The sequence below is a fragment of the Elephas maximus genome, chromosome 12, assembly GCF_024166365.1.
Source record: "Elephas maximus indicus isolate mEleMax1 chromosome 12, mEleMax1 primary haplotype, whole genome shotgun sequence".
NCBI lineage: Eukaryota > Metazoa > Chordata > Mammalia > Proboscidea > Elephantidae > Elephas > Elephas maximus.
The window spans coordinates 83,232,892-83,377,070 of NC_064830.1; the positions used below are offsets into that span (position 1 = coordinate 83,232,892).

The 144,179-nt window shown below is 41.2% G+C and overlaps 1 protein-coding gene across 3 annotated transcripts; it reads right to left on the reverse strand.

Annotated features, from left to right (window-relative positions):
• Positions 1 to 15,986: 15,986 nt before the first annotated feature.
• On the reverse strand, positions 15,987 to 116,894 carry USP31 (ubiquitin specific peptidase 31). Of its 3 annotated transcripts, XR_007519557.1 has the most exons (17): positions 116,106 to 116,894; positions 73,620 to 73,757; positions 72,005 to 72,093; positions 71,820 to 71,912; positions 69,860 to 69,995; positions 66,890 to 67,034; positions 51,758 to 51,938; positions 40,196 to 40,307; positions 39,478 to 39,572; positions 37,870 to 37,947; positions 37,144 to 37,273; positions 34,005 to 34,124; positions 31,284 to 31,509; positions 25,781 to 25,939; positions 23,864 to 24,016; positions 17,664 to 21,692; positions 15,988 to 16,641 (listed from the first exon to the last, which is right to left on the reverse strand). XR_007519557.1 is itself a non-coding variant. In XM_049903036.1 (16 exons), the coding sequence occupies exons 1-16, from the start codon at positions 116,733 to 116,735 to the stop codon at positions 20,128 to 20,130; spliced, it is 4,050 nt and encodes a 1,349-aa protein (XP_049758993.1). In that variant the 5' UTR covers positions 116,736 to 116,894; the 3' UTR covers positions 15,987 to 20,127. The 3 variants fall into 3 exon arrangements, 2 of the variants coding, with proteins under 2 accessions (XP_049758993.1, XP_049758994.1); XM_049903036.1 differs by having other exon boundaries at positions 15,987 to 21,692; XM_049903037.1 differs by lacking the exon at positions 25,781 to 25,939 and having other exon boundaries at positions 15,987 to 21,692.
• Positions 116,895 to 144,179: the final 27,285 nt, after the last annotated feature.

The window sequence follows — 144,179 nt, forward strand, 5'->3', positions numbered from 1 at the left end:
GTAGTTTTCTGGAGGATTCCTTACGGTTTTCTGTGTATAAGATCATGTCATCTGCAAATAGTGATAACTTTACCTCCTCCTTGCCAATCCGGATACGCTTTATTTCTTTGTCTAGCCTAATTGCCCTGGCTAGGACTTCAAGTACAATGTTGAATAAGAGCGGTGATAAAGGGCATCCTTGTCTGGTTCCCGTTCTCAAGGGAAATGCTTTCAGGTTCTCTCCATTGAGAGTGATATTGTTGGCTGTTGGCTTTGCATAGATGCCCTTTATTATGTTGAGGAATTTTCCTTCAATTCATATTTTGGTAAGAGTTTTTATCATAAATGGGTGTTGAACTTTGTCAAATGCCTTTTCTGCATCAATTGATAAGATCATGTGGTGTTTATCTTTTGTTTTATTTATGTGATGGATTACATTAATGGTTTTTCTGATATTAAACCAGCCTTACATACCTGGTATAAATCCCACTTGATCAGGGTGAATTATTTTTTTGATGTGTTGTTGGATTCTATTGGCTAGAATTTTGTTGAGGATTTTTGCATCTATGTTCATGAGGGATATAGGTCTATAATTTTCTTTTTTTGTAATGTCTTTACCTGGTTTTGGTATCAGGGAGATGGTAGCTTCATAGAATGAGTTGGGTAGTATTCCATCATTTTCTATGCTTTGAAATACCTTCAGTAGTAGTGGTGTTAAGTCTTCTCTGTCCACCCACCTTTTTATGGGTGGGTTTACTCTTTCCTTCATCCTTATTCTTCTTCCCGCTTCTCTTTTTTACTCTTCTCTGTCCTCTTCCAAGAATTCTGGAGTGTGCCAAAATTAGTGCCAAGTGAAGGATGTTTTTGTTAGAGTACTGGTTATACCGTTGAAACAATGATCCAACAATAAGGTGACTTAAATAAAATAATAAGTTTTTATTTTCTCTCCAACAACTGCAGGATTGCATTGCCCACCCCAACACATGGCTTCCATCTCTGGGTCCAATGCAGCCGCTCCAGGTAGTGCCATTTCCCAGCCAGGAAGAAGAGGGAAAGAGAAGTGGAGAGCAACCTGCTCCTTGTTTAAAGATGTGATCTAGAAGTTGTACATGTTACTCTTACACCCTCCTGGCCAGATTTCATCACGTGCCCATACCTATTTGTAGGGAGGCTAGGAAATACAGCCTGTAGCACAGCATAACCCATAATCCATGGAGGACAATTAGAAGTTTCTACTGCATAGAACAAGATCATTAATCCAGAGAAATAAGTTTATTTCTCAAGCTCTCAATATTTACCTAAATGTTGAGAAAAATTCCGACGTCATGAGCTAAGGCAGGAACACCCAGACCCAAATCATAGTGCATGATCTGGCTCAGGGTTTTCCCAAACTTCAGCCATTTGAGGACCATCTGCACAATTTTTTGCCACATTTATTATCCAAGTCCCAAGCAAAATCACGTCGCAACCCAATGCCAGAGGTGCACACACCCTTACTGATCTGGTTATCGTCAGTTCCACACATCTGCTCCAGATTCTCCTGACTCATTCTCCCCCTCCTGCCTTGTTTCACAAGGAAATGTACTACAGAATTAAATACTGCAATAATCAGAGTACCTTAAAGCAGAGATTCTCAGCCCTGGCTGCACATTAGAACCACCTGGAGAGCTACCAAAATATACTACTGCCCAGGCCTCACCTTAGACCTTCCGGGCAGCATCTCTAGGCGAGGGTTCTGGACATGTTATTTTTAAAAACTCTGAGGGGATCTGAAATGTGCAGCAACGGGAGAGATTTAGTGCCTTAAAATTTTAAATCACTACTAAATTTCCACCAAGGACAGGAAAGGTTTGCTCCTTTCAACCTCGTAAGAGAGTGCTTTGCTTGGTCCTGGCTTAGGTGTGGGTGGCTCACCTTAAAAAACAAAAACAAGACAAAAAAACACCCCACTGCCATTAAGTCGACTCCAACTCATAGCGACCCTGTAGGGCAGAGTAGAACTGCCCCATAGGGTTTCCAAGGAGCGGCTGGTGGATTCAAACTGCTGACCTTTTGGTTAGCAGCCATAGCTCTTAACCACTGTGCCACCTAATACCACATTTATTCTCATCCTTGGTAGGGAAGGAAGGCAGGAGGGATTCCTTTTTTTCATTGGATCAAGCAAATAGAAGGTGATGTATATTTTCCCAAGGCCACTCCCTGGGTGGGGGCAAATGCACTCCACATACACCAAGTGGACTCTTGCAGAAACAGGCTCTGCGCCCTCAGCCCGCAGGGAGGGCCTGGCTCCTGGAGCCCCATTAGCCCTGACACACGGCTCAGCATTCAGGGAACACGTGAGCAGCTGTTAAGTAGAAAGGTCCATACATGTCACCCCTTTGTTATCCCTTTCTGCGCTGTCACTCTGACAAGCTCTGCCTGACACAGGGGCATTAATTTTTCATGCCGCCCTGCCACAGACACACAGATTTGTTTGGCACGATGATAAATGAACTGCAAATGCCGCTGGATGTCCAATGCGGAGGATCTGGGGCTACAGGCCATCTCATGCTCCTGCCCCAGCTGCCTGTCCCCATGACACCTTCGGCAGCCAGTTTACGTCTGCTCTCCTGGTTCTGCGAAGGAAATGGTAACTGCCAAGGAAAGGGAATATACAATATTCTCAGCTGGTAGCAGGAAAGTTAAAAATTCACCCTCTCAACATGGTTTCCGATCTCTTGTTTATCTTCATTTGAACCATCCTGGGTAGATGTGTTTTAATTGCAAGCCACTTCCATTCTTTTTCTGGAAGCAGGCAGGGCATAAATTATAAAATAAATAAATGATTAAGAAACATCTAATTATTGTTATTAGTTTCTTACTTGAAGGTACTTTCCAAGCTGCTCCTTATTAAAGCCATTCATCAAGGAGCCGCCGTGCCCTTTCCAGAGGCGCTGCTCCCAGGACCCAGGCGAGACTCACTGCCTCACAACACGCAGTGCTTAATAAACACAGAGAATATTGATGGCCGCGAATTCCTCCCTCAGCCTGAACTCAAGTATGATGGATTGATGTTTCCTAAACGTGGTGAATATTTCTTCAGCCATTCATCAGCCCCACCACAAATACAGGCGTCAGCCTCAGCCGACGTCAGCCTCTAACTGCCTCCCCCAGAGCATACGTAGAGAGAAAAGCCCACATTTCCCACACAGGGACCTCATCAATTTTTCATGGGCTGCAGTCCCTTGACTTATTAAATATTTACAACAATGTCATTATTTACCAAACAAGCTACCAAGCTGCATCTGAGGTCCCCAGAGCAAGACTCCTGGGTGCACAGACAGATGTCCCTTAAGCTCCCTTCTTCCACTCAAGAACCTTTCCAGTAGAGGTGGTGAGGCCCAGCAGACAGGTTTCTCTGCCTTCCTTCAGACGTGGCTCCGTAAGGTTTATCCAGGGCCAGAGGCACAGCCCCCTGTGGAGGCCACAGCAGGATGGAGCCAGGCTGTCATTGACCTGAAGATTCTCCCACTGGGGACTCACACTTGCCATTCTGGGTCATCACACTGACCTCACCGTTGCCGTGGTCTACTCTCCAAGTCAGTCTTCTCTGATGTTCTACAGCCAAGATGTTTCCAGATAAAGGCAGATTATGTATCTCCAGGCAAGAGACAAAGATTTACGAAGCACCTGTCAGTGCAGAGCTGGCTGCCTTGGATGCTAGGAATGACCCAATGCGGCAGACTCCATGGGCTGACTCTCAACAGTCAATCTCCCAAGGGGCTTCTGTGGTAGAGCACACCCACTCCCCAGCACTGACTCAAAATACCAAAACTCACCCTGCTGTCCTTGCAACATGGCCATAGGCAGGTGATCTGATCCTGGCCGATGGGATCTGAGGGAAGGTGTTCAGGGAGCAGGGGAGGTTCTGGAACATACTTTCCTCTCTTGTCAAAAGAGACCTAGGCAGAGGCCCTGTCTTCCTCAGCTGGGTGTGGTCATGTTTACAGATCTGTGGCAGCCACTGAAGGCTAAATCTGAGGACAAAGGCCAGCATGCTGAGAATGGCAGAAAGAAGAATAAGAAGGGCCTTGGCCCTTGAGGATGGGAGGCTTGGGTGGTGTAAACGTTAACACAAAGCTGCTAACTCAAAGGTTGGAGGTTTCAGTCCACCAGCGGTGCCTTGAAAGAAAGGCCTGGTGACCTAATTCAGAAAAATCAACACTGAAAACCCTACGGAGCATAGTTCCACTCTGACACACATGGGGTCACCATGAGTCAGAGTTGACTCAATGGCAATTTCTTTGGTTCTTGATGATACTGTGGAGACATTGAGCCAATCCCAGCAACTGCCTTGCCTCAGGACTTCTTGTTATGTGAGCTTCTAAAAATGGCTTTCTTTCACCATTAGAATACCACACTAATAAAAATTGCTGCAGGCAAGATCCATTGATGGATGCTAAAATTAGTGGGTCAAAGTTTGAAGAGAGGCAGGATGTTTGCATGGCCTAAAAGTATCTCCCCCAAGATACCTATTAACTGCAAAGGAGAAAATAGTAGCTTTAAAATGGAGAAACCCAGCAGATACCACCTTAACCAAGTGATCAAGGTTAACATCACCAGTGATAAGACATCAATGTCACACATGCCCTACGAAGCACTGAGAAGGGCTCATTGCTTCTGTGGTGTTCTTGCTCAAATATGCATAACTTCCATCTCATCAGGAGAAAACAGCAAACTGAAATTGAGAGACAAACTATAAAAACTGTCAGTGTTCTTCAAAAGTGTCAAGGTCATGGGAGACAATGAAAGACTGAGGAACTGTCACAGGTTGGAGACTAAGGAGACATGACAAATGTAATGTGGGATCCTGAACTAGATCTTGAAAGAGAAAAAAAGACAACAGTGGAAAAACTAGAGAAATCCAAAAGACTGTAGCTTAGTTAACAGTATGGTACCAATGTTAACTTTGGTAATTGTGCTGTGCTTACACGAGATGGTGGTATCAAGGAAAGATGGGTAAAGGGTATGTGGGAATTCTCTGAATCATTTTTGCAACTTTTCTGTAAGTCTAAAAAAAAATTTTAAGTTAAAAAAAAACCAAGGAGGCTGTTCTAAATTCTGATAACAAAAAGTTGAAATTTCTTCACTTCCTGGATTTACTGCAGTAAAAATTATTCAGGGATTACAAAAAGGATTTATACAACCTAGAAGGAATCCCCTTACTAAAAGCAGTTGTATATGTTGATTATTCAATTTACCTGTTTAACACAGTAGAGGAGATTGGAGTAAAAGTGTAAAAAAACACAAGCTTTGAACTCAACACCTACTACTTATGACCTGTGTAACTTTTAGGTAAGTTATTTATTCTTTCTGAGCCTCAGTCTGCATATGGGTAAAACTGAAATAATAAGACTTAATTTGGTTGGATATGCTGTTCCTTATAACTGAAAGCATCCAAAATGGCACACATAGCGAGACAGACAGACGAAAGGCTCTACTTTCATAGTAACTACATTCTGGTGGGGAACTTAGAAGATAAACTAGTGAACAAATAAGAATTTCAGAGAATGAGTAGCGCTATGAAAATAGAATAGGGTAATGGAGAGTAAGATTAGATATGGCAGTGCAGGAGGGACATTCTGAGGTCCCATTTGAGATGGGATCTGCATGATGAGAGAGAATTTGCCATATGAACATCTAGGGGAAGAGCATTTCTGGCAGAGGAAGTGCCAAAACCCTGTGTTCAAGAAACCAAAAGATGGCTTTTGTGCCTGAAGTGTTTAAGAGTGATTAACATGGGGCTGGAGAAGAAGGCAAATTAAGAGGTTGGTGCAGGAGCCCAGTCAAAAGATCGTGGTGACTTGGACTCAGGTGTTGTCAGTAGAGAGAAAGAGAAGTGGGCAGGTTTAGGATATATTGTTGAAGTTGAGCAATCTGAACTGGGCTTGCGAATCAATGGATTCAATGTCAGAAGGGATCTAAGGGAAAGGGCGGAGTCAAGGATGGATTCTCAGTTTCTGGCTTGAGTAACTGTGATGGATGGTGATGCCATTTACTGAGATAGTAAGGCTGGGGTATGCAGAGGGCGTGGGGACTCAAGCATGCTTTGGTGTGTATCTTCATACTGTTTTGATACCTATACGTCTGTACCTTTGTTAATTTCTGCCAGGAAGCTAGTCCCTGCTAATGTCAATTATTATTATTATTACCTTCTGGAAGGTAAGCTCCACTAGGGAAAGCTTTTTTTTTTTTTTTTGTCTTATTTACCAATGTACCCCAAGTCCAAGTCTCAGACCAGTGCTTGCTGCATTTTAGGTGCACCACAAAAAAATTATGGAATGAATTACCAATCTTATGTGGAATGAACCATAGGTAGGTCGAGTCTTATAAAAACTACAGCCCGAGTCAATCCAGTCCCAAGCTGCCTACCAGGGAACTGATAAATCCTCTCTGGAGGAAGATGCCATTACAGAGAGCCTCTACAATTTTTCCTGTATACTGTGTAGCATTAATCAAAAAGCATACCAAGAAGCAGAATCAAAAGAGTTAAAAAAAAGGAAAAACACCAGAATAGAAAGCGATGATAGGTGATCAGATACTGTTATCAGACACAGGCTTTAAAATAACCAATCAGTATAAGAAATAGATGACAAAATGGGGACTTTCACCAAAATCTAGAATATATAGAAAGGATCCAGTGGAATTTCTAGAACTAAAAAGCACACAATCACTACAATTAAGATCACACTTAGATGTATTTAATATCTAGGGTTGCCAGGTGTAGCAAAGAAAAATACAGCATGTCCAGTTAATTCGAATTTCAGAGAAATAATTTTTTTTTTTTATGCCCTAACAGAATTTTACAGACTTCTCAACAGAAGCAATGAAAGCCAGAAGACCATGGAAATAATTATGAAACAAAATAACTACCAACCTAGAATTCTATTCCCAGTAAAAACATCCTTCAAAAAGGGTGATTGTTGAACAATATGATAAACATAATTAGCGTCACTTAACTGTATTTGTGAAGATTGTTGAAATGTCATATGCTTTGTTACTTGATACAATTAAAAAAACGTGAAGGCAAATAAAGGCAATGTTTTGGATATACTTATTCCAAAACATTATTCACTGTTTATCAAAAATTCAAATTTAACTGAACATTTTGTATTTTATCTTGCAAGCCTAGACATACCTGAAAAGAGGATTAAGTTCTGTAGAAAATATCCAGAGTGAAGTATGGAGATGAAAAGGAATGGAAAATACAAAGGGTGAATAAGAGACATTTGAGACATGGTGAAATGGTCTAAAATAAACAAACTTGAGAGTCCTAGAAGAGGATAAAAATATGGATCAGGAAAAATATTTAAAGAGATAATGGCTAGGAAAGTAGCCCTGGTGGTGCATTGGTTAAGTGCTCAACTACTAACAGAAAAGTCGATGGTTTGAACCCGCCAATAGCTGGCTTTGCAGGAGAAGGACCTGGTGAACTCTCCTGTAAAGATTACAGCCAAGAAAATCATACAGGGCAGTTCTACTCCGTCACATGGGGCCTCTATGAGTTGGATCAACTCAACGGCACCCAACAACAATGGCTGGGAAGTTTGCACGTCTGATTCAGGAAAACAAACAAAACACACATTAAAAACAAAACAAAAAAAAGCATTGCTGTCAAGTTGATTCTGACTCATAGCAACCCTACAGGACCGAGCAGAACTGCCCATAGGCCTTCCAAGACTGTAAATCTTTACAGAAGCAGACTGCCACATCTTCCTCCCATGGAGCGGCTGGTGGGTTCTAACCACTGACATTTTGGTTAGTAGCCAAGCTCTTTGACCACTACGCCACCAGGGCTCCTATGAAACACACACAGGCCTATCATAGTAAAACTGATGAAAAACAAAGAGAAACTTTTTCAAAACATTCAGAGGGGGAAAAAAATACTACTTTCAAATGAACAGGAATAAGACTAATTGCTGACTTTCCAGCAAAAACAATGAAAGCCAGAAGACCATGAAATGGTTACGAAACAAAGTAACAACCAACCTAAAATTCTATTCCCAGTGGAAATATCTTTCAAAAGTGAAAGCAAAATAGAGGCATTTCCAATCAAATAAAAACTAAGAGAATGCATCATTAGGTTTAAAAAAGAAATACTGAACAGAGTTCTTCAGGAAGAAGGAAAATGACCCCAGACAGAAACACTGAAATATAGAAAGGAATGAAGAGCAACAAAAAGTAAATACATCAGTGAGTCTTAATGAATATTGACTGTGCAACATTAATAATGTTATATGACATTACGTATAGAATGCACAACAGCAAATGGCAGATACGCTAAATGGAATTAAAGTGTTCTAAAGGTCTAACCAGAAAAACCAAACCCGTTGCCACTGAGTCAATTCCAACTCACAGTGACCCTACAGGACAGAGTAGAACTGCCCCATAGGGTTTTCCAAGGAATACCGGGTGGATGTGAACTGCTGGCCTTTTGGTTAGCAGCTGTAGCACTTAACCACTATGCCACCAGGGTTTCCTCTAAGAGTCTTGAGGGGCAAAAATTACTAATATTCATTAAACTCTGATAAATCAAGAATGCATATTAAAATCACAAGGATAACCACTAAAAGAAGAGTAAAAGGATGAATAAGAAGCTAAGTAGAAAAGTGAATTAAAACATCCATAATTGATCTAAGGAAACCCTGGCGACATAGTTGTTAAAAGCTACAACTACTAACCAAAACATTGGTAGTTGATCTCTAAAAGACAGGTGATTAAGAAGAAAAAACATAAAACAGATGGAAGAAATAGAAAAGAAACAGTAAGATAGTAAAACAAGCCAAATTCATCAGTAATTATATTGTTGTCAGATGTCCTCAAGTCAGCCCAACGCAGGGTGATCCCATGTGTTACATAGTAGAACTGCTCCATAGGGTTTTCTTGGCTGCAACCTTTATGGAAGCAGATTGCCAACCCTTTCTTCCACGGAGCCACTGGGTAGGTTCGAACCATCAACCTTCAGGTTAGCAGCCAGTCACAAACTGATTCAGGATTCAGGCTCCGTTGTAAATAAACCAAACCAAACCCACTGCCATTGAGTCGATTCCAACTCATAGCGACCGTATAGGACAGAGCAGAACTGCCCCATGGAGTTTCCAAGGAGCGCCTGGCTGATTCGAACTGCCAACCTTTTGGTTAGCAGCCGTAGCACTTAACCACTATGCCACCAGGGTTTCCCCCGTGTAAATATATTAATGTAAATAAACTACGTGCCCCAATTAAGGTTCACAAAGATCATTTGATAGTGTTACCTGCATGTTACAGGGAATTCAAGACATAGAAAAGTAACTTGCCCAATGTTGTCTGGCTAACAAGTCCTGGTACCAGGATTAAAACCTAGCAGTCAGCCTCAGGTGGCTGAGCATGTCACCTGTCCTGGCACCCCTCTCCTGTCTGCCCAGCATAGCCGGAGATCAGCCCTTCCACAGACTGCACCCAGATCCCTGCAATAAGCTCCTAAACAGGACTCTGTGGTGCCACACTGTTGCCATGGTGACCATGCTAAGGCTCAAACTGGATCTCATCTCTCCCCTAAATTAAAACCTTTTCTCGCATTCTCTTTTACTCCAGAACAAATTCAGCAGGTTATAAAAGGTCCGTCTCCATGAGGTCTCTGCCTTCCTGCCATATGCTCCAGGAAGTTGAACTCCTCAACCTCCCAGAAAGCGCAAGCAGCTCCCCCTGCCTGGAATGTGCACATTATGCTCCCATGCCCCCTCTTCCCAGGAGGGTCAGCCCCTCCTCTTATCACTATTGTTGTTATCAACAGTGCCATCCACTAAGCACTTTCTCTGTGCCTGGCACTGTGCTGAACCCTCACAACTCCATGACGCAAGTACTACTGCTCTCCGCCTTTTAGATGGGAAAGCAGACTCAGAACAGTTATTACCCAAGTAAATCCATTAATCCAGTTAATAAATGTTTACTAACTACTGGAGCCCTGGTGGCACACTGGCTAACAGCTCAGCTGCTAACCAAAAGGTCGCCAATTCAAAGCCATCAGCTGCTCCTTGGAAATGCTTTGGGGCAGTTCTACTCTGTCCTGTAGGGTCACTATGAGTCAGAATTGACTTGACAGTAACTCCCCCCCCCCCCCCCCAGTAACTACTATGTGACTGGCACTCTCTTAGTGCTGGGAAAAGCAGGGAACAGAACAGGCAAAAATCCCTGCTCTCTCATGTGAGGTCACCTGGGGTGGGGGGACAGAGATTACAAATGGTGATGTTATGAAGCAAAATAAAGTGGGGAGAAGGGAAAGTATGAGGTGGGTTGCAGCATCTTCAAAGGTGGTCAGGGAAGGCCTCACTGAGGTGATATCTCAGTAAAGATGTAAATGAGGTAAGGGAATGCGTCATACGGGCACCTCAGAAAAAACATTCTATGCAGAACAAGAAGTGGGGTAGAAATGTGGCCAACGCGATGTGGGCGCTGATGGGACAGCGATGAGTAACTGGTGATACCAGCAATTTGTTAAGTTACCTATTAACCAACTTGACCCAACTATACAGTGAGCTTCTCAGGGACGCCGCCATGTCCTCAGCACTTAGGCACATAGGAGGCATTGCTAAATGAAGGCACTTGGAGCTCAGTTTTCGCTAAGTGGCACCTTTCCCACCACAACCTTTAATGCATTTGGAAACCTGAGGCCTGCCCCTCCATCCTCAGTTCACACAGCACAATCCTCCTGGGCCTTCCATTCCCCACTTTTTGAGGGAAAGACGAATCTGACGCCCTCACCACTGAACCCCTGGACCCGACTCTGTATACTATGGGCCTCTATGAGAGCTGCACAATGAGACGGGCTGGAGTGCATATGCTTGGTTACTGAGGTACCTCCTGCCCCACTCTGGAGCCTTCTCATGGTTCCTGGACAGCATGGGGTCAACCAATTCCACCAGAACTGCCTACATCCCGCAGGTGAAACACCCACCTGACATCACTTAGGTAAGGCTGGGAGGGCGAGGAGTTGGGACCTGGTGAGCCACATAGCATCACAGCCACCATATAAGGTTATTCAGGTTGTACACTATGAAAGGGTGCCACATCTGACCTAACCTCCCAGGTGGAAGTTCATTGTGGGCACACCAGAGACTAGACTGATTAGTGGCTGGGAGAGGCTATTCTGACTACAGCACTGTAGCCTCACCTGAGCCATCTTCCCAATCTCTTCAAGAAAAATTAAGCAGTTATAAATCCAAAGAGCAAGAAGTCAAATTAACATCACACCTCTGAATGTTCTAAGAAGTGGAGTGCAAGGCCATTGGGTTATACAGCATAGTGTACAAACATCACTGAGTGAGAGCCCTTGTCCTGTGTAGCAAATGTTGGCAGAGAGTGAAAAACACAGCTAAGACCAGACCAAACCAAGCCTAAATTCCAGAGGGTTCCACAAGAGGTAGAACCAGCCCATTCCAGAGAGGTGAAGTCCACCAGATGACCCGTGTGGAGGAGCCTGTGGAAGGGAGCCTGGCAGCAAAGAGGAAAACAAACACCCACCTGCGAGAACTCGGGGAGGAGAGAGAGGGGCAGTAGGGGTAAGGGGATAAGTGGCGGAAGGCACATCCTGCTGAGTTACAGTGGCCTAGAGTCACTCGCTGGGCAGTTCAACCCACAGGAACACAAGGTCCAAGGCAAGGGGCTTTCTCATGCCTTTGCTTCCTCAGGAAGATTTAGAGGTGGGAACAGTGTTCAGAGAGGTATAAAACGATTCAAATATTTGAAAATAATCTTCCAAATTCTAAGGAGACAGACAAAATAGCTCTTAAATATTTTTATAACTATTAATGTTTTTTATGACATGTGAACACTTTCAGGCATAATGAAGCTTCTTACATAACTAGTGTACTACCTGGTTAAATGCTTTTTAATAGAGCCCAGAACAAAATTCTACCATTTAAAAAGAGAGACATTTTTAAGTGCTGCGCCTTGGACCGTATGACATGTGGTTCACATGCATCCTTGGTTAGGAACAATCTCCCTGCCCTAACCTTAAACCGTAAAGCTGAGCTTTAGGAAAACAAGATTTGCTCTCACATCTGAATTCCGGTTTCTGGGAACAAATGATGGCGGGTGGTACTCGGCTAAACTGAAACCCCTGCTCGCCATCGCCGATACCGCACTCCTCAACTCACAGTCATAAGCACTTCCACACTCAGAGAGGCTAAGAACAAGCACACTGGACTTTTAAAGTGACACTTGATAATGACAGAGACCTTTATCGCCCCCAGGTGGCCGTAAGTGGCATGGCATCCTTCAGATGGAGTCCTGTGCCGAGCAGCAGTAAAGACGGTTGGAAAAGTCTCACCGGAATGGGATGGTGGTTGAAAATGAAGACACAAAACACCAGGATAAAGAGATTACTATTTCTTCCCATTATAAAGTCTGGCAGAAGGGGGAAACAGAGTGAAATGTTCAAAGTGCTCTGGAGGTGAGTCATAGCATGAGTTCTTATCCAGTGCTAAAACCCAGGACAAATTGTCTTTTATTTGCCATGGAGGAAATGGGAATGATAATACCTGATTGTGAAAATAAATAAGCATGGATGTGATTTTTTGTTTTAAAGTTTTACATATAGAGTATCTTGCTTTTTTAACAACGATACTTTAAAGTACTTGGCATAGATCGATCTGGTACAAATATATTGCTATTATTAGTCAACACCAAAGAGCGGTTGGCATGAGGGAGATAAGAGGAATATGGCTTGAAGAGGGCATCATGTAATAAATTTATTATATTTTGTTACATTTCCACTTTTCTCTTAGTTCCAACTGTATACTATATAATCAACTGCTGTTTCAGAAATAAAACATTTTCAACACAAAAATATAAATTCTGCTTATTAAAAGTGCATACACATGAATGAGAAAACATACAAATAAATAACAGAAGTCAAGGATACATCTCATGCACTTGTTCTAAAATAACTTAAAATGTATGATACACTTTTTTTCCAGCCTCACAGAAAGACATCCTGCCTTCCATATCACTGCGCAACTGAAGAAGGAAATGATCCAGAAATCACTAGCGGTGGTGCGTGAACAACAGCAAAGCATCTTGGGTACAGTGATACGACATGCAGCTTTTAAGACGACTACAGAAATTCCAGTGTAGAAACTGAAGAGTTCAATCAGGAAACTGTTCTTGTAAGGGGGCTTGAATTTCATTTTAACCAGTGTTGAGAGGCACAGTTGGTGAGCAAACCTATAGGGAACATGAATGCGTATTCCAAAGGCCCTCAAAGAGAACTTCAACTTGTAAAATACTGTACTGCCTTCTGATTTGCTCTAATGACCATGCTGTTTAGAATAGCACCTAGGAAAACTTCATGTTGTGTTTTCACGATTGCAACAGATACCACCACTCAGCGTGGCCTTCGTAAAGGAGCATCTCCAACTTGGATTCTTATATCTTTATTCCTTAAAACGTTGAAAATGCCAGGTAAGTTGTGTTACTTTTTTTTCTGTAGGCAGCATAATTTCTCAAACCACCAAGAAGCACAGCAGAATATTCTGAAGATGTTGTAGCCCATTCAGCTCACCACAGATTAAAACTCTCATTTGCCTCTATCCAAACCAAACCACACCAACCCCATTGCTGTCGAATCAATTCTGACTCAGAGTGACCCTACAGGACAGAGCAGAACTGCCCTATAGCGTTTCCAAGGAGTGCCTGGTGGATCTGAAGTGCTGACCTTCTGGTTAGCAGCCGTAGCTCTTAACCACTAGGCCACTGTGGTTTCCTATTTGCCTCTATAGGTTACATATATTGCCAAATTCTTGGATGAGTATAATTTGATTTTTAAAAATTGCATGAAAAAAAAGCAACGAGGGTTAGCAAAAAAAAAAAAAAAAGACTCCCAATAAAATTCTTCACACTCATTTTTAAAATTAAAAACAATTCCTGAAACTATATTGTGGATAAGAACTCTAGCCGAGAATGGGCTGAACAGGAAGGTCAGTGGCAGCCTGGGGTTTGCTACGGAACAGCACTTCCTAATTCATGTGTAATGACTACATAACAGCAATCATTCTATCAAAAGCAGAGACAGGTTTTTCAAGCCTATAAATGTTGTCTATTTTATTCTTCAGCATTTTCAAACTCAGAGTGACTTCCCTACTCCCCTTTAGGTCTCGCCAGCTCTGGAATCCAGGGGAAGGGGTCTGGGGGAGCATGTATATCCCATGGAGTATCCTGCCTACTCCAACAAACTGAGACTACCAGTTCCCACCAGACTGGCAAGTGCTGGGCCACCCACAAATGTTCCAAGCTCCCAAACTGGGCCTGGGATAAGAAAGGCCCATATTTCAAATAGGAGGTTGCTATCAGTGGTTGCCAATCTTTTTTTTACCCCCTCTCCAAATGACTGAAGAATCTTACTTGCGCGTGAGTATACTTCACATGGCAGTGATTCTCACCATAAATCTCAGCAAGGGGATTGTATCACAGTGGTTATCAATTCTGACTGCACATTAGAAACACCTAGGAGCTTAAAATATATGGTTACTACTTGGCCCCACCCCTCACTACTTAGATCAAAAGCTTGAGAATGGGGCCCAGGCGCTGTATTTTTTCAAGTTCCCAAGATGGTTCTACTGAATGTTGGGTACCAGCATCTCAGACGAGTCTTTCGGAAGAGGCTTATCAGAATCTTGGGAAGAATACGTGTGTGATTTGAAAAAGCTTCCCAAGTCTGCTATGGATCCCCCTTCTCCCCAAAGTTGGGAAACACTGGCTTTAAATGAACATGAGTTGGGTCTAGAACCTAATGCACTACCAGAAATTCCACAGGCTTAGGCGTATTATGGCCAGTGGCTGGGAAGCTCCAAAGCTTTCTAAAACTGCTCGAGTCTTTACAAAAGCGTTTGAAAATTGTTAGCACGATTAGAAGCCACACTCTTTCCTTGTGACCACAATAGAACCCTAGAAGATATAAAAAAATTAAAATCTATAGAAAATGGCAGGTTTTTCATAGAAGAAAATACTTTAGGAAAGTGTTCAGGCTAAATACAGTATAGAAACCAGTGTGTGTTCAACATATCCAATTCTACTTCTGCCTGCAAAATACTTAATATTTTACACACAATCTCGCCAATGAGGAAAAAAATTTGGCAAAGAGAAACAACATGTGCAAAGCAAAACAAGAAATCACATTCATGCTCTTCTGGGTTGATGCTGAAGCCACATGTAAAAAATTACGAATTCAAAAATAGAGCTCCATGATCTGAGAGTTGCCTTTTTTAAAAAACTTACATTTAGTGCAGTCTATATATTTTCAATGAGTTGCTTGCATAGATAGTAAGAGCATGCTTTCTGGATAAGACGGAGGCCATGCAAAACTGTTTTCATTACCCGGGAAAAAAAATGATTAGTCACGCTCAAAATGGAGCTGCAAAAACAAACACTCAGGAGTTGATGGACAGGTGCTGTGAGACAGTGAATTTTCATTTAAATAAAAGCACTGGGTTTCCCCCTAAAGTACGTAGTCAGGTCTGGTAATAATACACCCTTTATGAAATTAAAAAGACAAAGCAGAGTAACAGCTCCTTTTTGTGTACATGTGTATGATATAGGCACTAGTTTGTCAGCAAACTTTGCTGTTCTCAACTCCAAATAATACAAAGTTCAGTGGGCCTCAGAGAAGATCTGTTTTATTGAAACTGTGCTTATAATTTGCATACTATCCCCAAAATCCAACCCAGAAACACTAATTATCTCTGCGTCCGATAATTATAATAGCCTCCACAGGAAATGATAACTTCAGCTGTTTAGTAATTCGTCAGAATGCAATGTAAAGGCAGATGTCAATCTACTTTTAAAAACACATTTATTTGAAATAAATGAGCTTTGTTTGCAGCTCTTCTTGGCTCCGTTTTTCCTAAAGGCAGCCACTACTGTTCCCTTTACACACTGTATTTTTTCCATGATGGTTATTTTAGAGGGATGACAACTTGTCTTCCCATCTCCCCCCCGCCCCAAAAAAATCCCCACATTCATCTCATACAAACTTGGATGACCAAATTCTAATGTAAATTGACTATCTAATGGATTTTCAACCCCTAAGTAGTAGAGACAGCTCAGTCTGAAAAAGTGGATGAACAAGTAAAATGTCTCCAAAGATGAAGGGCACTTTTGGTTTCAGAACAGAACAGATTTGTTCGAGAGGACCACAAGCCTTAGCTGATTCACCAGAATCCACTGAATCCTTTTGTTCAGGAAGACTGTCATTCCATTCAGGACATCACCAGTGTCCCCTGGTCCAGAGGCTGTGCTCCCAGTGCTTCTTAAAAAGCTTTCAGTTTGCCTTTACAGGCAAAGCAGGCCCTCCACGAAGGTTTGCAGAATGAATGAATGAATGATTACAAGAGTTTTAAGGCAGCCTCACGATTACAATATTTTACCATACCAAAAATACTCCCAGATCCATTTCTACCAGTCCAGCATATTATTACTTACTTTCAGTTAGGCTGCTTTTAGGATGAGGAAATACAAAAGGGTAGGAGATGGTCTATGATGCCATGAAGCTTCACGGTTTTACTTTGTGCTTCCACATTCTACAAGGAATTACAAAGGCAAGGTGTAGGGCTGCCTTAAGGAATGACACAGCCTCAGCCTGCTGGATGTCTACAGGAAGAGAAATCAAGAATGAAAAACCTTTAAAAACCCGACAGACGTTACAGATGCGACACCACTGGTAGTTACTGTTTTGTGCCTACCAGGAAACAGTTGCCCAAACCAGGCAAACCTGGTTGTCACCCATAAACCCAGTTCTACCATCCTTAACAGATGACTTTTAACCCCAGAACACATACATGCTCGCTGTGCCAAGTATCACCAGGAAAACAAAAAGCAGGCACCAAGCCCCTGACTCCTACCAAGAAACTGAACTGACTAATAATTCTCCTATAAGATACTATATACTTCAACGGGCACCTCCAACCTTTGGGTCAAAATATTCTTTTCTGCAGCTGAAAGCTGTACCTAGTAGTTAGGGATGATGAAATTTTCATTGCTTACTAATCAGAGAAAGATAATAACTTAAAGATGCCTAGACAGTGCCATAATAAGTCCTGATCTTTTTCTATTTAATTATATTTGGAACAAGAACTCCATAGGCAGACAGATATGAGAGACTGAAACTTCATTTCTAAGATCCCAGGGGAAATTAAAGGGGCTTGTGGAGATGTTTTCCAAGACTAGCCATAACGGTAAAACCATTCCTACAGGACTCAGGAATAAAAACTACCCTTAACCACTGTGACAACAGAGCTTTCAGGTTCGAACCTCTGCTGAGAATTTGCATTTCTAACAAGTTCCCTGCTGAGAATTTGCACTTCAACCCCAGATATACCGAATCAGGACCTACAGTTTAACAAGATCCCCAGGTGATTCTTAAGTATAACTTCCTGGGAACTTGTTAGAAATGCAAATTCTCAGCAGGGAACTTGTTAGAAACGCAAATTCTCAGCAGGGGTTCGAACCAGAAAGAACCGGGTTCAAGGCCCTGTGTGAAAATGAAACTGGTTTCCATTAATGCTTAACTGATTATAGCAAAAAAAAGAAGTGCTATTAAAATGCTTTGTCCAATCAAGCTATAATTCTAAGACTGTTTCAGATTCAGACAGGAGATTTCAAATGAGATCTACCTATTAAAAAAGATGAGAGGATCAAATCAGACAAACACTCTATTCCTGATATTGTCAATCCCCACACATGGTCCATCTTTTTCAGGAAATAAACACGGTATGAAAGGAGACTAGGAGAGGCTAACCGCAGCCGGGATGTGAACGTGCCACTGGAAGCACTAAGAGCACTGAAGACGGTCATCCAGCAGTCACACTATGGCAGAGGAGAGGAGCACTGCTCTGGGCTTCCAGACGTCTGTACAGTCCAACGGGGAAACCTAGTGAAGTGGTGAGTACAGGACAGACAGCATCAGGCAACAGGCTCAGGTTAAATGAATTACCTTGAACACTATGGTAACTTCCACAAGGCTGAATATGTAAGTCTTAAATATCGCAAGGGTGTAACACTGCAGCTACCCTAACATAAATGGTCTCCAGACTTGCCAGTTACCTGCTAATGCTCAAATTAGCAGCAAAATAAAGTTAAGTAACCCATTGGAAACATTTCCCAAGAGGTATTCATGAAAATAATAATAATAAACAAGAAAAGGCAGTGCAGAATTCATAGCTATGCATGTACTATATTCTAGTTACTTCATACACAGCAATACTGAAAAGGAAAATTATAAATGGATCTGTGCACCAAGAGTTCAGGAAGAACTTGGAAGAGTCTATGACTGAAAAAAAAAAAAAAGTTAACATTTGAAAGCATCTAACTTAGCATGCTGTGTTTCATGACAAAGTGACAAATGCTATTCAAGGGGAACCAGGACCTTGACTCGCTTGACATTAAAAAAAAAAGAGGGAAGAAAAAAAAAAAAAAACACTAAAAATTGAGCAGGAAAGCATTGCCAGGATACTTTCAAAATGCTTGAAAGACTATGTATGTCTTCTTTGTTGTTGTTAGGTGCCATCGAGTCGATGCCAACTCATAGGGAACCTACATACAACAGAATAAAACACTACTTGGTCCTGCACCATCCTCACAATCATTGTTATGCTTAAGCCCATTGTTGCAGCGGCTGTGTCAGTTCATCTCATTGAGGGGCTTCCTCTTTTTTGCTGACCCTCTAGTTTACCAAGCATGATGTCCTCCTCCAGGGACTGACCCCTCCTGACAACATGTCCAGAGTATGTGAGATGTAGTCTTGCCACCCTTGCTTCTAAGGAGCATTCTGTGCCTTGTTTATGTGTGAGATTTCTATGAAATTCACTTTTTTCCTAAACGAGAAACGCAATTTGCACTGACCACTGCCAGATGGCACACACTCCAATCCTGCCTGTGAGTTCTGGGGGCGAGATTAAATCTTCAGTACGAAGAATAAGTGAGTTACTGAGAAGCAGTCATAACTAGGACTGACAGGCAGGCTCCGAAGTGCACATGTAATACTTTGTCACACACTGCTTCAACATGCCATCAGTGATCTGGCATTAGACAACGCTGTCCCTCTCCAAGTCACAGGACAAGGACGCGTGAGCATGCAAAACGCAGGGTAGCCTGGAGCTTTCAATGTTTAACGTACAAAAAAAAAGCAACACCAGAGAAGGAATGTGGTAGAGATTCACGCATCCAGCTCAGAATCCATTTTTTTCCCAGGGATCTTTCAAAGGTGTAAACTGCTTTACTACATTTCAAAATCCCCATGGCCTTGGCTAGCAAATTTAGAAGGGAAAATTTAACTACTATTGACTGGTTTCTGGCTATCCAATTTGCCACCTCCTTTTTTTTTTTAGGGCATATCCTAAGAGCCAAGACAGCTTACGGTCCACACATCTTTGCAGATATGAAGGTAGTGAAAGGCTTCGTTTCTGCCTCTAACATTTCTATCTGTGGCAGTAGGAGAAATGACACGGTCACCCACCTGTCACCTTCTTCTTTAATCTATTCACTGATGCGCATCTGCCCTAGACTAGCTGAGGAAATACCTGAGAAACATTAGTGTTAAAATATTGCCCTTTACAAAGACTGGTAGATGGGGCGAAAGTGCAGAAAGCAACAGTTTTCCCTCAGTTTGTTTCGCTGTTAGTATCACAGTTTTTAGAGTTCCTGGTGCCACACGATAATCCGCAGCGAAGACAAATCCTGCTCAGATGAAACCCAAGCCAAGTAACTCCTTCTGCAGAGCACACTGATGATAGCTTAACTGGTTCACAGGTTTCAAAACCCTAGTGTCCGACAAAAGTCATTAGAGTTCTCTAGAAAGAAGTATGTACAGCTGCTAAAGGGACTGTCCAGGGTATCGTCTATAACTATTCCAGTTAGCTTGGTATCAACGCTTTGCCTACGGCTGTTATTTGGTTCAATGGCAGAGTAAGGCGCTGCTTTTAACAATTCACAATTGAGTTCTCCTTACACACGCGCACGCACACACGCACCCACACCAGGCACATGACCTAAAAAATACAAAAGCATAGAGGGCTTTGGTGGGAGGAGAAGGGTTTAAATAAATATTTTTACAGATAAAACACTGGGATTGCAGAAATATCACTGAGGTTTTTGAGAAGGCCGTGCAGAGGTTGGCATGCTAGCAGATAATTTTGAGGATTTCTCAGCAGACTGCCTGCCACCCGGAGACGCGGGAACACCAGAGTCTAGCTGGGAAGACTTGGATTTGCGAGTGGACAGCAGGGAATGTTTGGCCAAAGCGGGGTCCTTAGAGACAAGCTGCTCTTTTCCAACTGGATTTGCACTGGGCTGCTGGGAACCCGGGGGTTGGTGACCCTTCTCCGACTTCTCGTCCGCTGCACCCTTACAGGCCAACTTGACAGAGCTCCCGCCGGCCTTTTTGGAGAGCAAGGTTGTCTTGCCAAGGTCAGTCGACCGCCGGGTCTCCTTCTGTCGCAAGGCTGATTTGAAGAAGGACAGCCCCTTGTCCTCAGATTTGCTGTCCCTCTTCAGACCAGACTTCATGCTCATGCTGGGGGACCGCAGGCTGGCCATGGAGGAGCTCCTGACATGCTTGCTATCCCCTCTGCCCTCCCCCACCCTGGCCTGACCCATCCAAGGGGAGTTGGGTTTGGAGGTGGAGGTGATGCCTGCCCTGTCAGAGCCCAGGCTTTGTCTGGAGCCCTCTCTACTTAAGCTTCTGTCTGAAGTCCTGCTCTTCCCGGGAGGGCAGGGCCCCCTTGTGGCAGCGCCCGAGGCTTTTTTGGCAGATGTGGAAGCAGTGTAGGCTAGGGAAGAGGCTGACTTCTGCTTCTGTGGTGAAGGAGAGGACACAGTGTCCCGGGATTTAGGGGATGACTCTTTTTTGGGTTGGCCAGGGACAGGGGATGAATGACGCCCACTGGCCCTAGAAGAAGAATCTGCTTTGCTCCGGGAGCGCGAGGGCTTTATAGAAACTTTTACAGGAACAGGAGACGAAGGAGATGTACTGGAAAGAGATGATTCCTGGCTTGCCAAGACTGGTCTCCCCTTCCGCAAGCTTTTATCTGGCTCAGAAGTGCCTTTGGAGCTGGGCGATCTCTTGGTTGTGCTCTCTGGTTTCTTTGAGAGTGAGCCAGGGTGGCTTGGAGGTTTCACCTCTTTGACTGGAGAGCTGTCTACAGAATCGCTCTGATCCACATAAGCAATCTGGTTATTGTTATCAAACGGATCAGAGACAGGGGGCAAGCAACTCCCTTGTGCTGAGTTTTTGCTCTGTGCATCTACAAGACTGGAGTTCAATTTTCGGATGTCTGATACATCTTTGAACACACCTTCCATGACAGCCAGAGGGGCTCGGCCCACGGCCTTGTGCTCACGTCGACTGTGACTATCGCCTGCTTCCTGGTAACTGCTAGAAAGGTTTCTCAAGCTACCAAAGCAAGAGATGGAGACCTTGTCATCCACTGCCTCCCCAATCTTCTCCAGGGTGGAGGCAGAGGTATGAATTGGAGAGTCCCCTGAGAATCGGGAAGGAGAATTGGAGCGCATCTGCAGCTTAGCAGACAAGGACCAAGAAGGTCTCATGCAACTTTCATGGATGGCCAAGGGGCTGGTGACAGAAGATCTGGACGACAAGCTTTGACGCTGGACACTTCTCACAAATGGTCGAGTTGAGAATCCTCCTGAATGCAACAAAGAGAATACCATTAAGCTAAACCAACAAAAAAGTTCTAATAAATCTTAAGGTGCTGAAGATGGAAGGAAGGCAAGCCTCGTGGAATGGCAGGAGCAGGACCTTCAGAGTCAGCATGTCTGGGGTCCAGTCATGGCTCTGTCGTGGACTAGCCACGAGACTTTAACTTTTCTCAGCCTCAGTTCCCTCGCCTATGGAATAGGGATAGTATAACTCAGGGGCTGGCAAACTATTCCCTTCACCTTCTTGCTTTATTATCAGGAGTCAGCAAACTTTTCCTGTAGAAACCCAGATGCAAAACATTTTAGGCTTTGCAGGGCAATCTTCCATTGTAACATGAAAGCAGCCACAGAGGACACATACACAAATGGGCATGGCTATGTTCCAATAACACTTTATTTACGAAAGAAGCAGCAGGGTAGGTTCGCCCTGTGGGCTGTAGTTTGCCGACCCCTGGTCTAATTCACAGGGTTACTGTGAGAATTAAAATCTTAAGTCCTGTGCCCAGAAGAGCACCTGGCACTCCACAAATGCTCAATAAATGGGAGCGATTAATCTAGCTTCTTCATCTCATATAGGACATTTGGGGCTCACAGAAGTAAAGTGCCTCGCCCAGGATCACACAAATAACCAGGCAGAGCTAAGACCAGAACCAACAACCCGCTGACCCTCTCTGTAGGTTGGCCTATAATTGTGGACTGCAGGCATGGATTAGTGGAAAGAACTGAAGAGATATGGAGATAATACATTCCTATCCTGATTGAATTAAAATTTCCAAAATGTTCATAATTAGAATAATACACTCCTATTCTGAGCTACTTAAAACTTCCAAAGAAAATATTCTAAATTAAATTCTATACACACTTGGTACTGTAACTATGTACTTATAGAACTCTGTCTATATAACATCCGAAGAGGCAGGCCCTGTTCTGTGGGCACCACCCAGGACGTGATGATGCTTAGAAGGATACTGGTTTCACCAACTATACTGTTTAAAAATAGATTGGGGGCAAGCCAGAACTAGGCTTATTGTTAAAATGACAGTGATTCAAAGTTTGAAGGCTGCTTGGAAAATAACCTCTACCTAAACAAGCAAAGATTCACTAGTTTTTTTTTTTTTTAAGCAAGCAAAGATTCACTAGTTTTTCATGGAATGTCAGGAGTTAGAAAGGAGCTCCGCAATTATAGTCCAATAATCTTATTTTACAAAGAAGGGGCCGGCCAGAGGCAGTGGCCGAGCCAGTGCTACAATGCAGATCTCGTCTGGCATTCTTCCTCCGGCCCCCTGCAATTTTTCTGCCATTTCATTTTCTCAGAATTATCCATCATCACTAGAAGCAGATTATAGCGATCGAAATGCTGGCTGCGCTTGCGGAATGAGACTTGCTGGAAGATGAGTCACCATCCTCATTACAGAAGCTGAGCTCACCCTCTTCTCCTTCCAGCTCTCAGTGCTCTGGCTGCCCGGTCCTTCCCACACCACCTGGGGTCCCTGTTGGAACCCAGGTCTGGCTTGCCCGTGAGTGCCACACAAGCAGTATGGGCAAGTGAAAAACTAAAGTCCAGCTTTTATCAGGGTTTCCAAGTTTTTATATTGTCACTATCTTCAGAATTCCTAAAAACTATCTCCAGGCAGAGGCAACAGTTTTTGTTCTTGAGGCACCTGTGCTAAAAAGATCAGGCCGCACGTTCCTCTAAGACAGCGTGGTAGAAGCGTGAGAAAGGCCTTAGGCTAAGAGTCAGAGCCTCGTGCAGGGCCGGCACAGTGACCTCTCACCAGGTGGCCCTGGACTGGTCATTTAACTTTGCTGAGCCCCTCAGAGCTATTCTGCACATTTTTTAAAGCATTTTGAAAAAAAAAGGAAAAACACATACATTAGTATACAGATTTAAAGCTCCAGCTTCCACATTAAAGCTTAAAAAATGGAAAATAATGATATGAAAAGAGAAAGTCCTAGGTCAAAGAGGAAAAGCAAACAAGGCTGTTTCTATAAAACACCATTGATCATGACCGTAGCCCACAGCTAGGCAGCCCCACTCTCTGTAACCCCTTCTGAGTTCTCCCACAACCTTCTTGAGGACTTAGCTCCTAAACATTTACGCGGGGCCCTGTGCTGTGTTCATGAGTTGCCGTTTTGGAATTCTGTCACCAAAACCCACCATCATCTTCACTTCTTTCCCCGGTCATCTCTACGGACTCAGAGAGTGAGGCCAGGGAGGTGCGTCTGGAGGAAGCCGCTGAGGTGACGCTGGCTTGCTTGCTCCCCGGGAGCCGACTCACCCAGTGTTCGCACAGGGAAGAACTTGTGGAGCCTGCAGAAAAGGAAGCAAGCATTGAAGTCAGGACAGAACCTGTGGCCAGCCCACATTGCACTCACCTCATCAGTGTGCTGCTGCCTGAGCTGGGGTGACCAATGTTCTCACCACCGAGGTCAGTGTTAACCCCCAGACCCCATGCCTGCTCGAATACCGTTAGGTAGATGAAAAAAGGAGGGCAGACCTCCATGCACATGATGACTCTAGTAATAAAATGCAAGTACGGGGATGAATACTTCATAATGCCAAGTCCAAGTCTTAAAAGCTGGCAGGAGGATGGACTATAGACATTCATACATTTATTTATCCTACAAATATCTATTAAGCACCTCAGTGCCAGGCACTGTTTTAAGCACTTGCAGTAATATTTCTGACTGACACAAAGAGAAAAAAAGAGAGTGACAGTATACTGTTTCACTCCTCACCTCACTGTTTCATGGAACATTTTGACCATTTTCACAGGAATAACACACACACACACACACCAAGAGACACAGGGCTATATGTCATCTGTCCTGTTCATTCCAGGAATGCTCTTAAGTATGTTAGGGCAACAGAGGCTGCTCTTGAAATTGAGTGCCTGAAGCAACATAACTGTCTCAAGTGGACCTGGTGAGCGGATGATTTCCACGCATCTCTCAGGCTCTGGAAGCACTGAGGGAGGTGTGAGAGCACTGGGATTCTGGCCTTTTGTTCAGGGGTGAGTGGCTCAGGGAGACTGTGTACTGGGTAGGGCTGGACTCCCAGCAGCCGGCTCACTCTGCGTGAGCGATGCTTCCTTTCAGCTGCTTCAAACTTGCCCCTCGCAAACTTCCAGGGGCAGCAGGGAGTGACAGTCCCTAACCTGATCACCGGTGGCGCAGTGGATAAGAGCTTGGCTGCTGAACAAAAGGTCAGCAGGCAGTTCGAATCCACCAGGCACTCCTTTGAAACCCTATGGGGAAGTTCTACTCTGTCCCATAGTGTTGCTGAGTCGGAATTGACTCAGTGGCAAATGGTTTGGTGTTGTTTGTTTAACCTGATCATACACGGCCACGTTCTAGTCCTCTGTCATATTCTCTTAAACTCAGACTCTGCACTAAGAAGCATGTATCCCCTGGTTTGCATTATTTGTGGCCACATCAATATCGCAGGTGTGGGTGCCGACTCCTGCATTTATTAAACACAAGAAGCTAGGCCCCAGCAGGCTAAACCGAAGTCATTTAGTATTATTATAGCTTTTAATCATTTCCCATAACAGAAGAGGCCAATCTTCTCCCAGGGGGGAGGGGGACAGAAAACTATTTCTAATGGCATTTTATCTCTTACAAAATGCTTTGGTAGACATTTCCCTAGTTTGATGCATTCAACAATGCCACGAGGTAGGTATTATTATTACACCCATAATACAGATGATAAATATGTGGCTTAAATGGGCTCAGATAGGATGTGCCCCATGATAATCCAACCAAAACGTGGCAAAGCCAAGTCTCGGTTCCATGCCCCAATCGTTCATTCTCTGTACTTTCTCTGTACTTCCAGAAGTAAACACCGAGTGCTTGTTCTGTGTAGGCCCTCCTCCACCTCCGCACGATGCTCTACACAGCTGCACTCACGAGTGCACCCTCATTATCTTGACTAGTTTCCACACTAAGTGCAAATGTGAGGATTAATCTGATCAAGCTAACAGGCTCACAAGACCTTCTGGATAGGTCCTCTGGACCACTAATTACAATCTTCTGCGCTGGAAAAAAACTGCCCGAGAACTAGGGTCAGCCTTACCCGCCACTGAGCTGTTGGCCGACCACGAGGGTATAGCTGTCCGCCTCTGGTAGAAAAGGATGTAGGCTGACTGTGTGCAGACCTCGTCTTCAGCCAGCTGCTGCACGTCACTGTCATCGAAACAGTACCACAGGCCGTCCACAGAGTTCTTACAGTAGGCTGCCAGGGAGAGCCCGCCGTCAGTACCAGGGCTGGTGTACCACACACTCCACACTAACAGACACCATCCCATGAATCATATAACTAATTCAACAACATTTTAAGGCTGTGTGTTGTAACATAGAAACAGGTTTTTAAAAAATCCGAATTCCCTATTATGTCCAGGCAAAATGTTTTGAGAAATTCCAAATTATTCCAAATAGATACAATTCTATTTCAGCTTAGAAAACACTTAAGTATAAATGGTTCTCCATCAAGGACAATGATGCCCCCAGGGGATACCTGGCAACAAATGGAGATATTGTGGGGTATCCTAACTGGGGAGGGGGTGTTGTTGGCATCTAGTGGATAGAGGCAGGGATGCAGCTAAACATCCTACAATACACAAGGCAGCCCCACAACAACAATGGGAATTATCCAGCCAAAATGTCAGTCATGCCAGGGTTTAGAAACCCTGATTTAAACTTATTGTAACATTTTAATGTTTACTAGACATGGAAAATAACAAGAATAGAAATAATTATATAAATAACAGCAGCAGCTTATATCTCTTTGTACTATGGTATTATGTGCCAAGCATCTCATTTAATCCCATAGATTTGTTGTATTATCACTCCCATTTTACAGAAGCTCAAAGAGATAAACTAGCTCACCCAAGGCCATGTAGCTGGGAAAGGGCAGAACCCAGCTCGGTTCAGGCTTATCTCACCCCATGCTTGTACTTAAACCCCACCCTACTCTGCCTCCCTCAGGGAGTGCTCAAACAATGCCTGTTATGGATTGAACTGTGTCCACCCAAAATATGTGTTGTAAATGCAAACCCTATACCAGTGGATGTATTTCCATTTGGGACTAGCATTTTCTTTGTTATGTTAATGAGTCTATTAATATAACATAAGGGTATAACTTAAGCCAATCAATCGATTTTGAGATAAACGAACAGATTAGGCAAAGAAGCCCAGGACAAACAGGGGAGGGGGGGATGACACAGCTGATGCCATGTGGAGATCACCAAGGAACAGAAACGGAAAAAAGACCTTCCCCCAGAGCCAAGAGACAGAAAGCCTTCCCCTAGAGCTGGTGCCCTGAATTCGGACTTCTACCATTCTACACTGTGAGAAAATAAACCTGTTCGTTAAAGCCGCCCACTTGTGGTGTTTCTGTTACAGCAGCACTAGATAACAAAGACAATGTCCCATACAAGTTCCCTGGCAAGCTGAGAACACACGAGCTTGTGAATGCATGGGGCCTTCTCTCCAGGTCAAATTCTAAGCCTGAGACAGAAATACAGGGCATTCAAGTACCACCAAGAACAGACAGAATCTGAAGTGTTCATGATGTCAAGTCATCCTGTAAAGAGTGTTATAAGCTTGATCCAAAAAGGTACATTATTATCACACTTTCTAAAAATACCCATTTACTGGGGTGAAAACAAGTGAGTGTTAGAATATTCAGCTGAACCCTCGGACAGACTCCTTGTCAGGAACAAGGAACAAGGAATAACTCCTTCAACAGGCCACAACCACCTTTGCAAGTATGGAGTCTTGAGAGATGAAGAGGACTTGGGTGAGGAAAGGCTAGACCAGCCAGGTACCTAAAAAACATGAAGAGAAAAAAAAAAAAAACACTACGATTATAGGGAAGGAAACTATAAACTCACTAGAACCGGAGGGGAGAAAAATAGTGAGAAGCAGCAAATGGAGCCATAAAAACAGTGCTTTTGGTCAATGGTGTCAGCCTTGATGTGTAAGTGACCCAGCTGGCAAGGTGGCTGCTATTCTGCAGTGGCGAGTAGGAGCAGTACCGGGAGGGGTACACACCTAAGAGAAGGCGGCAGCAGCACCCTGTGCTAGTTCAGTCTGTTTCTCTTCGGAATGGTCTGTTCTCACTCACAGTGTGGAAACTGAGGCAGCACAGTAACTCAATAACGGGTATACGTGGTATTTACAAAATAATTCTACTGGCATCTTTTATTTTTTATTTGTATCTAGTACTAGTTTCTGAGGTGTTTTCTAGACCGGTGGTACTCAAATTGTGGTCCACAGACTGGTGCCAGTCTGAAATTGCCTGTTACTGATCCACAGAAGACAAGCACCAAAACTCAGAGCAGACATTTAGAAACTTTTCTAACAATCTGATACCGCCATGGTATTTTGACTGTTTTTACAAAAGTACTGGTTAGAGGGTTCATGGAATTTTTTTTAGAAGAGTTCTTCATCACAGAGAGTTTGAGAAGTGCTGTTCTACAGTCCTTATCCAGGTTAGGCATACACATACTGTGCAATTATAGCTGGAGCTGGTGTGAAATAAAGAACCTAGCAAAGTAAACATTCCAAATGCAAACTGACACACAGTATTTTTAATTCAGTAATGCCAACAGAATTTAGTATGTTCTCTAAACTACGATTCTAAACAGTTTATATGCCAGAAAAATGGTATGCCCTAAGCATAGCTGAGGAAATATAGAAAACATCCAAACACCTCTTTGGTAACAGCCCTGATCACTTCTGGCTCGCTAACATGGTAGCCAATTTACAGTAAGGTCACAGTGCTAGAAAGATGTGTCTGGCTCCTAATCCAAGCTCCATTCACTATATTGTACTACTCCAAGGCAGCTGTGGGGTTTCAGGCATGCTCCGTGTCTATTTTATATAAAGAGCAACGAGATACACTAAAATCTAGCTCAGTCCTATCTTTTGAAGCAATTTCTTGCTAAAAACTGCTTAACAAGCCAGTTCATATTTTCCAGAGAAACGGTATTATAAATGGAAGATGAATTCTTCATCAAAGCTGAAGCTAGGCGACATCAATTGCGATGCTAGTGAAAAGGTGACTACACCAGGTAATGGGTGAAACCAAATTACCTCTAACTCCCTTTCAATTCTAAGAGTCTATGACTTGGTATCAAAGAACACAGATATGACTAGTAGTGCCACAAGAGCAAATATCCAACTCAAAACACACCATTTATTATACAAGGGGCCCCAATAAAACATAAATATGAAATATCTAAGACACAAAACACAAATACCATTATTTAAATTTGGTTTATACCAAAATATAAGGTAAAATATATTTAAACACTTAATTAACATCAAGGAGCCCTGGTGGTTAAGTGCTCGGCTGCTAACCGAAAGGTCAGCAGTTAGAACCCACCAGCTGCTCCACAGGAGAACGATATGGCAGTCTGCTTCCATAAAGATTACAGTCTTGGGAACCCTATGAGGCAGTTCTGCTCTGTCTTACACGGTTGCTATGAGCTGGAATCGACTTGACAGCGAGTTTGGTTTTTGGTTTCGGAATATCAACTTTCATCTTCTATGAACTTACATATTTTCTTTTTCTCCTTGAAAGTGCTTCCTAGGGCAAGTAGAGGAGATCCAAGCCATTCCGTTATGAATTGGGATCATTCCTCTCACAAAGCATTGCTGCCTGCAGTACCTAATTATTTAAAGAACTTGAACTAAAAAAGCGTTTTGAGAATAAAAGATTATTGCATCCAGTCATCTTCTCCCACCCTCTCCCCAGCAAAGAGCTGGTTGAAAACGTAAGTGAGCAAGGGCTAGAGGCAGCTGGCAGACTCCTTTACCTAACAGGTAGGGAGGCAGGTTTACCAGCTAACTGCTATGGAATGAGCCTCAGGGATTTCAGAATACCAACTGGCAGAGCTCACCCTCTCTCTGCCCTCCCCCTATCTTTATGAATCAATGGAAGCACCAGCACCCGGGGGTCTTGGACAAACTGCTAGATTAATGAAGGAAGAAAGCCCCTCAGAAATGAAGTATACGTGTTAAAATGTGTTCTGTGTGAAGATGCAGAAATTCGAGTGCTGGCCACCCACAGAGATAACCAAATTAATAGTATTAGCCTCATATCAACTCTTAAACACAGATGTCCAAGCAGAAAGCCCAAAAATCTGCCTGGCCTCCAAAATGTTCATGCATGTCCTCGGCTCAGTAATTCCATTTCTGAGACTCTACTGCAAGGACATACAGACCTAAGATACAGAAAAAGTGAATAAGCACAAAGATGTTCATCAGTGTTACATTAAAAACTAAAAACGAGAGAGAATACGTATGTTCAACAATGGGGAACGGCTATATAAGAGTTCTAATTAATTAGAGTTCTAATTAAGTATCAACATCAGAGTGCTTATGGGACAATGTGTGAAGACCAGAATCCAAAGAGCATACGTGCAGCTCAGACCTCACTGCGCTTCTCTGATTCTGTAATTTTTATCTGCCTCTGTCCCCTATTAGTCCATCAAGGTCCTAGGGGTAGGCAGCAGGTATTAAACCCAGTAAGCTTGTCCTGTCCCTCCAAGATGCTCTGACCACTCTCTCCTCTAGCACCCTGCTGTGCCCACTGTTCACACTTACATCACAGAACCCGTATCAGATGTTACTAGTGTACCTCTCTCATTTTACCTGTACTTACGTCCCCACTACCAGATTATACTCCCAGAAGGTAGAGGTTGGGGCCTATTCATCTCTGCAGCTCTAGTGCCTAGCCCTGTGTAAGCTATATAAACCTGTTGCCACCGAGTCAATTCTGACTCATAGCAACCCCACAGGACAGAGCAGAACTGCCCCATAGGGTTTCCAAGGAGTGCCTGGTGGATTCGAACTGCCAACCTTTTGGTTAGCAGCTGTATCTCTTAACCACTATGCCACCAGGGTTTCCAAGGAGGTGTTCAATAAATTCTCACCTGAACAGAACATTCCAGTACAATCACAACAGTGTAAAACAATGGCAAAATCTAACAGAAGAACGCTGGAAGGAAATACCGTTATCAAAATATTACCGACGGTTATTTCTGAGCTTATTCACCACGGTTGATGGTATTCTTTCTACTTCTCTCTAGCCTCTAAATTTCCTATGACAAACATAGTTGCTTTTATAAAGGGAAAAGTAAATTTAACTTTAAAGTGAAAAGAACAACCCTTTCCAAGTCATTTAAAGGCACTACACAATGGTTCACAATCACGCCAACTACGAGGAAGAACCCAGAACCTCAAACGAGCAGGGGAAAACCTTAAACTGGGAGTCAGCTTGGTACAACCAGGAGTCCATCCTGGGTTGGCCAGACGGTGCTGTCTATTGTACACACTGCTCCCCAATCCTGTCAGACAGCTACTCAGTGACCCAACTCACAAAACAGGAGAACCAATTTCAGTTCATTTGCTCTTGCATAGAGATCCAGATGACGAAAAACTGCCTTCACAGTTGACTTACTGCCTACTGGAGGAGAAAGGAAGGTTCTCAAGCAAAGTAACCCTGTCATAAGCAAAACGTGTCTGAAGGAACCGTCAGAAGAGACGCCCGAGCCCCTCGCATTGCAGACCTGTGTAGTGCCCCCCTTGCATGGTGCCATGATGATTGCACACAGCATACAGGTCATAGATGTAGTCCTCAGGGTCCCGCCCAAGTCCGTAGGGCCGTCTCCATGGGGACCAATGGGATGGCAAACTCCAGCTGCTCTGGCTTCTCTTAACCACATGAGGAGTCATGTCCAGGCCAGTCAAAGGGAACTTGACCATGTTCTGAAGTTTCATACGCCTGTCTCCTTCCTGTTACAAGAAGAAAAACAAGTTCTGATGATATTTTAATGCAAGCAGATAGCAGATTAGTTTAGCATGGAATGTGGACCCTGTCAGCTGAAGAGGTTTGATTTGCCTATCTGATGTTTCCTAAGATATACACAAAACAGGGAAACAAACTAATAGTTTCAATTATCTATAGGAACAGGTTTTAATCTCACTAACAGTGGAACCAGTGATGACCTACATATAAGGTGTTAATGAGCCCCTCTGAGTCTTCATTTCCTTACATGTTGAAGGGCACTAATTCTACTAGTTTTTTTGACTTACAAACGTGACAATTTCAGGTGGTTCATCCTGGTATCTCTGTCACAGAGGCATGAAAATAAAAAGAGTGATGACATACGTGAGGGGCAAAGCACAGTGCCTGGCACAAAACAGCCACTGGGTAAATGGTGCCCCTTTCTTCTCCACCTCCTCCAACAAGTGCATTAAAAGCTGTTAACAATGACTTAGCTTAATATATTCACTTAGTTGACAATCTTGGGTAATCTCTACTTTCCATTAAGCCTATGGGGAAATCCTTTGAAAAGCAACCATCAACTGAATAGATACTTACTGGATGTTTCCCCTGTCTATAGATTAAAAAAATATGAATCAGACATGGACAATGCCGCCCTAAGGAGCTATGAATCTATTACGAAAAGGAGATTTTCATTAAAAGGCAGGATGGGCCCTGGACTGTTACAAAGGTCAGGCTGAAGAATCTGGGCCTTATTCTGTAGTCAACAGGGAGCCACTGAGGCTTTTATGGGAGAGGCAGTGTCAGCAGAGTTGTGGGTGAAGTGTGTAAGCAGTGCATAAAACACGTTAAAAAGGGAAGCAATGCAATTGTAATCGGCTGAAAAGTAACAAATGTCTGAACTGGCAGGGTGACAGCAAGAATGGGGAGAAGGAAACACATACAGTAGTGAACGGAGAAGCACAACCAAGCTGGAGCAGTGACCTGCTACATAAGGGGACAAGAAAGAAGTCAAAGATGACACTCGAGTTTTGCTCCCCGGGTTGCTAAAAGGTGATGATAGGCCTTTAAAAGCAATAGAGAGCAAAGGAAATGAATCTTGTATATGTGGAAGCAGAAAGAGAAGGCTGGGATCCAAACCCTCAACCAGCTATCCATCTGCGGATCCCAGTGGCAATAAGCAGTTGGGACACTCAAGGAAATGCCCATTCTTTACTACTAGGAGCTTAACCCCACCCCACTGTGTGAAACCCCCCAGTCCTGGGGACCAGATGTGGGTCCTACTTGACACATCCACTTCACCAGCAAATCCTAACCATCTCTCGAATCTATTCACTTCTCTCCATCTCCATCATCACAACTCTATTCCAAGCCATTGGCATCTCTCCCTGGATGACTGCAATGGTCTCCCGCCCACCTCAACTCACATCACTAGTTTCAAAACACTAGTTTGGTCATGTTGCTTCTCTGCTTAAAACTCATCATTGGAAGCCCACTCTACCTATAAGGGCCAGCTTGGACAACCAGTCCACCCACCTCTCCCACGTTAACGCACAGCATTCTCCCTGTCCATCCCAAATGGCCTGCTTTCAGCTCTTTGAGCATGCCCCATGTTCTTAGGCCACGGGGCTTTGAGCACATGCTCTCTCAGCTGGGAATGCTCCCACCCCACCTCATCTGGTCAATGCCTACTCATCTTCCAGACACAGGACTTCTTAAAGCCAGGCCTCACAGACTCCTCTAACATTTACCCCTTAATTACCTCTCCCACAATAGAGCTGTCTAGGAAAATCCTAACTTTAGGAAACAGACAACCTCTTTGGAAAAACTGACTCACAAAGAGTATTATCTTTGTATATATTTATGACTCATCTCCCTATCTGTACAGCAATTCCTTGGAAGGAGGACAACACCTATTATTATTTGAAGTAGAAATAGAATTCTACCTCCCCCAGAAATGATCCCTATTTTTTTTTTTTAATACCAAAGTACACTTACCAAAATTTAAGCACAACTTTTAAAGTTTAAATTCTAAAGCAAACCCTCAAGGACAAAGTAAAATACCTGCAATATGAACTAAAATTTTTTAGTATTACAAGGGTCACAAGATACAGGATTCTCAAATTTTGCTTTGGCAAAGAACAAAACATGACCCCGAACAGGGACAGATCACCAAAAACGAAACCCACTGTCATCAAGTAGATTTCAACTCATAGCGACCCCCTAGGACAGAGCAGAACTGCCCCATAGGGTTTCCAAGGCTGTAATCTTTCTCCCACAGAGCGGCTGGTGGGTTTGAACTGCCAACCTTTCAGTTAGTAGCCCAACTCTTAGCTACTGCAACACCAGGGCACCTAAAGGGGCAGATATGTAACTATATTTACACAGACAGGCTTCCTGGATCAAACAGGAACATCCGAGAATCCCACAAAGCCCACCAGTAGGGGGCAGAAGAACCATGGTCACGGGCTTGTTTCTTCCCTGTGACAGAGGATTTCCTTACCTGTCGAAATCTCTTTAGATGTATAATAAGCACATCAGGCAGAGTCCACAGGCTTAAAGTAATGCTTCCCTGCTGCAGCTGCTTACAGTGCGGGCAACGCCAGGCATCATCTGGGGCAAGCTGAAAACAAGGATAACGACTTCTGTTACACGCCACTTCACGGAAGAGGTTTTATAGGAGACAGCTAGACTAATTTTTTAGCCAGGGCATATACAACTCAGAAACTCTCTGAAAACTGGACTATAGTACATTATGGGAGTAGATGGAGAAACACAATCAAAAGTGGTACCTGGCCAGAGTTGGTACCCAAACGTTTGTTGAGATTATTCCTCAAAAAGTAACAACTGAAGAGGTAAACTACTTTACAGAGAATGTTAGATGTCACGGAAGCACCTCAAATTCAGCACACCCCTCAAACTCAACTCATCACCTTTCCATCCAATACGGTTCCTCAAGCTCATCATTCTAGATCAGTGAGATCCTTTGTAGACCACTGGGTTACAAAGTGTTCCCAAAAGATATGTCAAAGTCCTGAACCCCAGTACCTGTGAATGTGACCTTATTTGGAAACAGTCTCTTTGTAGATGTAATTAAACTAAGGATCTCAGAACAAGGTCATCCTGGATTTAGGGTAGGCTCTAAATCCAATGAGCGATGTCCTAATAAGAGACAGAAAAGGAGAAGACACAGAGGCACAGAGGAGAATGCCATGTGGAGATAGAGACTAGAGTTACGCATATACAAGCCAACGAGCACCAAGAACTGTTGACAAAGACTAGAAACTAGGAGAAAGGCACAGAACAGATTCTCCCTCAGAGCCTCCAGGAGGAAGCAATCCTACCAACACCTTGACTTTGGACTTCTGACCACCAGAACCATGAAAGAACACATTTCAGTTGTTTCAAACCACCCTGAAACCAAAACTAAACCCACTGCCGTGGAGTAGAGTCCAACTCACAGTGACCCTACAGTACATAGGGTAGAACTACTGTCCTGTAGAGTTTCCAAGGAGTGCCTAGTGGATTCAAACTACCGACCTTTTGGCTAGCAGCTGCAGCTCTTAACCACTACGCCACCAGGGTTTCCTTCAAACCACCCAGTTTGTGATCATTTGTTACACACAGCAGCCCCAGGAAACCAATACAAATGCCAGTGCTGTCATCAACCACGTGTGCTCTCCCCTATGCTTTCTGACATTCTCAAACATCTCTAATGTCAATTTAAAAACTAAAGCTAAACTGGAAAACTAGGACAGGTTCTCAATATAAAGCCTGCAATCAAACAGTTTCAGAACCAACCAACCGTTTTATTATCAAGCCCAAAACTAAAAAAAGTACATCTTATGAGAAACTATTGGTAAAGGAACTGACTCTGAACAGCTTGAGGGAGAGAAGATTCAGTGAGAACGTGAAACCTATTTTCGAATATTTGAAGGTGAGACAAGCGTAAAAACAAAAAAACTTGTCATCAATGTTCTTAAAGAACTCAAGATACAGAACTAACACCTGTTAGTTGTCATAAGCTGACATATTACAGGTTAACGTCAGTAACCATCAAAGCTATCCAGAGATCAAGCGGTGTGTCTCTTGAGTGGGCAGACGCCTCATAACAAAAGGTATTCAAGTAGAGGCTGGACAGTCATCTATTTGAAACTAAGTAGAAGGACCAAACCTTTAGAAAAAAGGAGTTCTTTAAAGCTCCCTCCAGCTCTGAAAATGCATGACTCCCTATATACAAAAGGGGAAGGTTAACAACTAGTAATCAAGATCATGACCCTAAACACCATCACAAGGCTTAATGAATTAATTTCAAGTGCTTTTAGTCAAGGTTTCTCGAGGTGCACAAATATCAGAACTATCTGGAGGCTGAAAAACACACAGGCCTGAGCCTCACTCAGAGACTCATTTATTCACAGATCTGCCCATCCACTCATTCAAATGGAAAACGTGGTAGCATAGTGGTTAAGTGCCAGAGCTGCTAACCAAAAGGCCAACAGTTCGAATCCACCAGGCACTCCCTGGAAACTCTATGGGGCCATTCTACTCTGTCCTGTACGGTCGCTATGAGTCGGAATCGACTCGATGGCAGTGGGTTTGGTTTTTTGGTTTACTCATTCAAATATTTACCAAACCCCTACTATCTCCAAAGCACTGTGCTAAGTGATCTAAAGCACCACTGTCCAATAGAACTTTAAGTCTGGGCTATTAGATACTGAAGCCACTAGCCATATATGCTTACTAAAAAATAAAAAAATAAACTTTTTTTATTTTTTAGGCACTTAAAATGTGGCTAACGCAACTGAGAACTAATTTTTTTTTTTTTAATTTCATTTAATTCTAATTAGCTTGAATTTAGATAGTTTCTGGCACAATGTTTTTAGAAGGAGCCATGGTGGTGCAATGGTAAAGCACTCAGCTGCTAACCAAAAGGTCAGCTGTTCGAACCCACCAGTCGCTCCACAGAAGAAAAGACCTGGCGATCTGCCTGCATAAAGATGACAGCATAGGAAACCCTATGGGGCAGTTCTACTCTGTCCTATAGGGTTGCTATGAATCGGAATTGATTTGATGGCACACAACAGCAACAAAAAATGTTCTTAGAAAGTATCAAAAAGTTGAGAACCACTGCTCTTGTCACTATAAAAACTAAAGGTTTCTGAATTGAAACAAAAAAATAAATTATTAACCATTAAAAACAGAAGAATAAACTACAAAGGTTCAATTCCAGAGCATTCCAATTGATCAACATTTCTGAAAATTCAAACCACTCTGTTAACAATATCTAAAAGGAACAGCACTAAAACACTCATTAAGAGTGCAGCGCCCAGCATAACATAAAAATTCTTGAGAGTTTTGTGAGATGTATTTGTTTCTCCAGGAAACCCTGGTGGCGTGGTTAAGTGCTAAGGCTGCTAACCAAAAGGCCGGCACTTCAAATCTGCCAGGTGCTCCTAGGAAACTCTATGGGCCAGTTCTACTCTGTCCTGTAGGGTCGCTATGAGTCGGAATCAACTCGACGACAGCACTGGGTTTGGTTTTTTTTTTTTTTAATTTGTTTCTCCATTGTCATCTTGTCAGTGTTCCCCTCTTTACCGCCCCTACTCTCTGCACCTCCCGAGAAATGCTGCCCAGCCTCTTACCCGTTCCTCTTTGGTGTAGAGTTGGAAACATTGGGATAAAGTGCAGGTCTGAGGCTGGTGATGACGTTCCTTTTGCAGACGGACACTTTCCGCATCAGGGATATACTCATCCTCAGCGTTTACAAACAAGCTGCGATTGGGGGGAAAAAGCATTTATCAGAGGATGTCTTGCAAAACTGACACAAAAATACAATTATATAGCTTCACCAAGTGGCTATAAATTCACAACAAAAAGATAAATGTATAAGAAAGCAAAAGTGGTAATCCAATTTTTCTATGTTCCAAAATGTTGAAAAGTTCTCTATCTACAAGGGAATTTTCAAAATAACTTGGAGTTGTTTTTTCTGGGATTGGCCATGAACTGTGTTGATTAATTCATATATTCTTGTCCCTCGTATCTAGGGGTATGTATTTGATATAGCTTACTAGAGTTAATGGGCCTTAATAAGAAAATCGAAGTACCTAGACCTTTATAGTTACTGAATATACAGCTTCTGTCTCATTAGCAGCAAACAAATGTTCTAAGGTTTTGGGGTCTGGAAGAGAGAATGGAATGGAAAGGAAAGTAATAATAAACTGTAAATAAATGATTAGCAACACATTTGGATACTTAGCTAAAGAGAAGAGAGATTTGTGCTTCGACTAATTTGAAAGATCAAAGGTGTGCTACTGAAGTGGTATTAAAGATTCCATAAATACTAAGTAAAAAAATATATATATACTCACAAATCTTTCGTCTCCTTGTCCCATTCTACTACTAATTTCACATGAGCCGTACCACCTGGTCCACAAGATTTTAATGCCCTATAGGGTGGGGGAAGGAGGGAGAAGCCACACGTTGTTTTCTAAATAAATTATTTTATTTCAATGTGATGATGTCCTATCTAAGGTCATAATACAGTTACTGAAAACCTTCCCATAGTTCCCCATCAGGGAAAGTTTCTACTGAGACCACCATAACCTCAAACTTAATAACTAGGTTATGTCTGGGCTGAAAAATCCTTAAATCAAAATGTCCAACACAGAAATAAAGAGATTGGAAGAAATGTAGGATCACATTATCTGGCTGCTAACAATCACTCTCAGATGTTTCTTATGCTCTTTCTAATTTTTTGCCCCATTTCTCACTGACCCAAATAGAGACTGGGCAATGGTTCTCCCTGGTAGCAAAGTCTGCTCTAGTACCTCTCCACCTCCCCCATGGACCATGCCTAATACCATCACATGCCATATTACATGCGATAATACCACGTGGACTACGCTCACACCGATCTAAACCCTGCCTGTCCTGCAAGGCATCACTCAAGTCCCACCTCCTTCCTTCATAAAACCTCTTGAGAAACTTGTAGCACTCACTGTCAGCATTACTCATCCAACATTTTTCATGCTCTGCAGTGTTTTGGGTCATTATCTAATCTATTAAATGTCATCTCCAAAACCAAACAGTGAGCTGATTTCAAACAGGACTATGTTGTATACTTTCTGGAATCCTGAAATGCAGGCACCACGGTATTTATTGAAAAAAAAAAAACGGTAATAAAAATAATGTGTCTATATTTATGTATCCATGTAATATAGATATACATGTCTCTATTATTTTAATTTAAAAAAACAAACAAACAAAACTCCTTGGCACAGAGTCAATTCCGACTCGTAGTGACCCTACAGAGTATTGTAAACACAACAAAAGCACATAGAAAGTACTCACTTTCAGAATGGAGTGATTAATTTCAGAGTGTGGCGATTAACTCTACCAGTGGTAAAGGAGGGACAGTATGAAGAAAGGCTTGAAGGAAAAGAATTACGGACAGAGGAAACCAGCCATGCAAAGACACACATATGAAAGAGTACAGTTATGTTAAAAGCTCATCAGTACTCTGATACCGCTGAAGGTGTAAGACGGTAGGGGCAGGGATAGCAAAACGTTACAGAAGGGAGGTGTTCAGGGTTCAAACTGAAAAACCTCACATACTGTGGAACCTGGGCTTTATCTTTCAGGCCATAGGGTACCGCTGAAGGATTTCAAGGAGGAATGTGACATAAACAGACTTCTACCTGGGAAAACTTCCATTTTGGTGAAGATGAAAGTGTAATTTATCTGTAGTCCTAGGACGTAGGTTAATTGGTTTCCTACATCCATACAGTATGACTTTTCTGATTTTAAAAAAGACAGTAACATGTATCATCCTCAAATATGAATCAAAAATGAAATAAGTACTTAATTTCTAAATGAGACTAAAGAATCTGCCATGTTTATGTGGAAATCATACCAAACATCACTTGAAAGTACACATGAGCATATATTAAATTCTATAAGGTGATTTTTTTCTTTACCTTTCTACCGTTGGATGGCACAAAGGCTGCTCCTCCTGAGGCAACAAGTATGTTATTCCCACGACACTGACCACACGCAAACTGAATGGACACACCTGCGTCGGATGTTAAACGAGAGTTAGGCTGAATTCCTCTTCAAGTGCATCTGCTTTACAGCGGCACTTCCAAAGATTAAAAAAAAAATTTAGAGGGCTAGTAAATGTTCATTTTACAAAACTGGTTCTCTATAATATTCTGTTAGGCTGTTGAACCAGTCTAATATAAGTCTAATATACTTTAAATATGATTTATCCAAGTGCAATGTACATATCAAATATGTTATACAAGGCAGGTAATACATTGCTCTAGCTGAACATTAACTTAATGGTCTTCCATGGATACCTTAACACAGCAATCATAATTTTAAAAATATACAGGTAGATGTTCTAGCAAAACCTCTCCAAGCTTATCATGTGCTCAACTTTATTCAACAAGTATTATAAAGAAATACCCAGGAGTTCAAGGGAAAGCTTGCAGCAACTAGGGTAAGTCCTTGGTTTTGAAAATCTGAACACAGCTGATTTTATTAAACAGCTTTTCGCCAGGGCTCCCTAACGTCCCAGCCTGGTGTCTGGCCTCCCTCCAGTACAGAGGTCTGGACTTTAAAGGCCATTTTCATGACTGTTTCTTTCATGCATACACAAGCATGCTATGCTGGAGTATCAAAATGCTTACAGACCTGAATGCAAACTGTGGGCCTCAAGAAACACTTCATCTTCTCTAAGATTTCCTTCTGCAGAAGGTCCCATGCTATTGTCTTCTCCAGGTGCAGCACAAAAGGCAATCCAAACCTAACACAGATAAGTATTAGAGTAGCCTTAAAATACGGCAGTTCTTTGATAATGTAATTCCTTATTCCTGACCTTTTCAAACAGAATCACAATAAAATTGGTTTTAGGACCATTGTCAAAATGAAACAAATAAGACATTTAAAACTCTCTTTAGTAGATGAGAGAGTCAGAAGCAGATGAGATTTCTAAATCAAATTTAACAGCATTTATACCAAATGGTTTCTAGGGGAGTACGATGCTAGGATATGAGGTGGCAAGGGGACAGTATTAAGCGAGATGGCGAGGGAAGGGGGGATGAGAGTATACATGAATTGATAAACAACATGAGTCAAACAGAAAAGGGGTTAGGTGCCAGGCGAAAACACAGAATCAGAAGGTCTACCAGCAAGGCAGCCATATCCTGGCCATCCCTGACAACTAGGGAAACACTGGCAAGGAAGTGACACTGAAAGTCAGCTCCTACCCTAGGGCAGAAGCTATCTGGCCTCTGCCATGTTTCCTGTATCACAATGCTGGGCTCACAGGTGTTAGAGAACGAGAGACAGTAAAATGGTTCTCAGCCTTGGCTGCACATCGAAATCATCTACCAACCAAAACCAAACCCCCTGCCATCAAGTCAATTCCAACTCCTGGCAATCCAATAGCACAGGGTAGAAATGCTCCATAGCATTTCCAAGGCTATAAATCTTCATGCAAGCAGACTGCCACATCTTTCTCAGGCAGGGAAGCTGGTGGGTTTGAACCACCGACCTTTCAGTCAGCAGCCAAGCACTGTAACCACTGCACCACCAGGGCTCCCTGAAATCACCCAGGAGCTTTAAAAAAATCACTAATGTCCAAGTTTAACCCCCAGGGATTTTGATGTAACCGGTCTGGTATGTGGCCCAAGCACTGAGATTTTTTTAGGGGCGTCTCAGGCAGTTCTAATATGTATCTCAAGGTTGAGATCCCTCGGCCTAGCCCAATTCTCAGCCAAGCCCCAATCATTCAACCTTATTTACTGTTCCCTAAATGTGTCCCACTTTCACGCATCCATTTCTTACTCCAAGCAATTCCCTCAGCTTGGAATGCCCTTTCCTCACTTCTTGTAGACTATCTATATCAAGACCCTGTGAAGGTGTTCTTCTTCTCCAGCAAGCAACTGTTGGTTTGTTATCCCTACCAGAGCACTAACCACACTGTGCTGTAAATACTGCCTGCTTAATTTTTCTGTCTCCACCAAAATAGCATGAGTTATTTGATTGCAGAACTGTGATTTACTTATATAGCCGGGTTCTTAAGGTTCTTAGCCAAAGCCTAGAATATAGTAGATGCTTAATAAATGCTGAATGAATAAATGAAAGAATAAACACACTAATAGATGAACTCTGATTCAGCCCAAAGCAGAGGTTCTAAGACCAGCAATACACCCATTACTAACAATCATCAAGCAGTTTATTCACATTACTGCTCAACATGAACCATCTACCTAAAAGTCACCATCACATGTAAATCATCCAGGTACATTTTTATTATGATGACATTTGTACTCTTAGGATACTAGCATCAGGGTCTGAAGCAAGGTGGCAGCAGGAGCAGCTGCATACTCCCATCCCCCAATGAAATACCAAAATACAAGAAAAACCAAGCAGAAACTAGCAGAATGAACTTTGTCAGAACTCTCTCTGGAGAACAGTCAAAAAGTTACAACTAAGTAAACACTGGATCAAGAAAAAGATGACATATAAATGCAGGAAAGCTTTGGTTACTACAAGGCTGTGCCCTATCCCCTCCCTAGCTCAGTATGGCCATCTTAAAGTGGCAGCTTGTCCTCCCGGACAGGGATTCTGGTCTCTGGTTCTGGACAAGCAGAGCAGACTTTATTTGCAAATTTATGTCTGCCCTGACCTGTTTAGGCGCTGACTGCAGGACTGAAGCAAGGTGTTCAGTCTTGGTCTCGACTACCTCCAAGCTCACACAAGGCTGAGAGGCAGCAGGAAATAATACAAGGCTGAAACCACCAGTAGATGCCTGGGGCTAAAGAGTGCCATTAAGGCATAAAATAAACACCTAAAGACTGGAAGGAGAGGCTGGAGACAGAGTTTCAGAAATTAAGGCTCTCAAAAGCACTGAGGGGGGTGGGGGAGACAGGGAGGAGGACTGAGAAAGCCACATGCATGCCCAGGGCAAGTTGTATGCTCAGCAATTACCTGAGAAGATCCCACATTTTCACCTTAGGCTGACAGAGCGCAAACCAGGCTAAGTGTTCAAGGGGGGCTCAGGCACAAAGCCAAATTGCAAAGACTGAGAGAAATTTTTGCTTTATCTTGGTTTTTGTGTGTTTGTATTTCCCCTGGCATTTGAGACGTTTTCTGTCAAAACACTAGCTGAACTCAAGCTAAGAAAGACAGACCTCCTGCACATCAAGGAAGAGAGTATTTGCAAAGATAGTTAGGGGAAGTCACCAAACACATGGAGAACAAGTGCCTTTAATAATTTAGAAAGAGAAAAAAAAAAAAAGCAACCCTAGGAAAGGGGAACAATCTGATTTCCAGAGTTACCACATTATAATAGCCAAATATCCTAGTTTCAACCAAAAAAAAACCCACAAGGTTCAAAGAAACAGAAAAGGATGGCCCATTCAAAAGAACAAAATAAAGTGACAGAAATCCTTCCTGTGGAAGCCCAGTTAGTGAACTTACTTGGGAAGGACTTTAAAACAACAGTATAAAATATGCTCAAAAAAACCAAAGGAAAAAATAAAGAACTAAAGGAAATCAGGAAAAAAGGCAGTATCATTAAAAATCATTAAAGAGACAGAAATTATAAAAAGAAACTAAACAAATACTGGAGCTGAAAGTACAATAATGGAAATGAAAAATTCACTGGAGGAGTTAAACAGATTTGAGCTGGCAGAAGTAAGAATCAGTGAACTAAAAGAGAGAAAAATTAAAATTACAGGGTCTGAAGAACAAAAAGAAAATAGAATGAAGAAAAGTGAACAGAGTCTAAGGAACTTGTAGGACACCATCATGTGGTCCAACATATGCATTTGTGGGAGTCCCAGAAGGAGAAGAAAGAAAGAAAGGAGCAGAAAGAGTATTTGAAGAAATAATGGCCAAAAACTTCTCCAAACCTGGTGAAAGATACGAATTTACACATCCAAAAAGACAACAAACTCCAACGAGAGTAAATCCAAAGAGACCTACAACAAGACATATTATAGTCAAACTCTCAAACACCAAAAACAGAGTATCATGAAAGCAGCAAAGGAGAAGCGATCATTACATACAATGGAACCTCAATAAGATCAAGTGCCAATTTCTCCTCAGAAATCATGGAAACCAGAAGGCAGTAGGATGACATGTTTAAAGTCCTGGAAAAAAAAGAAAGAACTGCCAATCAAGAATTCTATATTCAGCAAAACTGTCCTTCCAAATGAGAGAAGAACATTCCTGTGAAGGAAAAAAAAAAAAAAAAAGCTGAAGGAGTTCATTACCACAAAATCTGCCCTACTAAACAATGCAAAAGAGAGTTCTTTAAATTGGAATGAAAGGACGCTAGACAGGAACTTGAAGCCATATGGAGGAAAAAAGATCTTCAGTAAAGGTATTTTCACGAATAAATATAGAGGCCAACTTTATGATATATTTGCATTATAACTCTACCTGCTATGTCCTATGTTATTTAAAAGACAACTGCATAAAAAATAATTATAAATTTGTTATTGAGCACACACATATAAAGGTATAATTTGTGACAACGTAAAGGCGGGAGACGAGCAGTATAGGAACATAGTTTTTTTATGTTATTGAAGTTAAGTTGATATCAATTTAAAGTACGTTAATATAAATTTACAATGTTAATGTAATCCCCATGGTAACCACAAAGAAAATATCTTAAAAAAATACACACATAAGCAAATGATAAGGGAATCAAAATAGTTCACCACCAAAAAGTCAACTAAACGCTAAAGGAGGTAGTACTGGAACAAAAAAGATATAAGGTACAGAAAGTAAACAGCAAATGGCAGAAGTCCTTCCTTTAAACTGCTTTAAATATAAATTGATTAAACTCTCCAATCAAAAGACAGAGGTTGGAAGAATGGATAAGAAAAGGTATTCAACTACATGCCATCATAAAAGACACAAATTAGATCCAAAGACACAAATAGGGTGGAAGTGAATTAACAGGGGAAAACATATTCCTTGCAAACACTAACGAAAACAAAGCTGAGATAGTTGTGTTAATATCAGACAAAATAGACTTTAAGTCACATCTGCTGTAAGAGTCAAAGGGCATTATATAATGAAAAAAGAATATCAAGGAGAAATAATTAAAATATATGCACCTACCAGCAGAGACCCAAAATACATGAAGCAAACATTAATTAACAGAACTGAAGAAAAAAACAGACAGTTCTATAATAATAGAGATTTCAACACACCACTTTCAACAATAGACAGAACATCAGGACAGAAGATGAATAAGGACAGAGGATTTCAACAATACTATAAACCAACTGGAGCCCTGGTGGTACAGTGGTTAAGTATCTGGCTGCTAACCAAAATGTCAGCAGTTCAAATCCATCAGCCACTCCTTGGAAACCCTGTGGGGCAGTTCTACTCTGTCTTATAGGGTCACTATGAGTTGGAATTGACTTGACGGCAATGGGTTTGGTTGGTCTGGATAAACCAACTAGGCTTAACAGATATATATGGAATACTCTGCCACAAGACACATTCTTCTTCAGTGCACATAGGTCATTCTCCAGAACACACTATACGCTAGGTCACAAAACAAGTCTCAATAAATTTAAAAAGACTGAAATTATACAAAAATACCTTCTCCAATCACAACAGAAAGAAATGAGAAATCAATAAAAGAAAAACTGCAAATTTTACAAATATGTGGAAATCAAACAATAAAAAAAAACCAGAATCAAACAATATATTATTAAATAACCAATGGGTCAAAGAAGAAATCCAAAGGGAAATCAGAAAATATGTAGAAATGAATAAAAAGGAAAAAACAATATACCAAATCTTATGAAATACATGGAAGGCAATGCTCAGAGTGAAATTTATAGTGGTAAATGACTACAGTAAAAAAGAAGAAAGATCGCAAATCAATAACCTAACTTTACGCCATAAAGAACTAGAAAAAGAAGGACCAACAAAGCCCAAAGCTACCTGAAGAATGGAAATAACAAAGATCAGAGAAGATATAAATGAACTAGAGAATTAAAGAAACAGAGAAAATCAATAAAACCAAAATTCAGTGCTTTGAAAAAATCAATAAGGCTGACAACTTTAGCCAGACTTAAAAAGAAAAAAAGAGAGAAGACACAAATAACTAAAACCAGTAGCATAAGTAGCAATATTACTACTGATCCTACATAAATAAAAAGGATTTTAAGAGAATACTATGAAAACCTGTACACCAACAAATGAGATAACCTACATGAAATGGAAAAATTTCTAGAAACACACTAATCACCAAAACTGACTTAAGAAGAAACAGAAAATCTCAGCAGACCTTTGACAAGGGAAGAGATGCAAAGAGTATTCAAAAACCCGCCAAGGAAGAAAAATCCAGGACTAGATGACTTCACTAAGGAATTCTACCAAGCATTTAAAGAAGCCATTCCCAAGCTCTTCCAAAACATGGAAGAGGAGGAAACAGCTCCTAATTCAACCTATGAGGCCAGTATTACCTGACACCAAAGACAGATAAGATACCACAAGTAAAGAAAACTACAAATCAATATATCTTATGAATATAGAAGCAAAAATCCTCAACAAAATACTAGCAAACTGAATCTAAGAGCATATTAAAAAGATTATACACCATGATCAAGTGGGATTCATCCCAGAAATACCAGAGTGGTTCAGCATAAGAAAATCAATTAATGTAATACACCAAATTAACAGAACAAAGGAGAAGAACCACATGATTATCCTAATTGATGCACAAAAGGCATTTAACAATATACCAAACACCCTTTTATAACAAAAATACTAAGCAAACTAGTAACAGAAGAGAAATTCCTCAACATGGTAAAAGGTATTTATGAAAAACCCACCGTTCATATCACACTCTATGGAGAAAGACAGAAAGCTTCCCCAAAGATAAGGGACAAGACAAAAATGCCCACCTTCATCACTGCTATTCAACATTGTACTGAATGTTCTATTCAGAGCTATTATGCAAGAAAACATAAAAGGTATTCAAATCTGAAAGAAAGAAGTAAAACTGTATTACAGATGACACGATTTTATATATAAAAAATCCCAAGGAAAGCTACTAGAGCCAATAAACCAATTCAGCAAAGTTGCAGATACAAAATCAACATACAAAAATCAGTTGTCTTTCTATATACAAACAATGAACAATCTGAAAAGGAAATTAAGAAAACAGTTCCATTTACCATAGCATCTAAACAAATAAAATACCTAGAAATAAATTTAACCAGGAAGGTGAAAGACTTGCATACTGAAAACTATAAAACATTGCTGAAAGAAATATAAAAAGACCTAAATAAATGGAAAGACATCCAGTGTTTATGGACTGAAAGATTTAATATTGTTAAGACAGCAATACTACCCAGGGCAATCTAAAGATTCAATATAATCCATATCAAAATTCCAACAGCCTTTTTTGCAAAAATGGAAAAGCCAACCTTCAAATTCATATAGAATTGAAAAGGTCCTTAATAGACAAAGCAATTTGGAAAAAAGAACAATGTAGGAGGACTCACATTTCTTTATTTTAAAATAAAGTACAAAGCTACAGTAATTAAAACAGTATAGTACTGACCAAAAATAGACATACTGACCAATATAGAATCGAGAGTCGAGAAAGAAACCCACACATTTAAGGCCAACTGATTTCCAACAAGATTACCAAATCCATTCAATGGGGAAAAAACATTCTCTTTAACAAATGGTTCAGGACAACTGGCTCCCCACATGCAAAAGAATAAAGAATTAAGTTGGACCTACAACCATACAGGAAAATTAACTCAAATTGGATCAGTGACCCACATATAAGAACTAAGACCATAAAACTCGAAGAAAAAAAACATAGCGGTACAGTTTCAAACACTTCTTTCTTTTAGACAATGGATACTCAGATATGATATCAAAAGTGTGAGCAACAAAAGATAAAATAGATAAACTGTACTTCATCAAAACTAAAAACTCTTCTTCATCAAAGGTCTTTATCAGAAAAGTGAAAAGACAGCCTAAAGAATGGGAGAAAATATTTGGGAACCATGTATCAGATAAAGGTTTAATTTACAAAGAAACACAATTCAGCATCAAAAAAAAGAATTGAAAAATTAGCAAAAGAACTCAATAGAGATTTCTCCAAAGAAGATATACAAAATGTCCAATAAGCACGTAACAAGATACTCAACCTCATTAGTCATTGTTGTTGTTCTCGCTGTTACGTGCACTCATAGCGAACCTATGGACAACAGAAAGAAACACTGCCTGACCTGCACCACCCTTACAATCACTGCTATGTTGGAGCCCATTGTTGTAGCCACTGGGTTAAATCATCTTGTTAAGTGTCTTCTTCTTTTTCACTGACCCACTACCAAGCATAATGTCCTACTCCAGGAACTGGTCCCTCCTGATAACATATCCAAAGTATGTGAGAAGTCTCACCATGATCACCTCTGAGGATCATTCTGGCTGTACTTCTTCCAAGACAGATTTGTTTCTATTCAATATTCTTCTCCAACACCATAATTCAAAGGCATCACCTCTTCTTCACTCTTCCTTATTCATTGCCCTGTTCTGCCATCCATGTGAGTGACCCATGTGGGTCAGGCCTCAAGGTGACATCTTCGCTTTTTTAAGACTTTAAAGGGGTGTTCTGAAGATCTGCTCAATGCAATACGTCATTTTTTTTTTTTAAATCATGCTACTTCTCTGCTTTAATTTCTCCAGTGTTTTTTTTTTTAAATAATATTTTATTGTGTTTTAGGTAAAAGTTTAAACAGTAAATTAGGGTCCCTTCAACAATTTTTATACAAATTGTTCCATGTCCTTGGTTATAATTTTTATAATGTGTCAGGATTCTCATTATTTCCATTGTTTGTTCTGTTTCCATTGATCTAGCTTCCCCTCCCCTCCCTGCCTTCTCACCTTTGCTTTTGGATAACTGATGACCGTTTGGTCTCATATAGTTAATTGTTTAAGGGAGCATATTACTCATAGGTGATATTGTTTATTTTATAATCCAATCTATTATTTGGCTGAAAGATGACCTGCAGAAACAGCTTCAATTCCAAGTTCAAAAGTATCTTAGAGCAATAGTCTCGGGGATTCCTCTAGTCTCTATTGGTCCAGTACATCTGGCCTTTTTTAGGAATTTGAGTTTTGTTCTACATTTTTCTCTTTCTACCTGGGACCTTCAATTGTGTCCCTGGTCAGAATGGTCAGTAGTGGTAGTTAACAGCACTGAGTTCTTCTGGTCTTAGGTTTGAAAAGGCTGTGGTTCTTGTGGGCTATTAGTCCCATGGACTAGCTTCTCCTTTGAGCCTTTGATTTCCTTCATTCTCTTTTGCTCCATACGAGCAGAGACCAATAGTTTATCTTAGAGGACTATTTGAAAGCATTTAAGGCCCCAGATGCTACTCACCAAACTTGGATGTAGAACTGATTTCCTGACTGCTACTTTCATGGGCATTGATTGTGGATCCATATAAAATGAAACTCTTTACAACTTCAATATTTTCTCCATTTATCATGATGTTACTTATTGGGACAGCTGTGAAGATTTTTGTCTTCTTTACGTTAAGGTTTAATCCATACTGAAGGCTGTAGTCTTTGATCTTCATGAGTAAGTGCTTCAAGTCCTCTTCACTTTCAGCAAGCAAGGTTGTGTCATGCACATCCTGCAGGTTGTTAATGAGACTTTCTCCAATCCTGATGCTGCATTCTTCTTCATATAGTCCACCTTCTCAGATTATCTGCACAGCATACAGATTAAATAAGTATGGTGAAAGGCCCCTGATATACACCTTTTTTGATTTTAAACTACACAGTATCTCTTTGTTTTGTTCGAACTACTGCCTCTTGGTCTATGTACAGGTTCCGCATGAGCACAATTAAGTATTCTGGAATTCCCATTCTTTGAAATGTTACCCGTAACTTGTTATGATCCACACAGTCAAATGTTTTTATGTAGTCAATAAAACACAGGTAAACATCTTTCTGATATTCACTGCTCTCAGTCAACATCTATCTGACATCAGCAATGATATCCGTCGTTCCATGTCCTCTTCTGAATTTGGCTTGAATTTCTGGCAGTTCCCTGTCAGTGTACTGCTGCAAACATTTTTTAATTACCTTCAGCAACATTTTACTTGCATGTGATATTAATGATATTGTTCAATAATTTCCGCATTCTGTTGGATCACTTTTCTTTGGAAGGGGCACATATATGGATCTCTTCCAGATGGCTGGTCAGGTAGCTGTCTCCCAAACTTCTTGGCATAGGTGAGTGCGCACTTCCAGTGCTGCATCCATTTGCTGAAACATCTCGGTTGGTATCCCGTCAATTCCTGAGGCCTTCTTTTTTACCAATGCCTTCAGTGCAGCTTGGACTTCCTCCTTCAGTACCGCTGGTTCTTGATCATATGCTACCTCCTGAAATGGCTGTACATTCAGCAATTCTTTTTGGTGTGGTGACTCTGTATTGTTTTCATCCTCTTTTGATATTTCCTGTGTCACTCAATTTTTTGCCCACAGAATCCTTCAACATTGCAACTCAAGACTTGAATTTTTTCTTTAGTTTTTTCAGCTTGAAAAATGCTGAGCATATTCTTCCCTTTTGGTTTTCTAACTCCAGGTCTTTGCACATTTCATTATACTACTTAACTTTGTCTTCTCAAGCTGCCCTTTGAAATCTTCTGCTCAGCTCTTTTACTTTATCATTTCTTCCTTTCACTTTAGCTACTCTACAAACAAGAGCAAGGCTCAGCATCTCTTCTGATATCCATTTTGGTCTTTTTTTCCTTTTCTTCCTTTGGGAAACTGCAAATCAAAACTATAGTGAGATACCAATTCGCACCCACTAGGATGGCTCTGATAAGAAAAACAGGAAGTAACAAATATTAAATAGGATGTGGCGACATTGGAACCCTTGTCCCCGGCTGGTGGGAATGTGAAATGGTGAAGCTACTGTGAAAAACAGTATGGCAGTTCCTAAAAAAATTAGACATAAAATTACCATATGACACACACCAGCACTCTGAGGTACATACCTGAGACTTGAATGCAGGAATTCAAACAGATATATGGATACCAATGGTTCACTACTGCATTTTCCCAAGGGGCAAAAAGTAGAAAAAACCCAAGTGTCCCTCAACAGGTGAACAGATAAATAAAATGTGATATATACATAAATTGGACTATTATTCAGACATAAAGAGAAATGAAGTTCTAAAATACGCTACAACGTAGAGGAACCTTGAAAACATTATGCTAAGTGAAATAAATCAGACTCAAAAGGACAATTATTATATGATCCCACTTATATGAAATATCTAGAATAGGCAAACGTATTGAGATGAAAGTTTATTAGTGGCTACCAGGGATGGTGGCGGGGGGAATGAGGGGAACTGCTTAATGGGTACTGAGTTTCTGCTAAGGGTGATAAAAAACTGGATAGCAGATTATAATTACATAATTAATGTCATTGAACTGAACACTCAAAAATGGTTACAATGGAAAACATTTTATTATATATATTTTTACAGCAATAAAAAAAAAAAGTTTAAAGGCTAACATAAAGGTTATCCTGACAAATACCAGAAAAAGTTTTTCCTCCCCTGAAGCATCCCTAATCTGTCCCTTGTTGTTACTCAGATTACATTACTGTTCTGATAAAGTTACTTTAAAAGATATTCTAAACCCCCATAAATTCTTACAGAGGGAAACAGACAGATTAGAGAGAGAGATCCAACTCACAAGTTTCAGGCTTATACATCTGAATGAACAGTGGTGCCATTTGGTGAGACAAGAAACACTGGTGAGCCAGGTTTATAAGGCAAGATAACGAGTTCAGTTTGGGGACTAAATCTGAGGTGCCTGTACCATTCAAGTAGATATGTTAAGAATTTGGAGGTGGGGAGAAAAAAGGCTGCTAGGAAAGCAGCTGAATAGAGGTCTACAGCCCCAAGAAGAGTCTAAGCCGAAAATATACATACGAAATGGGCCTTTAAACTAGATGAGCTGAAGAGCTTTTCTCAGATTCTTTTCTTCTAATTTCATACCCTCGCCCCACAAAAACAAAATAATAACAATAGTTCAGGTCAACTTACACTTGTTTCTAAATATCAGAATCAGAAATCAAGTATTGAAAGTAAGAACTTTTCAACCCTGCTTTTTAAAAACATTTGAAAATATCAGATTTCTAATGTCTTAATACTTATTGGAAAATAACCTTGTTTTTACCTTTTCCCTTGCTGCCCAGTGCAGGCTCGATTACACACCAAAAGGACAATCTTGTCACTTCCTGCTCTTGTGGAAGGCAAGTCCATTTTCCCTTGCTTTGCTGCTGCTTGTGTGGGGGAAGACAGTCTATGGTGATCCAAGCCAAATTTCAGGTGGTTTAGATTGTTGTTTAAATGAATTCCTGAAACAGAATAAGAACCTGTCATTTTATCTCTTCAAAATTCTTTTCATTCATTCATTACAAAGAAATTTACACAATACAGAAAATAAGAGGTTCTCGCATTACGTAACTTAAACTACAATTAAAAAAAAAAAAGGTGAACAAATGCTCTACTTTGAGATCTCCCGTCTAGCCACAAAGATATTTTCTTTAACCTAGCCTTACTCAGGTTTCTTACTTATCTTAAAAACTGAAAATTAAAGCTCTTCACTTCAGTAAATTTTAGATAGTTTTAGAAGGACAAGTTTGCTGAGGTGATCCACCAGGACAAATTTAAAGTGAGATCATGCAACCAGCAATCAAAAGGAACTTTTTTTTTAAATAAAGACTAATCTTCAGTTTTCCAATGGCAGTTTCTTCTGCCTGATTGAAGAAACAGGCATATGAAACAAAAGATAAACTACCCTTACTGACCCAGAGCCATTAGAAGAACATGTCAACTTTAATACAATCAGCTAGACTGGTTCAACCTACATTAAGGTCAAAAAAATGTAGGTCTGACAGGCACAGTGCTGGCTGCTGAAGATCAAACAGTTCTTTAGAAATGTCCAAAAGCAGAACTAATCAGAGCTGCCCAGCAATTCAGCACCTAGTCCAATGTCCTACGCTTAGTAGGAATTCAATAAATACTTGAAGAAGGAATTGTTCCTTTCCTTTGATGCGGGATTTTCAGCTGTGGAAATGTAGCCTAAGGAAATAATATCCCAACAGGAGAAGAGAAAAAGGAAACGCCACCACCACCACCACCACCACACACACAAAAAAAGAAATTAACATCACCACCAGAAAAATAAAATAAAAAACAGCTTACACACACGTATTCATAGCAGAATTCTAGCAATAACCTAAATAACGAGCAATATAAGGCTTGCTGAACCCATTTAGGTACAACAGCATTATACCAATTTAAAATGACAAGTACAAGGTTAGTACCAAAATAAATTCCTGATAAATTAGACTTAAAACATATACATAAACACACAGAAACTAAAAATATGGAAAAACAATCTTTATGGAGCTACTAGAGGGAAGAAGACTTTAAGTTTAAAGAAATCACAAAATAAAAAGCAGATTTCACTTCATTACCATTTTAAACTTCGGTATGAAAATAACAGAAACCTGAATTTGAGACAAGTGACCTCATTTCCCAGGTTCTTGGCAGAGGGAAGGGTAGGAAGACCTGTTCTCCTAGAATTGACCAGGATCCATAATAAGGAACACAAGCTTTGTGTTCAAATCGTGGGCTGTTTACTACTAACTGTATGATCCTGGTTAGTTACTTAACCTCTCTAAGTCTCAGCTCCCTCATTTGCAAAGTGGGGCAAATAGTAGCCTCATATGTACTGAAAAAAAATAATTACAAGGCCTTTAGCACTGGGACTAACATATACTTAATAAGTGGTATAGTCTTCCAACAAAGGCACTCTCTGGTGAGAATTTGATAATCTTTGGACCTCACCAAATTCACTTACAAATATAAACTTGGTGGTAACCCTAAGCAACTGGGGTGGGAAGGGGCCTGTTGGGAAATTTTCAGTTCAGCAAACATTAGCTCTTGCTGCCTGCCAGGTACTACACTGAACTGCTGGGTACACAAGATGAAGCGAAATGTGGTCCCAACTCTACAGAATTTCACAGTGCAGTGGGAAAAGATAGAAAACAGTTAATTTCCACACAACATGCAAGTGTCAAGAAAACCAAAACTGAAACAATACACTATTTAGCAAATAATGAAGATATGAGTAGACCAGAGAAAAATGAAATCTAAACTGGTAGTGGCCAGCCCAATATATAGAATCTCCAAAAGGTTCAGAAACGAGAGGTACCAGATGCTTCTGGAAGTAAGACATGAAGGAAAAGAGGAGCTAAAATAAGAACTGGTTCAAAGACTGTTTAAAAAGCAAATATCCAGATTTCCTCCCTGACACGGTACAGCCAAAATACTCTCCATCTGAGCAAAGGGCAAAAGAGGCCCAGGTAAAGACGAGGGCAGTGTACTAAAAAACCAGGATAAGTCAACACATCAGGCCCCTTCCTGACTCAGCTCCCAGGGTGCTGGCCACTATACCATCACCCTCCAACAAAGAGAGTAGAAGAGTCTCCTCCAGGGAATGTGACCAGCCCAAGAAGAAAGGCCTGAAGATACTACATGGCTCAGAGTATCCTGCAGGGAAGTTCACAGTCAAGAAGCCCCACTCACGCACTACAAGTTCCTCTCAATTTTTAGACCTCTTCACTTAAACAAGAGCCTTGGTGGTGCAGTGGTTAAGAGCTCCACTGCTAACCAAAAAGTTGGCAGTTCAAATCCAGCTGCTCCTTGGAAACCCTATGGGGCAGTTCTACTCTGTCCTATAGGGTCACTATGAGTCGAAATCAACTCGATGGGAACGGGTTTGCTTTTTTGTTGTTGTTGGTTTGTTTTCACTTAAACAGGAGCAAAGAGGATAATAAGAAAACATACCACAACTACAGAACAGGAACAAGGCACTATAATAAAACAAAATCAAAACAACACAGTCAGCTCCCTCCAAAAAGTTCTCAGAATTTAAAAACATAAAAGAAGTTAAAAATCTCAGTAGGAAGGTCTGTGGATATAAAGTTGACAAAATCTCTGAGAATGTAAAGCAAAATGACAGAATTGGAAAATAGAGGAATAAAAGTAAGAAAATTAGAAGACCAATTCAGGAATTCCATCATCCAAATGACAGAGTTTTAGAGAGAGAAAGCACGAGAAACAGAGAAGAAATCATCAACTAAATAATTCAAGAAACTTTCCTGGTACTAAAGGACATGAGTTTCCAGACTGAACAGTATGGCAGAGTAGCTGGCACACCAGGGGGAAAGACCCACTCTCAGGTACATTACCAGGAAACTTCAAAACACTTAGAATAAAGGGAAGATCCTAAGAGCTTCCTGAGAAAAAAAGAGGAAAAGAACAGTTACAAACAAATGAATAGGAACAGAATGGCTTCAGACTTCTCAACTGGAAATAGAAGGCAATGGGATCAAACCTTTGTAACTCTCAAGGAAAATTATGTGCAACCTAGAATGTTATTCCCACCCAAATTACCAATCCAGGATGAGGTAGACCACAGATACTTTCAAATTCTTGATTTACTTCCCCCATGCAACAATTTTCAGGAAGCTACTAGAGGATGTGCACCAACAAAACAAGCAAGAACATGGAAAATTACAAGAAACGAAGATTCAGCAGAGGAGAGAGGTGAAAGGAACTCCCTGGATGAAGGTTATACACAAGCACAAAGGAAACCAGTCCAGGCCATGCAGATCAGATGATCTGAAGATTCCCCTAATAGACTACTTAATGCCTTTGATGTCTTAAAATACTGAACGTCTAAGATAACAGACCAAGAGGTCTGGGGATCAATTAGTAAAAAGATATAGAAAACTAAAGCAGACAAACTATGCAAAAAAGTTATTAATTCCAGGAGAAAGAGAAAATAGGGCTATATCTGTATCTTTTCTAGTGGGAAATCAACAGATAATACCTAAAACCAAAAAGTAGCAATGTTATTTATGACATGGAGGCTACAAAAAGAATCAGCTCAAAAAGGTGAAAATGGTTGCCTCTGAGAAGGGGCAAATAATGCTGTAGGGAAAGCAGAGGTCTACTGCTTTTTATAACCAATTTGTAGAACTCTTTAAACTGTGTGCATGTAAAACTTTGAAAAAATAACTCATAAAGTGATTCTATAACCAGAAAACAAGTGTGGCTATGAAACGGGAACAATCAGATCGCAAGGTAGTTCTTAGAAATGAACACAACTGCTTAAACAAAAACTTAACCAGACCACTGCTGAATAGCAGAAGGGACAACGCTAAGAACCAAATTAGAAGATCAGAAGATGAACTAAGAAAACTCTTCTAAAGTACAATGTAAAAGAAAAGCATAGTAGACCACTGAATGCAAGGATGGTTCAGTTATTAGAAAAATATATATCAAGTCATCATGTTAATAAACAAAAGGGGGAACACAAACCACTGAAAGGCAGCATGGCACTTAAATGGCTGCCTAAACTTGGGCTCCACCACTTACTAGCTGATCCTGGATGTGGTACACAACCTTGCTGTGTCTCAGATTCCCCAACAGAAATACAGGAATAATAATAGCACCAACCTCACAGAATTATGATGATGATTAATTGAGTTGATGCATGTGAAGTATATAGGATACTGCCTGGCACACAGAAAGCACTCAATAAATGTCACCATTATCATCATCTTGATATATTTTATCAAAAGCCTTTTCAGAAAAGAAGGCAAGGATGCCTACCATCATCAGTGTAACCCATCAAGGTTCTACAATTTCTAGCAAATGCATTAAGACCAGAATGAAAAATAAAACGTATTACTACTAGACAGCAAGAAGTAAACTTATCATTATTTGTAGATGATTTGACTCTCTAGAAAGACTAAGATAAACAACAGAAATAGCAGACAGGAGGTTGGTATAATTATCAATTTTAAAATAACTATACCAAAATCAGTAACTTTCCACAAATCAATAGTATCTAATCAAAACATAAAATGGGAGCAGGAGAGAAGAGACTATTCACGACAGCAACAAAACATGTAGGAATAATCCTGAAATCTGTGGGATCTAGACGCTGAAAGTCTCAAGGCTTTCCTAAGGAATCTAACAGACACGAGTAAATGGAGATGCCATGTTCCTGAGTGGGAAGGCTCAATACTGTAAAGGAGACAATTTTCTCCCAGGGAATTCTACACTTTTAATCTATTCCTAACAGTATCATTATGGAAACAGTACTGTTATGGAAACTATCCTAAAATTAGTCCTAAGAGGATAAATAAACAAGAATCATCAGAAATAATCTGAAACTGAATAAAGGAGGAGAGAATTGTGTTGAAAGTAATGTCTTGTTATTTTCCTCTTAAACCAGTGGCAAATAATCCTGGTAGCATATTAAAGACATCTGGGGAACTTTTTTTTATTCTTTTGTAGACTAAAGCAGGCCCCATCTCCCAAAAATACTGACTTAATTGATCTAAGGTAGGTTCCACGCATCTGGTTTTCCTGTGGTTTTTAAAATTCTCAGATGATTCTAATGTGTGATCTGAGTTCAGAACAATCTTAACAAAGAGGTATCCAAGTTGTTATTGCTGATTGGCCAAATTAAGATTTAGTGAAACTGAGGCAATTAAAGGCTGCCAAATTCTGGAGGCACAGTGGTAAAGAGCTCAGCTGCTAATCAAAAGGTCAGCAGTTTGAATCTACCAGTCCCTCCTTGGAAACCCTATGCAGCAGTTCTACTCTGTCTTATAGGGTCACTATGAGTCAGAACTGACTCAACAGCACCTAATAACAACAACGACAAACTCAGTTAAGTTCCTATGGTCTGAGTCCTGTCAAGTCTGCTCCAAAAGGGAAGCTCTCCCTCCTCTTCACCATGCCCTTCCCACCTCCTTCCATCTCTGATCATCAGACTGCTTTTAATCTGAAACCTGTTTTGTCCGCTTTATGTTTAAGCAAATGAGATAGACTCCCAGCTACAGGTCTGACAATGATTACCAAGAGCCAATAATTATTCCTCATTGCTTTTCATGCCTTACTGCACTGGCCAGGAGAACCAAAACAATATTAAGTAGGGGAAATATAACAGAAAGCCTTTTTTTTTTTTTAATTTCTGATTCTAAATTGTTTTTTATATGTATCCTTTAAGTATAATATTGGCTCTTAGAATAAGTTCTTTTTGTCATATTAAAGTATCCTACTTTTAACTCTTAGAATTTAGGACATGACTTCCTCTTATTTATCTTTGCATCCTCAGTACCTTACCCAGTGTACATGTCTTTTCTTCATTAGAATTACAGAAGTTTTGGATAACTTATTAGTTGTACATTTCTTTTTCCTTCAAAGAACCAGCTTTGGGATTTACCATTTCTATTGTTTTTATGTTTTTAAATGTATTTATTAACACTTTCATTGATTTTACTCATCACTGAACAAACCAACAGAAACCATCCTTGAGGAAGACTAGACATCAGACCTACTAAATGCAGATTTTAACACAACTGTTTTAAGTATGCTTAAAGAACTACAGGAAAATACAAAGAACTAACTAAAAGAAACCAAGAAAACAATGTATGAACAGAATGAGAATATTAACAAAGAGAGAGAGATTATAAAAAGGAACCAAACTGAAATTAAAAATTCACTACAGTGGTTTAACTGCAGATTTAACAGGCAGAAGAAAGAATATGGAGACTTGAAGATAAGACAATTGAAATTATACAGTCTGAGGAAAACAAACAAAAGAAAAATGAACAGAGCATAAAGGGACCTGTAGAACACCATTAAGTAGACCAACATATGTATCATGAGAGTCCCAGAAGGGAAGGAGAAAAAGAAAGGGGCAGAAAGAATATCTGAAGAAATAGCGGCCAAAAATTTTGAAAAGAGTAACTATAGATTGACAAACTCCTAGCCAGGCTACCAAAGGGAGGTAGAGGCGGAAATACACTAGGTAACTAAAATCAGAAATGGAAGTGGTGACATTGCCACAGACCTTAACAATTAAAAGGATTGTAAGAGAACACTATGAACAACTATATGCCAACCATATTTGACAATCCAGATGAAATGGATAAATTCCTAGAAGCATACAAACTACCTTAATTGGCTAAAGAACAAATAGAAAATTTCAACAGACCTATAACAAGGGAAGAGATTTAAACAGTAATCAAAAACCTTCCCACAAAAGAAAAGTTCCAGACTAGGTAGCCTCACTGGTGAATTCTACCAAACATTTAAAGAAGAATTAGCACCAATTCTTCTCAAACTCTCCAAAAAAATAGAGGGGAAGGGAACACTTACGAACATTACCCTAATAGCAAAGCCAGATAAAAACATCACAAGCAAAGAAAATTACAGTCCAATATCTCTCAGGAATAAAGATGCAAAAATCCTCAACAAAATATTAGCAAGCCAAATCCAACAACATATTAAAAGAATTATATGCCATGATGAAGTGGGATTTATCCCAGGAATCAAGGACAGTTCAACATAAGGAAATCAATCAACGTAACACACAACATTAACAGAACGAAGGAAAAGAACCACATAATTGTCTTATTGACACGGAAAAGGCATTTGGCAAAATCTAACACCCTTTCATGAGAAGTACTCAGCAAACTAGTATTAGAAGTGAAATTCCTCAACATGATAAAGGGCATCTATGAAAATCCCACAGTGAACATCATACTCAATGGTGAAAACCTGAAAGCTTTCCCCTAAGATCAAGAGCAAAACAAGGATGCTCAGTTTTACCACTGCTATTCAGCACTGATTTTATTCATCATTGAGCAAACCAATAGAAACCATCCTTGAGGCCTGCTGTCTGACCTGCCAATTCTGGGATTCACTGGCCTCCACTGCCCCTTAGGCTGGTGGCCTATCAGTGACCTAATTCTCCATCTTCTGCAGCCTTGTGAGCCAGCAGCCTGTGGTCTGAACTGCCCATTTGGCTTCATCATCCCCTGCAGCCCCGTGGGTCAGGAGAAGCCTATGCATGACCCACAAACTTGAGACTTACCAGCCTCCACAACCATGTGAGCCATTTCCTCTATGTGGTTCATGAGTTCTGTGAGACACTGCAGAGAACTGGGGAACCCAAAGACCGGAGGGAGAGTATTGAGGGGAGTGGGAATAGTTGATGTTAGAGATGATGGAGTGGTGCAGCAGCTTGGAAAAGTTGGACACTGAGGACATCCTTAACCTTAGCCTCATAGGAACCAGTTTTGTGCTGATCCTTATAAAAGAAATTATTCATTTCGGCCCCAAAAAGCCAAAATAATCTTAAAGCAAAGAACAAAGCAGGAAAACCCAAACTTCCGGATTTCAAAACAAAGCTTCAGTAATCAAAATAAAGTGGTACTGGCAGAAGGACAAACAAATAAACCAACGGATTAGAATTTGAGAGTCCAAAAATAAACCCATACATCTATGGCCAATTGGTTTCAAGAAGGGTGTCAAATTCATTCAAGGGGGAAAAAAATGTTCTTCAAAAAATTCTCACATGTGAAAGAATGAAGTTGGATCCATACCTCACATCATATAGAAAAATTAATTCAAAATGGATCAATGACCTAAATGTAAGAATTAAGACCATAAAACTCTTAAAAGAAAACATAGCGGTAAAGCTTCCAGACCTTCTTTTAAACACTGGATTCTCAGATTTAACACTAAAAGCACAAGCAACTACAGAAAAAAACTCACACGCACCAATGGACATTATCAAGAAAGGGAAAAGATAACTTATGGAATGGGTGAAAATATTTGGAAACCATATATCAGATAACAATTTAGTATCCAGAATATATAAAGAACTCTTAAAACCCAAAGACAAAAAGACAAACAACCCACTTAAAAAATGGGAAAAGGACTGGAACAGATATTTCTTCAAAGAGAAAATACAAATGCCCAATAAGCGCATGAAGAGATGCTCAACCTCATTTGTCATTAAGCAAACACAAATAAAAACCACAAGGAGATACCACTGCACACCCACTAGGATGGTTATGAGCAGAAAAAACAAGTGTTGGTGAGAAACTGGAACCCTCGTGGATTGCTGGTGGGAATGAAACAGTGCAACAGCTGTGGAAAACAGTTTGGCAGTTCCTCAAAAAGTTAAACATAGAATTCCCATATGAGCCCACAACTCCGCTTCTAGGTGTATGTATACCCAAAAGACTTGAAAGCAGGGACTCAAACAGATAGTTGTACACCAATGTTCACTGCGGCATTATTCACAATAGCCAAAAGGTGGAAACAACTGCAGTGTTCATCAACAGATAAACAACATGTGTATATTTTTGGAGTACTGTTCAGCCATAAAGAGGTAAGATCTAACACATGCCACCACATGGATAAGCCTTGAAAACACTATGCTAAGTGAAAAGGCCAGAAACAAATGGACAGATATGTATGATCCCACTTACATGAAATATCTAGAATAGGCAACTCCATCCAAAGATTAGTGATCACCAAAGGTGGGGAAACGGAAAAGAGAGGTTAAAAAAAAGAAAGAAAGAAAAGAAAATATTACTGAATTGTACATGTGAAAAATGCTGAAAGGGCAGATATTTTATTATATACCACAGGGGGAAAATTTTTTTTTTTTAATTTAAGAAAAGAAATCTAGGACTCCCAGGGTCTTCTTACTTTTATGCTTTTACTCATAATTTTTCTTTTTTTGGCTTTTTGTTTTGTTTTATTTTGTTTTCCCCTATAATCAGAAATTAAATGCTTAGTTAATTTTTATCTTTTCTGTTCTGATAAAAAAAAAAAATAGCTTCGTAAAAATATTTAAAGCTCTGCACTTACCTCTCAGCACTACTTTGGCTGCCTTCCAGGGGGCTTAATATGTTTTTTGTTGTTTTTTTAATTTTCTTATTATCTAAAATAGCTCTTAAATTATATTTATTTATTCTTAGAACTATCTTAAATTTTTATTTTCATTTTCTTACATTTATGTATTTGTTTATTTCACTTTGTGGTATGTCTACCCTCTAAATTTACACCTTTAAAACATTTATTCAGATTTTCCTTTATGATTAGTTTCGGCTTGGTTCACTACAACTAATAACTGCACCTGTCTGTGCTGTAATATTAGTATCCGTTACGTTCTCCATATCTTCAATTTTAGTCTAAATAATCTTTAACAGGCTAATGACAGCGAGTTAAAAAAAAAAGAACTCCCATCAAGACTATTATAATCTCTCACTTTTTTGTTTTTTGCATTATGTATTCTTCCTTCTGCTATTCAGTTTACAAATTTCTTCATTATTATTATAACCATTACCAACATACAATATCTTATTAATCTCAAATCACGTTAAATTAGATATTAAATAGAAATAAATACAATTATACTTTTTATAATTTCTATTGTCTTCACCTCTACTTTCCTTTTTAAAAAAAAGTTTTTTTCCTAATTACAAAAGTGATGCATGCTCACCGCAGAATTTGGCAATACACAAAAGTATTTTTAAATAATCAAAATCACCTGTAATTCCAAAACCTGAATTATCTATTACTAATATTGTGACATATTTCTACATAATATTTTCTATTTAGCTACATAAATATATTTGAACAAAAATGTGATCAGACTGTACCTTTTTATTTGATACTGTATCGATTACATCTTCCTGTACCCTTGAAAATTACTCCTAAAGCATGATATCTTACGCTATGTAAAACACTTAGTATGCAGAGAAGCCATAACTATTCCCCCATCTGTGGACAATTAGACTGTTGCCAGTTTCTCACTATTAATAAAAACTGTGTGACAGATATTCTAGGCATAAATCCTTACATGCATCTCTGACCATTCTTTTAGGATTGTTTCCTAAAACGTAGAGGTTTCAGACATTTTTAGCGCGCCTGATTCGTGCTATCACATGGCTTGCCATAAAAGCTGTATCAATTCATGTTGCCAGGAGCACTGTATGAGAGAGCCCTTTTCCCTACAGTCCCACCAGCAGTAAGAACTGTTTCAAAAAGCCAATAAATGTTGACAAAAGGATGACGTCAGAAAACCGGCACTGGGTAATCACCTCTCTAACTGACTCAGGCAAGAACCATCCAATGAACACTAAAACTAGAGGGTGAAAGTTTGAGAAAAGATATTTACATATTCTCCGAGTATCTAGATACAATATACCTGTTAATTACAAGGAGAAAATAGTAACCTTACAGTGGTAAAGCCAAGCAGACACCACCCTGAGTATCAGGCTTAAAAAAAAAAAAAAGATTATAGTATTGCATCAGTTTTAATTTCCTGCCCCATAGGGTTTCCAAGGAGCAGCTAGTGGCTTCGAACTGCCAACCTCTTGGTTAGAACCCAAGCTCCTAACCACTGTGCTACCAGGGCTCCAAAAAAAAAAAAAAAAGATTACAATATTGCATCAATTTTAATTTCCTGGTTTAAGACAACGTCTTTATTTTTAGGATATACACAGTGAATTACTGAGGCATCAAGGGTCATTATGTTTGCAATTTATCCCAAATGGTTCAGAAAAAAATTATACACACACATACGAGAGAGAGAGAGAAACACAATGATAAGGCAGACAGAAAAAGGCTGACCTTCTGGAGAATCTGGGTAAAGGCTATACAAGAATCCTTTGTACTATTTTTGCAACTTTTCTCTCAGTCTGAAATTATTTCAAAGTAAAAAGTTTACAAAATGTATAAAATATTTTCAAGAATTACTTGTTTTCATCTTCGCCTATTTATCAGCAAACTGTGCCTTCCTTTTGTTTAAAACTCACTGACCTCTCTGCCCAGGATTGTCATTCGCTTATTTCATCAACATTTATTAAGGTCCTACCATATGCCTGGTACCAAGGAGGCTGATCAAAGATGAATGAAAGATCACCCAAGGCTTCCTCAGTCTAGCGGGGGAGACAGACATATAAAAAATACTGGGAGCTATGTGGTAGATGGCATAATAATATTAGTACGCACAGAAGGTTTGAGTCAGAAAATGAAGCACTCAAGTCCGTTAAGTCATGGAAAATTCCAGGGCAAAAGATGAGAGTAAAAAGAGTTCCTTGCAACACTCAATACATGGAAGGTCAGCTCAATTGGACTGGACCAAAAGCAAAGCAGTTTCCGGGATAAAATGAATGCTTCAAAGGTTAGCGGAGCAAGGGCGGGGGTTTGGGAACATGGTTTGCGGGGACTTCTAAGTCAATTGGCAAAATAATTCTATTATGAAAACATTCTGCATCCCACTTTGAAATGTGGCGTCTGGGGTCTTAAATGCTAACAAGTGGCCATCTAAGATGCATCAATTGGTCTCAACCCACCTGGAACAAAGGAGAATGAAGAACACCAAGGTCACACAACAACTAAGAGCCCAAGAGACAGAAAGGGCCACATGAACCAGAGACTTACATCATCCTGAGACCAGAAGAACTAGTTGGTGCCCGGCCACAATCGATGACTGCCCTGACAGGGAGCACAACAGAGAACCCCTGAGGGAGCAGGAGATCAGTGGGATGCAGACCCCAAATTCTCATAAAAAGACCAGACTTAATGGTCTGACTGTGACTAGAGGAATCCCGGCAGTCATGGTCCCCAAACCTTCTGTTGGCACAGGACAGGAACCATCCCCGAAGACAACTCATCAGATATGAAAGGGATTGGACAGTGGGTGGGAGAGAGATGCTGATGAAGAGTGAGCTAATTATATCAGGTGGACACTTGAGACTGTGTTGGCATCTCCTGTCTGGAGGGGGGATGGGAGGATAGAGAGAGTTGGAAGCTGGCAAAATTGTCACGAAAGGAGAGACTGGTAGGGCTGACTCATTAGGGGGAGAGCAAGTGGGAGTATGGAGTAAGATGTATATAAACTTATATGTGACAGACTGACTTGATTTGTAAACATTCACTTGAAGCTCAATAAAAGTTAATTAAAAAAAAAAAAAGAGTTCCTTGGGTTCACATGGGTAGGAAGGGAACTTCAGAAAGACAAATCAATGTGGAAAAAGCTCACAGGTGTGAAAAAACATGCATTATTGCTTTCAATCCTCATAACATCCAGGGGGTAGTATTACTACTCCTCTCTTGGTAGTACCTGAGCTCTTAAATCCATAATGGACTTGATGAGGGGGTGAAATTAGAGCAAGCTGGAGGCTGCTCTACTCTAGGTAAGGAAGAATTACAGTCTAATATGAGAATACCAGGGCAAATGGAGAGAAAGGGATGGATCTGAGGAATATTTAGAAAGTAACATGAATAATAAGGGCTAGAGAAATGTAAAAGGTAAGGAAAAGAGAGAAGTGTAGTTGATTCTCTTGTACCTGTCTTGGGATACTAGATGGATGGTGACACCGTTAACTGAGATAAAGAATATAAGAACCAGTAAGAAGAAAAAATATAATAAAATTAGGTTTTAAACAAAATTTGAGGTATCTGTGGGCCATCCAGGTGGAGATATGCAGTTTACGGACTCCCAAATCTGAAGGCAGGATATATGTCTGCACAGAAATACCTGTGATACATGAATGGCAGTTAAAACCAAGAGAGTTGATTAGACAATCTAGGGAGATGTCAAGATCAAGATAAAGGGTAAGAATAGAACACTCTGAAATTTCAATCCTTAAGGGGTGGGCAGAAAAAATGTACCAGCAAAAACACTGAGAAGGGAGGGTGGAGTGGGTCTCTGAGTGGTGCTAAGGTGGTATCGGCCCAGCCTAGGAGCAGCAGCTGCATCCTCCCTGCTCCAAAACGTCTCCATTCTGTTCAAGTGCCCAATGCACCTCCCCAGTGATCCTGGATCCTCAGCAAATGACTGTCTCCTACTTTGCTGAGGTCAAGTCCTCTGCGTCCAAACTACCTAACAGGCTGTGTGACCAGTTCTTTGAGAATTCTGAAAAAGTCAAAGAGCATGGATCAAGCCTGAGCGAAGAGCAGGATGGTGGTACCCTTATTCCACAGAAGAGCACAGGAGGAACCCATCTAAGAAAGAAATGTTCAGTGTACTATACCTGCAGGATTTCTAAGTTGAGATTTCAGTAGACAGTTGGAAATCAGGGAATAGAACCAGGAGAAATGTGAGGATTAGAGGGGGAATTTGGTTTTAAAAATCACAGTTGTAGAAAATACTGATAAGGCTAGGTAGAACAGCAGTTCTCAAACTTGAGCGTGTGTCAGAATCAGAGGGCTTGTTAAAAACAGATTGCTTGAAAATTCTATGGAAGAATCCTGTTCAAAAATGGGAGAATGCAGGACAGAATTTCAAATTCTCAGGGACTCCAGACTTCCTTGAGCCATGAAGGTTAGATGAACCCCTGAAACTACTACCCTAAGATAATCTTTAAACTTTAAACCAAAAATATCCCCCTAAGTCTTCTTAAAGCCAAACAATAGTTTAGCTTAACTAGTAAAAAATGTCTGCCCTGAGCATTATGCTCTTTTAAGAGCTATCTATATGAGATCACACCGATAACGGCAATTCAAAAGATTAGATAGGAACCTCAGGGAGCAGCGAGTTTATGTAAATGGGGGAAGAACAACTCAGAAAAGGAGAATGAGAATGGTTGCATGACTAAAAGATATAATCAATGTCACTGAACTGTACATGTAGAATACGCTGAATTGGTATGTTTTGTTGTGTATATTCTCAACAACAACAAAATAAATAAAACTTTAAAAAAAAAAAAGATTGCTGAGCCCTACCCTCCAGAGTTTCAGACTGAGTAGGTCTGGGGTGGGGTCCATGAATTTGCGTTTTTTTCCCAGGTGATACTGATACCTTGATAAGTAAGAGCAAGAATATAGGAGATACACCTTGACGGCCACCAAGGATTCCCCAGGAACAAAGTCACAGTTACTTGGCAACTCTCAAAAACAGAAACAGCTCCATACTCTTTCAAGCACAGTGAAGAGACAAGCTAAGTTCCAAATCACAGCCCAAGCTACAGCAAAGGGCACAGCACTGACCAGAGTTTTACTCTACTCTGCTGCCTAACAATGATGTGTTACATCCGTATTTCTTAAAAGCAAGAATCAAGGAAACATTCCATGGCAAAGATTTCAGAATTCAGAAATTAAACATCTGAGCTGGTAGCAGGATGCAAAGAAGCTATGGCAAAGTATATCCTCCCTAATGCTGTCATAAGATACCAAAGAGGTCATCCACGGGAAGGACAGTCCTGAGCCTCAGGAAGGGGCTGCTCCAACTCCACACAGGCAAGGTTAGAAATAAAGGAAACATCTTTGCCTAACACAGTTAAGAACTGACTTCTTCGAGGGAAACATGCTGCCGAAAAATATACACCATCATCTAGACATCCAATGGGGCAGATCGTCGTTAAACCTGCAAACCCAGGTGGTATTATGGAAACAGGTGATCATTTACCTCTTTGACTGAGAATTCCCTCAGGCCTAAATATTTCTGGAGTCTCAAAGGCAAAAATGCAGTCACTTTCATGGACCGTTTCCAGGTCGTCCGTGTCACAAAAGGAACGATGGAATCCATCATAGTACATTTCTGTTAACACAATCTAAAAGCAGGAAAATATCAATAGTTGGATAACTGGAAAGTCAATAAGAATTTATTTCCCGATACTACTATGAACTTCCCCAGGCCATCAGCATGTGCTGTGATCTGAGGGGGCTTTGAAACAGCTCACACAGCCCCCATCATTTGTCTTTAACGAGAGAATTTTGGAAGCAAATAACCTCCGGCTTTAGAACGCTATGGCAGTACACCCAGAGATTCTGTAAGTTTTGGTCTACAAGACACCCAGGAGATTATAAAGTCTAACCCACTCGTTTTATAGGGGGAGAAACTAAAGAGAGGATGGGTGACTTACCTAAGTTTATACAACTGTTCAGTCTCAGAAGGGGCACTGGGCCCACATCTGATTCCCAAATACTTTCTCCCACATCACTAAATTTTCTTCTTTTCAAGTTAAAAAACGTCAAAAAACCAAGGATATTTGTATTGGAAAAATTGGATCAACTCAAGTGTCCAACAACAGGAACTAGAGTTAAGTACATTATAGTCATACTGGAAATACAGAACTACTTAAAAGAATGAGCTAGATATATTTGCAGTAAATAAAAAGCAAAGTACAGAACAATATGCATAAAATGATTCCATTTTTATAAAATAATATAGCATATGCACAGGAAAAATTATGAATGCATATATAACAAAGTATTAACAGTTAATAAACTTTAGTACTAAGATACTAGTGTAAGATACTGTCACTTTCCAAGTTATATTTTTGAAATGGCTGAGTATGTACTCTACAATGAAAAAGAAATAAAAGAAAGGGGAAGAAACAATGGAGACATTTAGAGATTTCATTACATGCTCAACAGTACTGTATAGTCAAAAAAGCATCAGGTAGGACATAAAAAGGTTCCAGTCCCCGCCTGCCACCAATCAGCCCTATGACCTTCAACAAGGAAGGCACATGGTTTCTCTGGGCCTTCTTCAGATGAGGGGGTTAGACTGGTTCTCCTACTAACACTAACACTGTATCAGACCATGATATAAAAGAGGCTGATGGCATACTCCACAAATAGTCCAGGAAAAATATTCCTGATGTATTTTTCTTTTTAATGATATTAACAACCATGTTGTTTTGCTGCTGGGAAACACGCAAGTTTAATTCAATTTCTCCAGCAAGCTGAGGTCAAAAGCAAAGCCGTAATTATTTACCAATTTAAACCACATGCTAAAAGAGCCAAATAGTGCTGGAAGCTTTCAAGATGCAACCATATTTGCCTTTGGACACACAGCTAAGCTTCTCTCATTCTTTCTGTCCTTCCCCTCATCCCGAAGGGGAAAAAAAAAAGAATCAATGAATATGAACATTTTTTTCCATGTGCCAGTACTTGCCCTATGAAAATATGAGATACTTGCAATATTACGGCAACACTGCTGGTTGGTTGTACTTGTTTTTCTATGGCAACTTTCCAAATGAGGCCACACAAGGCCAAAGTACAAAACACCTTTCTCAAATTCAAGTGATTACAGAGCACCTTCCAGAAGCTATCTAGGGAAGAGCTATTCAGCCACTGAATCACCCTTCCTTAGTAAACCTTAAAATGGGAATATTTTTACAAATAAAATCATCGCAGTAAATTGAGTAAAAACCATATGCAAAAATATATCACGCCACAAACAGGTCAAAAATATTTTGGTTGATATAAGTATGGCTATTTATGAACGGGAGTTCTGGGTGGTGCAAACTGTTAAGCGTTCAACTACGAGCCAAAAGGCTGGTGGCTTGAACCCACCCAGAGGTGCCTTAGAAGACTGGCCTGGCAATCTGCTTCCCAAAGGTCATAGTCTTGAAAATCCTATAGAGCAGTTCTACTCTGCAAACATGGGGTTGCCAAGGGTCAGAATTGACTCAATGCAACTAACAACAACTTATGAAAGATTTACCAAAAAACAAAAACTTTCCTTTCTCTTAGTAAACAAGATAAGAGACTCTGGCCTGGCTTTCATCAGAAAACAAAACACACTGACCATCTACTACGTAAAGAACATTGTTCTACCAAGAAGATTCCATTCTTATCACCATAACGGATAGGGGTTTTCTAAAGCCACAGTCAAGTTTTCTAACCCTCTTTGACCTTCAAATACCACAGAGATGCTCTTTCTACTGCCCACATAAACATCCATAAGAATGATCTAAGAGGTGTTAACTACAGGTAGTCCCCGACTTATGATGTATTCAAGTTATGACAAATCACACTGACAACTGTCTTTTTTTTTTACATACATCTTGTCGTTGGTAACATATACTACACACAATGTTGTAGTGCGTAATTTGCAGATGTTATCATTCTCAGATGTTCCCTCGCAGATGTTCAATGTTATGATTCACTGTTCAAAACACTGCCATATAGCAGGCAATAATGAAAACTAAAAAAGAAAAAAAGAAGTATTTGACTTACGTCAGAACTGACTTACGACGGGGTCATCGGAACGGAACCGCGTCGTATGTCGGGGACTACCTGTAATTGTACTTTATAAGCAAAGCTACAAAGAAGTCTTGGCGTAATGTCACAGCTTTTCCTTTAAAAAAAAAAAAAAACATATATATATACATACACACACATATGTATATATATGTGTGTGTGTATCATGCACACATACACATAAACACAACTAAATGAAGCATGAAAAGTTTTTATGTACATTTTTCTCTTTGGGGGCTTTTTTCTTTTTTTCCTCAACAGTAGAAGCAATTGGTTTTAAATTTATATCTAACCACATCTGGCAGAGAACTGTTAAAAAATTCCCGGAGAATAGCAAGCAATACTTCTGTGGTTCACGTGTGATCAGTCTTAGCAGACTTAGTACCTGATCAGTGGGGATCTTTGTTTCCGTAGATACTGCTTCCCTAAGTCTGGCGACAGTCCCAGACAGAGGCACAGCCACGCCAATCCTCATGCAGTGAGAGCATTTCCCTTGATACACTACAGTGACATAGAGAGGCCTAGACAGATCAAAGTCAGATCTTCCCGTTAGTCACTTATTTCAGCTGAAATACAGAAGAAGCAAAACAAGCCTGATCTGGAAACAACCTAAAGCTGAACCGAACCCACACCTTCATTTGGAAGCCAAATAGAGCCGAGTAAAACTATCAAACAATAATTGAGAGATCTTTGGAAAAGGGGTCTTCATAGAACAAAAATATAACATATCAATACTTGGTTCTGTGCTTTGCATTTTTTTTTTTTTTTTTGCGGATTTTTGATGTATCTATTTTACCACAATAAAAACATTTTTTTTTTTTTTTGATGGAAGCAACCAAGGAGCCCATCAACAGACGAATGGATAAATAAATCATGGTATATATATTCACACAATGGAATATTACACATCAATAAAGAACAATGACAAATCTGTGAAACATTTCATAACATGGAGGAATCTGGAAGGCATTATGCTGAGTGAAATTACTCAGTTGCAAAATGACAAATATTATATGAGACCACTATTATAAGAACTCGAGAAATAGTTTAAACAGAGAAGAAAATATTCTTTGATGGTTACAAGAGTGGGGAGAGATGGAGGGAGAGGGGTATTTACTAATTAGATAGCAGACAAGAACTATTTTAGGTGAAGGGAAAGACAACACACAATACAGGAGAGGTCAGCACAACTGGACTTAACCAAAAGCAAAGAAGTTTCCTGAATAAACTGAATGTTTAGCAGCGTAGCAGGGGCAGGGGTTTAGAGACCATGGTTTCAGGGGACATCCAGGTCAACTGGCATAATGAAGTCTATTAAGAAAACATTCTGCATCCTACTTTGGAAAGTGGTGTCTGGGGTCTTAAACGCTAGCAGGCGGCCATCTAAGATGCATCATTTGGTCTCAACCCACCTAGAGCAAAGGAGAATGAAGAACACCAAGGATACAAGGTAATTATGAGCCCAAGAGACAGAAAGGGCCACATAAACCAGAGACTCCATCAGCCCAAGACCAGAAGAACTAGATGGTGCCTGGCTACAACTGATGACTTTCCTGACAGGGAACACAACAGAGAACCCCTGAGGGGGCAGGAAAGCAGTGGGATGCAGACCCCAAATTCTCGTAAAAAGGCCAGACTTAATGGTCTGACTGAGACTAGAAAGACCCCAGAGGTCATGCTCTCCAGACCTTCTGTTAGCCCAAGAAAGGAATCATTCACAAAGCCAACTCTTCAGACAGGGATTGGACTGGACTATGCGACAGAAAATGATACTGCTAAGGAGTGAGCTGCTTGGATCAAGCAGACACATGAGACTATGTGGGCAGCTCCTGTCTGGACGGGAGATGAGAGGGCAGATGGGGTCAGAAGCTGGCAGAGTGGACATGAAAACAGAAGGTGAAGAGAAGGAGTGTGCTGTCTCATTAGGCGGAGAGCAACTAGGAGTATATAGCAAAGTGTATATATTAGCATGAGAGACTGACTTGATTTGTAAACTTTCCCTTAATGCACGATAAAAATTGAAAAAAAAAATTTTTTTCCTTTTTCTTAAAGTGCAATGTAAGGTTTCTGGGGACTCTAGAAGGCAGTCAAGAGCTTTCTCCTCTCCTATCCTGCCCATGGATAACAAGCCAAAGCCGGCTACTGCACTTTCTTGCTTGCCTCAAGCACCTGCTTACTCTGCAAACTCATTTACCAAGAAGTTTTAACAATGTCTGTATTCAAGTTATCATTAATCCCATTCCCCATTCCCTGTCTAAATCAGTACAAAGCCCTGACAGAAATCTACAGAGGAAAACGAACACTACAGGAATACACAGTCTTTATTTTACTAAAGCTGTTCTTACCTTGTGTGGGGTAGAGGAATTGGCAGAGAGATGCAGAGAAAAGGGTCAAAAGTGTTGCTCTGTTTCTGACAATGAGGACATGTCAAAGAAGATCTTTAAAAACAAAAATTTAAGACACTGAGATTAAAGTCACCTACAACTATGTCAAGCAGACAGATTAAGAGGGGAAATTTGTTTGCTCATACCTGTACTGGGCTTGAAAAAGTTCTTGTACAAAGGTGCTGCAGACAGGAAAGGATGGTCCCTCAGGCATTATATCAGTCTCTGATGGTGGCTGAAAAAAAGAACGTATTATTTCACAGACGAAAAGTGCCCATTCTTGATTTAAGACGAGCCTGAAAAAGTCACCAATGTCCTTTATTTCCTCCACAAGACCTCTATCAAGTCCTGGTGCTTCAGTGAAAGCCATCTGCTAAAGGAACTGGAATGTAGCCGACGAATGGGAGTCACGCAGACTCATCTCCACAAGGCTCTCCCACAGACTGAGTTTACCCCTGGGTCTCTACTTCTATTCAGGCGGTGGGACAGTTCTCCTTCCCCAGGATGCTCCACTCCCTCCTGCTCTCAAAGTCCTTCCTCCAACCACGTCGACAACACCGGTTCCTCCCAGGCCTAAGTTCTCTAGCACCTCTACTGCTATACTGCTCATTTGGGTGCCTAATCACACTCTATTTCATGTTGTATTTAATCTTTTCATGTCCCTCCATGTAACAACTATTTACTAAGCATCTGCTACCACATGCAGAGAGCGCTGTGCCAGACATTAAGGATACAAAAATAAATGAAACACAGTGCCTGACCTTGAGTATGTCTCAATTTGGTGGGAAAGTCAGCCATAGCACAGCAGAACGAATACCATATCACTGTATACAAAGTATTTGGGCACAAAAAGACCTTGAATTGGAGTAATTTAACAACTTTTTTTTTTTTAACAACTTACCAAAACCAGAAATTTCAAATTTGAAGTACAGAGCAAAATTATCAAAAACTTTTTTTTAAGCTGTGTGAGGGAAGCAACTCTTCATTCTTAATTGTTTCTATTGTCAAAATCATTTACCCACCATATTAAAGCCACATGCATAAAAGTTGGGAATGAGTTGTCATATTTCTCAGGAAGAATCTTCTGGTAGTTCAGTTCCTATCCTCAAATCTAATCCAGATAACAAGGACATCCATACATTTACCTTTCACTGTGTATTCATTCAAACAATCTACATGATGATGTGAGTAAAATCTCTGTTTTAAGAAGTTTTGTGAGATGGAGTTACTTAATTTTACTCTACAGCTAGTCATGCATGCACACGTCTCCTTTCTTATTAGACTGGAAGCTCCTTGGGGAGAGGGCCTCTGTATCTTACACTGTCAGCACGGTAGTTGTTGTTGCAGTTGTCAGTTGCTGTCAAGTCAATTCCAGCTCATGGTGACCTCACGTGTGCAGAGTAGAACTGCTCCATATCGTTTTCAAGGCCATGACCTTTAAGAAGCAGTTTGCCAGGCCTCTCTTCTAGGGTGCTTCTGGGTGGGTTCGAACTGCCAACCTTTCACTAGTAGCTGAGTGCTTAACCATTTGCATGATATATCGCAGTAGTAAACAAGGTAAAATATTCTTTAAGTAGCCATTAGATTTTATACTCAGTCAAAGCTCGATTTCATCACGTTAATTTAACTAAATATAAGCTGCAACAACTCCTTGCTGGAGGTTTGAGAGAAGACGCTACACTCCCCTGGCTCCGTTCACTGAACAGCCACCGAGCGCCTGCCTGCTGCTCCCGACTTCCCCAGCTAAGCGCACGCCCTCACCTTCAGAGGAGGCTGGCCACTCTGCTTCACAGAATGATTGAGGTCTTCATGAACTCGGTCCAAAAGCCACAGCAGAAACTCCTGGGCATCATGCTGGGAATTGCCCCGGTACTGCAGTGCATTCTTTGACACAATACTCTATGCAGGTAAATAAATCAAGATAAACACTTGTGAGTTCCTAGCTTTAAAGATAAACTGCCTGTTCATCATCCCAAAAAAGGAATGGAAGGTCTCAAGGGTGTTAGAGATCAATGTAAAAGCAAATGCTCAATCTAAACACCTCGGCCCCAAAGTTAAACAGAGAATTGCCCTGTGACCCGGCCATTCCACTCCTGAGTATACACCCAAGAGGTCTGAATGCAGGGACCCAAACAGATGCATGTACGTTGATGTTCACTGCAGCTTTATTCACAACAGCCAAAAGACGGTGGAAGCAATTCAAGTGTCCATAAACACACGAGTAAACCAAAAAACCAAACCCGTCACGACTGAGTTGATTCCAACTCAAAGCAACCCTATAGGACAGAATAGAACTGCCCCACAGGGTTTCTAAGGAGTAGCTGGGGGATTTGAACTGCCCACCTTTTGGATAGCAGCCACCACGGCTCCTAAACACATGAACAAATGTGGTATATTCATACAATGGAATATTATTCAGCCATAAAGAGAACTGAAGTTCTGATAAAGAGAAATGAAGTTCTGATACATGCCACCACATGGAAGAATCTTGAAAACATTATGCTGAATCAAACAAGCCAGATATAAAAGGACAAATAGTGTATAATTCCACTTATATGAGGCATCTAGAACAGGATAAGCCATTGAGATAAAAGTTTATTAGTGGCTACCACGGGCTGGAGGAAGAAAGAAATGGTAATTACTGCTGACAGGGCACTGAGTTTCTGTTTGGGGTGACGCAGAACTTTTGGAAATGGACCGTGGTGATGGTAGCACAACACGGAGAATGAATTAATGTCACTGAATTGTACACTTAAAAATGGTTAAAGTAACATTTTTTTATACATATTTTACCACAATAAAACTTTCAACAAACCCACCCCCCAAAACATATACAAAAAGCTTAAAATGCACCTAATTCAGCAATTCTACTTTTAGGAGTATATTTAAAGGAAATTATCAGAACAGTGTGCCAAGATTTTTAAGAAGACAGTCATCAGGGTTTATAAAAATTAGGGAACAAATGGTAATGACTTGAAAATCTTAAAAATGGGAATTGGTTAAATAAATTATGGTACAACTACATAGCAGAATCAGCTACATTAAGTGGAGGAAAAAGGTTACAAATCAGTAGTACACAGTGTGACTGTATTCTTATAAAAAATTGTATGTGGAGACATATACACAAAGAAAAAGTTTTAAAATGACATACTAAAATAGTAACAGTGTTACCTCTGGGTGATAGAATTAGAAATGTTTTTTCTTTTTATTTTATCTTCTAAATTTTCTCTACTGAACATATATTACTTACATAATAAAGTGGTTAAAATAGCTTTGTTTCCAAGTTTACCATAAGGTTTACTTAAAATGACTTTGTTAAAATGCTGAATTTTTATGTAAGATACAGTATAGCTCCAAGAATTCATTCAGTGAAGATTTAATAATTGCCTAATGTATGAACAGCCTTGTGAGGGAGACAGAGAAAAAATCAATGCTTCAAATATAGCATGATGGGGGGATGGATGGTGAGAGCCAGTTTTAAAGGGGAGGCTAGCCTTAATTTGGAGTCAGAGGTTTCAATATGAACTCATTTAATACAGATAAATATGGACAGAGAAATAACTAGAGATATGTATATACACATGGAGCCCTGGTGGTGCAGTGGTTGAGAGTTCGGCTGCTAATCAAAAAGTCCCCAGTTCGAATCCACCAGCTGCTCCTTGGAATCCCTATGGGGCAGTTCTACTCTGTCCTATATGGTCGCTATGAGTCGGAATCGACTTGATGACAATGGGTTTGTGGGTTTTTTTGGGTTTTTTTTTGGTATATATACATTTATATTTCCTAGCTCTGGCTGCTAAGAGGGCACAGAAGCAGTGACACCCCAGTAACAATGGCACATCTAGCACCCAGATCTTGTTTTCTAATGCCATTCTTCAATAAAAGGAAATAGGGCTCTTTGGAGAAATGACTGATTCCAGGGCTGGGACATGAAATATACAAGATGAATATAGAGCATCTTGTAGCACCAGGAGGCAAGAAAGTGTTCAAAAAAGCGAAAGGGTGGAACATGTCAACAGGACACAGGAAGCAACCTGAAAGAGCTCACAGTGGGCAAATATGGAACAACGTGAACAAGAAAATAAACAATGTAGTACTGGATTATAACTGAAAGTAGAAAATAAATATGCATTTATACAGATACAAATAAATGAATGGATGCATGGATGAACAGGTGGACGGATGGACGAACGGATGGACAAATAGATAGACAGACTGACAGATAAGCAAGCCATCACACTGGCAGGTGCACAAGAAAGCAAGCAAGCAAGCAAATGAGCAGGGGAGAAGAGACAAATCTCCCTTACAGAAAAATTCCAAGTAATTGATGCCGATATTCCCCGCTCCAGGAGATGGAGCTTACCCCCCGCTCACATCCCACTGTTGCAAGCTCACTGACTTGCTTCCAAAGACTAAAGTGTGGAAAGTAATATTATAGTGGAAAAACATGGCTAACACTTCCTCGGCCAGATGATTAAGGCTAAACATCATCAGTGGTGAGACACATTGATACACATTGATAGCAGGTACCTTTGGTATGATGTGAGGAGAATGGTGTTTTACCTCTGTGGTCTTCCTCCCAAAAACTCATCATCTTGGCTAGCCATGAGAAAAACATCAGACAATACCCAAATTGAGAGACGTTCTACACAACACCTGATGAGTGCCTCTCAAAACTGTCAAGGTCATCGAGGACAAGAAAAGTCTGAGAAACTGTCACAGAACAGAGCAGACTAAGAAGACATGACAACTAAATGCAACATGGCATTATGGATGGAATCCTGGAACAGGAAAAGGACATGGGGGAAAACTGGTGAAATCTAAATAAAGTGCTGATATTAGTTAATAGCAATGTACTAATGTTAGTTTCTTAATTGTAACAAGTGTACATACCGTATTGATGTAAGACGTTAACAGGGAAAACTGGGAGGGGGTGTGTCTTAGTTACCTAGTGCTGCTATAACAGAAATATCACAAGTGGGTGCCTTTAACAAACAAATTTATTTTCTCACAGTTTAGGAGGCTAGAAGTATGAATTCACGGTACTAAATCTGGGGGAAAGCTTTCTCTCTCTGTCAGCTCTGGGAGAAGGTCCCTGTCTCTTTGAGCTTCTGCTCCTAGGCAGTCTTCACATGGCTTGGCATCTCTCTTTCCCCATCTCTGCTTCCTGTTTACTTGTTTAATCTCTTTTATATCTCAAAAAAGACTGACTCGAGACACACCCTACACTAATCCTGCCTCATTAACATAACAAAGACAACCTATTCCCAAATGGGATTATTGCCACAGAGGTTAGGACTGATAACGCAGAGGTTATGGATTTTCAATCCATAGCAGGGAGTATACAGAAACTCCATGTACTCTCCATGCAACCTTTCTGTAAATCTAAAACTATTCTAGAATAGAAAAGGTTATTTAAATATAAATACGGCAGTTGTACATGTTGGGTGCCATGTTGGCAGAATGGAGAGTAACTAAGGAATAGGATGGTAGTGGTAAGTAATAGTCAAGGAGCCCTCCCATGAGGAACTGTCACTTAAGCTGGACCTTGAAGGATAAAGAGGCAGAGATTCAAAGCTGAGGAAGTAACATGTACAGACACACAATGGTATGAAAAAGCATGAAACCTTCAAAGAAGGGCAAAAGTACCCTGAAACTCTGGGTCTATGAGGCAGAGCAGGAGGAGATGAAACAGTAAACACAGAGAAACATTTTAAATGCCATTCAAAGACAATATAGGGAGCGTGAAAGTCAAATCAGGAGCAGAGGAAGAGACTGGGGGGCTGCTGAGTTTTGAACACTTTGAGTTGGAGGTTCCTATATAGTTCCAAGTGGTTAAGTTTGGTGCTCAGGAAAGAGATCTGGGCTGGAAATTTAAATCAGAGCAGCATATGCATATATCATACGAGCACAGAGGAACATCTAATGAGGAAAAGTAAAAGCTGGGGACAGAAACTTGAAGACCACTGGCATAAAGGCACAGGATCTGAAGGAAACAAAAGGTAGGGCCAGGAGGAGAGCTAGAACAAAGAATTATCATACAAGCCAAGGGAGGAGAAACTTCCAAGGAGATGGAAGCAACAACATAAAGTACTGCAAAAAGTTCAGATACCAAAGGCACTGAGAGAGGTCCTCTGGAATGGCAAACTGAGAGGTTGACTGCCTGTGCTCTTTCCGTGAAGCAGAATTAACCGGAGAGGGTTAAAAGAGAAGAAAGGGTAAGGAAGTGGAATGATTGCAGGAAGACCATTCTTCATACCCAAGAGGCTAGTTATAAAAGGAGGGAAAATGTAAGACTATATGGAGAGGACTTGTGGAGCAGAGGGAGACCTGTGCATATAAATATATGCTGAGGGAAGGAGCTAACCGAAAGGAGATACCGGAAGAGAGATGGTTCTTCAGTGAGGGGAGGAGGGACTCAGAGGAATTAATCCTAAACAGGGGGGCAGGAGATAACAGAAGAAAAAAAGGTAAGGATAAGTTTGGATAAGTTGTAGACAGGATGGCAGGGGACCTCTGCCTTCTTGTTTGTTTTGGGAAGAAGCACGGGCCAACCGCCAGGAGGAAGTCTTCCGTATGGCGGGGCTGTGACATATCTCATGGCATAGAGCTGGGTAACACAAATTGCCAGAAGCATATCAAGCTTCTGTTCAGAACCCTCTCCCTTATTTTTTTCCAATGGGAGGAAAGAGAAAAAGTCCTCAGCATATGCATCCCAAACTCTTCATTCTGTGTCAAAGCCAATACCTTATGTATAGCATCCATTTAAATTTCAGGGTGGAGACAATATTCAATTTTTTATCAGGATTACATTAGGTTTGATGCATGCTTCCTGCCACTATAACTTAAACTCACGTGGCATTTATCCACCAGTCACTACGTACAAGGCACTGTGCTAAGGGTGCTCAGTAAGATTTTTGATGGGCACAACTAAATGGGCAACAGAGCTTCCAAAATCCTCTATAACTAGGGCAAAAACTGCTCTGGGTCAACCCCACCCTAAATCACTATATCACAAACTGAAGGAAATTATACAGAATGGAAAACCTCAATGCATATGTACAAACACAAAGCTGTCTCTTTCTGCTTCTTTTCACCCCTTTATGACGGCGACTTCCTCCTCCTGCAGATACCCAGGGGACTATTTCTTCTACCTCTTCCCCAGACAAAACAAAATACAGAATAACCTAATAACAATCCTCTAGTCTGTGTCACAGAACAAAGAAAAACAGTGGGAGTCAAGAAACCTGCGTTCAAGCCTTGCTCTGCCGCCAACCACTGGTTATCTCCGGCTTTCACTGAACTTGCAACTCCTGATTTATAAAATGAAGCAGTTGAGCGTAGCCATCAGTAGGGCTCCTGGCTCCCCAAATCTTAACCCAAGCTCATCCCCTAGAGTCCCTGCTAGTGATTTCGTTTTTATTTTGGGCCACATCTGACACTGCTTTGGTCTGCCTTTTATGAGTTTTTTCACAATTAAAGCTTAGTTTATTCGATGTCCTAAAATTAATCCTCTTGCATTCTTACATTCTTTAAAAGGTGATCATCACTGGAATATGTCATCTATTAATACCAGCATTGCTACAATCTAAAAAATTATTTAAATTTGTCATTTCTATTTAAAATAAAATGTGGAACTTCCTAAAAACTAACATTACTATTTAAGTTCTATTTTATAGAATTTGGTTATGGTGTTTCTGTTTGGAAAAATTTTAAACTGAGTCTATTGGCTTAAATCTTATACATCCTGGTGACTGTTGTTGTTAGTTGCCATCAAGTCGCCTCCCGACTCATGGCAGCCCCACACACAATGAAACAAAATCTGCCCATCCTGATCCACAGGTTTTTCACCAGCTGATTTTCAGAAGCAGATCACCAGCCCTTTCTTCTTAGTCTTCTTAGTCTGAAAGTTCCACTGGAACGTGTTCAGCATTACAGCAACATGCAAGCCTCTACTAACAGACAGATGGTGGCTGCACATGAGGTGCACTGGCTGGGAACTGAACCCAGGTCTCCTGCATGGAAGGTAAGAATTCTACCACTGAACCACCGCTGTCCCTCCTATAAAATCCTATACATCCTACTATAAGTAAATTTGACCATTGTAATAGTTTTCCCCTCAGCTGGGAAGATCCTTAACATAAAGTTACTAAATAATAAAAGTCAAACATACTTGAAGGGTTTTCAACTTTCATAAAATTTCTCCTTACTCTTCAAATAAATCCTTCAGGTCTAAGAGCAACAAAAAGAAAGTGTTTTTCCCTTGAAGGGAAAAAAAAAAAAAAATGAGTTTGACACATGGCCCAGAAAAGACAAAGAATTAAGTCTACACTACTGGAACTACAAAAATAGACATGAGGTTCCTTCTTCCCGTAGAGCCCTAGTAAAAAGGCAAAACAGCATCCCAGGCTCCAGGGAAAAGACATTAGCTGGTTAAAGACATCCTTTACTTGACCCAAGAAGAAAACAACAAAGTAATGACGTTGGTAACTTCTTCCTGTGGGGAACAGACATGGCACTATTAACCTGACATGGCTGACGGATTCGTGAGACTCTTTGGAGGAGAAGATAGCTTGCCAAGACTCATAAAACCCCATCATCACCTACTTTCCATGGTTCTATGCCAGGAGAAATGTGGAATTTATCTCTAGGGATCCTGGGTAAGAGACAGGAGAACTTGGGAGGACAGAAGCATTTACATTTTAAGAGAAAGGAATAGATGTTGGATGAACAGGTAGGCTCACAGATGGTATTTGCAAGTGAAACATGGTTTCTGGACTGCTGCTGGAAATAACAGAATGAAATACAATTGTCTTGAGAAAGGGCTCATCTTTTGAACTTGACTTTTAGAACACCTATTAAGTTGATGAAGAAGAATTAACTAAATATAGGAGATGAAATTTGTACAAATGGATGAGTACTATAAAAAAAGATATGACCCATGAAAAACAGTACTAAAGTACCTATGCAATGCTATGCCACACCCAAGTACAGAATGCAGCCATGGCCAGTCAGCACCTCTGCCCTCGTCATCTACTTTACCCTTTATCTTTACCTCTGCTGGGGAGGTCTTTTAACCTAATAGGACAAAATCAGGCTATGAGAGGCCTCAGGTATTAGCAAGAAACGTCCAGGAGAAGTAGAATTTGCCAGCCTTGGCAACAAGAGGCCCTTAAAAGAGACCCTAAGGCTTCCAGGCTTTCCATATATACTTTCCCTATGACTGGAATGCCCTTCATCCCCATCCCTCAAACCCACTCACTGGTGGGAAAAGAGAGAGACAGAAAAGGGAAAGGAGCTTTCATCCAGGCTGGAAAGACAACCCAATGAGAACAGTAAAGAACGCCACACACAACCTCTCAACTCTTGTGTTCATGAGCTATTTCTGGAACAGAGCTTCTTGATCCTTCCAGACAGAAGGGCCTAAAATATTATAACTCAAGTACAGATGCCTCTTGAATCTGAGTTCTTTCTATTCAAGTTCCTATGATAAAAACTGAGGAACCAGGCAAACTTAGGTAGTAAGAGACATTTGCACTGCTATAAGATCAACTTTGGATTTTAAACCATCTCATATTTATCACAAAGACTTGGTGGGAGAAACTCACTACTGAAATAAAGACTAGGAAAGGTTATGAATCTCATCTAAAAGAGAAAGCTGTAATAAAATGATTCAGAAATGTTTACTATAATTCAAGAAATTATAACCAATATTTAAAATCACAAAACTAAGGGTGGATATACAGTGAAGAGCATTAAAGCCAAAATAAAAGGAAGAGATATGAGAAAGAAAATAAACCAGAAGCTGCTCAGCCACATAAACAATATGAGCAAAGCTTTCCCAACAGACCATAAAGTGGTACAGGTAGAAAATATAGTACTAAGAGAAGATCTCCAAATGACACCTAAATCAAGAGCAAAAAAGAAAAAACAGATAAACTGGACTTCATCAAAATTAAAAATTTTGTGCATGAAAGGACTTTATCAAGAAACTAAAGAGACAATCTATACAAGCGGAGAAAATATTTGGGAACCATATAACTGGTATGGGTTTAATATTCAGAATATATAAAGAATTTATACAACTCAACAACAAAGAGGCAAACAACCCCATTTAAAAATGGGCAAAGAATTCAATACCATTCACAGTAGCCCCCAAGGAAATAAAATACTTAGGAATAAATCTAACCAGAGATATAAAAGACCTATACAAAGAAAATTACAAGGTACTACTGCAGGAAACCAAAAGGGACCTACGTAAGTGGAAAAACATACCTTGCTCATGGATAGGAAGACTTAACATTGTAAAAATGTCTATTCTACCAAAAGCCATCTATATATACAATGCAATTCCGACCCAAATTCCAGCGACTTTTTTTAATGAGATGGAGAAACAAATCACCAACTTCATATGGAAGGGAAAGAAGCCTCAGATAAGTAAAGCATTACTGAAAAAGAAGAACAAAGTGGGAGGCCTTACTCTACCTGATTTTAGAACTTATTATACCACCACAGTAGTCAAAACAGCCTGGTGCTGGTACAAAAACAGACACATAGACCAATGGAACAGAATTGAGAATCCAGACATAAATCCATCCACATATGAGCAGCTGATATTTGACAAGGGCCCAGTGTCAGTTAACTGGGGAAAAGACAGTCTTTTTAACAAATGGTGCTGGCATAACTGGATATTCATCTGCAAAAAAAATGAAACAAGACCCATACCTCAAACCATGCACAAAAACTAACTCAAAATGGATCAAAGACCTAAACATAAAGTCTAAAATGATAAAGATCATGGAAGAAAAAATAGGGACGTTAGGAGCCCTAATACATGGCATAAACAGAATACAAAACATTACTAAAGATGCCAAAGAAAAACCAGATAACTGGAAGCTCCTAAAAATCAAACACCTGTGCTCTTCAAAAGACTTCACCGAAAGAGTAAAAAGACCACCTACAGACTGGGAAGAAGTTTTCAGCTATGACATCTCCGACCAGCGCCTGATCTCTAAAATCTATGTGATTCTGCTAAAACTCAACCACAAAACGACAAACAAGCCAATTAAAAAATGGGCAAAGAATATGAACAGGCACTTCACTAAAGAAGACATTCAGGCAGCTAACATGAGAAAATAATCTCGATCATGATTCATTAGAGAAATGCAAATCAAAACTACAATGAGATTCCATCTCACTCCAAGAAGGCTGGCATTCATCCAAAAAACACAAAATAATCAATGTTGGAGAGGTTGTGGAGAGACTGGAACACTTACACACTGCTGATGGGAATGTAAAACGGTGCAACCACTTTGGAAATCAATTTCACACTTCCTTAAAAAGCTAGAAATAGAACTACCATATGATCCAGTAATCATACTCTTTGGAATACATCCTAGAGAAATAAGAGCCTTTACATGAACAGATACATGCACACCCATGTTCATGGCAGCACTGTTTAGAATAGCAAAAAGTTAGAAGCAACCAAGGTGCCCATCAACAGAGGAATGGAGAAATAAACTATGGTATATTCACACAACGGACTACTACACATCGATAAAGAACAATGTTGAATCTATGAAACATTTCATAACACAAAGAAATCTGGAAGACATTATGCTGAGTGAAATCAGTCAACTGCAAAAGGACAAATATTGTATAAGACTACTATTATAAGAACCGGAGAAACAGTTTAAGCAGAGAAGAAAATACTCTTTGATGCACACGAGAGCGGGGAGGGCAGGAGGGAGGGAGAGGGGTATTCACTAATTAGGTAGTAGATAAGTTTCATTTTAGGTGAAAGGAAAGACGATACACAATACAGGAGAGGTCAACACAAATGGACTAAACCAAAAACAAATAAGTTTCCTTAACAAACTAAACACGTCAAGGGCCAGCACAGCTGGGGCAGGGGTTTGAGGACCATGGTTTCAGGGGACATCTAAGTCAATCGACATAATAAAATCTACTAAGAAAACATTCTGCATCCCACTTTGGAGAGTGGCGTCTGCAGTCTTAAATGCTAGCAAGCAGCCATCTAAGAAGCATCAGTTGGTCTCAACCCACCTGGAACAAGGAAGAATGAAGACCACCAAAGACACAAAATAATTATGAGCCTAACAGACAAAAAGGACCACATAAACCAGAGACTACATCAGCCTGAGACCAGAAGAGCTAGATGGTACCTGGCTACAACCGATGACTGCCCTGACAGGGAACTCAACAGAGAAACCCTGAGGGAGCAGGAGCGCAGTGCAGTGCAGACCCCAAATTCTTGTAAAAAGACCAGACTTCATGGTCAGACTGGGACTGGAGGAACCCCGGAGGCCATGAACCCCAGACCTTCTGTTACCCCAGGGCAGGAACCATTCCCAAAGCCAACTCTTCAGACAGGGATTGGACTGGAATAGGGAATGGAAAATGAGACTGGTGAAGAACAAGCTTCTTGAATCAAGCAGACACATGAGACTATGTTTACATCTCCTGTCTGGAGGGGGGATGAGAGGGCAGAGGTGTCCAGAAGCTACCCGAATGGACACGAGGAGAGAGAGTGGAGAGAAGTACTGTGCTATCTCATCAGAGGGAGAGCAATTAGGAGTGTATGGCAAGGTGTATGTAAATTTCTGTATGAGAGACTGACCTAATTTATAAACTTTCACTTAAAGCACAATAAAAATTAATTTAAAAAAAAGATGGGCAAAGGATATGAATAGAAATTTCTCCAAAGAAGATATACAAATGGCCAATAAACACACAAAAAGATTCTCAAGGTTGTTAGTCATTAGAGAAAACAATCAAAACCACAATGTGATACTACCTCACACCGACTAAACCAAAACCAAACCTGTTGCCATCAAGTCAATTCCAACTCATGGCGACCGTATAGGACAGAGTAGAACTGCCCCACAGAGTTTCCAAGGAGCGCCTGGTGGATTCAAACTGCTGACCTTTCAGTTAGCAGCCATAGTTCTTAACCACTACACTACCAGGGTTTCCTCACACCAACTAGGATGGCTATATTGGAAAAACAGAAACCAACAAGTGTTGGTGAAGATGGGGAGAAACTGTAACCCTCGTGCACTGCTGCTGGGAATGTAAAATGGTATAGCCACTATGGAAAACAGTTTGGCAATCCCTCAAAAAGTTAAACACATAATTACCATACGACCCAGCAATTCCTCTCGTAGGCATACACTCGAAAGACCTGAAAGAAGGGACTCAAACAGATACTTGCACACCAATGTTCACAGCAGCATTAATTCACAACAGCCAAAAAAGGTGGAAACAACTCGTGCCCATCAAAGGATGAACAGATAAAAACAGGGTATGTCCGTACAATGAAATATTACTCAGCCACAAAGTGAAATGAAGTTCTGATACATGCTACTGACATGGATGAACCTTGAAAACATTATGCTGACTGAAACAAATCAGACACAGATGGATAAATATTCTAAGTTCCCACTTACATGAAATATCTAGAATAGGCAAATGTACAGAGACAAAAAGGGGTACATGAAGCTGGGGAAAGGAGGAAATGAGGTGATGTAAAACTTTAGGAAATAGACAGCGTTGATGGTAGCACCATGTGATGAATGTAATTAATGGCACTGAATCATACTCTTAAAATGGCAAACTGTTTCTTAAATATAGTTCATCATGATAAAATTTTAATAAGAGAAGGCTTCCAAATATTTAACTGGTGGTTAAAAGTTTCTGCTAGAAATATAGTACAAAAAGAAAGATTGGATTATGAATACCTAGGTTCAAGTTCCCCTTCCACCACCTTTTACTAATGTGTGTTTCTCTGACCCTCAGTTATGTTCTCTATGAAGCGGGGATAATAATAACAAAAGGTTTACTCTGAAGCTTTCATGAGATCATTAGAACACTTTATAAACTCTAAAACTTTATACAGATGCTACTGCATAAGTTTCCACAAAAATAAATAAATAAACCGTTCTATGTCACTACGTAATCCTGAAAAATGCAGAACAAAAAGAAATGGAGCAAATATCTAAAGCACTGGTTCTCAACCCTGGCTGTACATTAGAATCACCTGGGGAAACTTTAAAAAAATTAACATCATGTCCTAGCAGCACCCTGCAGATGCTAATTAGTCTCTGGTAGGGCATGAACATGGCTAATTTTTTTTTAAGTATAATTTTTTTTTTTTTTTAATGATTCTATTTCTTATGTGAAGCCAGGACTGAGAACCAACATGGCTACACCAGAAATACTCTGAAGTTTCATTTCCAAAAGCACTAAAACTTATGAGAGGTTCTTTTGTCTTAACTGTATTATATCATTTATTACATTGTGTTTTATTCATACCACCAAGACATAAAATCTCTTATCTGTCCCCAGCACTAGAGAATGGTCAGGAATGTCTTACCAAAAACCAAACCCGTCGCTGTCGAGTTGATTCTCTGACTCACAACTACTCTATAGGACAGAATAGAACTGCCCCATAGAGTTTCCAAGGAGCACCTGGTGGGTTCGAACTGTCAACCTTTTGGTTAGCAGCTGTAGCACTTGACTACTATGCCACCAGGGTTTCCCAGGAATGTCTTATGTAATATTATTTCCCCAGTACCTAGCAAATATAATACCTGGTACAAAAAATAATAATAACAACAGTTCATATTTTTTGTGTTTATAATGTACTAGGCATTGTATTAATTGTTTATAGGTATTATTTCCAATAAAGTTAACCCTTACAAAATCCCTTACGCTGTAATCCACTACCATCAAGTTGACTTTGACTCTCAGTGACCCTATAGGACAGAGCAGAACTGCCCCATAGGGTTTCCAAGACTGTAAATCTTTATGGAAGCAGACTGCCATATCTTTCTCCCTCGGAGTTGCTGGTGGGTTCAAATCACCAACCTTGCCATCAGCGGCTGAACGCTTAGCCACTGCATCACCAGGGCTCCTTCCCTGTGCTGTATTATTATTTACAGATGAAAAACGGGGGCTCAGAGAAATGAAACAATGTATTCTAGGTCACCACTATTCTTCAATGTCATTTAATTCAAATAGCCTTAAAACATTTTTGTCCATAAATCTTCTTCAATAAAGAAAGAACCATAAAAGTTTTTTTTCTTTTTTTCCCTTATACTCACGATCACACAGGGCTTGAGGTCCTTAATTCTGAACAGCAACACTCAATCAAGACATAAAACATGTGCTGGAGACTTGAACTATAGCTACACCAACCCTGAGGCTTCTAGGAGTTGATTTGCTTTTAAATAAATTCTTGTTAATCAGCTTTTGCTTTGTTGTAATTTGCATTTTTTTCTTGTGACAAAAACGTGGCTCAGAAACAAAAATGCAGTTTATCTAATTGAAATGTTATTACTTGAGGAGTAAGGAGGAATTTGGACTATGTTGGAAGATCAAGTTGCAGCATGTGAAGAACTATGTCCTGCCTGAGTGTCCCAGGATGCTAGAGAAAGCAAACAAAAGAGAGACAAAGATCTGGCTTTGGAGCACTACATCTGTCTCTGATCAGCTCATAATGTAAAGCACAGTGTCCTTCGCCTCATGATGCCCAAGTCACTCTGCTGGTGGAAATTAATTGTGACCCTGGTCCATCCTTCCAGCACACTGCAAGTTGCAAGCCCTGTGAACCCTAAGTCTAAAGTCAGTTCAGGTCACCAAACTGTGTTTTATGTATCCAATTAAGTAACTCAGGAGTGTCTTTTTTTTTTTTTTTTTTTGGTCTTCTTGACATTTTCCAACACAATTTAAGATTCTCCCAACTAAACTTAATAAAAGCAAAGCTTTTTAAAAGGTGTTCAGGGGAAGGTTTACAATCAACACAATCAAAAAAACAAATGCCTAGTCCTGGTGCAACTAGAAGATCATCAAACAGCTTGGATCAGGTGGACCCTTGAGACTATGTTGGCATCTCCTGCCTGGAGGGGAGATGAGAGGGTGGAGGGGGTTAGAAGCCGGCGAAAGGGACACAAAAAGAGAGAGTGGACGGAGAGAGTGGGCTGTCTCATTTTTTTTTTTTTTTTTAGGGGGGAGAGTAATTGGGAGTATGTAGCAAGGTGTATATGGGTTTTTGTGTGAGAGACTGACTTGATTTGTAAACTTTCACTTAAAGCACAGTAAAAATTATATATATAAAAAAAAAGATCATCATACAGGAAGTACAATGATTTCTAATAAGATAGTTAAATGTCAAAACAGAAAAACTGGAAAGGCCATTTCAATCCTAAGAAATTATTATGTATTCCTACCATGGAACAATATGCAGCCATTCAAATGCTGTCTGAATGTTTTAAAAAATGTGAAGAATTAAATGCATAATAAAATTAAATGGAATTAAATGCATAATTAAAACTAAGATACAAAACTATACATGAATATGACTTCAAACTTTTTAAATGTATTTTTAAGGACCTTTTTTGTCTTTTATCCTTCTAAACATATACCAAATCTTTAACACTGGTTATCTTTGAGTGACAGGTTATAGGTGATTTGGGGTTTTTTGTCTTTATACTAGAAAGGTATTTTCCAAGTTTTCTAAAATGAATTTGTTACTAAAGGATAACAAGCTGGTATTTAAAAGTGATGTTATAAGAGTACATAGTGGCACTGTGATGAGGGAATCCAAATCTTATACACAGAAGACAGGGCTGGCAAAATAAAGAAATCTACCTTATTGCTAGTTGAGGCTTTGGCCCCAATGAGTCAGGTTATACCACACTGAGAATTTCTTTTTTCTCTGGTAGACAGATATACGCAGCCTTGAACCAAAGTTTTCTGCCTGTTGTAATCCAAAACCCAAAGCCCAAACCAACCTTTGGATCTTACCACCAGGGCGAAAAAGTGACAGCAGCCAGCATCAGAGGAAAACAAGGGCTGGAAAGAGAGAAAAGGAGTTTATGCCTAGAGCCACCTACCAGGGGCCTTTTTAGAATACCCTGGCTTGTCATGTGCTAGGTGAGAACTTAACCAAAGGAAGAGAGAAGGAGATGTCTCAGCTTCCTGGTCAAGTAAAGGGAAGAAGAGGAGCATGGGCTTGACTTAGGAACTCAGCATAATGGCCCTGCCCACCAGCACAAGGGCCAATAAATGTTCTTGGCTGTGTGGCACTCCCTTGGGGTAGAACTGAAGTGACCTATCCAACCTCAGGGACGGAACAGGGTGGGAAGGTAGGGGGAAAGGTAAAGCATGAGCTAAGGCCTTGAACTACCCCGAACTACCCCTAAGGCCAACCATGCATATATTCCTATGATCAGTGTGCAAACAGACATGTATGTAGATATACACACATCAAGAGGCAACGTGTAGATCCTCTTGATTTTGAAACTACTGATATTTGTTGATTAATAGATCTAAAATGTCACGGGCCAAAGAGCCAATTTTAAAAAGGGATCCCAAATATTCTGGAAATAACCTTGCTTCGAAATTCTTATTCAGTTATGACATTTTTGTAACGGAAACATCAATTACTAGTAACCAAGAGATGTTATTCATAGACAGACATCCAGCATGTTTCACTATAAATTATGCATTCATACTGCCATAAACCCAGATTGCTCCCAATGAATTTTAACTGCCTGAAGATGCTTTCACTTTATGGACCCACCATACCACTCTTCTCCACAGCCAGCACTGTACATGCTTGGTGGTCAAGCCAGGCTGACTCCTAAACTACATACAGGTGTGGACTCTGAATCAATCTAAGCCTAGACCCATTCTTTCAACCCTCACCACAAGAATTAGATCTCATAAAAACCAGCGCAGGCCCGGAGCCTCCAGCTCAACCCAGTGCCAGTCTTTTCCTAGCAAGTTACAATTTAGAACCTTCTCAGCCCAAGCGAGGATGTGGAGAAACTGGAACCCTCACACACTGCTGGAGGGAAGGTACAACAGTGCAGCCACTTTTGAAGTCTGGCAGTTCCTCAAAAGGTAAAACATATGACCCAGCAATCCTACTCCTTAGCTATCTACCCAAGAGAAGAGAAAACGCTGGTCCAACAAAAACCTGTATGTGAATATTCATAGCGGCATTATTCAGGAAAGTGAAAAAGTAGAAACAACCCAAACACCCATCAAGTGATGAATGGATAAAGAAAACGTGCATTTCCATACAATGGATTCCACTGGTCTGTCAGTTGGTTGTACTATGGTGGCTTGCTGTTGCTATGATGCTAGAAGCTCCGTCACTGGTATTTCAAATACCAGCAGGATCAAACATGAGGGACAGGTTTCAGCAAAACTTGTGGACTAAGACAGACTAGGAAGAAGGACCTGATGATATACTTCCGAAAAAACTGGCCAGTGAAAACCTTATGAATAGCAGCAGAAATTTGTCTGCTAGTGTGCCGGAAGATGAGCCCCTCAGGTGGGAAAAAAAAAAAGGAAGGCACTCAAAATACAACTGGGGAAGAGCTGCCTCCCCAATATAGAGTCAACCTTAATAAGGGGATGGAAGTAAGCCTTCTGAGACCTTCTTTGCTGATTTGGCATGACTCTTACGAGAAGAAACAGCTGCAAACATCTATTAATAATCAGGATGTGGAAAGTATGAAGTATGAACCTAGGAAAACTGGAAGTTGTCAAAAATGAAATCGGGTGCATAAACATCAATATCCTAGGCATCAGTGAGCTGAAATGGACTGGTATTGGCCATTCCAAATCAGACAATCATATGGTCTACTACGCCGGGAATGACAAATTGAAGAGGAATGGTGTCACCATTCTCATCGAAAAGAATATTTCAAGATCTATCCTGAAGTACAACACTGTCAGCAATAGGATTAATACTCATATGCCTACAAGGAAGACCACTTAACATGGCTATTATTCGAATTTAAACACTAAGCACTAATGTCAAAGATAAGGAAATTGAAGATTTTACCAACTTCTGCAGTCTGAAATAGATCAAACATGCAATCAAGATGCATTGATAATTACTGGTTGGAAACAAAGAAGAAGAATCAGTACTTGGAAAATATGGCTTTGGTGACAGAAATGATGCCAGAGACCACATGATAGAATTTTGCAAGACCAACAACTTCTTCATTACAAATACCTTTTTTCAACAACATAAATGGTGACTATACACACGGACTTTGCCGACGGAATACACAGGAATCAAACTGACTACATGTGTGAAAAGATGATGGGGAAGCTCAACATCACCAGTCAGAACAAAGCCAGGGGCTGGCTGTGGAACAGATTGTCAACTGTTTCATCTGCAAGGTCAAGTTGAAGTTTATTAAAAAGGCAGAAAAGGAAGAAAAGACCAAAATGGATGTCAGGAGAGACTCTGAAACTTGCTCTTTAACATAGAATAGCTAAAGCAAGCAGAAGAAATAATGAAGTAAAAGAGGTGAACAGAATATTTCAAAGGGTGGCTCAAGAAGACAAAGTAAAGTATTATAATGAAATGCGCAAAGACCTGGAGTTAGAAAACCAACAGGGTAGAACACACTTGGCATTTCTCAAGCTGACAGAACTGAAGAAAAATTTCAAGCCTCAAGTTGCAATAGCAAAGGATTCTATGGGGAAAATACTGACCAATGCAGGAAACACCAAAAGAAAATGGAAGTAATACACAGAGTCACTGCACAAAAAAGAACTGGTTGGTGTTCAACCATTTAAGGAGGAACCATGTGATCAAGAATTGATGGTACTGAAGGAAGAAGTCCAAGCTGCACTGAAGGGAATGGGGAAAAATAAAGCTCCAGGAACTGACGGAATACCAATTGAGATCTTTCAACAAATGGATACAGCAGTAGAGGTGCTCACTCATCTATGTCAAGAAATTTGGAAGACAGCTTCCTGGCCAACTGACTGAAAGAGATGCATATTTGTGCCCATTCCAAAGAAAGGTGATCCAACAGAATACAGAAATTACCAAACAATATCACTAATATCACATACAAGTAAAATTTTGCCGAAGATCATTCAAAAGCAGTTGTAGCAGTACATTGACAAGGAACTACCAGAAGTTCAAACCAGATTCAGGAGGTGTGGAACGAATAATATCACTGCTGATGTCAGATGAATCTTGGCTGAAAGCAAAGAATACTGGAAAGATGTTGACCTGTGTTTTATTGACCACGTGAAGGCATTCGACTGTGTGGATTATAACAAATTATGGATAACACTGCAAAGAATGGTAATTCCAGAAGACTTAATTGACCTCTCGAAGAACCTGTACATGGACCAAGAGGTAGCTGTTCAAACAGAACAAGAGAACACTGTGTGGTTTAAAGTAAAGAAACGTGTGCAACAGGGCTGTATCCTTTCACCATACTTATTCAACCTGTATGCTAAGCAAATAATTCGAGAAGCAGGACTATATGAAAAAGAACATGGCATGAAGATTGGTGGAAGATTCATTTACAGCCTGCAATATGCAGATGACATAACCTCACCTGCTGAAAGTGAAGAGGACTTGAAGCACTTACTGATGAAGATCAAAGACTACAGCCTTGAGTACAGATTACGCCTCAACATAAAGAAAACAAAAATCCTAACAACTGGACCAATAAGCGACATAGTGATAAACGGAGAAAAGATTGAAGTTGTCCAAGGATTCGTTTTACTTGGATCTACAATCAACACCTATGGAAACAGCAGTCAAGAAATCGAATGACACACTGGATCGGACAAATCTGCTGCAAAAGACCTCTTTAAAATGTTGAAAAGCAAAGGTGTGCCTGACCATGATATCTTCAATCGGCTTATATGCATGCAAAAGCTGAGAAATGAATAAAGGAAGGCCAACAAAGAACTGATGCCTCTGAATTGTGGTTTTGGGGAAGAATACTGAACATACCATGCACTTCCAGAAAAACAAACAAATCTGCCTTGGAAGAAGTACAGCCAGAATGTTCCTTAGAAGCAAGGATGGCTAGATTTTGTCTCACATACTTTGGACATTTTATCAGGAAGGACCAGTCCCTGGAGAACGGTATCATGCTTGGTAAAGTAGACAGCGAAAAAGAGGAATATCCTCAATGAGATGGATTGACACAGCAGCTGTGACAATGGGCTCAAGCATAGGAACAATCGTAAGGATGGCACAGGACTGCAAAGTGTTTCGTCCTGTTGTACATAGCATCGCTATGAGTTGGAACCTACCCGACAGCACCTAACAGCCAGGAAAATAAACAAATCCGTCTTGGAAGAAGTACAAACAGGATGCTCCTTCGAAGTGAGGATGGCGAGACTTGGTCTTGCATACTTTGGACATGTTATCAGGAGGGACAAGTCCCTGGAGAAGGACATCATGCCTGGTAGGGGATCAGCCAAAAAGAGGAAGACCCTCACCAAGATGGACAGTGACAATGGGCTCAACCACAGCAAAAACTGTGAGGATGGGGCAGGACTAGACAGTGTGTCATTCGTTGTACACAGGGCTGCTATGAGTTGGAGCCGATGCCATGGCACCTAACAACAATACACACACACACACACACACACACACACACGCTCCCATGCACATAGTTGCTTACAATGAAACAACGGAAGAATAGACCATAAAATTTAAAAAGAAAGGCAAGAGAACAAAGGGGGTCAGAGACAGAAGCTAGACCTTGTTCTGTAGATCTGATTTCAGGCCACACTTTTTATTATAATTATGCAATGAAACTAAATTTTAAAACCAATCTCTCAAAATCAAAAACAGAAAAAGACAAATGATTTTAGCTATAATATATATCCAGTTAGTGATAAAATCACACTGAGAGGAAATATTCCAGGGGACTTTAAAAAGCAGTACTTTAACCGTACAGTTTTTATACGAGATATCCTATGGACCAAAAACACCGCTATCTCCCCAAAAAAATCCAAACCATTTTCAATACTCACACTACTGTTAGTAGTGCTGAATTACTGTCTAAGGCTAATGGGTGCAGTGTGGGACAAAGTAAATAAAGATTTACACCGGTGTAAGAACAGGATTTTCAGCAAGGGAGAAAGGAGAAACAGATATAAGATCAATGAAGTTAAATAAAAACCCTGAAATCTGAATTAGAATTATCAATATGAATTCATGATTCATCTCGTCTCCAAAAGAAATTACATACACATTTCTTAGCTCTGTCCACTTAAAGAAGCCCTGGTGGCACAGTGGTTAAGTGCTTGGCTGCTAACCAAAAGGTAAACAATTGAAATCCACCAGCCACTCCTGGGGAGAAAGATATGGCAGTCAGCTTCTGTAAACATTAGATAAAGGCCTTGGAAATCCTATGCAGCAGTTCTCCTTTGTCCTGTAGAGTTGCTATGAGTTGGAATAAACTTGATGGCAATGGGTTTGGTTTGATTTTGGTCCACTTAAAAGACACAGAAACAACAAGGAGCCCTAGTGCCCAGACTGTGGTCTCTCAATACCATTTTCCGCCAAAAGAACCAGGGCTCCTTGAAGAAGTGACTGATTCCGGATCAGGGGCAGGAAATGGGTAAGATGAGCCCGAAACATCTTAGTTTCCCTGCATTCTGGTTTGACATCAAAAACTATCAGGATCACATCAAAAGGGCTCAAGAGCCAACTTGTCCCACTTGTCAAAAATGGGACAATTTGAGCATCAATAAGTTTAATAACTGTAAATGACTGAAACATAGCAAATATGCTCAAATCCATGAGTTCATAAGATTACCACAAAAAAAAAAAAGATAAAAAAAATCATTAGCCACATTTGGAAATCAAGTAATTATTTTGAAAAATGGAAAATAAAAGGGGAAAAATCAAGCATTTATCTCACCTTCTATAAACTTATTTGCTTATAATAAAACCATGAAACAAAAAAATGTACGGCCTGAAGTCAAATCTACTAACTTTACCTCAAGGTAACCAAATAATTGCTGAGAACAAGAGTCTCTATAGAAGTATTCCAGCTATAAATGCAGAAGGAATGTTAGACTTCTTAGCCCATTTTGCACCCTTAATGAATTAACGGATCAGGGGACAAACATCAATGGCTGCTAACAATACAAGAGAGACATGGCCAGGAAGTATTATTATAGGCCTCCTGATGGAAGTTTACAATACTACTCACAGGTAGTTTTACCAAAAAAAAAAAAAAAGGCAGGAAAAAATCCTCAAACCTGAACTCTTTAAGCTTCTAGATCTAGGTAACCACCAATTTACAGAAATACAGGGGACAGAGGAACATTTTAAATGAAACCACAGGAATACAATGGGCAAAACTCAGACTGCAGGAGCTCCACAGCAGTGCTCTTCGAAGTATGATCCACAGACAGGTGCCCATCAGTGAGCATTTTGTTACCAGTCCATGATGACATAAATCCACAGAAATTAAGAGTAAGCATTTAGAAACATTTGCAGCAAATTAACAGAATAATTTTATGTCTATGGAATCTAATAAAAGTAAGGCTTGATTTCTGTATGGCTTTTTTATTTCATTTTTCTAGTAATTCATTTGTATTATATTTTACAAACTATTGGCCCATGACAAATTGGAAACTTTAAAAACTAGTCCTTCACCACAAATAATCCGAAAAGTACTACTCTACAGGACACCCAGTTCATTCAACAAATAAATCACAACAAAAACAAATTAATAATGCAAACATGGATAGATTATAAGAGGTTTAAAAGATGCAATGACCAAATGTAATGTTGACTTTATTTGGATACTAACTTACTGCTAAGTGCCATCAAGTCAGTTCCAACTCATAGAGACCCTGTGTGCAACAGAATGAAACACTGCCCAGTCCTGCACCATCCTATGTTTGAGCCCACCGTTGGAGCCACTGTGTCAATCCATCTCGTCGAGGGTCTCCCTCTTTTTCGCTGACCCTCTACTTTTATCAAGCATGATGTCCTTCTCCAGGGACTGGTCCATCGTGAAAACATGTCCAAAGTACGTGAGATGAAGTCTCGCCATCCTTACTTCCAAGGAGCACTCTGGCTGTAAATGTTCCTAGACAGACCTGTTCATTCTTCTGGCAGTTCATGGTATATTCAATATTCTCTGCAGTGCCATAATTCAAAGGCACACTAACTTATACAAACTATTAAAAAACAACAAAAACACTCACACACATATGTCCACGTGTATGTATACATGTGTATACGTGTGTGTCTATATATGTGACAATCAGGGAAATTTAAGCACTGGTGGATATCTGATGATATTAAGGAATTATTATTAACTTTCCTTAGGTGGCAATATGGTTATCTTTTTTAAGTGTCCTTATCTTTTAGAGATATATACAGGAATATTTATGGATGAAATATGTCTGGGATTTGCCTCAAAATAACTTTGGGGGAATGAAAGCAATGGTTATAGAAATGAAATAAAATTGTGCACAAATTGATAATTGGTGAAGCTGGTTGATAAGGACATGGGGTTCATTACACTCTTCCCTCTCATTGGGTATATGTTTGAAATTTTCCACAATAAAGTTTTATTTAACACTTAGCTATCAGTGTTATTATCATTTAAACATAACTAAAAGCGATATACACAAGCACCACAAAACAGTTCCACATAAAATGCTAACTGATCCCAAATAAAGGAGCAATTACTTCCAACTACAGGAATCAGGGGAGCTATAAGAGTAGCTTTTAACGTAGGCCCTGAAGAATGGGTATGCTCTGGACCTAGGAAGGAGAAGAGAAAAAGGAAGACAGGCAGAAAGTATGGGGCATGAATATGAAATAAGGAGGTCAGATGACTGTGGCATAAAACTAACAATGCTAACAGAGTCTTAAAAAGGGGCCCTGGCCACACAATGGTTAAGCGCTGGGCTGCTAACCAAAGGTCAGCAGCTGGAACCAACCAGCTCCTCAGTGGGAGAAAAGACCTGGCCATCTGTTACCATAAGATTACAGTCTAGGAAACCCTATAGGGGGCAGGTCTACTATGTCCCACAGGGTCACTCTGAGTTGGAATTGACTTGACAGTACATAACAACAACAGAGTCTTCTGTGCCAGACACTGTATTACATACTGTACATGTATTAAACTTATTTCTGATATCAATCCTATGAAGAAAGCATTATTACCCCAATATGATAAAAAAGGAAATGTGGCTAAGAGAAGGAATGTCACTTGCTTCAGATCTCAGGATCTGAACCGTAGTCTCTAACTTGAAGGCTCTTTCCTTGTGTCCACTGCCTCCCCAGAATAGAGTCAAACATGGAACCAACAGAAAAGCTTAAGCTAAGAAACTTATACCACATTTATACCATATTAAAAAAAAAAAACAGCAATGGCAATTTTCGAGAAGAGAAATAATTACAAGTGTACATCAACAAAATTAATGCGGCAACAATAAAAACTATCAATTTGAAATGACAGAGTTTAGAAGTAGGAAGAGGGGCTAGAAGGCTACTGCAAATGTCTAGCTGAGACATAATGAGGACCGGAAACTACAGGAGTTGGAATTACGTCCAAAGAAGCTATCAAATGCTTTTTTAAAGTAACCCCTTCACCCCTACTGAAAGACTCCCCTAGGGGACGTGTCCTCTCTCCTCCCCCAACACTACTCCCACAACCAACTCCAGACACATTTCAATCTGTCATTGTCCTAGAAATTACACAATACCCTAGGTTCCCAGAATGAAATATAAAATCCTAAGTATGGCCTCACTGGGAACAATGCTATCACCTCCCTGGATCATGACACTTCTTTTAAGGTAGCATTTTCAGCAACCAGTAATGCATTCAGGAGCTTTCACATATGTGCTACTGGGAGTAGCTCATTTTCAGGACCCACATGCAAGATGTGGGTTTCTATTAAATTTCAGCTATTTAACTTTAATGATCTTCATGGATCCGAATTCTGCAACTCAATATGTTATATGCTTCAAGACATTCACAGGTTTAATATGAATGTAACTGGGTTCTCATCCAAGTCACTGGCAAAAGTGTTACTGAGGACAGGGCCAAACACGGAAACCTATAGTATCACTAAAGAACTATGGGACTAAAACGTGTCTCAATGACCAGCAGGGATTGATGAGGAAGAACTCAGTGGAGCCATGTCATTCACAAGAAATGAACTTTGTTATTCTAGAGTGAGGGGAAGGGTACTTGATCAGGCATAGGTTTACAAAGAGCACCTTCATTAGCACATCTACCATTTCTTGACTACTTGCTAAGTACTAGTTACTATGCTAAACCCTTACTTCTATTTTCCCATTTAATTCTCCCCAAAACCACATACGGTTAGAGCCCAGGCTCTGCTACTCACCACCACTGAAATCTCAATATCCTAACTGTAGAAATAATGCCTCTTTCACATGGGTGTCATGAAAATTAAATGAAAAAATTGCACATGAATTTGTAAATGGTCTGGCTCCACACAAATAAATGGTACTTTATCATTATGAGGAGCCCTGGTGGCACAGTGGTTAAAGGGTTTGGCTGCTATCCGAAAGATCGGCGGTTCGGACCCACCAGCCACTCTGTGGGAGAAAGTTGTGGCAGTCTGCTCCCATAAAGATTACAGCCTTGGAAACCAGTTCTACTCTCTCCTACAGAGTCGCTGAGCTGGAATCAACTCGACAGCAGTGGGTTTGGTGGGTTTGGTTTTGTTTTGTTTGGGGGGTTCATTATTATGAATATTGTTTATTAATCTCCTCAGAATCAGATGGCTCTGCCTTGCTTTTAAAGATTAGAAGACTACCAAGAGTTAAAGTCAAACAAATTTACTGAGCTGATGATGATGTTACAAAGGTTCCTTACAGGAGAATCAGATACCAACAAAGGCATTTCCTGACCAGTCATATGAAATCTTCCACAGCAAGAAATGTTTGTTTGTGGACACACTGTTTGCTACCATCCGAGCCCAGCCAACAATCGCTGGGAAGGAGCAACAGATGTTCGGTGACTGGCCAATTCCTGTAGGAACTGCCACAGGCCATGGCATAAAACAATGCTTCTAAATAGAAAAAGGATCACAATCAAATGGAAGACAAGATATCTCTATGTGCTCCACTGAAAAAATGTTGTTTGTTAAACATAAAAGGTCATTTGAGGAACAGCCAGTGGATAATTAATTAGTAGAGCAAACAAGAGTATTTTTGAAGGAAGAAGCAACAGAGAACAGAACTTTAAATTACTCAATTTTGAATGATTTCTTTTCCACTACTATACATAAAAGGTTTTTTTGTGGAAATTATGAGGTCATTGTTTTCCAGGGCCTTTACTATAGGAAACAGCTGTGGGGACTACACAAACGGAGAACACTGACCTATTTAGCAGCCCCTCATCGTGACAAGTGTATAAATACAGACAGGAAAAATCCACCACACCACACACTAATAACAAAAGAGGCAGATATCAAACCAAAAACTTTAAGCCACACGAAGGAAGATGTAAAGCAAGTACTGAGGAAAGGCATCTGTACTATTACATCTCCATATCGGCTTAGGAGTTCTGGTGGCGCAGTGGTTAAGAGCTCAGCTGCTAATAAAAAGTCAGCAGATCGAATCCACCAGCAGCTCCTTGGAAACTCTATGGGGCAGTTCTATTCTGTCCTTTAGGGTTGCTGTGAGTCAGAATCGACTCGATGGCAACGAGTTTGGTTTTGGCTTATCTCAGCTTAAGAGATATTTCCATGTTCAGACCAGATCAGCTCTTTTCTACGTCAGTCACCAAAACCTTAAAGGATTCATTTTGCACACACAGTACTTGATATGTGGTAGATATCAACAAATACAACTTCTAAAAATAAGTTTTCCAAGAAATCTTATGTTCAAATAGTATGTGATCAGTTTAAAACGGACCTTATGTGCCCAGCTTCTGAGCTGTTTACCATGCTGTGCTTCCAATCTTAAACAGTGCCATCCCAAAACATCCTGCTATACAATCTCAAAGTTACTGCCTTCTTCACCCTTCACACATGCAGAAAACTGCCAAGTACTGTCAATTCTGCTTGTGTATGTCCAAAAGTGAGAGGAAAAGTCCAAGAGACAAAGAAAAGAATAAACTGAATCCAGCCCAATCCAATATGGGGTATGTGACGCCCCCATACAGTATCACCCAAGACTTTGCTTAAACTTGTCCAGTGACTACTGGGCAGCTCATTCCATTTTCAGACAACAGACTCATAAAATTCTTCTGTATACTGAAGCCCACCACTTCCTTCTCCAATTTCTGCCCTCCTCTCCAAAGCCAAAGGCCCAAGAGTAATCGCAATCCTCAGGTGAGGTCTGACCCAAGACACCACAGAACTGGCCCATCACCACCACATTTATGTTTATAACTCAGAACGGTCTGCGAACTGCACATTCAGTTTAACCAATATGTTACACACATCCTACAAGCCAGGCAGTGATTCAGTGCTGAATAAAACATAATCCCTGCCCTCAAGGGACACACAGTGGAGTGGAAGAGACAGACCAGAACAGGTTTAGGAAACAATCCTATTGCCTCTGAGAGCAAATTCTTTCATGCTTTTAAACACTTCATAGGACATGGGGGTTATGTGATCCTTGGAAGAGGAGCTCTGTTATCCTTTGGGGGCACACAGGCAGTTGTTTGGTAACTCTTCCATTCCTTCTTCAGTTATAAAGTCGATTCAGACTTTCTTACCATAACATTATTGTTTTGTTGCAAGTTATTGATTTTACCAGTGACTGGCAGACGTTCGGCAAAGATGGCTATTTGTCCTAAATTACATATTTAACATTAAAAATCAAACAGGATTACTTCATTTTTTGAAGCTTGACAAAATGTTTCTAAAATTTGTTTGGAGAACTTTTAAAGAACAGCACGAGAAAGAAGAATAAGCAACAACAATGCTAAGTAGTACTGACAAAAGTACTGATAGAAGAACATTGAGTTCAAAATCAGAGGCCATTAAGCTCTAAATATAGAGAAACGTTTTGTAAACAGGCAGGGTGGTTACAGAGTTGGGATAACAATCGTAACAACATCAGTTAACAGGGGCATTGGTGGTGTGCCAAGCCCTTTGACAAGTTTTTTCTCCCTTGGTTTCCAAAACAACGAAATGGGTTTTACATTTTTATCCCTATTTTACTGATAAGGAAACTAAGCCCACAGAGTTAAGTGCCCAATAAGTGGTGCAGCCAGGATTTGAACTCAGGCAGTCTGGCTCACAGCCCCAACTCTTAACCACAATACTATACAAGACAGAAAATCACAAACCTTAAAATAAATTTCCACTTCACACATGTACCAATATGAACTCCAAATCTACCAAAGAAATAAATATTTTATAACATAATCAAAAAATCTAACAAAAAGTAAAACTGAAAAACTAACATATATGTAGGGTAACTTTCTCAGCTACAGCTAAGTATTAAAAGTAACACAGGAAAAGTGACATGCTCAAAACTATAAATTAAAACCTTCTATAATAAACAAAAGCAACAAAACTAAAACAGCAAGAAATGGGAAGCTATATTGAAAGTATCAAAGCACTACTACAAAGTTATTTAAAAGGAAAAAAGCTTCAAGGTCCTAATAGATAAATGAGCAAAGAATGAATACAAACAGACAATAAATTTAAATGATAAAACCTAACTCATTCTACAAATGGTTTTTGAGCACTCAATGTGTGCCATCCACTGGGCTGGGGGAAGTTCATGACTAGACAAACAGCACTGTAATTTCTTGTTTTTGGAAAGTAATATGACAACACATATAAGAAGCCATAAAGCCCTGAGGGACCAACTTACTGGGCTGAGGACTGTTGGGATCATGGTCTTGGGAAACATCTAGCTCAACTGGCATAACACAGCTTATAATGTTCTACATCCTACTTTGGTGAGTAGCATCTAGGGTCTTCAGAGCTTGTGAGCAGCCATCTAAGATACTCCACTGGTCTCACCCCGTCTGAAGCAAGGGAGAATGAAGAAAACCAAAGACATCAAGGAAAAATTAGTCCAAAGTTTTTTTTTACCACAGCATCCACCAGACTGAGTCCAGCATCCACCAGACTGAGTCCAGCACAACTAGATGGTGAGATGGTGCCCGGCTACCACCACTGACTGCTCTGACAGGGATCACAATAGAAAGTCCCAGACAGAGCTGGAGAAAAATGTAGAACAAAATTCTACCTCACACACACACACACAAAAAAATGCCAAACTTACTGGTCTGACAGAGACCGGAGAAACCCCAAGAGTATGGCCCCTGGACACGCTTATAGTTCAGTAATGAAGTCACTCCTGAGGTTCACCTTTCAGCCAAAGATTAGACAGGCCCATAAAACAAAACGAGACTAAATGGGCACAGCAGCCCTGTGGCCAGGATGAGAAGGCAGGAGGGGACGGGAAAGTCGGTAATGGGGAACCCAAAGTAGAGAAGTAGAGAATATTGATGTGCTGTGGGGTTGGCAACCAATGTCATAAAACGTGTATTAATTGTTTAATGAGAAACTAGTTTGCTCTGTAAAGCTTCATCTAAAGTACAATAAAAAAATTTTAAAAAGAAGCCATAAAGATGTCCATAAGCTTTTGATGCTCTGAAGCCACATCTGGAAATTTAACCTAAAGAAATAATACAATAATATAAAAAGCTATACACATGATTCATGTTCCTCACAGTAAAAAAAAAAAAAAAAAAGACTAGAGGGAAAAATGCCCAGTAAAAGAGGACTGGATGAGTACTGGAGCCCTGGCGGCACAGTGGTTGAGAGCTATGGCTGTTAACCAAAAGACTGGCACTTTGAATCTGCCAGCCACTCCTTGGAAACTCTACAGGGCAGTTCTACTCTGTCCTACAGGGTCGCTATAAGCCACAATTGACTGGATGGCAGTGGGTTTTTTTTTTTTTTTTTTTTTGGTTTGGACAAGTATTATCACTTAGCAATATGATTCTTGTTAGGTGGTGTCAAGTAGATTTCGACTCATTGCCGCTCCATGTGACAGTGTAAAACTACCCCATAGGGTTTTCTAGGCTGTAATCTTTACAGGAACAGATCACCAGGTCTTTACTCCCATGGAGCCGGCTGCGTGTGTTTGAGCTGCCAACCATTCAGTTAGTAGCCAAGCGTTTAACTTTTGCACAACCAGGGCTCCTTTAGCAATATGACAGATAAACCATATAAATGGTTAAACATTAAACAGTATTTTAAGTATTATTTAGAAACACAGAAAACGTCTTCTAAATTGAACGAGAAAATTATAATACCAAATGGCCTGAGCAGGATGATAGCAGCTAAGTAAAATACATGTGCATGTGGACAGCAAGTACAAAAACGTAAACCAATGGCACTTTAAGGCAATGTGCTTCAGCAGAGTAAGAGCACAGATGTTATCATCACACTGCCCTGACTTCAAGTCCAAGTTCTGCCTCTGCAAATGTGTAAAGAACCAAACTGGGTCAAATCAAAATATCTGTTGTTGTTGCTGTTAGGTGCTGTGGAGTAGTTGCCAACTCACAGGGATCCTATGCACAAAAGAATGAAACACTGCCCGGTCCTGCACCATCCTCACAATCATTGCTATGTTTGAGGCCACTGTTGCAGTCACTGTGTCGATCCATCTCATTGAGGGTTTTCCTTTTTTTTGTCGACCCTCTACTTTACCAAACATGATGTCCTTCACCAGGGGCTGGCCCCTCCTGATAACATGTCCAAATTACGTGAGACAAAGTCTCACCATCTTTGCTTCTAAGGTACATCTTGGCTGTAATTCTTCCAAAACAGATTTGTTCCTTCTTCTGGCAGTGCAGAGTATATTCAATATTCTTAGACAACACCATAATTCAAAGGCATCAGTGCTTCTTCGGTCTTCCTTACTCACTGTCCAGTTTCCACATGCATATGAGACAACTGAAAATACCATGGGTTGGGTCAGCCGCATCTTAGTCCTCAAGGTAACATCTTTGCTTTTTAACACCTGAAAGAAGTCTTTTGCAGCAGATCTGCCCAACGCAATACATCATTTGATTTCTTGACTGCTGCTTCCATGAGCATTGATCATGAAACCAAGTAAAACAAAATCCTTGACAACTTCAAGATTTTTTTTTTCCTTTTCTATGATGTTGCTTATTGGTCCAGGTCCAGTTGTGAGGATCTCTGATTTCTTTATGCCGAGGAGTAATCCATACTGAAGGCTGTGGTCTTTGATCTTCATCATCAGTAAGTGCTTCAAGTCTTCTTTGCTTTCAGCAAGCAAGGTCGTGTCCTCTGCCTAACACAGGTTGTTAAATGAGTCTTCCTCCAATCCTAATGCCACATTCTTCTTCATATAGTGCAGCTTCTTGAATTATTTGTTCAGCATACAGATTGAATAAGTATGGTGAAGGGATACAACCCTGATGCACACCATTTCTGATTTTAAACCACGCAGTGTCCCTTTGTTCCATTCAAATGACTGCCTCTTGATCTGTGTACAGGTTCTACATGAGCATAAGTAAATGTTCTGGAATTCCCATTCTTTGCAATGTTATCCATAATTTGTTATGATCCACACAGTACAATGCTTTTGCATAGTCAATAAAACACAGGTAAACATCTTTCTAGCATTCTCTGATTTCAGCCAAGATTCAACCGACATCAACAACAATACCCCTTTGCTCCATGACCTCTTCTGAATCCAGCTTAAATTTCTGGCAGTTCCCAGTCGATATACTCCTGCAACCATCTTTGAATTATCTTCAGCAAATAAGTGAAGAACCAAGCTGGGTCAAATTAAAATATTTAGTGCTAATTTACATTGCCGGTTGGAAGGACATCTTTTTAAATGAAACTGGGTTTTTATAACAAATAAAAATCTTTAACCAAAACTCTATCCTACTACTGAATATTCCCCCCATGGGTTACCATGAGCCCTCAAACATTACATATCTAAAATAGAATTTATCATCTTTAAAACCTCCTAAGCTGCCTTGTTCGGATCCCCACACGTGACCAGTCTCAATGAGACTAAGATACATCATTCTCCCTGAACCCAATTCTGTCCCTGTCCCTCTTTTGGCATCTCCCCACCATCCTCAACATCCTTAGCCCCTGAGGGATCATTCTTTTAAATACATGAATGAAAGAAAGATAGGACCATCGTACCACAGCCCTGTTTAAAATTTGGTGACTGCCCCCACCAGATGCTATTCTCTGACATGACCCAAGGACTTCGAGATCCAGCCCTGCCTAAAGCATCACTCAGTAAGTCTCCTCCCCAACCACCACCCTGCCTTTCAGCTGCAACCACAGTGGCACTTGAAAGTCTCTGAGTAAGTCAAGTTGTCTGAAGTTCCACGCCTGGAAAGTCTTTTTCCACCTCTCCCCTGTCCACCTAGGAAATTCTCACCAACTCCTTGAAAATATAATCCAGGTATCCTCTCTTCAGTTCCCCCTGTGTGCGCCCTCCCTCCTCCCTCAGGTGAACTCTCTCCCCTGGGCTTGTGCAGCACTTGGGTGCATAACTCTATCACAGCACTCGTCCTTCCCTATTGCAGTTATTGCTTTACACACCTGTCTTCCCTTGAAGGCGTGAACCACCTCACTCATCTTATATCCCCAATGCCTAGCAACACAGGACCAGGGCAGAGGATGTGTTCGATAAATCAGTGTTCTTAATAAATCTGTACCATGTCTATGAAATACCAAACTGAATTTGATTCTTAGTGGGTATAAATTCTTGATTCTGTGGTACTACACTATATCCAGGGCTAAGAGGAGGTAGTCAAACTTGAAGTAAGCCAGGTCTCACGACTCTGCTTTTGTGGTTTTCCTCCTACCTCTCTGCCCCTTCAACAAGTCTTCTCCCTTCTGTAATCCTCTAACTTTTGGCTTCCCCCAAGGGTCTGGCCTTAGGCTTCTGACCTTCTCTACACAATATGCTTCTGGCTTCCATTATCACCTCTATGCAGCTGAATGGAAATCTACACAGCTAGTCCTAACTGCACCATATTTTCAACTACCTATAAAGCTCTCCCTCTTAGATATCCCATGAGACCCAGCCCCACATGTTCAAATTAAATGCATAATCTTCTCTGCCCCTGGCCCTCCATAAACTACTTCCCCTTTCCAACTGTCCAATTTTTATCAGCTGGCCACACCACTTTCTCCACCAACCAGGCCTAAAATTTTGGTGTTTCCTTTACCACTCCTACCTGTTGGATTCTCCTTAATAATCTGTCGCCATGTCCTCTAAACTGTCTCTGGCAGTTTCTCTCTCCCACTCCGCCTGCATTTTCTCTCTCCTTCATCTGTTTGGTCCACTTATGCTCACTATCAGATCCATTTTTACAAAACATTGTTTTCATGAAATCAGTCACTGTACAGCTCAAGAAGCCTCAATTGGATCACTACTTATTGCTGTCTAAAGGCCAAACTGCTTGACAGGCTTTCAAGGTCCCTCTCCTTAACCATCTTCATTTATTTCTCCTTCTCTCCAAATCAGTGGTTCTCATCCGGAGGCAATTTTACCCTCCAGGGGACATTTGGCAATGTCTGAAGACATACTTGGCTGCCACAACTGAAGGGGGTGGTGAGGAGTGTGTGTACTATCGGTATCTACCTAATGGATGGAGGCAGGATGCTGATAAACATCCTACAATGCTCAGGGCAGACTGTCACAGAAAAGAATTATCTGGCCCAAAATATCAACAGTGCTGGAGTTAAGAGACTCTGCTCCAAATCAAGCCTCCACAGCAAACAGCCCAGTAACCTCCCTGTTCCTAGACCATCCCATCCCTGTACTTTTACTCAGAATATTTTCCCAACAACCTGGAATGACATCTCTCTTCCCTTTAACTATTTATCTTTGAATCCAATTCTAAATCTGTATCTCATAGCTTTAAACACCATCTCTAGACCTACCACCCACCTATCAGTTCTGATATCCCATGCTGGCACGCGTGTTGCTGTGATGCTGGAAGCTATGCCACCGGTATTTCAAATACCAGCAGGGTCACCCATGGCAGGCAGGTTTCAGCAGAGCTTCTAGACTAAGACAGACTAGGAAGAAAGGCCTGGTCATCTACTCCCAAAAATTAGCAAATGAAAAACTTATGGATAACAACACAATACTGTGCTATATAGTGCTGGAAGATGAACCCCCTAGATCGAAAGGCGTTCAAAATACACAGTGCCCACATCAATGAACACAGGTATAATAACAATCGTGAAGATGTCACAGGACCGGGCAATGTTTCATTCTGTTGCCATGAGTCTGAGTTGGAGCCAACTCAACAACAATTAACAACTAACATAGGCTGATGACTCCCAAATGTTTATTTCCAGCCAGAACCAACCTACTGAACTCCAGGCTCCCCTTATGCAACTGCCTACTAGATATCCCTTGAATGCCCTACTTAACACATCTGAAATTGAACTCCTGATCCCTCCCAAAACTGGTACTAACCAAATAAGTATATAGCACCAGCATCCACCCAGTTCCTCAAACCAGACACCTGGGAATTATTCTTGATACTTCCCTCCTCCTCAGAGTCTTCCCTCAAATCAATCTCTTAGCAAGTCCTGTGGATTCTACCTCCCAGATACATCTCAAATCCATCTACTTCTTCCTCTTCATCCACCACCACTCTTCCTTGTCTATCACAAAAGCCTCCTAACTGGTCTCCCTGCTTCTACTCTATTCACTATACAGCACCCAGAATGATCATTTTACATTTTAATGAGATCATGCCAGAACCCTGCTTACAACCTGCAACAGGTCTCACCGCTCTTAGAATAAAACCCAAACTCCTTACCCTGGCCTACAAGGTCCTGTACAATCCCCATCTACCCCACTCTCCTCCTAGCTCTCTAGGCTATAAATAAGGCCTTCAGGCCTTCAAGTGTACCCCCAGTTCTTTCCCACTGGAGGGCCTTCTGCATATGCAGTGGATTGAATGGTGACACCAGAACCTGGGAATGTGACCTTATTTGGCAAAGGGGTCTCTGCAGATGTAATTAAGTTAAAGATCCTGAGATTATCCAGGTAGGCCCTAAATCCAATAGTAAGGTCTTTATAAGAGATACACAGAGACAAGAGAGGCCATGTGAAGATGGGGCCACAGAATGGAGTGATACAGCCACTAGAAGCCGAATAGGAATTTCCCCTAGAGCCTGGCTACAGGCTAGGGATCTGACCTGAAGTTCTGACTTCCACTCATATATACTCCTTGTACACCTGTGTTGTCGGTACACACCCCGAGTCCTGGGTCTATGGTCACCCGATCAGTACAGCCCCTGAGACAAAAAGTTATAGGTCTGCAGCATAAAATCAGAGGTCCTGAAAAAGTAAGGTGTGAACCCAAGCACATGAAATCCCCTGATTGCTAGGTTGTTTGCTACTAATCATTTAAACATGTTTATTCCCTTCGTAGCCTGAGAATTCTCACTAAAAAATAAATACCACCAGGCACCAAGACCCAAAACCACCAAACCCACTGCCGTAGTGTCAATTCTGAATCATAATTACCCCATAGGGTTTCCAAGGCTGTGTGAATCTCTACCAAAGCGGACTGCCACATCTTTCTCTCACGGAGCCGCTGGTGGTTCCAAACCGCCAACCTTTCTGTTAGCCGTCAAATGCTTTAACCACTGCACCACCAGGGCTCCTCCAGGCACCAAAGTTCGAGGAAAACACTTACAGGAGGTAAAATTCTATGCATCAATTACTTTATGTTTTATGGAAAATTCAGGAGCCACCACCATCCTTTTTATCAACAGATCACCCTGTTCGGGCGGCTCTTTAGGAGCACAGTTTGAAAACTACTGCTCTAAAGCTTTACCCTTCTTATCTCCAAGAGGGCAATCACCTTTTACATACTGCAAAAGGGCACTGAGTACTAGAAATCAGTGTCTGTAAGAGCCTGGAGCACCCGTGCTAGCATCAAATTAAAGTGAAGGCAATGAAGTGATTTCCCCTTAAAACAGCACATTGTGTATTCAGGTTTCCAATAATTTATTTACACTCATTGTTGCACTAAGAAAGTGATCCAAGGCTCCTGCCAATGGAGTCCATGTTTTACTAGTGCCCCCGCAAACACAAACACTCAGAGGGAAGGAAACATAACAAGGTAACCATGCTAAAGGCCCACAGGGCAATAACAGAAATTTCCAGCTAAGGAGGTTCATAACATTCCTCCAAGACAGCTTGTCAACCTCGGCACCACTGACTTTTTGGGGGCCCTGGCTCTAACCACTGGATTCCAGCAGCACTCCCCCAGCCGTGAACTAAGCACATCGAATGTCCCCCGAGGGGCAAAATCACCCTGGTTGAGAAGCACTGCTCTAAAAGCAGGAGAAAAACATCTGGGTAAAAAGAGAAAAGGCTCTAAGTGGCAGCTAGAGCAGTTTCTTAAACCATAGCAAGGTTGGGCCAGTCAGCCCATCTCATTCTGGGAAATGAAAACCCAGCTTTAACAACCATCTAGCCCGTCCAAATCCAAAACGCATTTTACCTAGCAAGCTCCTAAAGCGCCAGTCAATGTGGTTGGAAAGCAAGGAAGAATTCTACTGAAAAACTTACAGAGAAAATCATTAGTAACTTATGTTTTAAGAGGATAAAAGCATGTTCAACGACATACGTACTAAGTGCCTTTCTAGACCTCAAGGTAAACTATCTCCAGATGGTAAATTGGTTTTATCTCCTCTGCCAATTCCAAGCAACTGGTAGTGGCTGCCAGGAGCCCAGAGTTGAGGACTCTGAGCAGTGCTGAGCTCAGGAGAAATCTAAATGAAATACGGATGTCTGCCACAAAGAGGCGTGGGGGCATGGTGACAGGTGTGCCTTGCATTCGCCTTCCTGGTGTCTGACTTTCCTTATGCTCAAAATAATACCGATCAAATCTGGCTGTAATAAAACATTAAAAAAAAAAAAAGTCAGAGGCCATCTAGGTCAACGAGCATAACATAGTTCATAAAGAAAATGTTCTACATCCCACTTTGGTAAGTAGCATCTGGAGTGTTAAAAGCTTCCAAGCTGCCATCTAAGATACACCTACTGGTCCAGTTCCACCCGGAGCAAAGGAGAATGAAGAAAATCAAAAGATACAATGAAAATATTAGCCCAGAGGACTAAAAGGTCACATGAGCCAAAGACTCCACCAGCCTGAGACCAGAAGAACTAGATCATGCCTGGCTACCACCAACAACCACTCTGACAGGGATCACAACGGAGTCCTGGACAAAGTGGGAGAAAAATGTAGAACAGGACTCAAATTCATGAAAAAATACAAAACACTGGTCTGACAGAGACTGGAGGAACCCCCAAAACTATGACCCCCGGGAACTCTGCTAACCCAGAACTGAAGCTATTCCCAAAGCCTAGTTTTCAGACAAAAATAAGACAGGCCTATAAAACAAAAAATAACATATGTGAGGAACGTGCTTCCTAGCTTAATCAAATAAAAAAAACAAATATACAAGACCAAATGGGCAGCTCCTGTCCAAAAGCAGGACAAGAAGGCAGGAAGAGACAGGAACTAGACGAATGAACACAAGGAAGCCAGGATGGAAAGGGGGAGCGCGCTGCCACATTGTGGGGATTGCAACCATGTCATAAAACAATTCCTGTATATATTTTTGAATGAGAAATTAACCTGAGCCGTAAACTTTCACTTAAAGCACAATTAAAAAAAAAAAAAGTAATTAATCCTCCACAGTGCCACCAAGCTTACTTACCTAACTGGGGAGGAAACTGATCATATTCCTCTCCTGCTTAAAAATCAGCTCTGGATTCTCACCTTCCAAAGCATAATGTTCAAACCAGCATAGCCCACAAAGCCCTTCATAACTGCCTACAACACACTTCTCCCAAGCTTTCTGCACCCCACAGCACTCCATGGCGCAACCAGTCCACGGTGCAACCATCATAGTGCAATGTCTCCGTATCCCCCCAAACCACAAACCCTTTCATGCCACTTCCACCTCTTCTCGGCCTGGCAAATTTCATCCTTCAGAACACAGGTCAAAAGCCACCTTTCCTATGAGTTGTATTTATCCCTTGGAGCCTGCTATTCAAAGCCTGGTCCTTGGACCAGCAGCATCGGCATCTTCTGAGAGCCCGTCAGAAACGCAGAATCACAGGCTCCACCCAGCTCTACCAAATCCCAACCTGGTTTGTAACAAGATTCCCAGGTGACTTATGCGCACCCCAGGTGGCGTGGTGGTTAAGTGCTACAATTGCTAGCCAAAAGGTCAGCAGTCAGAATCCAGCAGGTGCTCCTTGGAAACTCATTGGGTCACTATGAGTCAGAATGGACTCAATGGCAACGGGTTTGGTTTGCTTTTTTGGGTTTTCAAGGGAGAGAAGCCAAGCCAGTCTTAGGAAACTTACCAGGACAGTTTGTTTACATTTCTATCTACCCCACTAAACTGAGCTCTTTAGGTAGGTACAGTCTCTTCCCCAAATGAATCCCCAGCAGACAACAAAGTGCCTGGCACGTGGTAGGTGCAGCAGGCACTATTAGCGGGCTGCCTAAGAGCCATCCCTAAATCCCTTCTCCTTCACTCGCCTCCTCTATTAAGGCAGGAGAACCCAAATACCAACTTACTGTCTCTGTAGCAGCTAGAAGTGGCCAACTGACACGGTTATAGCCAGTGAGATGTCAGCAGAAGCTTGCTGAGGGGGGCTTCAGGACAACAGAGTGGAAGCACAGAAAGGGTCTGTGTCCTTGTTGGGCCCCCCGAGCCACTGCACCATGCTAGGCCAGCCTACCTCCAGACTTACTGTGTGAGCTGTTTCAACATCTTCATTGCATAAGGCACTATAGGTAGGGCTTTCTCCTGGATGCGCTCCTAACTGGGAGGTGAATGAATGAATGCAGAATGAAATCTAATAAAGGTTCAGAAGATTACATGTTCTAAAAACAGGGCCTCTAAGAATCTGTTCAACTTTGCCAAAGTGTGCCTGTAAACCAGTCTGTGCTCTTCCTAGAATTACTGACCCATTTCTTTTCACAGCTTCTTCATGGATAACAAGTAAAGCAACCTCTTAAAAAGCACTGGAAATGTTCACATACAAAGATGCTGTAGAAACTGATATTCACACTTTGGAAAAGAGGAGAAAGCCCAACTGAAACACTGGGGTCTGCCCTTAAACAGTCTGCAGTTTCTGAGGCTAACTTACAGGCAACTATGAACAGAGGGGAAAAAACATGACTTCCCAGAGCCAGCTGGTTGTTGCCATTCTCCTCCTGCTTTCTTATTCTGAGATCTCTGAGATGGCATTAATTTTTTTCCCAGTCCCAAGTGCTCAAAGAGCCACTTTTTTTTTTTTGTTTTTCTTTTTGAGAAAAACAGGGTTGAGCCTTAACTACCATCCCTGCAATACAAACAAATGTAAATACAAATAAAATGAATTAAAAGGGGAGAGGTGCACCCTGGCAGTGCTGCTCCTCAGCAAGGTCTTAATCAAGTGCAGACTGCTTGGCCAGTATGTTAATCACATTACTTTCTTTTACTTAAATAAATGTATTTTAGAAAGAAACCAATGGAAAACCAGTACCACTTGCCATAGATGGAAGACAAATGTAAAAACGAATCCAATGAAAACATAACAACCTTATTAAATTCCAGCTATTGTTGCCTGCCAAAGCCTCTAACCCTGAAGCTTATTCTCTTAGTTTAAAAAAAAAGGGGGGGGTGGTATGCAGGATAGGAGGTGAAAAGAGGTGTTAAAGACAGGCTAACTAACATCAAGCTGAGACTTTCTCCTGGGCATAAATCAGGACAGAAACAGAATGGAAAAAGTAATAATTTTCTGGTTGTGTGATTTCATTCTATTTAACACCATATCTATGTCCCACCTAAAAACAATCCTTCTTACAATGTCATATCATCTTTCCCTTTTGCTCAGAATAAAGGCTCAATTTCTTGGTGCAGCCTAAATGATCCTACACCATCTGGCCCCAGGCCACTGCTCAGCTCCCATCACTCACCCTTTCACTACACGGCCAGTTACACAGCAGACAGCAAACCACAGTCCAAAGGCCATGCCCAGCCCACTGTTCACTTTTGTATGGTCCGTGAGCCAAGAATGCTTTGTACAGATGAAAATTTACAATTAATTTGATGATTGTTGATGCTGTGTGTCATCAGAGCCAACTGCAACTCAATAGCAACCCTACAGGACAGAGAATAACTGCCTCATAAGGTGTTCAAGGCTGTAACACTTACAGGAACAGATCACCAGGTCTTTCCTCCAACGAAGCCACTGGTGGGTTCGAACCATCGACCTTTTGGGTTAGCTGTGAGTGCTTAACCATTGTACCACCAGGACTCCTAATATGATGATACCAAAAAAACCAAACCCAGTGCCGTCAAGTTGATTCCGACTCATAACAGAGTAGAACTGCCCCATAGAGTTTCCAAGGAGCGCCTGGCAGATCTGAACTGCCAGCCCTTTAATTAGCAGCCGTAGCACTTAACCACTACGCCGCCAGGGTTTCCAATTTGATGAAAGGGAGCATTAATTTTGAACCCCAATTAGGCAAATGTTATCTCCTATCCCCCAAAGGGAAACCCTGGTGGCGTGGCGATTAAGTGCTACGGCTGCTAATAAAAGGTCAGTAGTTCAAACCCACCAGGCAGTCCTTGGAAACTCTACGGGGCAGTTCTACTCTGTCCTACAGGGTCGCAATGAGTCGGAACCGACTCGACAGCAATGGGTTTGGTTTTCTGGTTTATCCTTCAAGGAATTCCATTCTTATTGTTGTTAGCTGCCTTCTAGTTGATTTCAACTCATGGCGACCCCATTTGTGCACAGTAGAACTGTTCCATAGCATTTTCACTTGCTGAAAGTGAAGGACTTGAAGCACTTACTGATGATCAAAGACCACAGCCTTCAGTATGGATTACACCTCAACATAAAGAACACAAAAATCCTCACAACTGGACCAATAAGCAACATCAGGACAAACAGAGAAAAGACTGAAGTTGTCAAGGATTTCATTTTACTTGGATCCATAATCAACGCCCATGGAAGCAGCAGTCAAGAAATCAAATGACATATTTCACTGGGCAAATCTGCTGCCAAGGACCTCTTCAAAGTATTAAAAAGCAAAGATGTCACCTTCAGGACTAAGGTGCACCTGACCCAAGCCATGGTATTTCCAATCGCCTCACATGCATCCAAAAGCTGGACAATGAATAAGGAAAAGCAAAGAAGAATCAGTGGCTTTGAATTACGGTGTTGGCAAAGAATACTAAACATACCATGGACTGCCTGAAGAATGAACAAATCTGTCTAGGAAGAAGTACAGCCAGAATGCTCCTTAGAAACGAGGATGGCAAGATTTCATCTCACATACTTTGGACATGTTATTGGCTGGAACCAATCCCTGGAGAAGATCATTACGCTTGTTGTTGTTGTTGTTAGGTGCCGCTGAGTCCGTTCCGACTCATAGCAAGCCTATGTACTACAGAAGAGTAGAGGATCAGCAAAATAGAGGAAGACCCTCAATGAGATGACACAGTAGCAGCAAGAATGGGCTCAAACGTCGCAATGACTGTGAGGATGGTGCAGGACCAGGCAGTGTTTCATTCTGTTGTACATAGGGTCTCTATGAGTTGGAACTGACTTGACAACACCTAACAACAACAACAACAACACAGGGTTTTCAAGGCTGTGACCTTTCAGAAACTGATCGCCAAGTTTGTCTTCCAAGGCGCCTTTGGGTGGCTTCAAACCACCAACTTTTCAGCTAGTAGAGCACTTACGATTTGCACCACCACGACCTTTATTACAAATTATTGTACTCAATCATTACCATATTTTTCATTTTGTTAATTTTTAAAAATTAGAGAAATTTTGCATTTTGCCCCCTAAGACCTAGAAGTATTATTTTTTAGAAAAAATTTGCTGACCTCAGAGCTACCCTGTTCCTCAAGTGCACCAAGCTCATTCCTATCTCAGGGCCCTCACACTTACTGTTCCTAACTCCTGGGACACACTTCCCTCAGGCTTCCCATGGCTACTTCTCTGTGATCACTCATATCTCATTTTGAATGCCACCTCTGCTGCAAGGTCACCCTATTCCCCACCTGCAACCTAAAGTAGCCTGCCAGGAATAGGAGGAGGACACAGAATATGTGGCTAACTGCCTCAGTGAACAACTGTGTTCTTTGCCATAAGACCAGAAGAACTGGATGGTGCCCAGCTACCATTACTGAACGTTTTATCAGAGATTCTACACATGAATCCTGATCAAAAGAGGGAAAATGCAGAACAGGACTTCAAATTATGGACTCCAGGCTTTCTAGAACCATGAGGGCTGGATGAAGCCCTGAAACTACTGCCCTGAGACAGTCTTTAAACCTTAAACCAAAAATACCCCCTGAAGTCTTCTTAAAATGAAACATTAGTTTAGCTTAACTAGTAAAAACAAGAAGTCTGCCCTGAGCATTATGCTGTTTTAAGAACTATCCATACGGGATCAAACTGACAACAGCAACTTAACAGATAGGAACCTTAGGGGGCAGTGGGTTTACGTTCATGGGGAAGAACAACTCAGAAAAGGAGCGTGAAAATGGCTGCATAATTCAAAAAACAATCAGTGTCACTGAATTGCACATGTACCAACTGTTGAATTGGTGTATATGTTTTGGTGTGTATATTCCCAACGACAAAAGTTAAAAAAAAAAAAAAAGTAGCCTGCCAGCACATTATTCACATCAATCAGTTACTTTCTTCATACCACTACCTCACATTAGCTTTACTTAATAGCAGCAGATACACATGGTACTGGGCACAGTTGAAACATTTTACATACTACGTTGAATCCTATAAAAGTGCTGACCTCTAAATTGAAAAAGATCAACAAATGGATAATTTCATAGGGTTCAACCTAATATATCAACTTTGGAACTCACAACAACTTTGTGCGGTAGGTACCAGATGAGGAAACTGTGGCACAGAGCAGTTGATTAACTTGCCCAAGATCACACAGCCAGGAAGTGGCAGAAACAAGAATTTGAACCCAGGCTCAATACTCCCACCTTCAAGAATGTAAGCTCCATGACGGCAGACGGTCTTGTTCACTGCGCTATCTCAGTGCCCATCACAGGGTCTGGCTTGTGGGAAAACCAAAAACCAAACCCGCTGCCGTCCATCGAGTGTATTCCGACTCATAGAGACCTTACAACCGCTCAATACATGAACTTTGAAGGAACCGATGAACGAACGAATGAACGAACGAACGAATGAATCTCTCTTAAGACCAGAGGTATCTGTCCCAGACTTGGGGGCTCATCTGAACAACCAATGCAGAGTCTGCGCGGCTGGAAGACAGGAGGACAGGGAGACCTGGGCGTAGGGGTGCCCACGGGTCTCGGGTGCTGTGCCCCCTCCTCGGGAAGCGGCGCCGCCGGGCTCACCTTGAAGTCGCGGCTGTGCTGGGGGGTGTACTCTAGGGTCCAGAGAGCCCGTACCAGGTGCGCCAGCTGCTCGGTGACCTCGCCCTGGCCCTGCGCGCCGCGGCCTGCGGGCTGCTCGGGGTCAGGCGAGGGCTCGGAGCGCCCCGCCCGGTACTGGCCCAGCGCCAGGTACTCGGCGAAGAGCTCGGTGTTGCTGAGGCACTGCAGCGTGGCGTTCATGAAGCACGTGTTGCCGTGGTTCCGGAGCCCCGCCACCCCGGGCACCGGCTCGGCGGCGCAGGCGGGCGGCGCGGGCGAGGCGGGCGGCGGCGGGCACGGCGGAGGCGTGGGCGCGGCGGCCGGCCCGGGCGGGAAGCAGCTGCGGAGGCCGCCGCGGTCCGGGGCGGCGCCCTCCGAGCTAAGGTGCGAGAGCGTGGACAGCGTCTTGAGGACGCGGCTCATGAAGCTGCCCACCGAGCGCGCCGAGGAAGGCGAGGAGGGCGCGGCCGGCCCGGGCCCCCCAGGGCCCCCAGCGCTGCCACCGCCGCCCGCGCGGCCGCTCCGGAACAGCCGCTTGCTGAAGGAGCGCTTCTCCTTCCCGCCCGCAGCCGCCACCGGCGGCCCGGGCTCGGGCGCCGTTACCTTGGACATGGCGGCGGCCGCCGACGCTCATCACCGCGCCCGCCCGCCCGGCCCGCGGCCCCGCCACGGCCGCCGCCGCATCCCGCCGAGCCGCGCCTCACCGGGCCAGGGGACTAGGCGAGCGGCACACCTCAGAGCGCCGCCGAGCGAGCGAGCAAGCGGATGGCAGGCTGGCGGGCGGGCGCGCGCGCGGTCCGCCCAGCTGGGCCGCTCACGTGACCTGCCTCGCGGCACCGCCCGCCGCGCGCTGAAGCCACAGTGGCCGCCATGTTGGTTATGGGAACGGAGCCGCCTCTCCCATCGCATGCCATGACTCGCAGCTCCGGGCGCAGTCCTGCTGCGTGAAGCCCGAGAGGGGCCATGTCTAATGTGGGCACGGTCCAGGCCCGTAAGAGAGCGCTGGACTCCCTTAGAGTGACTGACCGGCAGAGGTGGGTCTCTACCTTTGGCGATGCGATGGCGAAGACGTTGGGAACGTGCGAGTATCAAGATGCCGCCTCTTACTAGACCCTGGAAGAGATGGTGGACATGACCCTGACCGGTATTGGGCAAGCCACCCTTGCCTGGCTCCCGGGGGACATTGCAGGTCTTGACCGCCCGCCGGTACCAGTCCAGACCCGGTCACAGGGTCTGGCACGTCCCGGCGGGGTTGCCTTTGAGGCGGCACACGGGGCACCGGGGCCACCTTAGGGTCCCAGCGAGACGATGTTATTAGAATTACCTTCCTGTCCAACTAGCCAGCAAAAGCTCGCTGAGCTCACCCATGATTCATTCATTCATTCAAGAAATCGTTACTGTGCACCTGTTATGTGCCAAGCACTGTGCTAGACGCTGTGAATACAAAGAATGAAACTAGCACTACTTCTGGGACCTTTCTGTTGCAGTGTTGCCAGATCATCTGATTTTTCAAAAGAAGGTGGAAATCCTATTTTTAACTGTTGATTCAATTAAAAAAAAAAGAAAAAAATCATTCAGGAAAAAAAACACACACACACTACACCAGTAGGCTGCTTTCAGCCCAAAAAACGTTAGTTTGTGACCTCTTCTCTGTAGGTCTCCCTTTTTTCTAACACGACTAACCTGAGTCCTGGTTACTGCAGAAGGGAGAAGTCAAGAAGGGAAAATCCTTCCCCTTTTCAAAACATGAAGCCCACCTTACACCGCATTTCCAGATAAATGGCTTTTGCCTCTAGTCTCCCATTCCATAGTGATTAGGGCCCTTATGGTGACGCCCCAGGGTGTTCTGCACCTCCACTCCAACCTCCTAGCCAAAATATCCATGCTTCACTGCCACCTGAGCTCATCTGGAAATCAGAGAGAAAGCCATCTGATAATTCATACTGAAGTGTGAATGAAATGGCCCTTGACCTTTGCAGACACTTTTGCATTTTTCCAATATTGTAACATGGGATGAGGAGGACAAAAAAGTAAATAGTGCTTGGTAGACTTTCAGGCAGTTTGACAACACTTTATTGCAATATCCAACCAGTATGTAAAATGCTTGCTTGTTTGTTTTTAGGATGTTGGAGGGACCTAGGGGCTATGGCCTTCTCTAATGTCAAGCGGACTTTGTTAGCCTCCAAGGTTAGCTTCCCTAAGCTGCTTCTATTTTTGTTCTTTATCTTTTGCACTCCTCCATTTTGGACTCACATGTTCATAGCACCCATCACACTTGCTCAAAATCTTCCGCAAAAAACTGTCAGCTCCTAGGACAGGCACTGGGTCTGTTTTGCTGCCCATCAAAGCCCAACACCGACCACAGTTCTAATAAATGTTTAGTTGAATAAATAAGTCAGCTTTAGAAGGAAGTTGAGCATAGCAAAATCTCTTCATCCCTCGTCTTTTATGCCCTGAGCCCACCTCTAATTTCAGCCACAGCTGGACGGACTATGACAGCTCCCCGCATCAAGCGCCTGCTATTTGTCTCTGCTTCTCTGCCTGAAGGTTTTCTCCAAAGCCAGGGAACTCACGGAATGGAGTGAAATAACAACTACACACATACACGCACACACACCGGGGCAAACGTCAAACTATGGGAAATAAGATATAAGAGCTAATGAGTAACCACTCCAGGCTCCCATCCCTTGGGTGGGCAACTCTGAGGTACAACCAACACCGTTCCTTGGAGAGTCTGCAGTGGGACTGAGCCCCTGTCACCCTCTGTCATGACCAGTTCAATGATGCTCTCTTTTCTGAATTTCCCTGCTTCCCAGTCACACTCTTCCTACTCCCTCACTCCTGTTTCTGGGGATTACCTCTCAAACTACCTGCATCAATCCACTCAGAATCACTTTGCTGTCACGTACTTCCAAGAAATTGAAACCATCACCAGAGTCTTGAATCCCTGGAATTCAGTACTACCAGACCTGGTGGCACAATGGTTAAGAGCTACAATGCTAACCAAAGGATCCGCAGTACGAATCCACCAGCTGCTCCTTGGAAACCGTATGGGACAATTCTACTCTGTCCTATGGGGTCTCTATGAGTTGGAATCAACTCGATGGCAATGGGTTTGGGGTCTTCTGTTGTTGTTTTGACAGGGTCAGTCTAGGATTTACCACACCCCTATGAACGTTGCCCCCTTCCCTGACCCAATACAACCTTAGTTGCAGCTTCCACTCTTCTTCGCTAGCGTGTAGCTGAAGCCCAAAATATAAACGGTATGTGGTTGTTGCTGTGTCTCAGGCTCTGATTTAAAGGGAACTCAAACTAAGACATTGAGCAAATTTGATTAGGGCTAGAAATTCTAAGCCTACACAGATCTGGAATTAGATTTTCTCTGAGCTGCTCTAAGCAATCTCTGGCCTTCTCCAGGAACAAGTCTATCCACATAACTGTCCTCTGGCTGCTTCTCAGAATGTCAGTCCTTCCTTCACTGGCATACATGCCTGGTATATACAGTAGGCACTCATAAATGTTATTTATTTTTCAATTTATTGAACTGAGAGTGAAGATCAGGTAGGAGTTTACCATCCTGCTTTTCTCTTTTGTACTGGAGCCTTAGCCTGACTATGGCCCCAATGGACAGGGCCCTACTCTTCAGTCCAAGCAAGCCTCTTGGAATCACATTGCTGTCATGAACTTCAAAGAAATTAAGACTGAACTGGCCACCAAACATGGCTCCCTAAAATTCAGTACCACCAGTTAGGGTCAAGCTAGGGTTCACCGCACCCCTTTGAACATTGCCCCCTCCCTTGACCCAACACTACCTTAGTTTCAACTTCTACCCTTCCCCACCAGTATGTAGCCAAAATACAATTGGAATAGTTCAGCAGTAATCCATAAGGGTGGTTTGCTCTGGTTACCAAAGTTCAGTAAAATAAGATTCTCTCTGATCTTCCTTGTGTGGGGAGTTGATTCTCCAATCCCCGCTTATAATCCAGCATTAATGAATTTCTTATTCTTCTCTCCCCACCCTCAGGTGGTTTGATCCAGACAGCCAGGCCTTTGCTCAAGTTGTTTCTCTGCTGTGACAACTTTCCTTGAGCCTCTTCACTTAGCTAACCCTTCCTCATCATTAGCTATTATCCCCTCCGGGAGGCTTTCCTTCCGCAGGCTCTCTTGGTTCCCCTCGGTCATGGCACTAATTTATCATACTGAAGTTCAGCTTGCAGGTCTGTCACCTTCACTAAAATGCAGGCTTCAACCCAGCAGAGACTCATCTTACTCATTATTGGGTACTTTTTTTTTTTTAGTATTATAGAGGAGCCCTGGTGGTGTGGTGGTTAAGAACTTGGCTGCTAACCACAAAGTCGGCGGTTCAAATCTACCAGCTATTCCTTGGAAACCATATGGGGTAGTTCTACTCTGTCCTGTAGTGTTATGGACTGAATTGTGTCCCCCAAAAGTGTGTATCAATGAGGCTAGGCCATGAGTCCCAGTATTGTGTGATTGTCCACCATTTTGTCATCTGATGTGGTTTTCCTATGTGTTGTAAATCCTAACCTCTGTGATGTTAATGAGGCGGGATTACAAGTAGTTATGTTAATGAGACAGGACTCAATCTACAGGATTAGGTTGTATCTTGAGTCAGCCTCTTTTAAGATATAAAAGAGAGAATTGAGCAGAGAGGAAAGGGACCTCATTACCACCAAGCAAGAAAACCAAGAGCAGAGCGCATCCTCTGGACCCTGGTTCCCTGAGATGCCCCTGGACTAGGGGGAGTTTGCTGACAAGAACTTTCTCCCAGAGCAAACAGAGGGAGAAAGTCTTCGCCTGGAGCTAGGACCCTGAATTCTGACTTCTAGCCTCCTAAATTGTGACAGAATAAATTTCTGTTTGTTAAAGCCATCCGCTTGTGGTATTTTTGTTATAGCTGCACTAGACAACTAAGGTACCTAGTAAGGTAGCAACGGGAGCAGTGGTAGTCCAGTGACAGAATTTTCTTGCTCCATGCAGTAGTCTGGGGTTCAAGTTCCAGCCAATACACCTCAACTGCAGCCACGACCTGTCTGTCAACAGAGGTTTTTGTGTTGCTATGATGGTGACTGGGTTTGGGTTTTTTATGATGGGGAACAGGTTTCAGAGGGAAAGGCCTGGCACTCTACTTCCAAAAACCAACCAATGAAAACCCTATGGATCACAACAGTCCAATCCCATTGTGCACGGAGTCACCACGAGTTGGGGACTGACTCCACCACAGCTAACAGCAACAGTAAGGTAGCAATCATACAGCATATTGTCTAGCTGGCAACGATGTATCTTTTAGAAAAAAGTTTGAACTTCTTGTTGAGGCACATGAGAACTCCTTTTCCAATCTGGCCCCTCCCACCAACCTGCCTTATTGGTCACCACTGGAACCCCAAAGTCATCCAATTCCAGCTTGGCCAGAACAGGCTTGGAGGAATCTCTAGATGGAGCCCTCAGATGGTCATTCTTTAAGACTTACCTCCCAAACACCGTTCTGTAGCAAATCTTCCATTGTCCCACCCTGCACTCGCCCCCTACCTCCAAGCTAGGGAAATGCAAATTAGAACAACAGTGTATGAATATTATCATAACCTATACCTTTTTTTTTTATATACCTTGTCCACCCCTGCAGCTATCTCCTTAGGCTGGAGGCCTGGCCCAAACGGCATGCACAGTTCATACTTTGACACCTATTGTCAAATGACCTCCAGAAAGGTTTTATCCTGCCAACGGTGAACAGAGAGCTCACATTGCCCAATCCCAAGATAGTACTGAGTATTTTCAGTCTTTTTTACATTAGCAAATTTGATGCACAAAAGATGGCATGCTAATGAGTTTTCATTTGCCATTCCTTAAGCACGAGTGAAGCTGGACATCCTCTGCTGGCCTTTCAGCTATCCAACATGTAAACAGACTTCCTATTGCCGGGATACCAAGTCAGGCAGGAGAATCCAAGCTCCTGTTACGAAAACCGAGCAGCACATGGGGAGCAGCTATTTCCCTTCCCACCCCTGGGAGCTAGAGCCCAGGAAGATGACCTAAGAAAAACCAATCAAACGCTCCCACCTGAATCCTGGCTCTGGTAGAATTGATTCGGGGTCGGTGGGAGCTAAGGCAGTGGATTAGTGAATCTGGGGCGGAGGGGAGGTGGATATATTCAGCATTGTGGCAGTGGGAATGCAGTGGTGGTAGTACCAGCGATGACAACCATGAGTGTTCACCTAGCTGTTCTATTGGCAACTCTTACCTGCGTCTGCCTCCCTGGGTTCCTGCCCAAGCTTGTTTCTGCAGTTGCTCTGTTCATTCTTTGAGCTAACCTGATAGACTTCATAAAAAACAAACCCAGTAGCCTGATAGACTTCGTACACCCCTTAGACTTCATATACATTCCTTTATTGCCGAAACTAACCAGTGTCGGTTTCTGTTGTCTACAATCAAAAAAAAATAATAATAATAACTAGTAACATTTTTTATTAGCAACTTGTGACTTACCTGTCCACATCATTTGCTCATTTTTCTCTTGGTGTGTTCCTTTTATCAACACTGGCTGATACAAGTTCTTTCACGTGAATTATATTATTCCTGGGTTTATACCATTTCATTTGGCTCTTTATCTTTCAGTCATATTTACAGTTTTTTCATGTGATGAGAGGATTTGAATTATTTGGTGTAGTTAAATTGATCAGTCTTTTTCGTAAAGATTTCTGGTTTTTTACTTTACATATTTTAGATTAACAACCCTTGCCCACTCCAAGATCTTAAAAATATTCACCTATGTTTTTGTTTAGCACTGTCGTGACTTCTATTTCTTTTTTATCTTTAATGTTGGCTCTCTCTCGTATTTATTTTTGTCTAATAAATGAGGTATAGCCCCTGGGTAGCGCTAACAGTTAAGCTCTCAGCTACTAACTGAAAGGTTGGCAGTTTGAATCCATCCAGAAGTGCCTTGGAAGAGAGGCCTGGTGATCTACTTCCAAAAGGTCACTAAAAAACCCAAACCCCTTTGCTGTTGAGTCGATTCTGTTACAGCCATAAAAAATCCTATGGAGAGCAGTTTTACTCTGAAACACATGGAGTAGCCATGAGTCAGAATTGACTTGACGGCAAGTGGCTTGTTTTTTGTGGTAGAAATGTGGTAGGTATTTTGATGGTTTCCTCCCTACATGGCTAGTCAGTAATCTCACCACCATTAATAATAATAATACCAAACCCACTGCCACTGAGTCAATTCCAACTCAAAACAACCCTATAGGATGGAGTAGAACCACCCCATGGGGTTTCCAAGGCTGTAAATCTTTACCGAAACAGACTGCCACACCTTTTTCCAGCAGAGCGGCTGGTGTGTTTGAGCCACCAACCTTTTGGTTAGCAGCTGAGTGCTTTAACCACTGTGCCACCAGGGCCTCCTAAGGTGGGCCCAGACCCTTCAAAAAACCAGTTGCTGTCAAATGGGGTAAATAAACCCTCAGGTGGTTAAAAAGAAAAGAAAAACAGTTGTTGTTATGTCAATCCTGACTCATGGCAACCCCAACTTATGGTGACCCTGACTCATGGAAACCTCCTGGTGCATCAGAGTAGATCTGTGCACCATAGGATTTTTTGGATGTAGATCACAGCCCTTTTTCTGAGGCACCTCTAAGGAGACTGTAGCCTCCACGCTTTTGGTTAGCAACCAAGCACGTTAACTATTTGCACCGACCAGGCAGGCTCTAGAAGCTGGAACAGGCCAGGAAATGGATTCTCCCCCAGAGCTTCCACAAGAAACATGGCCCTCAGGATCTGTTAGACAATAAATTTGTGTCGTTCTAAAAAAATTTAAAAATAGTTTAGCTTTTTCCCACTGCTTTAAAATGCCACTTTTGTCACACCTTAAACTCCACAGCCGTGTAAAGTTTTTAAAAAATCCGTTCTGTCCTGTCGATGGATCTCTATATTCCAGGACAATAACCCGTTGCTGTCAAACCAATGGCAACTCATAGCAACCCCACAAGACAGAGTAGAACTGCCCCGTAGGGTTTCCTAGGCTGTAATCCTTACAGTGGAGCAGCTGGGGTTCGAACCACCGATCTCTGGGTTAGCAATGGAGTGCTTAACCACTGCACCACCAGGGTTTCTTTCCAGGACAATAGAGGTTAAGAGTTTTTTAAAAATGTTTGCTAGGGCAGTACCTCCTAGGATTTTTTTGGCTGTTTTGTTTACTTATTCGCTCAGATGAATTTAATCCTTTGGGAGCATTAAATTAGACTAATTTAGGGAAAATTGACTTCATCACAATATTTATCTTCTTACTTGGAAATAAAATTATAAAAGGCTTTTTATATCCGACAGTAGAGAATCATAGTTTCCTTCCGCAGGTCTTGCATATTTCTTAATGAGTTTATTTCTATTCGTTGCTATTAAAAATGGATATTTTAAGGCCATTATATTTTCGGTTGTTTGTCTACAGGACAAAAATTCTTTTTGTAACCAGCCACAGCAAAGTACTTTTGTTCTTTCTCATAACTTTCAGTTGATTTTCTTGGGTTTTTCAGGCAGTCACATCGATGCCTCTTCTTTTATAATATTTGTACCTCATCTTTTTTTTTTTTCTTTTCTTTTATCTAATTGCCCTTCCAGAATTCTGTTAAGTAATAGTAATGAGAGTGGAAAGCCTGTAGGTTCCTGACATTAATAGCGATACTTCCAGTGCTTGACCATTAAGCATGGTGCTTGCTTTTGGTTTGAGATATATATTATTTATTGCATTAAAGCAGTATCCATTTATTCCTACTTGAGAAAGAGTTATCAGAAACGGATCTTACATTTTATCAAATGCTTTCTGGGCATCAAGATGAGCATCTACTTTTTTCTCCTTTGACCTATATACCCATCATAGGTTCTTCATTGCAAACAACATAAACCACATCTAGCTAACTTAAACAGAAAAGGAATTTCTTGAAGGAATATTCTTGGGCAACTCACAGGACTGTCAGAAAAGCTTCAGAATCAGACTTGGGAAACCAAGGAAGGCTGAAGATTGCCAGGATCCTGCCCCATAAAATCCTGCTTAACATGCCATGTTGGCTCCATTAGTGAAGCTGGACGCTTGCTGCTGCCACCGAGCACAGCACCACAACTGGCCACTTGAAGCCACACTGTGGAACTCTTGATTCTACTGCAGCCACTATGTGTAATCTGGAATAATTTCTGATTGTCCCTGAACTTTTGCCATCACACCTTCAAAATTCTAAGCCCAAAATGGAAGCTTTCATTTGGTCGGACTAGGTCCTAGGTCTGGGTTCTAGCTGCTGCTGGAAAGTGGGGGAGCGGCCATGATTTTTCTGCAGCTTCCATAGTGGAAGCCAGAGCTGCCTCCCATCTATATTGAGATTCCTCTTTCCTACAAAAAGAAGATTTTTAATGCTGGGCAGCCGAAAATGACAAATGTCCACTGCAACCTATTCATGTGGTGTGGTATGTGGATAACTTCCCTACATTCCTTAAATAAACCACATGTGGCTCATGGTATAGTATAATTTAAATGTATTGCTTTATCTGTGTGCTCACATTTCATGTAGAATTTTATATCTGTTTTTCTAGGAGCGCTAGCTTGCAGTGTGTGTGGGGGGTGTGTGTGCATGCATGTGGTACACACATATGTATGCACTTTTAAAAACAACTGTGAAGTTTTCCTATTTTCTTTAGGCTCTGGAACAATGTAGGTGATCTATTTTCAAAGGTTATAAGAATTCTCTGGATCTGAGGGGGGGTGCAGTTCTTCTAAAATATTTTGTAATTTCATCCGTCAGTATTGGTCTGTGTAGATTTTCTTTCTCTTCTTAGAGTCATTTTAGTAATTTTATTTTCCTAGAAAATCACCCAGGTTTTCCAATTCATTAGCAAAAGTTTACAAAGAATTGTCTCAAGATTCAACTTCCTTTTTTTTTTTTAAGTTCAAGACCACAGAATTGAGTTTAAGCATCTTCTTCAGTTAGTGACTCTGTTATCACTGGTGTGTGGTCATGGCCTCCCCTGTCCCTCTTTCACTTGTTCTTTGCTAAGATATTTACTAAGCTCCAGGATTGTAGCCAACACTGTTACTCCACCACGTCTCCTTAGATCCTTTTACCACTTCTGTGCACCTATAGCCAGCTCCTGTGTGCTTTGCTTCTATGGGCTGCACCTATGACCTGTGACCCCCTTCTGAGGTCTGCCTTCCAACTACTGGTTCTACTTCACCTGCACATGCAGAGAGCTGAAAATGCCTGGGGTGGTGTCTCCTGGAGTAGACCTTAGCCAGTGTCTCTTGGATACCCTAAACCAAACCCGTTGTCATCAAGTCATTCTGACTCATAGCAACCCTACAGAACAGAGTAGAACTGCCTCACAGGGTTTCCAAGGGGCGACTGGTAGATTCGAACTGGTGACTTTTTGATTGGCAGCTGAGCTCTTAACCACTATGCCAGCAGGTCTCCTCCTGTTGGGTGCAGGAGTATGGAAGCCCAGCTTCCTTGCCTCCAGGCAGGACAAATTCTGAGACGTAATTTACATTTTAGAGCTCCCTGCAGGGTTAGGCTGAAGGCACTCTTTCCAGGACTTGCCCCAAATTACATCTTCACTTGACATCTTCCTCTTCCTTGATCAGCTTCCCCTTCCCTGCTCCTTACTGGTTTCTTCCGGGAACTCTTCCTTAATAAAGTACTTGCATATGAATTCTTGTCTGAGAGTCTGGCTCTGAGAAGTCAGTCCAACAAAAAAAAACACAAAGATGATTTAATCTAGTTCCTGCCCTTGAAGATTGGCGTGCCAACTAATAAATTACACTATAACACCTGGACACTGAAACCCAGGTGGAAATGAAATCTTATGAGAATATAGAAGATGTGATTAATAACTAAGTAGTGAGGAGATGGAAACCCTGGTGGTACAGTGGTTAAGAGCTACGGCTGCTAACCAAAAAGTCGGCAGTTCAAATCCACCAGGTGCTCCTTGGAAACTCTATGGGGCAGTTCTACTCCATCCTGTAGGGTTGCTATGAGTAGGAATCGCCTCAGTGGGAACAGGTTTAGTGAAGAGACGGTGAATACTTCATTTAGAAAGTGTTAATCCGTCTGGGTTTTGAAGGATGAAAAGGAATTGACCTAACAGAAAATGTAGCATGGAGGTGGAGTATTACAGGCAGGGACTAAATGGGCAAAAACTTATGATTACAAGTAACATGTGGCTCTTACACTTTAGGAATTCAAAACGTAGCGAGTGAATTTGGGAAGCCAAACAGGTAATCAGAGAAATTATAATGCAAGAGAAAAATAAGACCTAGAAATAAACAAGGTATTGTGATGTCTCAGAAGGAACCCTGGTGGTGTGGTGTTTAAGCACTCAGAAAGCGCTTGGCTGCTAACAAAAAGGACAAGGGTTTAAACCCACCAGCTACACTGCAGGAGAAAGGTACTCTGCTCCCCTAAGGATTATAGCCTAGAAACTCTACGGGACAGTTCTACTCTGCCCTATAGGATCACTATGAGTCAGAATCAACTCAACGCAATTGGTTTGGTTTCTAAGGTTTTTGCTTCTTCAAAGCAAGCTGAGGCCTGTCAGCCAAAAAAAAACTTGCCAGTGCCAAACTCAAATTTGTTCACATCCCATTGTTTCGAAAATAGCCCAAATAAGCAGATTTTTAGCCGCTCAGAACCTCTCTGTTTTACATACCCTTAGAAATTGCACCCCAAATTCGCTAGCCCTGTTGTTGTTGTTAGCTGTCCTTGAGTCAGTTCTGACTTATGGCGACCCCATGTGTATCAGAGTAGAACTGTCCTCCATAGTGTTTTCAAGGCTGTGACATTTCAGAAGCAGATTGCCAGAACTTGCTTGCAAGGCACACTGGGTGGGTTTGAACTGCCAACCTTTTGTTTAGTAGTCCAGTACTCAACAATTTGTGATACCCAGGGACTCCATGCTAATCGTAGATAAGATAAAATCCTGTAGTTAAAGGGATCTAAGATGGTTCTAAGAGTTTGTTGGTGGTTCAGTGGTAGAATTCCCACCTTCCATGTGGGATGTTGTTGTACGCAGTCCAGTCAATTCCAACTCACGGTGACCCCATGTGTTACAGAGTAGGACTGCCCCACAGGGTTGCCTAGGCTGTGATCTTTATGGGAGCAGATCACTGGTGGGTTTGAACCACTGACCTTTTGGTTAGCGGCTAAGCACTTAACCACTGTACCACCAGGGCTCCTTTCCCCGTGTTCAATTCCCAGCCAATACACCTCACTTGCAGCCACTACCTGCCTGTCACTGGTGGATTGCATGAACAAATTTCAGTAGTGCTTACAGACTAAGACAGACTAGGAAGAAAGACCTGGCAGTCTACTTCCGAAAATCAGCAAATGAAAACCCTATGGATCACAAGGGTCTGATTCCCAACCAATCATGGATGTGGTGCAGGACTGGTCACCATTTTGTTCAGTTGTGCATGGGGCCACCATGAGTTGGGAGCTCACTTGACATCAGCTAAGAACAAGGTGCTACTGCCTCTGGAGTCCTCTGACCCAGAGACTCCATCCTTGCTACAGAAGGATGTCACCAAGACATCCATAAGCCTTCCCGCTTTTCTTCTCTTCCCCAGGCTGGCGACCACCTGGGCCGCCTGCCTCCAAAAAGCCTTCTGCTCTGGGGGACAGCCCCCCTGCATCCATCAGCCTGAATAAATAGCTTGTTGTTCAACGCTATCTCTTATCATGTCTTTTTCCTTAATCAGTCCCAAATCCCCTCCACTACACGGCCAAAATAAGAGAATTGTGAGATTCATTCTATTGTAAACATTTGACAAGTGCTTGCATGCTCACTATGTGACAGATGTCTGTTCAATACACTAGAGACGCAGCAGTGAAAACACAGAGTGCTTGCTGGTGGAATTTTCACTCTAGAGAGAGGCAACAGAAAAATGCAAATAAACAAAATATAATATAATTTAATATAATAAGCTATATTATACTACTCATTCAGTAGGAGAAACAAAGTTGATACATGCTACAATATGGATTGAACTGGAAGCCATTATGCTAAGTGAACTAAGCCAATCACAAAAGGACCAATATTATATGACTCGACTTATACAAAAAGATAAGAAAAGGCAAATGTATAGACAACTAAGTTTATTAGTGGTTACCCAGGGATGGAAGGGAGAGCGAAAGGTGTGGGGAGGTTAACGATGATGGAAATATAACTTTGATTAAGGGTAGGATTGTACAACCAATTATTGAAATTTCTGTTAACAAGTTGTATACCTGTAAAAAGTTGAATTGGCAAAAATCGTGTGATAGATATATTTACAACAACAACAACAAACGAGTAGCTGCTGGGGCTGTTCATATACAACCAAAATCCTCACATATTTGGTTTCTTCATTGGGAGGTTTAGGGTCATGGTATTGTGGGACATCCCAGTTAAGTGGTCTAATAACATGTTTAGTGCTTCTGTTCTACCTCCTAGTTGGTTGCATAGTGCCTGAAGCCTTAAAAGCTTGCAAGTAGCCATTCAAGGCACAACAATTGGTCTCTATTCACCTGGAGCCACAAATGAAGAAGGAAAGTCAGGAATAGAAGGAGGATATGGGATATGTGGCTAATAACCTCCATGAACAACTGCTTCCTTTGCCATGAGACCAGAAAAACCGGATGGTGCCCAGCTACTGTTATTGAATGTTTCGATCAAAGGTTCTATAGACGAACCTTGATCAAAAAGGGGAAAATGCTGAACAGAATTTCAAATTCTCATGGATACCAGACTTTCTGGAGCCAGGGGGGTTGGATGAACCCTGAAACTATTGTCCTGAGATAATCTTTAAACCTTAAACCAAAAATATCCCCTGAAGTCTTCTCAAAACCAAACAACTGTTTAGCTTAACTAGTAAAAAAAAAAGTCTGCCTTGAGCATTATGCTCTTTTAAAAGCTATCTATACGGGATCAGATTGAGAACAACAACTTGAAAGATTAGATACGAGCCTTAGGGAGTCAGTGAATTTGTTAATGGGGGAGGAACAACTCAGAAAAGGAGGATGAGAATGGTTGCACAACTCGAAGAATGTAATCAGTGTCACTAAATGGTACATGTAGAAACTGTTGAATTGGTGTACCTTTTGCTGTGTATATTCACAACGACAACAAAATAAATACAATTATATAAGAAGGGGGAGGGCATAATCACATCAGACTTTCAAGAGCAACACAAAAAGCTAAAACACAATGAAGTAATGCCCTCAAAATAGTAACAGAAAATTACTTCCAATCTAGAATTTATCCCCAGACAAACTACCAATCAAGTATAAGGATGAAATAAAAGTGTTTTCCTGCAAGGCCTCAAAAAATGCACTTCCCATGACTTCATGACTTCTCATGACTTTTCAGGAATTTATTGGAAAATATAGTCAAACAAAATGAGGGATTAATCCATGAAGACTGACGGGACTGCCAGGATGCAGAAAACCTGATACATAGAGAGGTTAAAGAAAATTCCAGAACGCCTAGAAAACAACCAGTTAAGACTGAGTAAAATTACAGAAGACTCCAGGAGAGACGTGTCCAAGCATGAAAAAAGCGAAACGTGATGTGTCTGGCTACATGAAGAAATGGAGTTCTGATTGAGAGTTTTAAAATAATTAGCGAAAATGACATAGAAAACTAAATAAGCAAAAACCAGAAGCTGTAGCTCCAAGAAAAACACAAAAGTTGACTAAGGGAGGAAATATAATCATAGTACATGACCTGGATCAGTATGGAATAATATTTACAAAGTCATAATAACATAAAGCACTAAGATAAATAAAAGCTGTGCTTTAATTAACTAGATTGAGTGGGTGGCAGGAATGTGCAATGCTAAATTCTTTCCACACTGTGGTTGTCACCACTAGTTGCCCATCTAATGTTTATTCTCCTCTTACGATTTGCCAATAGAACTGACTTTATTTAGGGAAGTAATCTAGCCAGCTTAAAGATTCCATTTTCCTCTCCCTCGCAGCCAAAACAGTTCTAATTACTGAAACAGGAGCCTATAGGAATTTCTGAGAAACCTTTCTTTTCTGATCTCAGTGCTATCCCTTCCACCTGTCGTTTGCTTCCTCTTCCTTCCATGAAAACAGATTTCACCCTGGGGGTGCAATAGCCATCTTGTGACACTGAGGATGAAAACCACGTCCAAGGATGGTGAACACTACCTGTTTGTCAGTTTGTTGCACTGTGATGGTTTGCATATTGCATATGCTGGAAGCAGGGTCACCCATGGTCGTCAAGTCTCAGTGGAGTTTTCAGACTAAGACAGACTAGGAAGAAAGGCCTGGTGATCTGCTTCTGAAAATTAGCTACCAAAAACCCTATGGATCACAACAGAATATTGTCCAATATAGTGCTGGAAGACAAGCCCCTTAGGTTGGGAGGCACTCAAAATACTCAGTGGCCACAACAATGAAGTTAAGTATCCCAATGATGGTGAGGGTGGAAGGATCGAGCAAAGTTTCTTTCTTTTGTGTGTTGGATCACCATGAGTTGAAACTGACTCGACAGCAACTAATAACAAGGATAGTGGAGCAGAAAGAAAACAGACCAGTCCTTGATGACATCCTTGAGGTGCTATACTAACTTCTATGTATCGGTTCTCCATCTGTATAAATTGTCAATTTGAGATGCTTTAAACAAATGAAATCATGTAATATGCAACCTTTTGAAATTTTCTTTTTTCATTAAGCTTAATGCTCTTGAAATCCATCCAAATTGTTGCATGAATCAATATTTCATTCCTTTTCTTTTTGCCGAGTAGAGTTTCTTTGTATGGAAATACCATACAATGAGTTTGTTTAGCCATTCACCCACTGAAGGACATTTGGGTTCTTCTTAGTTTTTAGCTTTTACGAACAAAACTTCTATGAACATTCATGTACAGGTATTTGTTGAGCAAAGGTTTTCACTTCTCTGGGATATAATTGCTGGGTTGTATGGTAAGAGCATGTTTAGCTTTATTTAAAAAAGAAAAAAAAAACTGCCAAACTCTTTTCCAGAGTGGTTGTACCATTTTACATCCCCACCAGCAATGTTGGAAAGATGCAGGTGCTCTTCATTCTTGCCAGTAAACATTCATTTTTAATACATATATTCGAGTTATACATTTTCACCTGAGTACTGCTTGAGTTGTATCCTCTGGACACAGCTGTTTAAGTTACTGTTTATTGGGGCTCCTAGCACTTACAGCCAAATGAAATATTAACTAGCTACCTTTTGCACAACTCCAGGAGGTACCAGTAGCATCATGGCCTAGGGTTTTTAAAAACAAAAATTGAAAGCTTCTATTAGATTTTTTTCTCACATTAGATGTCTCAAATTCAGCTAGGGTGAAAAAACCTGACTGGGATGGTCTGGAGAAAACTGGGAACCTTTCCAAAAACGTTATTCTCGCTTTAAACATTTTTATAATTTTTGCTTACTTACATCATGTTTTAATGAAAACCTACTGGTTGAATGAAATAAGGGAAAATATCTACAGATCAAAAGGAATAGATATAATTTATAGCCATTAAAAAAGAATAAAATACCTCTTTACAGATTCGCATGGAAAGATTACTACAATCTGTAGTTTTTTTTTTTTTTTTAAAAGATGACAGCAACATATAAGCCCATTTAGGTAATATAAGTACTAGTCTGCATTTACGTAAATTTTTTAACTCAAAAAGAATACACAAAATTGTTAATAATGAGATGGAATTTTGTGTCTGGGGTAAGGATTCTTTAGCAAGATCTTCATTTTTTCTATGTTATTTAACATTTTTACCACAATTAATATTTTCAAATAATATTTAAGTACATTTCAATTTTTTAAAAAAATAGGCAACTGAAAAAAGCATCAACAGCTATTGAAATAGCAAAACTCTCTCTTGATAATCTGAGTTTATTATTTGCTAAGAGATACTTAAAAACGTTGTGAGGATCAATCAGTTCTGAGTAAGCTATTGATCAGACCATGGAGTCGGACCATTAACTTCATCAGTGGATATGAATTACGAACCTGGAAACACACATATTATGTCAATGGACAAATATTGCTAAATATCCTACTTCTTATTTTTTTAGCTTTTTATTACAAAATTTTTCGAATGTATAGAAAAGTTAAAAATAGTACATGGAACATAAAATCTTTTTTCTTTTTTTTCAATAAAAACAGAAAAATCTCAGCTCTCCTAGAGCTTCTACTTTAGTGAATGCTAGCCTATATTCTTTTTCCTCCAGAGTCTGAAATTTCTAGTCCATGTTCTCACTCTGACAGGCTCCTCTCCTTCATCCTTCCTACTGCATCCATCCCAAAGCTGTAAATGGCATTTTGGGTTGATGGCCATCCCATTAGAGACCTCCTGAAAGAAGCCATGACTGCATCAGAGACTGCTGTCCACGGTGCTGATCATCTGAAGTCAGCTTCCTGCAAGAAAGAAAGAATCAGGAAAATCATTATGAAATCCACAAAAGGATGAATCTGAGGATCCTGACTCCTGCCTCCCAGTGAACAAGGAGAGTGAGGATCCCAAAAATACTGAGTTAATGACCATGCACAAAAAGAGAGCCTTGATTCTATCCTGATAGGGCAAGACAGCATCCACGAGAAGTAAGGGACATCATTCCAGAATGGCAGGAATCCCGGAAACAGCCAAAGTGGGGAGCAAGCTTACTTATCCTCACTGGGTTCCTGTACTTATCCAGTTCTGTGCCTGTGAAGTCTAAGCCCTAGGACTTTCTAATAGCATCTTAACCAAGCTTTCTAAACCACTTAAGATTCCCTTTGACTCTCAAGAAGATTTAAGTTTTCCTCCTATTTCTCATGGTTGGTCTCCTGAGTCACTGAACCCTAACACTGGCCCTCTAAAACTAAGAAACTCTACAGAGATGTTACAAAAAGTTCTAAGGGGCATAAATACATTTTAGAAAAAGTGATACACTGAAGAAGCCAAGAGACAAGAGTGCTTCAATGAGACAATTATCAGTTGTAAATGCCAAAGAAGGCAAAATAAGGAGATTATAAAAGTCCAGATGCTTTTTCAACTCATAATTCGTTCCTATTCTGATTTTGCTCTGAAGGAAACACCCTTTCCTCACTCTCAGCCCATGTGTTTTGCATGAAACTGACTGTACCATATTGGCTCCAGAGGTGGAACCTGTAATACAAACCTAAGCCAATCAGTGATTTTCATTATTCTAGTCATGTTGCTCAGTTAGGGGTTGGAACATGCTTCAGGCAAGGCAGTAAAGCTCAATCAGGACCACTGGTGCTAGATTCAGAGTTATGTATATGCAGGGGCTGGAGTCGATGCAGCCATCTTGTGGCTACATTGGCCAAAAAATGGAGTGAAAAGTAGGGCCAAGATTAATGGCAGAGAAACCAGGTCTGGGTGACATTTTTTGAATCCAGGTTTAAGTTGGACCTGAGGCCAGACCTCCCCCACCCTCCCCGTTCATGAGCCAATTTGTTACATGCTTAAACCTAAACCAGTTAAGGGTTGTTTGGTTTGGATACTTTCAAAGTCCTACTTGAATTAGAGTACAATTAGAATTAAGTACCAGAAGTGAGATGTTTCAAATGATGTATGCTAAAACATAGAATTGGCAGGGTCAAGTAGGTGGGGTGGAAGGTAGCAAAAACTCTGACACAGCTGGGAAGTTGGCAAGCCTTTTCATGTGTTAGCAAAAGAGCTGGTTAAACTCTTTCCAGGGAAAGATTTTCATTGGCTGCTTGTGGTAGCATGACCTTCCCTGAGCCAACTGCAGCCAGAAAGAAAAGTATTATGATTGGCACTGGGGTAGGGTCCCTACTAGAATCACATAGAGGTAAGGTAGGGGCCAGATAGGTTCCCAGGAAAATGTAGGCTCTTTTGTCAGCAGAAAGTGGAATGCATTCCAGGTAGGCAAGTAAAACCTATCCCACCAGAAAAATGTTCCTGTGATAGTTTTCCTGTGTATGCCTTCAATAAACCTCCATCACCAAAGATAAAAATTATTATTCAAATTTATACACCAACCACTAAGGCCAAAGATGAAGAAACTGAAAATTTTTACCAGGAGTCTGAAATTGATCGAACATGCAATCAGGATCGATTGATAATTAGTGGCAATTGGAATGCAAAAGTTGGAGACAAAGAAGGATAGGTGGTTGGAAAATATGATCTTGGTGAGAGGAATGATACCAGAGATTGCATGATAGAATTTTGCAAGACCTACAATTTCTTCGCTGCAAATACTTTTCTCACCAATATAAACAGTGACTTTATACCAAAAAAAAAAAAAATTTTTTTTTTTTTGTACACCTGGACCTTGCCAGATGGAATACACAGGAATCAAATCAACTACATCTGTCAGAACAAGGCTGGGGGCCGACTGTGGAACAGACCATCAGTTGCTCATATGCAAGTTCAAGTTGAAACTGAAGAAAATTAGAACAAGTCCATGAGAGCCAAAGTACGACCTTGAGTATATCCCACCTGAATTTACAGAACATCTCAAGAATAGCTCTGACATTTTGAACACTAATGAGTGAAGACCAGACAAGTTATGGAATGACATCAAGGACATCATACATGGAGAAAGCACGAGGTCATTAAAAAGACAAGAAAGAAAGAAAAGACCTAAATGGATGTCAGAAGAGACTCTGAAACTTGCTCTTGAATGTAGGGTAGCTAAAGCGAAAAGAAGAAATGATGGAGTAAAAGAGTTGAACAGAAGATTCCAAAAGGTGGCTTGAGAAGACAAAATAAAATATTATAATGCCATGTGCAAAGACCTGGAGATAGAAAACCAAAAGGGAAGAACACGCTCGGCATTTCTCAAGCTGAAAGAACTAAAGAATAAATTTAATCCTCGAGTTGCAATACTGAAGGATTTTACAGGGAAAATATTAAATGATGCATGAAACATCAAAAAAACATGCTAGGAATACACAGTCACTATACCAAAAATAAGTGGTCGATGTTCAAACCATTTCAGGAGGTAACATATGCCCTGGAACTGATGGTACTGAAGGAAGAGGTCCAAGCTGCACTGGAGGCATTGGTGAAAAACAAGGCTCCAGGAATTGATCGAATACCAATCGAGGTATTTCAGCAAACGGATGTAGCAATGAAGTGCTCATTTGTCTATGCCAAGAAATTTGGAAGACAGCTACCTGGCCAACTGCCTACAAGAGTTCCACATTTATGCCTATGCCCAAGAAAGGTGACCCCACCGAATGTGGAAATTATCAAACAATGGGTTTTATCATTAAAAGTACATGCAAGTAAAATTTTGCTGAAGATCATTCAATAGTTACTGCAGCAGTATATCGACAGGGAACTGCCAGAAACTCAAGTTGGATTCAGAAGAGGACGTGGAACCAGGGATATCATTGCTGATGTCAGATGGATCCTGGCTGAAAGCAGAGAATACCAGAAGGATGTTTACCTGTGTTTTGTTGACCATGCAAAGGCATCTGAGTGTGTGGATCATAACAAATTATGGATAACATTGCAAAGAATGGGAAGTCTAGAACACTTAATTGTGCTTGTGAGGAACCTGTACATAGATCAAGAAGCAGTCGTTCAAACAGAGTAAGGGGATACTGCGTGGTTTAAAGTCAGGAAAGGTGTGTGTCAGGGTTGTATCCTTTCACCATACTTATTCAATCTGTATGCTGAACAAATAATACGAGAAGCTGGACTACATGAAGAGAAATAGGGCATCAGGATTGGAGGAAGACTCATTAACAACCTGCAATATATAGATGAAACAACTCTGCTTGCTGAAAGTGAAGAGGGCTTGAAGCAGTTAGTGATGAAGATCAAAGACCACAGTCTTCAGTATGGATTACACCTCAACGTAAAGAACATAACTGCCTCTAATCCTGCCTCATTAATATCAAAGAGGTAGGATTTACAACACATAAGAAAATCACATCAGATGACAAAATGGTGGACAACCACACAATACTGGGAATCATGGCCTAGCCAAGTTGACACACACATTTCGGGGGGGCATAATTCAATCCACAACCCTGAGATAACTAATGAGGTCCAGGATACAGGATAGTCTCTATTTCCTCATTAGTTCAAATTCCCCCTTTTCCCTTTTAGTAGCACAAGGCCCTTGTTGGTGTCATCTGGCACAGACAAATGTTCCCCAGAAGAATTGTACATACTATATCTGGAACTGGATATGTAATACACTCCCTTAAGGAACAGAATATGGCATTATGCCATCCAAGAGGGAAGACTGGATTTTTTTATCCTTTATACTAGTTAAGAGAGCCCTGATGGCACAGTGGTTAAGAGCTTGGCTGCTAACCAAAAGGCCAGCAGCTCGAATCCACCAGCTGCTTCTTGGAGACTCTATGGGGCAGTTCTACTCTGTCCTATAGGGTTGCTATGAGTTGGACTCAACTCGATGGCAGTGGGCTTGGATTGGGGATATTACTTAATATTCTTTTGGTTTCTAGTGAGAGAAACCCAGATCAAAATGTGTTAAGCACGATAGCCAATTTATTGGCTCACATGACAAAAAATCCAGGAGATGGGCCTAACTTTAGGTAGTGGTGGGTCCAGAGCCTGATATTTTATCATTGGGATGGAAACTTCCTTCATCTCTCAGCTCTGCTTTTCTCTGTGTTGGCTTCACTCCCAGGCCGCATGTAATATTTCTCACAGCTCCTGGGTCACAAGTCTTTTATGCTAGTAGCCCCAACAGAAAGACAAGTTTTTCTTTGGAATTTTCCAGCAAATGCCCTGTGCTGTCTTCTCACTGGATTGAAATGAAGCCCATGCTACCTTTGAATCAAACACTAGGACTGAAGTTATGAGATAAGGTGATTGGCATGACCTAGAGCCAGAGTGAAGTCAACTAAACTTGAACCACATGGACTGAGAGAGGGGATAGAAAATTTCCCAAAGCAAATTCAGGTATGTTTCCAGAATAAGAGGAAAGGAATGTTGACAGGCAAAAACAGATGATCACTATACCATTGCTTTTGGAAAGTAAGTCTACAAAATCTGTGTACCAGAAATAATAACACTGGCATTCCCTGAGAATTGCCCACCCACCCATAGTGGTGGACATCTACGTCCATATTTGTTCTATTTGTCTCTACCCTCATGGTGCTGGCTAATTGGAACAGGGTAAGGATACCAGACCCAAAGAAGCTGAGTCACTGGCACACCAGTGGCCAATCAAATTCTTTCTGGGGATCCATTGAGACTGAGAGAGGGTTTGAGAACTCAAGAAAGCCTGCAGAAACCCCCTCTTGACAGATTCAGAACATTCCTGGTTTCCAGTCTCCTGAGGCCTTATTTATGTTTCTTTGGATTCTGTAAAATACCCATTCTTACATCAACTTAGTAATTTATTCTTTTGCTTAAGCTATTTGGAGTTCTTTTCTGCTACTTAAAACCGAATGACTTTACTAAGATTAATTTCAGGGACAAGATAACCATAGTTTTGAGAAAGGTCTAGCTGATATTGAATGTGAGGGAGCTCTGAACTTGGCTCCCAGTAGCTGGGTTTTTTTAGACTCTGGGGTCTCCTATCAGTGGTTTGCTGCTGGGCCTGTCACTTGTCGCAATAGTCCAAGGCTTCTATTTGAGTGAAGTATCAGTTATCAGGAACCTGTACATAGACCAAGAGGCAGTCATTTCAGTAGAATAAGGGGATACTGTGTGGTTTAAAATCAGGAAAGGCACGCATCAGGGTTGTGTCCTTTCACTACACTTATTCAATCTGTATGCTGAGCAAATAATCCAAGATGCTGGGTTATATGAAGAATGAGGCATCGGGATTGGAGGAAGACTCATTAACAACCTGCAATATGTAGATGACACAACCTTGCTTACTGAAAGTGAAGGGCACTTGAAGCACTTATTGATGAAGATCAAAGACTACAATCTTTAGTATGAATTATACCTCGGCATAAAGAAAACAAAAATCCTCACAACTGGACCAATAAGCAACATCATGGTAAACAGAGAAAAGATTGAAATTGTCAAGGATTTCATTTTATTTGGATCCACAATCAATACCCATGGAAGCAGCAGTCAAGAAATCAAATGGCGTATTGCATTGGGCAAATCTGCTGCAAAAGGCCTCTTTAAAGAGTTCAAAACAAAGATGCCAGCCAAAAGCAGAGATAAGAAGGCAAGGAGGGGAGGGGAAGCTAGTTAATGGAAATAGAACAAACAGAAAGAAAATAATGAGTCTGTTGTCACACTGTGAAAGTTGTAACCAATGTCATGGAAAAATTTGTATAAAAATTGTTAAATGAGAAACGAGTTTGCTGTGTAAACTTTCACCTAAAACACAATAAAATATGTTAAAAAAAAAAAAAAAAGCAAAGAAGTCACTTTGAGGACTAAGGTAAGCCTGACCCAAGCCATGGTATTTTCATTTGCCTCATATGCATGGAAAGATGGACAATGAGTAAGGAAGACCAAAGAAGAATTGATGCCTTTGAATTATGATGTTGGAAAAGAATATTGAATATACCATGGGCTGCCAAAAGAAGGACAAATGTGTCTTGGAAGAAGTGCAGCCAGAATGCTCCTTAGAAGGACAGAGAGACTTCATCTCATGTACTTTGGACATGTTATAAGGAGAGACCAGTCCTGGGAGAAGGACATCATGCTTGGCAAAGTAGAGGGTCAGTGAAGAAGAGGAAGACCCTCAACGAGGTGGATTGACACAGTAGCTGCAGCAATGGGCTCTAACATGCAATGATTGTGAGGATGATACAGGACCAGGCAGCATTTCGTTCCATTGCTAGGAGTCTGAACTGACTCCACAGCACCTAACAATAACAACAACAATATTAGTTATAATTGCTACAGTAATACTGTATGACTGGGCACCTGAAATCAGCTGGGAGTTGGCTAAGCAATTCTACTGATCTTGACTGTGCTTGCTATAGAGAAAATAAAAGAAAGGGAGTAGGAAGTATTGGGAGGAGAGGGGAAAGATTGCAATTTTAAGTATGGTAGCCAGGGATGCTTGCCAAAATACAGAGTCAGTGGAAAAGAGGAAGACCCTCAATGAAGTGGATTGACACAGTGGCTGCAACAATGAGCTCAAGTATAACAATGATTGTAAGGATGGCGCAGGACCGGGCAGTGTTTCATTCTGTTGTGCGTAGGGTCACTATGAGTCAGAACCAACTCAACGGCATCTAACAACAATAGCAAGAGAAGTTCTAACATTAAAGTAAAGACCTGAAGGAGACAAGGGAGCAGTGCATGTAATTGTCTGGGTATGTGTATTGGGAGAGGGGGGCTGGAAAGGTCAGGCAGAGGGGACACCAGTACCTGAGTCAGGAATGTGTCAGTCCTGTTCAAGGAGCAACAAGAACACCAGCGAGGATGAAGCAGAATGAGCCACATAAGAGTGGTAGGAGAGAAGGGCAGAGTTATAATAAAAAAAACCACCCAGTGCCGTTGAGTCATAGGGCCAGATAATGTAGGGCCTTTCATGAGGGCTTTGACCTTTACTCTGAATGAAGTGAGAAGCCATTGAAGAGGTTTAAACAGAGGAGAGGCATGATCTGACTTTAATTTCATAGGATTCCTTTGGCTAATGTATTGATACTAAGCTGTAGAAGGTAGAGACTAGCTAGGAGGCTATGGCAGTGATTCAGGGGAGAGATGATGATGGATTGGAGTAGGGTGGTGCTCCACAAGGTGGTGAGAAGTGGTCAGATTCTAGACATATTTTACGAATTTGAACACTGATACTTACAGAGGGAAACAAAGTTGCTTAAGGTCTTTTGATGGCAGAGAGTGGTTCAGAGATCCAAGGTAACTTTTTTTTTTAACTCTGTACCCAAAGTAATTTTACAACTTGCATTGACCATGCCTTACGCAGGCACCTGGATAGGAGGCTTGCTTCCCTATGGTTGAGGAAGAGAGGGGCCTCTCTCCATCTGTTGTGGATTGAATTGTGTCCCCTCAAAATCTGTGTCAACTTGGCTAGGCAATGATTCCCAGTATTGTGTGGTTCTCCTCCATCTTGTGATCTGATGTAATTTTCCTATGTGTTATAAATCCTAATTTCTGCCTGTGGTTAATGAGGCAAGATTAAGTTATGTTAAAGAGGATTAGGGTGGGGTGTAACACCTTTACTCAGGCCACAGCCCTGACTTGATGTAAGGGGAGTTTCCCTGGGATGTGGTCTGCATCACCTTTCATCTTACAAGAGATAAAAGGAGAAAGGAGCAGAGGGATAGGGACCTCATACCACCAAGAAAGAAAAGGCAGGAGCACAGCATGTCCTTTGGATCCAGAGTCGCTGCACTGAGAAGCTCCTAGACCAGAGGAAGACTGATGATAAGGACCTTCCCCCAGAGCCAGCAGAGAGAGAAACATTCCCCTGGAGCTGTTGCCCTGGATTTTGACTTCCAGCCTTCTAAACTGTGAGAGAATAAATTTCCCTTTGTTAAAGCCATCCACTTGTGGTATTTCTGTTATAGCAGCACTAGGTGACTAAGACATCATTCCAGACACTGAACTTCCCTGGCCTCCAAGGGCTTCTTGGCATTCTTCACGTGGGACCTAGGAAGATGAGGGCTGATTCCCACCCACAGCAAGATTCTCATGCAGCATTGTGGATAAGCATGCAAGCTTTCTAGAAAAGCAGGCTTGGATGCGAATCCTGCCTCTACAAACGATGAACAAATGATAACCCAACTCTCTGAGTCTTGTCCCCTCATCTCTAAAACTGGGGTAATAATCACTCAGGAACAATAAGACAGCAATGGCATAGTGGAAAAACAAAAGTCAGCACTAAATTCATGAAAGAAACCAGACACAAAAAAATACGCACTGTGTGATTCCATTTATATGAATTTTCAGAACCAAGAAAACTAATATATGGTGATATAACTCAGACTGTGGTTGTCTGTGGGGGAATTCAGTGGAAAGGGGTTCGAGGGAACTTTCTGAGGTGTTAGAAATGTTCTATGCCTCATGCTATATTTACACGAGTGTGTACATTTGCCAAAATTCATTGACTTGTACACTTAAGATCTGTGCATTTCTTTTTAGCTAGATTTTAAAAAAGAAGCCAGTCCATCCTGAATTCACTCCGTCCTATAGTTACATAGACCTATTTCAAATCTTATCTCTGGTATCAACTAGTCAATTAGCTTGCCATCTTTTATTGCTTTTGTGGCACATGTGATATTAATACAAACATGCACGTTGTTAGTTAGTTGCTGTCGAGTTGGCCCCTGTCTCATAGTGACCCCATGAACAACAGAATGAAACTATGCCCACTCCAGCGCCATCCCCATGATTGGTTGTTAATCAAACCATTGTGATCCATAAGGTTTTCATCGACTGATTTTCAGAAGTAGATTGCCAGGCCTTTTTTCCTAGTCTATCTTAATCAGGAAGCTCCACTGAAACCTGTTCAGTGTCATAGCAACACACAAACCTCCGCTGACAGACTGGTGGTGGCTGTCCCTGAGGTACATTGACTGGGAATCGATCCGGATCCCCTGCACTGAAGGCAAGAATTAGACCGCTAAACCACCAAGCGCGGGTGCGCACACACACACACTACATATATATGTATGTATTCATTGTAGAAAAACAAGAAAGCCGGGATAATTAATAGGTAAAATCACTTGTAAACCTACCCCGGTAGCCAACCTCCTTTTAAAAACTTTCAGTAAATACATCCTATTTTGTATATCGTTCTGTAACCTACTCTTTTCTTTTAACTATTTGGTTTTGTTTTGCGAATTAAACTAGGTATTATGGATTGAATTGTATCCCCCAAAATACGTGTGGGAATCCTAACCCCAATGCCTGTGATTGTAATCCTATTTAAAAATAGGGCTTTCTTTGTTATGGTAATGAGGCAATTATCATTGTAGGGTATGTCCTAAACCTAATCATATCTGAGTTATAAAAAGAGGAGATTGAACGAAGAGGCACAAACAAACGGGGGAAGATAGACGCCCTGTGATAGTCATTTACAAGCCAAGCAAACAAGGAATGCCCAGGGCTTCCGAGAAGGAAGGAACTGACCTGGCTGACGCACTGATTTGGACTTTTAGCTCCAGAACTGTGACAATATAAATTCCTGCTCTTTAAAGCCACCATTTGCGGTATTTCTGTTACAGCAGCTCTACGTCACAAAGATGTTGGGTAAATTCACTGACCAAAAAAAAAACCTCACTAGTAGAAATTTATCCCAAGGAAATAATCAGAGATGCACACAAAAATAGTACCCAAAGAATAATTTATATTAGTGAAAAATTGAAGACAACCTTAAAATATATTTATAGATTGAGTAAATAAATTACATGAATGAAATACTTACGTAAATGTCTATCTTGGCAAGGAATGTTTCTCATAATATGAAATGTAAAAAGGGGCTTAGTTTACAATGAGAATATAACTGTGTATTAATTGCCATAGAAGCAAACCTAAGAAATAAAAGAACGGTGTGTATCTGCATGCACACACACCAGGTGAAAGAATATATATGTATGTGTGTATGTATGAACACACACGTACAAACTGGAAGGACGTACATCAAACTGTTAAACTGTTATTTAGTGGAGGTGGCAGATTGTAGGAAGATTTCCATTTTCTCTTCATCATTTGAATTCTTTACAATGAGCATGAAAAAAGACGGAGATTTCTTAGGGCCCTTTCTTTAAGTTGCCCTCCAAAAATACTGGGCCTGTTTCCACCCACCTGGACAAGTTTGTGTTTTAGCCCTTTGCTACTCAAAGTGTGATCCTTGGACTAGGTGCATCAGCCCAGCAGTTAAAAATGCAGACTCTCAAGCCCCATCTCGTACCTACTGAATCAGAATCTGCATTTTAACTAGATCTGCAGGTGCTTGGTAAGGACCTTAAAGTCTGAGAAGCTCCAGGCTAGAACACTTCCTTCCTGGCTCTGGGCCTCAGTTTCTTCCCTTTTCAAAGGGGCTGTGGCCAAGGTGTGTGTGGTCCCTTCCTGATGCAATTTTCTAACCTCAATTCTTTTAGTTATCCCCGCAAAAAGGTAGCTGAAGAGA

Coding starts and splice junctions, on each gene's coding strand:
- USP31 (XM_049903036.1), bottom strand. CDS start 116,735: ATGTCCAAGGTAACGGCGCCCGAGCCCGGGCCGCCGGTGGCGGCTGCG. Junction 72,094..73,619: donor GTGGCCAGCCTCCTCTGAAG/GTGAGGGCGTGC, acceptor TCTTTTTTTCAG/CCACCATCAGAGACTGATAT. Junction 71,913..72,004: donor CTTTTTCAAGCCCAGTACAG/GTATGAGCAAAC, acceptor TTGTTTTTAAAG/ATCTTCTTTGACATGTCCTC.